Source organism: Malus sylvestris, chromosome 11 (assembly GCF_916048215.2).
Source record: "Malus sylvestris chromosome 11, drMalSylv7.2, whole genome shotgun sequence".
NCBI lineage: Eukaryota > Viridiplantae > Streptophyta > Magnoliopsida > Rosales > Rosaceae > Malus > Malus sylvestris.
Window position 1 is genome coordinate 27172146 of NC_062270.1, and position 143040 is coordinate 27315185.

General features: G+C 39.4%; 11 protein-coding genes and 1 long non-coding RNA gene across 20 annotated transcripts; 8 read left to right on the forward strand and 4 right to left on the reverse strand.

Moving 5' to 3' along the window:
• The first annotated feature begins 6638 nt into the window (after positions 1-6638).
• Positions 6639-10277, forward strand: LOC126590552 (meiotic recombination protein SPO11-1). 2 transcript variants are annotated; one of them, XM_050256002.1, is made up of 15 exons: positions 6639-6719; positions 6840-6939; positions 7107-7180; positions 7583-7684; positions 7987-8060; positions 8251-8267; positions 8526-8595; positions 8702-8738; positions 8899-8946; positions 9047-9105; positions 9199-9230; positions 9344-9449; positions 9643-9763; positions 9837-9900; positions 9985-10277. In XM_050256002.1, the coding sequence occupies exons 1-15, from the start codon at positions 6653-6655 to the stop codon at positions 10109-10111; spliced, it is 1098 nt and encodes a 365-aa protein (XP_050111959.1). In that variant the 5' UTR covers positions 6639-6652; the 3' UTR covers positions 10112-10277. The 2 variants fall into 2 exon arrangements, with proteins under 2 accessions (XP_050111959.1, XP_050111960.1); XM_050256003.1 differs by having other exon boundaries at positions 9065-9105.
• A 1847-nt stretch (positions 10278-12124) lies between these two features.
• LOC126590559 (uncharacterized) lies at positions 12125-121151 on the reverse strand. Of its 5 annotated transcripts, XM_050256014.1 has the most exons (3): positions 121074-121151; positions 91341-91556; positions 12125-13859 (listed from the first exon to the last, which is right to left on the reverse strand). In XM_050256014.1, the coding sequence occupies exon 3, from the start codon at positions 12890-12892 to the stop codon at positions 12218-12220; it is 675 nt and encodes a 224-aa protein (XP_050111971.1). In that variant the 5' UTR covers positions 12893-13859; positions 91341-91556; positions 121074-121151; the 3' UTR covers positions 12125-12217. The 5 variants fall into 5 exon arrangements, with proteins under 5 accessions (XP_050111971.1, XP_050111972.1, XP_050111969.1 ...); XM_050256015.1 differs by lacking the exons at positions 91341-91556; positions 121074-121151 and adding an exon at positions 91557-92370; XM_050256012.1 differs by lacking the exons at positions 91341-91556; positions 121074-121151 and adding an exon at positions 91557-92370 and having other exon boundaries at positions 12125-14556.
• LOC126590558 (uncharacterized) lies at positions 21302-22402 on the reverse strand. Its single transcript, XM_050256009.1, has one exon. The coding sequence runs from the start codon at positions 22276-22278 to the stop codon at positions 21520-21522; it is 759 nt and encodes a 252-aa protein (XP_050111966.1). The 5' UTR covers positions 22279-22402; the 3' UTR covers positions 21302-21519.
• LOC126590554 (mitochondrial import inner membrane translocase subunit TIM50-like) lies at positions 37898-47599 on the forward strand. Its single transcript, XM_050256006.1, has 10 exons — positions 37898-38319; positions 38705-38796; positions 39483-39519; positions 39982-40043; positions 40172-40285; positions 40548-40652; positions 40743-40841; positions 46506-46662; positions 46783-46885; positions 47270-47599. Exons 1-10 carry the CDS (start codon positions 38049-38051, stop codon positions 47313-47315), a joined length of 1086 nt encoding a protein of 361 aa, XP_050111963.1. The 5' UTR covers positions 37898-38048; the 3' UTR covers positions 47316-47599.
• Positions 55143-57334, forward strand: LOC126590562 (uncharacterized). The gene is made up of 2 exons (XR_007612093.1): positions 55143-55281; positions 55500-57334. It is a non-coding gene; the product is annotated as an uncharacterized LOC126590562 (long non-coding RNA).
• On the forward strand, positions 58692-60391 carry LOC126590557 (zinc transporter 11-like). Its single transcript, XM_050256008.1, has 3 exons — positions 58692-59323; positions 59457-59473; positions 59879-60391. Exons 1-3 carry the CDS (start codon positions 58867-58869, stop codon positions 60389-60391), a joined length of 987 nt encoding a protein of 328 aa, XP_050111965.1. The 5' UTR covers positions 58692-58866.
• Positions 60549-64350, reverse strand: LOC126590556 (uncharacterized). The gene is made up of 6 exons (XM_050256007.1): positions 63901-64350; positions 62810-63152; positions 61653-61737; positions 61423-61509; positions 61054-61296; positions 60549-60970 (listed from the first exon to the last, which is right to left on the reverse strand). Exons 1-6 carry the CDS (start codon positions 64062-64064, stop codon positions 60894-60896), a joined length of 999 nt encoding a protein of 332 aa, XP_050111964.1. The 5' UTR covers positions 64065-64350; the 3' UTR covers positions 60549-60893.
• Positions 65688-68011, forward strand: LOC126590550 (uncharacterized). The gene is made up of 4 exons (XM_050256000.1): positions 65688-66059; positions 66344-66539; positions 66618-67391; positions 67596-68011. Exons 1-4 carry the CDS (start codon positions 65902-65904, stop codon positions 67785-67787), a joined length of 1320 nt encoding a protein of 439 aa, XP_050111957.1. The 5' UTR covers positions 65688-65901; the 3' UTR covers positions 67788-68011.
• LOC126590549 (uncharacterized) lies at positions 73839-79485 on the forward strand. 2 transcript variants are annotated; one of them, XM_050255997.1, is made up of 7 exons: positions 73839-74278; positions 74384-75125; positions 75478-75557; positions 75669-75791; positions 76428-77240; positions 77956-78169; positions 78279-79485. In XM_050255997.1, the coding sequence occupies exons 2-7, from the start codon at positions 74831-74833 to the stop codon at positions 79022-79024; spliced, it is 2271 nt and encodes a 756-aa protein (XP_050111954.1). In that variant the 5' UTR covers positions 73839-74278; positions 74384-74830; the 3' UTR covers positions 79025-79485. The 2 variants fall into 2 exon arrangements, with proteins under 2 accessions (XP_050111954.1, XP_050111955.1); XM_050255998.1 differs by having other exon boundaries at positions 73839-75125; positions 75478-75551.
• On the reverse strand, positions 80499-82600 carry LOC126590553 (pectinesterase QRT1-like). 2 transcript variants are annotated; one of them, XM_050256005.1, is made up of 5 exons: positions 82046-82600; positions 81479-81674; positions 81152-81355; positions 80821-81056; positions 80499-80727 (listed from the first exon to the last, which is right to left on the reverse strand). In XM_050256005.1, the coding sequence occupies exons 1-5, from the start codon at positions 82345-82347 to the stop codon at positions 80580-80582; spliced, it is 1086 nt and encodes a 361-aa protein (XP_050111962.1). In that variant the 5' UTR covers positions 82348-82600; the 3' UTR covers positions 80499-80579. The 2 variants fall into 2 exon arrangements, with proteins under 2 accessions (XP_050111962.1, XP_050111961.1); XM_050256004.1 differs by having other exon boundaries at positions 81152-81367.
• Positions 86264-88783, forward strand: LOC126590560 (30S ribosomal protein S10, chloroplastic-like). Of its 2 annotated transcripts, XM_050256017.1 has the most exons (5): positions 86264-86570; positions 86798-86857; positions 87918-88250; positions 88493-88511; positions 88617-88783. In XM_050256017.1, exons 1-3 carry the CDS (start codon positions 86343-86345, stop codon positions 88227-88229), a joined length of 600 nt encoding a protein of 199 aa, XP_050111974.1. In that variant the 5' UTR covers positions 86264-86342; the 3' UTR covers positions 88230-88250; positions 88493-88511; positions 88617-88783. The 2 variants fall into 2 exon arrangements, with proteins under 2 accessions (XP_050111974.1, XP_050111973.1); XM_050256016.1 differs by having other exon boundaries at positions 86265-86570; positions 88493-88783.
• Positions 121152-129799: 8648 nt separating the features above from the next.
• LOC126590551 (serine acetyltransferase 1, chloroplastic-like) lies at positions 129800-131257 on the forward strand. Its single transcript, XM_050256001.1, has one exon. It carries the CDS (start codon positions 129857-129859, stop codon positions 130976-130978), a length of 1122 nt encoding a protein of 373 aa, XP_050111958.1. The 5' UTR covers positions 129800-129856; the 3' UTR covers positions 130979-131257.
• The last annotated feature ends 11783 nt before the right edge of the window (positions 131258-143040 follow it).

The following is a 143040-nucleotide window of genomic DNA, read 5'->3' on the forward strand; positions in this document are numbered from 1 at the left end:
ATTCAAAAAAAATTGAAGCAAAACCATGAAACCACCAACTAACATGGTAGTTTTTTTTTTCAGTGAAAGTTTTAAATTTAAAGTTCATTCAAAATTAAAATGTGGTGAAATACTTTAAATTCTTATGCTTCAATTGTAATTTTTAGAATTCTTGAAGGACAATTTTTGGTATTTTGAATGTTTCACTTTTTTATCCTTCTCACTTTATATATATATATATATATATATATATATATATTACGTATTTTTCGTTTTTTATAACTATTTCACTCACTAATCATCCATCAAGCTATAAATAAAATTACTGAAAAAAATAAAACACAAATCCGATGTAGCAAAGTTAAACTTGGCTAATTTGTTCTTCCAAGTTCGACTCTTGGCAGCGGAAAATACTTTTTTGGTTATTTTTCTTTTCAATTTTAATATCTATTTCACTCACTAACCATCCATAAAGATATAAATAACTTTACAGAAGAAAACAAAACACAAATCCATTGTAGCAAACTAATCTTTGCTAATTTGTTTTTCTAGGTTCAATTCCTCGCAGCAGAAAATAGTTTTTGATTTTTTTTTCTTTTCAATTTTGCTATCCATTAAATCCCCATAGAGATACGCAGTTACTACGTCCATCAGCTGCATACTCAGTTTTTTGGAAACTACCAAACTGATAAGGTAGCGAAAAGTAATCACATCCACAACGGGTGAATAAGTTTCATCATAGTCAATTATGGGGTGTTGTGAGAAGCCTTGAGCAATAAGACGAGCTTTGTAACGCACAATTTCATTATTCTCATTATGCTTCCGAACGAAAACGCACTTGTAGCCAACAGGCTTCACATGTGGAGGAGTAGGAGCTATAGGTCCAAACACCTTAGGTTTCACAAGCAAATCGAGTTCAACTGTGATTGCTTGTTTCCAGTTTGACCAATCGGTTCTACGTCGACATTCATCAACGGAACAGGGTTCAATGTCATCGCTCAACATGATCTCAATAGCTACTGCATATGCTAAGGCATCATTGACGATCATCTCATTTCTACACCAAACATCATCTAAGCTAGCATAATAAACGAAATATCACAATTCCCAGGAGGTGGATTCGTCTATTCATCCCCAACCAATATGCAATAGTAATTAAAAGTTTTAGACGTGAATTCTCCAACATTATCCAATCGAATAGATTTGATCGGATAACCAGGGTGGTGAGCCCTGAGCTTGATAACATGAGCAAACAGTTTGGAGAATGCAACTATCACGCCCCGGATCCGGGGTCGGTAAAAAAAATAACCCCGCACCCAGCGCGCGAGTAAAAGTAAAATAAATAAAAGGAAATTGACACGGGTTGAAAAATATACTCCTCTTATTAAAATAACTCCAAAACCTTACAGGGTGTACAAAAATAATAAATTAAAATCCTTAAACTTCTCCTCAATCACAACCTCAGCTCTTCCAACACCTATCTTGCCAAATAACACTTGTCTTGCCAAACAACTCATCTGTAAAATAATAGGTGAGGGGTGAGCAACAACCACCGTCGCTTAGTGAGTAGAATATATAATATGCCAGTCAAGCTTGCCATTTTAATCACACTATAAAATAGAATAATAATATCAAAGCTTTAGCCACATAATTCCATATCACATCATCCCTTTACGTGTCCATTATATCCTTCATAAATTGTAACTCACCACGTGACCCATACTGGCCTTTCCACCCTAATGTCCCAGTGTGCAATTTACATTTATCCCTCGGATTAATGCAACATTAAAGTTCTCATGCTCCATGAACAATTCCAAATACTCACATATCACTATATTAATAATTCCAAAATCATTTCAACAAATCCAACATGCTTGACTTAAAATAGATAGAGATTTATAAATAGATAAAACCCACAATAGTTCGTGGTTTTCATTTATCAAAAAATAAGAATACTTTAAAACACATTACATAAACCACTCACCTCGATAATCCAAGCTTTGGCAAGACAACCCAACTAACATCTCCGCACACCTCAAACTAGCTTTCCCCTTTTCTTTTCTTTCTAAGCTCTCACTCTAACATATATATAAGTATATACGCACACCACACATATATATATATATATATATATATATACACGTATTGCATGCTCTGCATGTTTCCTTCTTTTTATGCTCCAAAAACAATGGAGCAAAGCTCCTATTTATAGTGTCAAATAGTCGGCAACCCAAAGGCTCTAATTGGTTGAAAATGAAGCTGCTAACCTAAGTATTTTGTTGGTCCAATCAAAAGAAGATAAGCCACCAATATATATCCTAGTCGTGGCATCAAAGTGCTTACTCACTTTAATAAATCAAACACCTGGTACTTTTGCATGCAAATAATAAGCCACCTCCTCCTAAATCTTAATACCACCCTGCCATGGGTTTGACAACTACTAACCTTATTTGTCAATTGCTCCAAGTTATGCCACGTCCAAAAAATAGTATTGACAACTCTCACTATTAGGTTTAACACGTGAACAGCTACATAAAAGCTTATCTTAGTTTCATTCTAGTTAGAAATAATAATAATATCCAAAAATACAATTAAAAATATAGGACATTACAGCAACATTCCTTGTGGATAACAAGCACACATGTGACCAACGTGTGGAAGCGTCAACCAAAGCCATAAAATATCTAAATAGTCCGCATTGAGGGTGAATCGGTCCACAAATATCCCTCTGAATCCTTTGTAGGAAAATAGGAGGATTCGAACGAATCTTGTCATAAGAAGGCTTAATAATAAGCTTTCCCATAGAATAGGTTTAACATGCGATTCCTTGAATTGAACTTAAAGTTCGGGTAATGGATGCCCGTGTGATGATTTGAGGATACAACGTATCGTTATTCGTCCAGGGTGTCCCAAACGATCATGCCAAAGTGTAATTTCATGCATGGTCCCAAAGGTAGGACCGGCCACATAATGACTTTCTATAGGGCGTGTGGTTGTAGTATACAAACCACTCGGATACGCTCCATCTTCACTAGAATACGCCTCTGGCCATATTTGTAGGAAGTGATGCACAGAAATTCAACTCCATTTTCTACATAGGTTTCAATATGGTAATTATTATCTTTAATGTCCTTGAAACTCAACAAATAAAGTGCCTCATTAATGGTCAAAATTCTACCATTGGACAACATTATATGTGCCTTACCGTATCCTTCGATCAGGTTGGATGGGCCTAAGAAGGTTGTCAGAGGTGCATTCTTAGGTATGAAGTTAGTGAAATAGATGTGTTCATGCAAAATGGTATGCATGGTTGCACTATCTGCCAGACAACTAACTTCCCCACTATTCATACCTTGAATGAAAATTAATTTGAATCAGCCACATGCATAAAAGTTCTAAAAATAAATATCCATTCAAAATAAGTATTAAAGGATGGTAATTAATGAAAAACTTAATATCCAAAAACAAATCACCAACAAATAATCCAAACATAAAGGAAAATTGTTCAAAATTTAACCAAAACTAAGGGGGGTTCGGCCACTAGGTGGAATTCGGCCCCAATGTCTAAATTTCAACTAGAAAAAATAGTTTATGTCTAAGATTTTAATCTTCCATAAGGGTAACAACCTCTTGAAAGTCATAAACCTCCATCTTGGTACTCTCCGGTTCATCCACTTGCACAAAATTTGATTCAAAGTTCTTACGACGATAATGATATTCAGCTACAACCTTCTGGGGTGTATGACAAACACGGGACCAATGGTCCTTTGAACCACATCCATAGCACATGTTCACATCCATGGTTTCAGGTGCTTTGCCCTTATTCTTGAAGTTTGGGGCCTTGGGGGCAAGGTTATGGCGCTTCGAGCTTGGTTTCCTCCCTTAGACAGGCCTTGGCTTTGTTGACCTTGACAGGGTGGCTTCTGGCCGTCTTTACCACGCCTATGTTGGTGTTTTGGGCCTTTTTTTATGCTACAGTGTTCTTCAGGCACAGTAGTCACCGTAGTAGGTCGAACTTGATGATTTTTCATCAACAGTTGATTCTGCTTTTCAGCGAGAAGTAAAACAGAGATCAAATCCGAAAACTTAGTGAACTTCTAAACTCTATATTGTTGTTGCAGGACAATATTAGTATCAGAGAATGTCGAATAGGTCTTCTCCAAGAGATCATCTTCGGTTAAGGTTTCGTTACAGAACTTGAGAAGTGATCGGATCCGACAAACTTTAGAATTATATTCATTCACAGACTTAAAGTCTTGGAAGTGCAAATGCTGTCAGTCATGTCTTGCTTCGGGCAAGAATATGTCATTTTGATGATCAAAACGATCAGCCAAAGCAACCCATAGTGCTCGTGGATCCTCCTCAGCAAGGTACTTGGTTTGCAATGCATTATGAATATGTCTTTGAATAAAGATCATGGCAATGCCTTTCTCAGCTTCGCCAACCGGATTTTCCGTCTCGTCTTTAATGGCGGTACACAAATTCTTTGTAGTGAGGTGGAGCTTCACATCTTGGACCCACTTGAGATTGTTCATTCCAAAGACCTCTAAAGCAGTAAAGTCGAGTTTGTTCAAATTCTACACGTTCCTATCACAAAATAAATTGACAAGATGTGATTAGTGTAATGGAGAAGAATATCAATCCATTCACATTCACATAGGAGTAGAACATTCAAGTTCTAATAGACATGCATTGGTTTAAATTTACATGAAAAAAACTTCAGGTTTTCATAGGTGATGTTTTTAAAGAAAACTTTAGGTTTTCAAACAAAGCATGTTTCTAGAAACTTTAGGTTTCAAAATAATTATGAACTTCAAGTTCATATGTTCCTGTAGACAAACACAAATACACACACACACACACACACATACACAGAAATATGCAACAATAAAAATATGCAAATAGAACTTCAGGTCTATAATTATAATTGAATTAATTATTTGGACTTCGGGCCAAATTTAAAGTGTGGGTGAAAAAAAATTATAAAACCCAACATGCCTAAAAAATAGGCAATTAAATCTCGGGGCCCAAAATAATGGGCTAAAGCCCACAAGTGGGTTGAGTAATTTGAAACGTGCGGCCCAAACCCAAAAATTGGGCTAGGTTGGGCTTGGCTGGGCTGCAGGCCCAAGATAAAGTGTATCACAGACCAGGTGTACAGAATCACTAGCTACGGGCTAGGATCTGATGCAGTTGGAACGGAGAGTGAAAAACTCTCAACGTTGTAAAACCCTAGAAATTTGTGGTTTCAATTTAAAAAAAAAACATCAAATTTCAGGCAAAGACTTATCGGTGACAACTGCAGGTTGACGGGGAGGTAGCCAGATATGGCTGTGCATGGCTGCTTGCCATGCTACTCAATGGTTTAAGGGAGGCGACGCTGTCTGGGCATCGGGTTTAGGGTTTGGGCCTAAAGCTGTGGCTCCAAGTTCGGGCTCTCGACTCAGAGGAAAAGAAGCCCACGACATGGAGGGTTTTCAATGAAATCTTAAAAAAAAAACTATATGATAATTTTATTTATTTATTTATTGTGCAATTCCAGATTAATTCAATGCATATTCATAAAATAATTTGATGCATGAGCAGATATTTGATGCAATTCATGGCAATATCAAATTCACATAATTCAACAATTATAGATATAATGCATACACAATTTATGTAAAATCTAAAATTCGAAAAACGTAAAGTTGGGTCATGCATTATGGTGAATGTTCATGCTATCAGGGCTACAAAAAGTATCGAGATAAAAACCGTTGTTTTGGAAGAACCTGATTGCGTGATGATATTAGTGAACTGGTTTGACGTAGAAAGCTTCCACATCAGATTCCTAAGCGCATCGGTATGAGCATGCTGATAACGTGTTGTGTCCTATATTTAACTGATAGTGGAAGGGGGCCGGCGACACAGAGAGAATATAGAGAGAGATGTGTTTTCTCCTCCAAAGAATACAAGTCCATATAGGAAAAAATAACTAGAATCGAATCTAATATAGGATTTACACAATCATGCTTAAATAAGAAGTTTATAACCGGTAAATACTTGTTTGGTTTTTCAACTTTAGTTTCTCCCATCATTTTAAGTGATGTCAACGTCTTAAAGTTAAAAAGATGTAAATAACACAGGGATAGAATGGGTATCTGATTGGTGTTAGTACAAAAGCGAGATATTGTAGAAAAGATTTGTACAACTACTGATCCCCACAACCTTGAATATTACGTTTTGTAGAAAAGATAAGATTTGTATCCAACGCATGGTGTTATAGATAATTTTCGAGAAATTTTTAAGTATGACAAACATGAGAGGTTCTTCCGTCTGACAATCGGATTACGGGCAAAGAGAGGATGATGGGTCCAGAAAGTAGGGTTGGTTTTTTGTGTTTGTTCCGTGTTGTTGAAGTGGTCCGAAACCCGAATTGAAGAATTTCTCGACAAACAAACTGATTCATGAGAGTACTACCGTGATGCAATTTAATAGTTGGATAAACATCATATGACAGTATGATTGTCGCACTAAACTTACCGATTTGATCCATCAAGGCCCAAGTTCAAAAAACACTGTACACGCTTCCCCACAAGCTAACTTGACTGACCCGGCCCAATAGAAACCATATAAATAAGTCCAATCCCAAAATTATTTTTCAAAAATTTCCATTAACTCAACGCAAAGCATTATGGAGGGAAAGCACTGGAGATGGAGCTCACAGCCGCGGCCGCGCGATCTGCTAAGAAAAGTTAGAGGTTAGATTTGAGGTTTCCCAATCATATCAAGCTTTTAAATTCGGAATTCAGTTGTTTCGAGTAGACACTAATTTCTAATTATCCATTTCCAATTTTTTGGGAATTTATTTGGGTGCCCAGAATTTACTCGAGCTATGGTTGAAGATCTTAGCAATGAACGGTCTCCGGAGATTATCATCGATCGCTTCAGAAATTACTGCGCGAATCCAGATTCAAATTGGTTAGATCCTTAGCTTACTCTCTCGTTTTTGATTGATTGTTCAGATTTTCATCTATTTTCTCAGCAACCAAACAAGCAACACAGAGTTGTTAACATTATGCTTCAGTACTCATTGATACATTATTACTACGTTTTTGTTTGATTAGTTATCGAAATTGTTATCTCAGCTATTGTAGCATCGATTCACCAAAATGGCGGGAGATTCTCACGCTTCGAAGGGCAAGCCATGTGCGTAGATTAGGTAGGATACGTTGTGCTTGCTATGGAATACTATTTTTCACCTCGAAACGCATTTTGTTATTTTTATCAAGAATGAACAAACAAATTTATCAGAGGAGTGGTACGCTATAGAGTCGTGCATGTTATGTTTTTCTTAAGTTTACGGGCAAGGGAGGCTACCCATCCTAGAGCCAGTGCATACCACAAGCCTCTTCAAGGACTTACAGAGGGGGTCTTAGCCCAGCAAGAGGGATTGCTGGCTGCGGGACTCGAATCTAGGCCTTGGTCTAGCAAAGCATGTTAAGTTGTTAGACTTTCAACTTCATAAATATTTATAAGGTCATGACTGATAACGCTGTCGGAAATTTGTAAGAGATTTACATTTGTTATTGATTGATTACCTACTTCTCCGAATCTGTGTCAGATGTTTTGCTCAAGGTTCTATTGATTGTTCAGCAACTTCTGCAAGAAAACAGACACGGGTCTAAGAGGGATATCTATTACATGCATCCTTCTATATTTTCAGGTGATCTGAGTTATATTTTGATTTCCAGTGTCGAAGAATAACCCTTACCATATAATTTATATGATGTAGTTCGTTACAAGACCTCGAACTTGGATTATGATAAACGGAATTCTTTGTAAATTGTACATTTGACTTATCATCATGTGCAGCGAAATCGAGGCCTAATTCTTTGTGTTAAAGATGTTATGTAGAACACAGCATTTCTGTTTGGACTTGATCTTTAATAATTTGAGTTCTTGATGCGTTATTTCCACGGTCTCTCCATGTAAGTACTAATCTTTTCTGCTTAATGTACAATCCAGATCAGTCAGTTGTAGACCGTGCAATCAATGATATATGTATCCTTCTGCAGTGTAGTCGCCACAATTTGAATGTGGTTGGTACTCCGATATTTTCCTCATTTAATTTCATTGCTATTTTATTTATATTAGGGGTACTGGAGCCTGTTATGTATGATTAGTACAGTGGCATTATCTAAGCTATTTGAATTACCACATGAGCTTCTAATAACTTGATAAGCTGCTCACAGTTTGTGTTATTTGTTTCTTGTTCCCTCCTTTTGACAGGTGTCTGTAGGAAAGGGGTACGTATGAAAATTTTCGCTTGATTTTCTAAGAAAGAAGATAATGGTGTGCTTTCCTGTTTGATTTTGTATGAAAATGACCAATGCCAATAATTATTCACATTTAAATGTGTGCATTTCTGGTTTATTTGAATATTTTGTTAATCTGGAGTTGATCAACTTCCTCCCTGTGGTAGGATCGGATTTTTCGTTGCATTGATAACAGTGATCACAATTCACGTATTGTCAAATCAGAATGTTAATTGACATGCTTTATAGGTTGGTAATGGGCTGGTTAAGGTTTTCAGAAGCTGGAAACGTATTTGATTGCATAAACAGGCCAAACACAGTAAGAATGGATCTAATTTGATTTTTGTGATATTATTATATGATATCTTCTTCATCGTCACCTTACTGTGTCTGAACTTAAAACTTTGCATCTGGTTCACATACAGGCCTTCTCTGTCCCTATTCATGTTGAAGAGGTCAGAGGTATCCAGATGGTTAAGAGAGAATATTTAAAATTTTCTGTGTTTGGATACAATGTTATTCAATTTTGATAATGTGAAGTTTACAAACGCATTGCTAATTCTTATAGATCAACCCTAAGTGTCTAAAGAAAAAAACTCAAACCTTTAATTCTAACATGCAGATATTGTCAGTGTAGCTCGGTGCATACTTGTTGTGGAGAAAGAATCAGGTATACTCTTTTTTATAACAACTCTGACACTTTAGCATGATAAAGCTGGATTTTGATGTGTGCTTCTATCAACAAACCATCATTTATATATCTTGTACAGTTTTTCAACGATTGGCAGATGACCAGTTTTGCAACAAAAACCATTGCATCGTTATCACTGTAAGCCTACACCTTTTGTTTTGTCCATATTAACTCTCTCTGGTTCTTGCAACAGCTTTTATTAAACTTTTCTATGGGTGTTTTTCTTCACAGGGACGTGGCTATCCTGATATTCCCACAAGAAGGTAAAGAGTCCCCTTCAAACTTCATATAGGGAGTGCCTTTCCTTATATGCTGTTTGCACGTTCATTTCCCTTTTGTCTGTTTAATTCTTATTAATTTCCATCATGTTTGCTAGGTTTTTGGGGCTCCTTGTTGATACTTTGCATCTCCCTATCTATTGCTTGGTAGATTGTGATCCGTACGGTTTTGACATCCTCTCCATATATCGGTTTGGTTCTATGGTTAGGCTTTCTAATCAATCCATTAAATTGTTATCTACATTTTGCTAAGTTGACCAGCATGTGAACTACCTAGGAACACTGCACATATTGAAGATTAAGAACTGCTGAATAAGTCAAATGTTTTGTAGACTACTTGTACATTGTAATAAAGCACAAGCTATATCAAATTAACGCACTCCCATTGTTATGTAAGCAAATGGCCTATGATGCAAAATTTCTACGCGTCCCCGAGGTACTCTGGCTTGGAGCCTTCCCTTCGGACTCAGAGAAGTACAGTCTTCCACAACAGTGCCTCCTTCCTTTGACAGCAGAAGGTGAGAGATATGGCACTTTACATTGGCATTCTTTTGTTTGCAACCCTCCTGAGGTTCCTTATAATCATGTCAGACAAGAGGAAAACGGAGGCAATTCTACTTCGATGCTACTTACAAAGAGAAGCACCACAGTGGAGGTAAGACGCTGTTGTCTTTCTTGTTTCATCTTCGTACGAGTGGATTAAATAACATTTGATAGATTTACTCTTTTCTGACGATAGATTGGAGCTACAGTTGATGCTGGAAAGAGGAGTGAAGTTTGAGTTAGAAGCGTTGTCTGTGCATGAAATTAACTTTTTGTCGGAGGTGTACATACCATCTAAAATTCAAGGTGGAGTACACATCTAACACCATCTAAACTTGTATTGCTTAGCTTGTAGGGTAAAAGAAATGTTAGGATTATTTCTGCAGAGAGTAATCAGCATTTGCATTTCAAACCATTGTTAAGTGAACAAACAATGATCCGAAAACACAAAACTGGAATGCCTCAATAATTAGCGATGTAATTCCTTTATGATTATGGCGCGTTATGATTTTTACCTTTTTACTTCAAATAGCAGCATCTGATAGTTCTACATCCCTGGAAACTGACTCGTAACTAGTTCTTCTTTATAAACGTCATTTAACTGCACCCGGGGTCCCTGTTCTTGGCGGGGGCTAAAATCCTACTTCTCTTTTGGACGTGATCCTGCAGAAACAGGATTTTGGACAGGTTGCAAGGCATTGTGTTTAATTTGGTGAAATGTGATGGACCTGGTGAGTACCAATGTGTTGAAACTCCAATGGTTTTAGGTAATACTAATACGTTGTATTCAAGGTTTTAGGTTTGGCTAAACCACCATCACTCGAAATAAATAAAAACAATAATTATATTCTTACCATAGAAATTTACTACAATTCTATGTTCATCATAAATTGTCACATAAAATCATATGAAACTGGTATAATTTAGTAGTAAGAATATCATTATGATTTTTACACATATTGTTTATATTGTTTACATGAGAGAAACTCTCATGAAACGTGGATCAATAAATTCCAATTCCATTGAAAGGTTATCCATGATATTTACTCTTTTTTAACATTCTCTTTACTAAACTTAAACTCTTCACCCTCTGTTGTCTTGAGCATCGGGGAGGATGGGTACATAAAGATACGAAATTTCTTCTGCGACCGATGTGAACGAAGATTGAATAGTTAGAACCAGGAACTGATGGAATTGATGATTTGAACAGGGTGCCAAAGAAGAACAAAAAATGGTATGGGAACTAAGCTGAGAGAGAGATGACAGAGACATAGAGACTGTTCGACTCCAAACGACGAAGAGCAACCGCTTTCTCTTCTCCGGGAAATTGTAATTGAAGGAACCCAATTTTGCTGCCATTGTTGTCGAGGCAGTCGAGCTCCGTAGAATTCCCAAATCATTTTTTTTAGTTTTTTAATTATTCAAAAATAAAATTATTTTTTTATTATTTTAATATTTTAATCTACCTGGTAATATTTAATTGAACTTGTAAGATCCAGTTATGTGCCACATCAGCACATAACAGAATTTTTAACGAAATTATGACGAAATGACCGATTTACAACACCTATTTTTAAGGACTATATTAATTAATTTTTAATTTCAATGACCATATTAATAGAGTGAGTCAATTTAAAAAATTATTTGTAATAAAAATCCTAAATTAAATTACTCTTTTTATTCTATATGTTAATATTTTTCTTCTTAGTTAATTTGACTTGATCTATACGAAAATTGACTTTTGTAATTTGTGACGAATGTACAATGACAACTGTACGTCAACATTCACACTTAAATCCCTCAATCCGAATTAAGAACCAAAATTCGAATATTAAAATTACCTGACATGTATTAGGCAAGCCATCCAATATCACGTGTTTTTTTTACCTCTTCTGCAAGGTTTACTTTTGGCAGAGGTGAAATTTGAGAAACAGTAATTTCACAACTGGACATAATATTTCAAAATTACATGGAATATTCGGGACGAGAGATTTTTATGAAATTGATCCAGAATATAACAGCCAAAATACAACTATAAAATATGTAATTCATAAGTAATTATCTTTTAAAAAATAATGTATATAAACGAGACAAAAATAGGTCACACTGTCAGTGCAAGAAAACACCATCCAGAAGAGCTACCAAGAAATTCTATCAGAAGCTCGGATGAATTCTTCTGTTGCACAAATGGTAAGAATATAATACTCTCAATACTCTATCTTCATAATTTTTGTTAACAAGATGATATTTTAAGTTACTTTAATTTATGGAATTGAAGTTTGAACTAACTTCAAAGAACTTAGCGAAGAAGGCTTTGGTGTATTTAACACAGTACGTTGAAATGAAGGAAAGCTTATTTATTGATATCCCCGATAAGCTACAAATATGTACATATACATGAGTCAAAATAAACACACAAGAGGGAGCCTTCACAAAGGTTGCTTAGGAGAAGTCTCAGCAGTCGGTAGAGCCCCAGAAAGAGAAGGCACCGGAGGGGGATCATTTGGAGTCTCAGTACTGGACAGAACCCTAGAAGGAGGAGGCATCAGAGGTTGATCATTTGGAGCTTCATTACGCGGTACAGCCCCAGAAGATGAAGGCAATAAATGCCTTTGGAACAAACCCACAAATCTCTGATGATCAAGTAAAACCTGACCATCAGTTTCCTTCATCTGGTCAAGCTTCCTCTTCATGTTTGTAGCATAGTCATGTGCGAGCCGGTGCAACTGTTTATTCTCATGCTTGAGCCCTCTAATCTCCTGTTTGAGACTCATCACTTCAGCCGCCAATGATTCAACTTGGCGGGTTCGAGCAAATAGGCGTTGGGCCATATTAGACACAGAACCTGCACACTGAACACTGAGAGCCAGCGAATCCTTAACAGCTAACTCATCAGACCGTTTGGAAAGTAGTCTGTTATCTTTGGGAGTGAGAAGGTTCCTGGCCACCACCGTAGCGGTCATATCATTCTTCATCACGGAATCCCCAACGGTAAGAGGACCAGTAGGGGAGACGAAGGATGGGCGCCATATGTTGTCTGGAGAAGGCGGGGCTGCTTCTTCAACAAGGTTCAAGTCAAAACGACGGTCGGAGGGGCCAGACATTTTCAAAGGTGTTGAAGAGAGAAGAGGTCAGACAAATCAAGATCTTAGAAGTGCAAGAATGAAACTTCTACTGGTGGAGATTCAAGTGTGCTTTGAAACTTAATGTCAGCCTCTATAAAAATCTGCACTCGACGGAGCTTCAAAAATCGAAGAGGCGCCTGCTCAGAAATCGAAGAGGCGTTTGCTTTCTCAAAAGCTGGGCTGCTTAGAGATCACGAGAGTTGATCTCAGAAATCGAATAGGCGTTTGCTTTCTCAAAAGTTGGGTTGCTCAAAGACCACGAAGGCCGATCTCAGAAATCGAAGAGGCGCTCGCTTTCTCAAAAGCTGGGCTCCCTAGAGACCACGAGGGCCGATCTCAGAAATCGAAGAGGCACCTACTTTTCCAGCCTTGTCAGCACCTGTCACACGCACACTCAGCTTTGCGGAAATTATGGGCATTCTGTCGAAGACTTCTGGGGAAGTAGAAAACACATGAATCTTACTGTTCAATCACCCACTTCCCACATGCAACAATAGCTCATGGGTACCACAGATAACTTTGCCAAAGTTCTCTGCCAAAGTTGAGCACGTGAAGCTTGCAGCTCCCACTACATCGCTCTGACCAAGAAGGGTAAAAGAATAGCAAAGAAACAACACTAACAAAGTTTAGACCCATAAATTTTGAAGGTCTAGCTACCATATTATTACCCACAAGGGTAAAGGAACAGTACCACTGCTGGATAATTGGAAAGTCCCTGTGTGTCAACCTCTGTGCTTCGTGGCAAGGTAGACTAGCAAACATGCCCAACCTTTACTCACATTCGAGAAAACACTCCCAATAAGATTGCTTGCTCCAAAATCGAAGAAGCACCGTCCTCCGAATCTCGAGAGCCAGACTCCCAACATGACTACTTTCTTAAAAAATCGAAGAGAGGGTAAAGGAACAGTACCATTGCTGGATAATTGGAAAGTCCCTGTGTGTCAACCTCTGTGCTTTGTGGCAAGGTAGACTAGCAAACATGCCCAACCTTTACTCACATTCGAGAAAACACTCCCAACAAGATTGCTTGCTCCAAAATCGAAGAGGCACCGCCCTCCGAATCTCGAGAGCCAGACTCCCAACATGATTACTTTCTCAAAAATCGAAGAGACACTGCTCCCCGAATCTTCGAGAGCCAGACCCCCAGCATGATTGCTTTCTCAAAAATTGATGAGGCATCGTTCTCCGAATCAATCGAAGAGGCGCTCGCTTTCTCAAAAGCTGGGCTGCTCAGAGACCACGAGGGCTGATCTCAGAAATCGAAGAGGCACCTACTTTTCTAGCCTTGTCAGCACCTGTCACACGCACACTCAGCTTTGCAGAAATTATGGGCATTCTGTCGAAGACTTCTGGTGAAGTAGAAAGCACATGAATCTTACTATTCAATCACCCACTTCCCACACGCAACAATAGCTCATGGGTACCACAGATAACTTTGCCAAAGTTCTCTGCCAAAGTTGAGCACGTGAAGCTTGCAGCTCCCACTACATCGCTCTGACCAAGACGGGTAAAAGAATAGCAAAGAAACAGCACTAACAAAGTTTAGACACATAAATTTTGAAGGTCTAGCTACCATATTATTACCCACAAGGGTAAAGGAACTGTACCACTGCTGGATAATTGGAAAGTCCCTGTGTGTCAACCTCTGTGCTTCGTGGCAAGGTAGACTAGCAAACATGTCCAACCTTTACTCACATTCGAGAAAACACTCCCAACAAGATTGCTTGCTCCAAAATCGAAGAGGCACCGTCCTTCGAATCTCGAGAGCCAGACTCCCAACATGACTACTTTCTCAAAATCGAAGAGAGGGTAAAGGAACAGTACCATTGCTGGATAATTGGAAAGTCCCTGTGTGTCAACCTTTGTGCTTCGTGGCAAGGTAGACTAGCAAACATGCCCAACCTTTACTCACATTCGAGACAACACTCCCAACAAGATTGCTTGCTCCAAAATCGAAGAGGCACCGCCCTCCGAATCTCGAGAGCCAGACTCCCAACATGATTACTTCCTAAAAAATCGAAGAGACACTGCTCTCCGAATCTCGAGAGCCAGACCCCCAGCATGATTGCTTTCTCAAAAATCGAAGAGGCATCGTTCTCCGAATCTCGAGAGCCAGATACCACAGACCACTTTTTCAAAGTGCTCTGACAGAGTTAAAACATGTGAAACTGGCAGCTCCCACTACCGTGCTATGACCAAGCAGGGTAAAGGAATAGCATTACTACTTGTTGTTAGGGAGACTCCTATATATGTCGACCTCCATCCCCAACGGACAGGCAGACCTGCAAAAATGCTCAACCCTTCATCATATCTGAGAGGGCACTCCCAACGAAGCCTTTCGAAATATTCAGCTTTCTTTCCCCCCGATAATACCTCTGCAAACAAGCTATACTAGAGCAAGAATATCTCATATCATCAGGGTTAAAAGCAAGAGTATCCCATATCATGCTTTTTCCCTGTCTTTTCCTTTGGCCTTGTTTTTACCTGCAAGACAAGGAGAAAGAGAGCAATCAGTCAGCACTTGGAATCAAGCTACCAGCCAGGAACTGACTGCCTGGAACCCCTTACCTGATTACTTACCTGGCATTGCTCTCGAGTACTCATCTTCAACATCTTATGTTTCCAGGGAAGATTCCGCATCTGCTTGAGGAACAGATAGGGCAAGTGCGAAGGATACAAGGAAGCATGTGGAGACAAGCGTAACAGCACACGTGCCGATACATCCATTACTCTGTCAAAAGCAAAAGTATCCCATATCAGCAGGGTGGAACGTACTCTAGATTTGATGGACTTGTTTTGACCCTTAAATTCTTCAGTCGGCCTTATACTCTGGAGGAAACCAGAAAACCCTCCAGCTCAGTTCAAGAATAAGCCTGTGGAAAGTTACTTTTTCAAAAGCAAAAGTATCTCATATCATCTCTTCTCATTTTTCTTCTCTTTATCCTTCATGCTGCTGCAAGATGGGGAGAAGGTGAACAATCAGTCGGAGCTCTGATTGCTTACCTTGTCTGTCACCTCTTTCAGCAGACCCCCTAGCTCGGCGACTTGGGGGACTCCTACTACATGGTTTGTATCGCGCTTGACCAAGCCTGAAACTACAAGTAAGCTTTAAGTGAAATTGATACATTACCTTGTGCATCTCCACCAGTTAAAGATACCACCCCTGGATGGAGGAAGTTCCAGAGAAGATGCCACATCTACCTATGAGACAGATAAGGCAAGTCAAGACGACACCACACTCCGATACTTAGAAGTTTCGTGATTACGAGATCATTCTCCCATAATATTTCCTAATGTCATTTGTACTAAATCATTCACTTGTACTCACTAAAGGAGAGCTTGAACCTATGTACTTGTGTAAACCCTTCACAATTAATGAGAACTCTTCTATTCCGTGGACATAGCCAATCTGGGTGAACCACGTACATCTTGTGTTTGCTTTCCTATCTCTATCCATTTATATACTTATCCACACTAATGACCGGAGCAATCTAGCGAAGATCACAAAAAGCGACCGTTTTCGCTACCTAGGATCTATATTGCAAGAGAACGGAGAATTAGATGGAGATCTCAACCATAGAATACGAGCTGGATGGATGAAGTGTAAGAGTGCATCCGGCGTGTTGTGTGACCGTCGTAGGCCACTGAAGCTCAAGGGAAAATTTTATAGGACGGCAATAAGGCCAGCGATGTTGTATGGCACAGAATGTTAGGCGGTGAAGCATCAACACGTACACAAAATGGGTGTAGCGGAGATGAGGATGCTTCGTGGGATGTGTGGGCACACGAGAAAGGATAAGATTGGGAATGAGGATATCCGAGGTAAGTAGGAGTAGCCGAAATTGTAGGAAAGATGAGAGAAAATCGGCTCCGGTGATTTGGACATGTGCAAAGAAGGCCGACTGACGCTCCGGTTCGAAGATGTGACTACGGGACAGAGGTTCAGGGCCGAAGGGGTAGAGGAAGACCTAGGAAAACTTTGGAAGAGACTCTAAGAAAAGACTTAGAGTACTTGGATCTAACGGAGGACATGACACAAAACCGAGCGCAATGGCGTTCTAGGATTCATATAGCCGACCCCACTTAGTGGGAAAATGCTTTGTTGTTGTTGTTGTTGTTGTTGTGAAGTTTGAACTAACTGGCCAACGACCTAATTCACATATGTTATCTTCATTTGTTTTTAATTGCGATTTTTATTTTATCTTAGCATATCACTTGGTATAACTTGATATGAATTTCATTATTTTGCAGAGTTGTGTTCTGAAAGTAAAAATCAAATGTGAGGCATGCAGGAACAAGATCTATGATGTCTTGCAGAATATTTATGGTATATATTTTCCAATGTTTTGCCTCTTTGTTTTTTTAGAAAAGAAAATATAATATTCCTACTGCATACCTTTTATTTATTTCATTTATTTTACTATGTCTCTGTGAAATTTAGGTGTGTATAAAATTAACATAGATGCAGAGGGAGGAACGGTAAAAATTTCAGGGAAAGTAAATCCAAGTACACTTTTAATGGTGCTGGAAGGGTCAGGGAAACATGCAGAAGTAAAAAGTGTTACGTTCGATGGTGACGTCAAGGACGATTGGGGTGGGGGCTACGATTATTTTGGAGCTGGATATGGATATAACCCTTATGGGGTGGCGCCACAGCCAACTTATCACTATCCGCCGTATGGAGGGTATGACTACCACTGGAATGATCCTAGTCCTCTCATAATGATGCCATTGCCACCATCGCAATTGCCACCGCCACCACAGCAATTGCCACCGCCTTAGTCATCGTCATCGGTACCACAACAGTCTCAGCCACCAGCGCCAGTACAAGTACAATCACAGTCAGTGCCACCACAGCAGCCAAAAACACCGGCACCACCAAATCAGGCGCAACCACCACCGCCACCGGCAGCCAATGTTGGACAGACAGTAGGGAAACCAGCGGATAAGAAATCTCAGTGTTGTATCATGTAAGGTGCTGAACAAGTGTAGGGTTGCTAGAGCGCTTATTGTTTATTCAGTATCTAATTAATTTCCTGATAATTATATCATGTAAATTCTGAATTAATTTTTTTCCCCCCTTATAATTTCATGATTAAAAAATTTTGGTTTAAATGTTAAAGAAATTACATGTGGATATTGTATTAGCAAAAGAATGCAATGATTTGTGACACAACGGAAGTTACGGGTAAAAGAAATTATGAGTAAGCACTCATAAAATGAATTCTGATACACCATAAGCATGAAGAAACTCTAGATTTTAATTGAATAATATTATGATGACATGATCAAAACATATACACCTACTAAAATGCACTATTCAGCACATGCTCACTATTTTCAATGAAAATCGCTATACTAATATATTCTTTTAAACTTTTGTCAATCATTATTAAATTTCAAATAATATGATAAAATTTCTTACATTCAAACTTTGGATCGCTTTAAGCACATTATTTGTTACTAAAGAGTTAAATCATAATATACCCATTGAAAAGAACGTGGGACTTAGTCGGCAGCTAGCAATGCTGTGTATTATTGTAGTACATATTAGTTGATCATTATTTGCCGACACGACGATTAGATACTTACAAGTTAATGATTAATCTACTGAATCTCCAAACTCTTCTGAGGTTTGGTGTAATGGGATTTGCAACTTGAGAAGTTTGTAATTTGTGAAGCAAATTTATGTGCAAGTATACATCACTGCATTCAATAACATTGAACTGTCGATTAGTTACACATCAGTTTCACTAGCTAGCTACTTGATACTACAGTCAGTATATCATTGCTGTACTGGATCTAGATGGTTCAGATTTTTTTAGGGCAAATCAATCTTTAATGAATCCAGTAGCAAGTTGTGCAAACTGAATTGATATGACACACAATTTCAGTTCTCGTAAATGAACTTATTCTCGATTTATTCAAGTGCATGTTATTATTCTTTGAAGAATGTTATAGTTAATCGTTTATGCACATATTATAGTTTTTCTCCTATAATCAATTGCTACAATTCATGCATCCACATACGCATAAAAGATTGACTATAGCATTCTTCAAGAAATGATTTGGCACAAACACTTGTTCCTAACTCAAACCTAATGTCACTATTTGTACTTGAGAATCAAGAGTAATGAAATATGTATTTTTTGTTTTTGTTTAGAAACAAATGAAGCAATCTCAGGTGAAAATTGGAATTCACTTATTCCAGTATATATCCATCATTAGCCCCCACCCACCAAACCCTAGAGGGGTCTCTTCATTGAGTGGCATATAGAATATGAGAATCCAACAAATCAAATCAATTTGAAATTAACTTCACTTTGAAGGAAGGAGGGAAGGACCCATTTATGAAGAACCTACATGTTTTGTGGTGTAAATATTCTCAGGTAAGGGGTGAAAATAAAAGCTCAAAGTTTCCAACCACACAAGTGTAAAGACCTCAAGGATTCGTCATCCACCTGTGTACCAAGTGTACCAATACATACAACACTAGTAAGAGACAGATTCAGTCCCTTTCAAAAATTAAAACAAAATTTCTGTCATTTGAGTTTTTGACACGTGAGAAAGTTAACACACATAATATTGTTTGGGATGTCAAGAAATCGGATGATCGAAACATGGGAAATATGTTATTGCTTTCACTCCCTGACAAGGAATGTAGGTGAGTCATCTTCTGGCCATTAAAATACTCGCATATCTTCGGTTGTATTTTGTTTTTTCCCCTTTATCTTTCTCATCAGATGAACGAATCACACGAAATATTTTATGTCTGTAAGCCATGACATGTGTTAGTCTTCGTTTTGTTCACATAGTTGCTGCAAGATGATTACAGTTCTGAAATGGATTACTCAATTTGGGGAAGTGAATCTTGTATTTTGATGATTTATTTTGTTTGACTGCATGAATAAATAGCACGTGTAATTAATTATTCTGCTTCTGGAAATCTCTTCCATGTTTCTGAGTATATAGGATAACACTAAAAGGGTAGGAGTATCTTGCAGCATAATTTCTTTACGGCATGGGTTACCTATATAGGCTACAATATTCCTAAATTCTATTTGTTATTCTATTTCTTTTTTGCCACTTTAGTACTGCCCTTCTGTGTTAATTTACCTTTCCACTAATGTTCCATTTGGGAAAAGAAGGGTGATTAAGTGGTAGAATCCAATTATTTCAAGATGTAAAGAATTACTTGGCAAACGGGTTGTGTTCATCGTGTTTATGTCGTTTTTATGTCATACTCGTTATCTTAACAGATTGTGTCATGTCAGACCTATTATCTTAATGGGTGGCGCAATAACGACCTGATCCGTTAAGCTAACGAGTGATCTGAAATCTTTGTTTTTTTTTCTTTCATATCGTTTTGTGCCGAATTAATGGGTTGTAAAATAAATTGACAGACCTAAGAATTACTTGAATTTTGTGGCCTACACTAATAACGACGTTCGTAAGAACATTAGCTTTTGGATAGACATGGTTCCATGAAACTGAAGTAAAATCATTTGCAACCTAGTGAATGTCTTCAAGGATGGCATGAAGTCTCCAGAGAGTGTTGCACTTGCTCATGATGGAATCAATGACTAACTTGGTGTGACTCTCAATAAGAACATCCTTGAACCCCTTGGTGCCCTTATTTTCGTCCATTAATTCTCCTTTAGCTTATTCAATTTTAAGTCTACGACTAAAAAAAAGAAAAACTAAAAACAAGAAAGAGTGCAAGAGGATACGGGGTGCGAAAATAATTTCCCTTTCTCTAAGAAGTTAATTACATAATTTGTCAGTTTGCACCAAATAGAAAGATTTTAAGTCATTGGTGATGGTCTCCTATATTGAGTGGAGTTGCTTTCTCTATTTCCAACTAGTTTTTGTTAGAATCTTAACTTCCTTCATTGTATCAAATAAAATTATCCATGCGTCGAGCACAATGATTCAGATGCTCTCATGTCATTAAAATATGAGTTGTCCTCGCATTAGCCTTAAAACGACTGCTTGCAGCTTTTAGGAACATTAGATACATGAGCAGTCTGATATCAAAACTTAAAATACCTCGGTACAAGACAAGTTTAGTTAATTGTCCATGTATCTAATGTTCCTAAAAGCTGCAAGCAGTCGTTTTAAGGCTAATGCGAGGACAACTCATATTTTAATGACATGAGAGCATCTAAATCATTATGCTCGACGCATGGATAATTTTATTTGATACAATGAAGGAAGTTAAGATTCTAACAAAAACTAGTTGGAAATAGAGGAAGCAACTCCACTCAATATAGGAGACCATCACCAATTTCATCACATCGGTTAAGAGCATTCATCAATCCGCTCTAGTTTTTGCCTTTGATTCCTCGTCCTCTCCTTATTAGTTTCTATTTTAAACAAAAGAACAGATTTACTATATCAAAATTAAGTTCATAAGGCATTAAGGCTGCACAACTAATTATGCAAACGATTCAGATTCATTACAAACGAAGCCAAAGCCAACTCCCAGACAAATTAAGTAAAAGATCAAGGAAAAAAAAATTAAGACTATGCTAATAAAACATAAATTTACACAACTAATAATGTAGCCAATAGAACCATTTCACGCAACATAATGTAAAACATCCTTAAACCATAATTAGTTGTCTCTGTGCTTCAATCCTTAATTCTGCCTTCATTCTATTAATGAAGTCTTCAAATTTCTTGTTCAATTCTTCAGTACTATTACCAAACCTTCCGGTTACATCTTCATCTTCCTCGGCAAGTTTTCCATCATCATCATCGTCATCGTCTTCTTCTTCTTCTTCTTCTTCTTCTTCTTCTTCTTCTTCTTCAACTAACAACATACTTTCTTGTTCTTGTTCTTTTTGTTCTTCATATTCTTCAACAACCTCCTTCTCTGCATGTTTTTCCACTTGGTTGATCAAAGGCTCACTTTCATGTTCTTCTTCTGCAGCAACATTTTCTAGTGAGTCCATCCTTCCCGTTTTCGTATCTTCCTTCGGCAAAACTGGCTCTTCTGTCTCTAAAATTGGGGAAACAAAATCCGAACCACCTTCTGTATTCTTGAAGCTCGTTTCGTCATTGCTAGCATAAGACTGGGTCGACGGAGGCTGGGTTAAGCCAGAGTGTTTTGCAAGGACAACGAAGAGCATGTTGCATATGAAGAATATGAAGTTCTTGTTAATGGCGTGAGTGAAAAGTTGGTAAGGGAATGTTGAGAAGTAGAAGTTGAAGGAATGGAGGAATGAGAGCATATATGAGCGGGAAAAGCAGAATGAAAACACAAAAGCTGAAAGCAAAAACTTGGCAATTTTTTTCAGGTGCTGATTGTCTATGGAGTTGTAGTAGTAATTTGTCAAGGTTTGTTGGTTTTGATCATCCATTTTCTCTTTAGCTAGTTTTAATTGCTAAAGAGGTATAAAAAGGCAGGTCTTTGGAAAATTGAGAAAGATATATGGGGTGGTGGAGATTAGTTTGAACTTTCGATTGTTGGAGTCGTCTTGCCAAAGGTGGTATATATCCTATATATATATGCGTGCGTGCGTGTGTGTGTGTGTGTGTGTGTGTGTGTGTGTGTGTGGAAGTCATGGAATATAACTATGTATAGTAGTCTAGGCTTAAAGAAATTTTAGGTTGTAATATAAATTATTGGGAGGAGTTTCAAACTCGGATTAGGTGAGAGAAACACATTGTTCTAGTCAACTATATTCAAGTCTGCTTCTAAAAACATTTCTAGCTAGTGTGTATAAATACATATTGAGGACTCTTAAATGCGAGAGTAACTGACATGGAACAAGTTCACTGCGAACGTGATGCCCTTGTCTAATAATCTATTATCATGTGTATATAAGTTTATGTGGCGGTGAATCTATTTCATGTAAGTTCTTCTTTTTAAATGCTCATCCAATATATAGGAATTTTCTTTTTGAAGGATGAAAACTTTTATGCATCCGTTATATAAAACGGTTATCTCATATTCATAGTCATGTACTACTCACATGATAATATAGCAAATATGTGAACTAATTTCGTGAGACAACGAGTGCATAATAATTTTTTTTTTCTATTTGGAGGGAGGAGGGATGTTGACTTGTTATTTACTCGACTATTTGGAACTTTCTAGCTGTCACCCCATTGAGGCATCAGGTAAGAGTAATCTTCATGTTCACTATTTGAGGTTTGATTGCCTTATAAAACTTGATTGAGAGAGAGATAGAGAGGTGGCAATCACCTGAGAGTGGGACCACGAAACAAATTAGATCAAAACTATGTTCAGCATAGCTTAAATAATCCAAGATTGAGAGCCTAATTAACATCATTGTCACAAGTATGTGAAAATTACTTCATAATTTACATATCTAATAAATGTGAGATCAACGTATACAACTTACATATCATTTTTGTCCTCTTATATGTCTTTTTATTAAACTTCTAATCATCAGATTGAATAAATCAAATCAAAAATAAACAATGTTAAATATGGGTGTAAGAAAGGGAAAGTAAAGTGTGTGGTCATATTTTCAATTAGAGATATAATTTCATTTTTTGTTTCTTTGCAATCAACAAAAAAAAGGAGGATTAGAAATTTCTTCCAACATTGAAAAGAAAAATACAAACACACAATTTACAAATTGAGTGTGATATCCACACGCCCTTTTTTACTTCTCACACACCCTTCTAATTTTCTGTTATCGAATCTGATGAATTGAAGAATATGAACGAACATAAATTAACAAAGGATGTATGAGAAATAAAATGGGGTGTGTGTCACGCACCTTTACAAATTTGATGCAAGGAATATTACTCGTGACCCAAAGCAAAAGGTTGTCATATTTAGTAGGTGAAAATTATGCTTGCTGTTGTTGCTTCGACTAAACTTGGGTTTGAATTTGGATGGTGTTCAATCCTTCAACTTTAAGCAAATATATATCATGCTCTTTGTTTCCTGCAATACATTTTCATAATGGAAGCTTTGATCTTAATTAAGTACTAACTTAGGGACACCTCCAGTGAAGCTCGTTTCTGTTTCCATGCATCATTAATATACCTACCACTTTCCTTTTTCATTTTTAAACCCCCACTAGGTAGTATCGTTTGTTAAAAAAAAAAAAATTAGGGTTTTAACCTAAAATGTGTAAGGATAAAATAAATCACTACTCTTTTTTAAGCTTAACCTAGTAATTTGCTTCTACTATCAATTTGTTTTTAACAAACAATATTATCTACATTAAAGGGGTGGGATAGTAGACTAAGTCTCACAATAGACTAGCAATATTGTGGTTCAAATTCGTCTTTGGCGAAAATCAAACCTAAGATCTCTCACTTACAAGTAAAGATGAATACTAATATTCAATTTTCATAAATTAGTACAACTTGACCATTTGCGTTTGAGTAGTGTGCTTGGCATTATAATCTTAGAAAATTAGTTGTTTTAATGATTCTACAACTTGTAAGTGTTAAACTAATTTTTTTTTTTTTTAACTATGGTGGGTTTATAAGGGTGAAATAATGAGTCTATATAAGAGTAGTTTCAACCCACCCCTCTTAGTCGGGCAATTGGGCAATTTTTTCCCAAAGTCCAAAAAAATTAGCTTCAACCCAATAAAGTATGGAGAGATTTTTCAGTGTGACCGGTATATAGGATAGTACACCACGGCCTTGTTTGGCAGCTCGGACTGTACTGACTATTTCAGTCGGATAGGATAAATAGTCATCGGATAGTACTGACTAATTAGTCAAGCGTTTGGTGCTTTTCCGGATAAATCTGTACATCGGATAATATATCGGATTACAATAAATTTCTAAAAAAAATTTCACCGAATAACTGATGTTAAAATGGAAAAAAGGAAGAAAACCAAAGGAAAAAAAAAAGAATTAATCCTCATTGCACCGACAAAATTAAAAAACAAAACATAAAAAAGGAAGGAAAGAAACCCAGGTTTCTCTCACAGTTGTGTTATCCTTTCTTCATCATCATCCCCGCGCATCAAATCTCACTCTCTCTCTGCCGAACCTATTTCCTTATTTCTTAATCTCCCAAAACCCAAATGGATTCTCCGCACCAAAATCAATTTGTAAGAAATAGACAAATCAACCAATTTCATAAGAGATGGAATAGAGAGCAAACAGAGAAAGGGAGCAGAAAAAAGGATGAAGAAGAATGAAGGATAACAGATGAATTCGAGAGGAGGAAGAAGAACAAGAACAACATATGGAGTTCGTTCTGGATAGAGGAGAGAACGGAGAATTTATTTGAGAGTGAAGAGACAACGCGATTAAATTTTCCTGGGCTTTTGAGTTTTGAACCTGCTAAATTATCCTTAGCTTTTGGAGTGTATTATTTAGCAGAGTAAACTGCCGATTTGCCCCCTGAACTATCACCCAACTTTCGATTTGCCCCCTGAACTTTTTGATTGGAAAATTAAGGACTTAAACTAATTTTTTTGGCCGATTTCCCCCCTACCATTAGTTTTTCATAGATTTCATCCAAATTAACGTTAACTCTTATCGTGTGCAAACCACGTAACTCTCATTTGTGGACACAGCGTCATTTCACTAGACATTCAGACAAAAAAGCTATAGAATCACACATATTTGCATAGGTTTATATTTTAGAAATCTAAGGTTTTCAATTATTTTAAAGAATGAAGCGACCGAACTACCTACACATGTTGTGCATATGCTTCCATTTAACAGAAATTTGGATGGAATGAATGAAAAATTAACAGCAGGGGGCAAATCGGCCAAAAAAATTAGTTTAAGTCCTTAATTTTCCAATTAAAAAGTTCAGGGGGCAAATCGAAAGTTGGGTGATAGTTCAGGGGGCAAATCGACAGTTTACTCTTATTTAGCAGGTGTGAGCCGGACTAAAAAGTGGGCCCGAGATATATAATCGGCCGGTTAATTAATTCAAAACTGCACCAAACACCTGTTCCGCACTATTAATCCTATCCGGAGTCTAATACTATGTTTCAAACGAGGTCCACGTGTTACTAAATAAATTGTGGGATATATGTGCTAAAAAGTTAATAACTTAAAAAATAAAATTTCTTATCATTCCTATTAAAACATATAATGTACCACTTGTGTTCCCGTCACAACTAAAAATTTCTCCAAAGTATGGTACAACGTGATGTTGGCCATGTGCAAAATTTTTTGGACAAGGATTGTCTGCCCTCCTAGTTGTGGTGCCCTTCCATGCCCTCCTATTTTGTGCGGCCACGGTTAAGCCACGTCAATATTTTATATTTTTATTGTTTTTTATCTTATTGTCTCATTAAAAAATAATATAAAATGTTGACGTGGCTTAACCGTGACCGCACAAAATAGGAGGGCATGGAAGGGATCCTAACTAGAAGGGCAAACAATCTGCCTCCAAATTTTTTTGCGTCAGCTGCGTGGTAGAATCTGCAAGTTGTCGAACACATGGCAGAATTTGGACCATTGGATTTGCAACTGTCATATAATCTAATAATCCTTATTAATTCAACCTTTAGCTTAGCACTTGCCTATAATCTTCTCGTGTGGAATTTCACTTCACCTATTGCAATAACGCTAATTTCATTGGTGCATTTTTAATATTAAGTAAATTAATTATTTGTTATTAGTGAAAAATTAAGATGGTTACCATTATTTGTTGTTAGTAGAAAATTAAAATGGAGTCTTTTAGCCTTCTTCTTATGTAACTCTTTTTGTTCATTTGTGTTTATTATCCTATTAAGTAAGGGTGATAATAAACAAATAATTAGTAGCATTTTCTCCATCATCCTTTTATTCATTATCCACTACCCAATATCTTCTACAACTATTATTCTCTCCATTTCCTCGATCTTTTCTATTTTTACTCATTGACCAAAGAAGGGTGTTCGTGTGGTGGAGATGGACTCTTCCTTTTGAGCAAATAGGTTTGAGTCACACAAAGATTTAGTTTGGATGTTGTATCGTGTAGGGGACAAGTTAAGGGATATATTGCAACACTGATTCTTGGACTTTGTTAAACCGCAGTGGGCTTGAATTTCCTTAAAGAGAGGATTCACGCGCCTCAATCTAATTGTTTACATGCTTCTTAGAAGAAATTCATAATTTTGTTGTAAGTTTCCCAACAATTTTAAGTGAGAATCAAATTCATGTAACCTGTACCGGAGAATCAAATGGTGGATGGGAAATCAGTTGTGGAGTATGTCCAAGATTCCAAATAATTATAGTGGAAGTCACATTTGAAGTGTCGAAATTGATGACAATAGTTGGTATCATAGACAAATTACCACCTTCTTGGAGACAGTTCAAAAAAAAAAAAAATAATGCGTCACAGGCAAAAAGAGTTCCCTTGGAGACCTTGATTACATGTATTCGTGTAGAGGTAGAGGTAAGAGGACATGATGTTCTTATGTAAGAAGATAACAGTACCTCTACTAAGGTAAATTTAAATTCGTAGAAAATAACCTGCCAAAAAAAAATTTCCTAAAAATGTCATTTTCAACCTAGGAATAAAAATATGAAGAAATTTGGAAAACTTTACCAACATGATAAAGGAAACCCAAACCATGTAAGTAAGAACCATCAATCTTCTTCACCTTGTTTTGTTTGTGGTAAGAGTGGGCATATTGCTCGATTTTCTAGATACTGGAAACGTGAGTGTGGAGCCAAAAATAATCAAGAGGCGACACGTGGATTTTTGGGTTAAAAGGGCAAAATTACCCTTGAGGCACACTGGAATTCCTACGCGCGAGCAGTAGACAATCATCCCTCAATCAAATCAAAAGTGCCCAAATAGGTATTTATTTATAACCTTTTTCATTCATCCCTCATCATATCTTCTCCACAAGGTAATCCCTAAATCATTCCTTTTTTATTATATTAATTAGCTAATTAATTGATTAATTATTCAATTAATTTGCTAATTAAACACAAATCACGAACTTCACCTACAAAACCATTCAAGTGGCCAGTCCATCTCCTCCCAAGGTGGCCGGCCACACCCCTATAAACATCCTCATTCTCTCCAAAACTCAACTCCAATTCTCTTGCTAAATTCTCTAAATTCTCCAAACACTTTTCCCTAAAAATTCTAACTTTGGCATCGGAGCCTTCGGCCAAAGCCCCCCCCCCCCCCCAATTCATCGTGGGCACATGAGGCTCTTAGCCTTGACCTAAGGTGTTATTTGTTTTGTAGGTGCAATTTTGTCCAAGAATAAGGAGGAAGAAATTTGCATCCACAGTGAGCTTAATAGTCAAGCTTAAGTTACCGAAGAACCATTTGTTGCAATGATTACTAATGTGAACGTGGTTACAAGTGATGAAGGATCATGGGCAAATTTTAGAGCCAATAGACATGTTTGCTTTGACAAAGGTTGGTTCAAAAAATATACTCCTTGTAAGAAGACGAAGACAATTATGCTCGACGACTAACATACAACTCAATTGCTTGGAAGTGGTGAGGTTGGTCTCAAATTTACCTTTGAAGGGACTTTAACTTTGAAAGATGTACGTCATACTCCTTTTATAAGAAAAATCTTATGTCGAGTTATCTTCTTAATAAGGTTGGTTTTAAGCAGACATGGAATATGATCAATATGTAATTACCAAAAAGAGTGTATTTGTGTGCAAGGGTTATGCTTGTGATGGTATGTTTAAGATAAATGTTGAGAATGGTAATAAAGCTTCTACTTTAGGTTATATGCTTTCTTCTTTAAAGTTTTGGCATGCATGTTTATATTATATAAAATTGTAAATAGCAAATATGTATGAATCATGAGCAGTTTATATTTAATTCCAATGATGAAAAAAGACTTTGAAAAACGTGAAACTTGTAGTAAAGCTAAAATCACTAAAAAAAAACCTCATAAAAATGTCAAAAAAATTCTAATAAAAAAGTCCTAAATTGGGTGCTAAAACTACTACTTTTGTTATTTCTGGATATGCTTTAAATAGTACAGCTTATAGATTTCTTAATATTGAAAATAATGTGAATATAGAATCATGTGATGCTATCTTTGATGAAGAAAAATTTCCTTCTAAAAATAAAAATAATAGGGGCAACAAAATAATTTATATAAACCTGATTCTTCTGCTCCTAATTTTAAGGATGAAGAAAATATTGAGATTGAGATTGAACTAAGGAGTAAAAAATTAGAATTCAAAAAGATTTTGGCCCAGATTATTTTGTTTATAATATTGAGGAAAATTCACTTAATTTGAAAGGTGCTTTAACCTCACCTTATGCTATGTTTTGCTTTTTGGAAAGGAGGTGTTAATGATGAAATAGAATTAATAATTTCCAATAATACTTGGAAACTAGTAGATTTAACACCAAGTTGTAAAACTATATACAGTGTAAATGGGTACTTAGAAAGAAACTCGAACCAGATGGAAGTATAGATAAACTTAAAGCTAGACTTGTTGCAAGGGTTTTAAACAAAAAATTGATCTATATTTCTTTGATACTTTGTTTTTTCTAGGTATTAGAGTAACATCCATTCAATTGTTAATTGTTGTTACTTTTATTCATGATTTGACTATTCATTAAATGGATCTGAAAATAATTTTTTTGAATGGAGATTTAAATGAAGAAAACTATGGACCAACCTGAATGTTTTGTTGAACCTAGCCAAGAGAACAAAGTATGTAAGTTGACTAAATCTCTTTATGGTTTAAAGTAGGCATAAAAATTTGATTCCTGCATGATTAACAATGATTATAAAAGTAATGAGAGTGACAAGTACTTATATTATAAATCATGAAATGATTTACATGTTATTATTCTCCTCTACATTGATGATTTATTAATTTTTGGCTCAAATTTATTGTGATTAATGAAACAAAAAATATTCTTAAGAGCCATTTTGACATGAAAGATCTTGGTGAAGCTAATTTTATTTTGGAAATGAAAATTTCAAAAAATGTGATGGTTTTTTTCTTGATCAGTCGCACTATATGAAGAATATTTTGAGAAAATATAACTTTATGTTGTAGGCCTATTTGATTGAACGATCTAGAGTTTAGAGAGAAAGAGGGGGCCGACTATGGTTAGAGAGAAGAGAGATTGATTTAATTGTGAGGTGTGTTTGATTCACCCCATTGTGCCTTTATTTATAGTAGTAGGAAGGGTAAAACCTTTCCCTTTAGGATTACAACATTTAATAGGTAATCTAATCCTAATATGAATATAAGATACATTCCCAGATTCCCTAAGATTTACACAATCACATTCCTATTCTAAATATGACTGCAACACTCCCCTTTGAGTGTGTAAATACTCAACAAACCATCGCATTAGATCTTCAGCAGATAAGGTAGAATAGTTGATGAAGTCATCAGCACAACGGGTGATCGTGAGCCTTGAATTTAAGTGAAGTACGCATTTGTAGTAAAACTCACAAAACTTTGTTATGGTAAACCCAAGGCATGGGGAAAACTCATAGACTAAGGAGAAAAGTGAGAAGTATGCATAATGTCTAAAACAAAGGTCAAACATGACAAAAGTAATGAACTCAACGGAGTATTATCATCCCAGGATGGGTGCCTCGTTAAAACCTAGTTAGGTAGCAAAAACCCAGTGGGAAAAGTGCTCCTAATCGTAGGGAAAAGAGTAAATTAAGATCATGTAAGTATGCTTCTAGATACTCCCCCTGAGTTAGACATAACTTCTAAATAAGAGAACTACAAGCGATTCAACTCAGATAATTTACGCATACTGATTCCTTGGACGAGCTTCTGAAAAGTAGACTTGGGCAATAACTTGGTGAAGAGATCGGCCAGGTTGTCCTGGGAACAGATTTGCTTGACTTCAATGTTCTGATGCTGCTACTGCTAGTGTAAGTAAAAGAACTTCGGCGCTATGTGCTTGGTGTTATCTCCCTTGATGTATCCTTTATTCAACTGCTCGATACATGTCGCATTGTCTTCAAAGATCGTCGCAGGAAGGTCAACGACTGATGTAAGACCACTAGTGCTTCAAATATGTCCTATAACCTTTCTCAGCCAAAAGCACTCATGCGATGTTTCATGCAGGACGAGAATCTCAGCATGGTTAGACGAAGTCGCAACTAGCATTTGCTTGGTAGACCTCCAATGGTGTCTCTAACGATAAAGACATAGCCCGTTTGAGAATGTGCCATATGTAGGTCAGACAGATATCCAGCATTTGTGTAACCAATAAGGCGAGAATCAATCCCAGTACCATGGGGAGCGGCAACACTTGGAGATTCGCGGGTATAGAACAAGCCTAAATCTGTTGTACCTTTGAGGTAGCGGAAAATGTCTTTAACACCATTCTAGTGCCTGCATGTGGGCGCATTGCTGTATCTTGCCAAAAGATTCACAGCGAAGGAAATGTCAGGTCTAGTGTATTGAGCCAAGTACAATAAAGCCCCAATTGCACTTAGGTAAGGAACTTCGGGTTCCAAAATCTCTTCCTCATCCTCCTTTAGACGGAAGGGATCTCGTTTAGTATCTAGAGTCCGAACAACCATAGGTGTACTTAAAGGCTTTGCTTTATCCTTATTAAAATGACGCAACACATTTTGGGTATAGTTCGATTGATGTACTAAGATTTCATCCAAACAATGCTCGATCTCCAGGCTGAGACAGTATCAAGTTTTACCAAGATCTTTCATCTCAAATTCCGATTTCAAGTGTGTAGCAATTTCCTCAAGCTCTGCGGGAGTCCCAATGAGGTTCATGTCATCGACATAAACTGCAACGATTGCAAATCTGGGATGTGACTTCTTTATGAACACGCATGGGCATAATTCGTTGTTCACATAATAATAGAAGAAATCCCCTTGAAGCAATTCTGATGTTGAACTTCTTCAAGAACAGCGCGGCTGCGTGGTTTCTTCGGTGGCAGCAAATGGCGAAGGGAATTAGGGTTTTGTTTTTGGAAAAAAGGTTAAATAAAGAGAAGAGAGAGAGCTTTGGGTGACCCCCAAGGGGGGCTTGTGTCAAAGTGATCTAAAACCCTAGTATTTATATGCTAATGGGGGTTGTAGCTGATTGCAAGGTGATCTTAACCATTAAGCCAAAGTTTTGAACGTTTTTCCTTATTTGGCTCCTCCAAATCAGGCTAAATATTCCAATTCCTTTCCCATTCTACTCATGGTCTTCTAACAAGCCAGATTCATCCTGGATTATTTATTTAGGCTGCAAAACATGCCACTAAACTTCTTTACACGTTTGAATAGGGTCAGCTACAAAAATGGCATTTTTCACTTCTTTTGCCTTCAAATTGATCCTAAAGTACATGTCACTACACATTAACACAAAATAAGGTAAAATGTAACCAAATTAACTCAAAACATCACAAAGAGACTAGAAATGGATGGTATAAATGCATGAAATATATGAGTTATCACATAACCCTGACTTGTCAAATATTCACTCAGACGGTTATACCACATCCGCCCGAATTGTTTCAATCCATAGAGTGACATCCTTAACCTAATTAAGAGAGTGTTCTGTGGTCTATAACTATTTGAACTAGTCAATGGAAGTTCTTCTGGAACTTTCATGTAAATTTCTGTATCTAGATCCCCATAGAGATACCCGGTTACCACGTCCATAAGCTGCATATTCAGTTTTTCAGAAACTACCAAACTAATTAGGTAGTGAAACGTTATAACGTCCATTATGAAGGAATACGTCTCCTCGTAATCAATCCCACGACGCTGAGAGAAGCCTTGCGCTACGAGGCGTGTTTTGTATCGCACTATTTCATTATTCTCATTACGCATCCTCACGAAAACCTACTTGTAGCCAACAGGCTTCAAGCGTGGTGGTGTAGGAACGATAGGTCCAAATACCTTACGTTTCGCTAGCGAATTGAGATCAACCTGGATTGCTTGTTTTCAGTTTGACCAATATGTTCTACGTCGACATTCATTAACGGAATGTGGTTTAATGTCATCGCTAAGCATGATGTCAGTAGTTACTGAGTACGCGAATGTATCGTCGACGATCATCTCATTCCTATTCCAAACCTCATTCAATATTATGTAGTGGACCGAAATCTCACGATTCTCGGGAGGCCGGCATGTTTCGTCTGAAGCATCACAGTAATCTAGAATAACCTCATGCCTTGGAACTGATGAGTGAGCGATGGTTGGATTCAAACTAGGGTCACTAGTTGGTGCCATTTTCCTCTTCTGGGGTTATGCATCCTTTGAACCAAGGGGTCTGCCACGCTTCAGGGTCAGAGCAGATGATTGGCTAGCCGCCAATGTATCTTGCCGCGTGGAGGGTGCGGCCTCCCCACCTTCGGGGACGGTCCAGCCTTCCTAGGTGGGTTGTTGATGTACACGAGGTACATCTATCCTTACATGTGTGTTTGCAGCGAGTATATGTGATACTGTTACCTTTGCTAGATCATTAAAAGCATCTGGCATGCTATGAGTAATGCTCTGAAGATCTATAATTCATCACACCTCAGTTTCAGACTAGGCAGTACGGGGATCTAAATAAGACATAGTGGGAGCATACCACAACAATTCGCAGCGTTCTACAGGGACGTTAGCATCCTTATCTCCCCCTAACGACAGGAATACTGTCTCATCAAAGTGACAATCCGCAAAACGTGCGGTAAAGAGATCTTTGTCAAGGGTTCTATGTAGCGAACAATTATCGGCAAATCATAACCGATATAGATTCCTATTTTTCTCTGATGACCCATTTTGGTACGTAGCAGCGGCGCTATTGGCACATAAATGGCCCACCCAAACACCCATAAATGCTAGACGTCAGGCTCGTATCCAGTGACCAAGTGTAACGGTGAATGTGGTTGGGTAGCGGTAGGCCTCAGGCGGACCAATATAGCTGCGTGCAATATTGCATAGCCCCAGGCAGATACCGGCAGTTTGGTTCTCATAACTAAAGTCCAAGCTATCACTTGAATGCGCTTTATGAAAGCTTCTGCCAGGGCATTTTGGGTGTGAACATGGGGCACATGATATTCCACATCACTCCCTACTGACATGCAATAATCGTCAAAAGTCTATGATGTAAACTCTCCAGCGTTATCCAGTCGAATCGACTTAATCGGATAATCAGGGTGGTGAGCCCTTAGCTTGATGATTTGAGCTAGGAGTTTAGCAAACACGGCATTGCGTGTGGACAACAAGCAAACATTTGACCATCTTGTTGATGCATCAGCCAACACCATAAAGTATATAAATGGTCCACATGTTGGTTGGATAGGTCCACAAATGTCCCCTTGAATCCTCTGAAGAAATTTAGGAGGGTCGTGAATAATCTTTGTATATGAAGGTTGAGTATTCAACTTTCCTAAATAACACGCTTTGCATGGCGGGAGTCCAACATATGGATGTAACTTATGCCCGTGTGAAGATTTGAGGATAAGGCGTATCATGTCACGTCTAGGATGTCACAAACAGTCATGCCAAAGCAACAAAGTGTCCTGGAACTCAGGCATAGGGCCAACCACACTGTGGGCTTCTATGCTGTGAATGGTTGTGATGTACAACCCACTCAGTAGACGTTCCAACTTCTCATGAATACGTTTCTAGGCATATTCGTATGAAGTGATACAAAGAAATTTAGAATCATCATCTTCAGTGATTTCAATATGATATTGATTATCTCAAATATCTCTAAAACTCAGCAACTTTCTTTCGGAATGTGGAGAATAGAGTGCCTCCTTAATGGTCAAGATTATACCATTAGACAACATGATACGTGCATTTCCGTATCCTTCAATTAGGTGGGATGAGCCAGAGAGAGTTGTCAAATGAGCTTTCTTGGGTATTAACTTAGTAAAATAGTGATATCCATTTAAATAACAATCCATAATTCAAAACAAACCAAAACCAAACAAATTATTCCAAATACTTAGAAAAATTGTTCAAAATTAAACCTTAAACCTAGCAAAATAGGGGATAAGGCCGACCACTCCTAGTAGGTTCTGCCACTTGGGGAAAACACCCTTAAAACATGTCTAATTTATTCATCCATAGACGCTGATGCCTCTTGAAAATCAGATATCTCTATTGATGTAGTTACATCTTCTGGATGATCCACATGTGCAAAGTTAGACTCACGATGGGAATGATACTTCGCAATAGCCTCAGGGGAAGTTCGGCATAAGCGTGACCAATGATCCTTTGATCCACAACGATAGCACATGTCCAGTTCAATAGAAGCGGGCTGAACGGAAGCTTTGCCATTGTTCTTGAAGTTTAGAGCCTTAGGGGCTAATGGTGGACGTTGCTGGTTCACATTTTTCCCCTTAGGTGCGGCACTCTGTTGACCTTGGGCCCGTGGTTGGGCTTGCCATCCATTGCCATGGCCAGGACGATTCTTTCGTCGTTTATGGCTGCTAGAATATGTCGCATGCGCGGCATTCGATCCAATGGGTCGAGCTTGATGATTCTTCATCAAAAGCTAGTTTTTCTTTTCAGCGAGAAGTAAAACAAAGATCAAATCCAAAAACTTGGTGAATTTATGTGCCATATATTGTTGTTGCAGGACAATATTGGTGGCAAGGAAGGTCGAATAGGTATTCTTCAGAAGATCTGATTCGGTTAGTTCCACTTTGCATAATTTCAACAAAGAACGGATTTTACAAACTTCAGAGTTGTATTCATTCACAGACTTAAAGTCCTAAAAGCGAAGATGATGCCAGTCGTGTGTTTTTTCTAGTAACCGAAACGATCGGCCAGAGCAAGCCAAAGGGTGCTTGGGTCTTCCTCAGTGAGATACTCAGTCTGCAATGCATCATGGATGTGTCTTCGAATGAAGATCATTGCAGTAGCCTTCTGAGCTTCGTCAACGGGTTTGTCGACGATAAGTGTCTCGATGGTGGCTCTAATATGCTTTGCAGTTATATGAAGTTTCACATCTTGAACCCACTTCAGATAGTTTCTTCCAGAGACTTCTAGAGTGAAGAAATCGAGCTTGTTCAAGTTTGACATGTCCCTAAAACAGAGGGAGAACGTGAGTAGTCCTATGGTAAGCCATAGACATATATCGTAGAACATACATGTTCTATAGACATGTATTGGTTTAATTTATGCAGGAAAACTACAGATTTCATGTGGTATGTTTTGAATGAAAACTTTGGGTTTCAAAGGCACTAAATTTGAAACTACATGTTCAATTTAGTTTTATGAACAATTAGTTCATAATGAGAGGTTCCTGCAAGAAACACAGAATGCAATATACTAATTTGAATATAGTGGATTTAAGGTTCTTCGGGAACTCAAGTGTGAGAGTTTCATTACTACGAAAGTATGTGACAGTTCAAAGTATAAAAATAAATTATTGAATCGTTAATGTCCAAAAGTAATCTTCAGGTCAATAATTTTGGATTCATTATCAGATTAAGGAACTGCAGGTCACTTTTAATTAATTCGATAAATCGGGCCTTACGGGGTCGATTGTAGAAGCAAAATAATATTAACATACGGGTTAAAATTATTTAGAATGCTAAAATAATAGCATTGGGACGAAAAAATTGCCCAAAAAAAAAAAATAATTGGGCACGGGTTAGGTGCCTTGAGTAAAAGGCAGGGCCTAAAAAGCCTCAGGTGTGATCTTCAAGTCACGGGGTGAGGGGGTAAAGGCCTAGCCATTAAGGTTGGCATCTTGGACCAAAGGGGTAGGCATGGGAGCAACGCCCAGCAAGAGCTGGCATGTAGGTGTGGCGCGGGGAGCCCAACCGCAAGGGTTGGTTACATGTGATATGGGCCGGAGCATCTGCAAAGCCCAACAACCATAAAGGTTGCTGCATACAAGCCGTGGACCGAGACAAAAGGGCAGGGCTGCAGGCCCGTGTGACATGGACCCAAGCCAAGGCTTGGTGTTGTTCGAGGTAGCAGCAGACCTAAATAGGGCTACACAAGTAGTCCATCTCGTCAATGTTATCCACGGTGATGCCGTGGTGTTGCCACAGTAGTGGTGCCGCAAAATTCCAAGTTCCAATCCCTTTTTTTTATCGAAATTGTTAGGGTTCTACAAACCCTAATATGCTTCTAATTTAATTTTATACATTGACTCACATATTCCACTTAACAATTTAATTGTGTGATGCATGAAACAAATATATATATATATATATATATAGACAAATATATGAACATATACAATATATATAAATATATATATCGAAAGGAAAATATAAACATAGAGGGGTTCATACATCATGGGGAATGTTTTCATGCTTCGTGGACATTTCAAATATCTTCTTTTATTTTAAGCGTACCTGATTAACAGAAAACGAATAAGCCTTTGAATTTGGTGGATGATAGCCTCCTCCAACGATGCGTCAGTTCCTCAGCTTCTGGCAAGAGAGTGCTGATAACGTGTTGTAGGCCTATTTGATTGAACAATCTAGGGTTTAGAGAGAGGGAGGGGGCCAGCTATGGTTAGAGAGAAGAGAGATTGATTTAATTGTGAGGTGTGTTTGATTCATCCCATTGTGCCTTTATTTATAGTAATAGGAAGGGTAAAACATTTCCCTTTAGGATTACAACATTTAATAGGTAATCTAATCCTAATATGAATATAAGATACATTCCAGATTCCATAGGATTTACACAATCACATTCCTATTCTAAATATGACAACAACACTTTATTGATTGTAAGCATTTTTCCACATATTTTTTTGTCCAAATGAAAGTAGAGAATGAACTAGAAAGAATGTATCCCTCTCAATCTTATCATTTTTATAGACTTAGTAGAGATTAGTATTCTTCCTATCTAATCCATTTTTTATCTTCACTTAAAAAAAAATACAAGTGCCACATTTTAATACATATCCAAGTTTAATCCTACACAAAAAAACGTAGACTAACAAATACCATGCATGACGTGTACAAGGTGAATTTTGGACAAACGCAAAAATCAAGCAACGCAAGTCGGAAGCCAAACAGAGAGTTTATTGACTAAACTATAAACAACTAAAGAAGAACCGACGTCCAAACACCCAACTAAAGAAGAACCGACGTCCAAACACCCTTGTATAACCCCTCGAAAGTTCAGAACAAATTCCATTCAAACACCCAAACAGCCCCTTCTCTCTCTCTCTCTCTCTCTCTGTCCCCCTCTGTCCCTCTCTCTCTCTCCCTCTCTCCTCAAAACCCTACTCCAATCCCAAACCCCCACACAGCGTTCACAACCAAAACCTCTCTAAAACCCTAGCAATGTCCTCGATACTGCTTCGGTCCCGTTCGGTCTCCTGGCTGTTAAAGCGCAATCGACGCCTATTGAGCTCTGATGTGGCTTCAAACCCTTCCAAAGAACCTCTCATCGGAGCCCAATCCCTAGTCTCCGATCTCACATCTCCACCTCCACCGCCACCACAAAGCACTCCCGCTCCGAACGCTTCAAGTAGCAAATCTTGGAACTTTCTCAAATACTCGCTCATTGGCGCGATCACTGGAGCCAGTGCTTCTGTTGGTTATGTCTCGTATGGTATGAGCTATGCTGCTCTGGGAATGTTGGTTCATGTTATACTGCTTGGTGTTTTCTCAGGGTTTTGAAGTGAAATTTGACGTGGGTTTTGTCTGAAAAGATTAAGAAAGGCTCGGGGTTGGGCGTTTTAGATTAATCTGTGATGAGGAATTTGTATTTGTCAGCGAACTGATTGAACAATGTAGAACTATAAGATTTGGGATTTGATTTGATCGTGATATTTGGGTTTCTCATTTTTATTCCTTTTCCTTTTGGTTTGTAGAAGTGAAATTGGATGTGGGTTTCGGCTAAACAGCTATTCTTTGTGTTTGTAATATTGGGTTAATGTGGTGGGTCTTATGTTTCTTGGTGAAAGAGTGAATCTTGGATTGCATCCATTTTGCAGCATACTCTTTGGATGAAATCGATGAAAAGACCAAGGCTCTCCGAGAAGCACCTTCAACTATCAAGTTGGCAGATGATGCATCCGCTCTTGAAGTAAGTATGACTTGGAACTTTGTTTTAGGAACACAATTACTTACCTGTCCGCATGACTTAATAGTGCAAAATAACAATTATATTCAAGTAACTTAACCTGAAGAAGAGATGAATGTTGAATTCATTTCTAGCGAGTTTAATGTGCATCATGTGAGTGTTAGACACGACTTGAAAATTCCTGACCTGTACAGAGGATGTCTTTCAACTGCCGTTAGTCTTTGGTCGACTCCTTTGACCTGGTCATCTGATTGATTCGAGTGAAATTCAGGGATATCTCGACCAAGTACTAATACCTTTTAGCTAGCTGTGGTTAGTCCAGTGGGAGGGCTTGAACTATGAAGGAAAGTATTTTGTTAAAAAAATGGTCCAAGCCTTTATAGAGGATTGTTATTCAAGGAGTCAAATCAGCCTATCCAGTTTTGTATACACATATTCTATGGTTTAGCTTGCATGAACTTGGTTGTTTATTATTTATTACCAAATCTTTTAACAGTTGTTCGTCATAGAAGTGTGTTCTAATCTGTCAGCTACAGAAGACAGATAAGTAGTAGGTTGCATTTAGTTCGCGTCGTATGAAGTTGTTTGGCTTTGCTTTTTATGATGCATTATATTATCGTTATTACCTCCACAACTGGAAGGGATGAGTTTTCAGTAGACTAACATTTAGCAATCTATTTCTTCCGCAGAAATTTAAAAATTGGGTATACTCTTCTGCAGTTACAGGTGAGGTCCTCAACTACACAGTCTGAGAACTTTTTATCATTGTTGGCATCTGTTAATTTACTTTTTTCTGGAGCCTGTTATGTAGATGATGTATTGAATTAACCTCAATTATATTTTGCTTTTACTTTTGTTTGGTAGTATAAATATGTTAACTACTGAGCATATAGTTACCTTATAACCAACATCAGAAGATGACAGAACTAGTCATTAATCTTTTGATCCAACTCTTTATCACAGAGAAATGAATTGTTTACTGAACCATATTATGTATATTTTGATGATGTATTTTCAAAAAAGTATATTGATGAAACATATTCTTTAATGCCCACTCCTAGGCTATAAATTTGACAGAGCTTATTTGGTTTAACTTGTCACCTGATGAGCTTGACATTTAGCAGCAGATGAATTATTTCTCACGTTGTTACTGATAATATGCTGATTCTTTTTTGTCCTATATTTCAGTGCCTGCTAAAGCAGCTGAAGCTTACATTGATGCAAGGAGGACGATTGAAGAACAAATTCGAGTGTGTTTTTTATTCTCTTAGTTTTTTCTCCACTTCCATCCACAGACTAATGTTGTGGTTTGATTGATGTGACTCTTGTCTAAAGAGCTGACTGTTGTTTGACTCAAATTCTTCTTACTCTTCTATAGGGTTATACTGAACCATATGCAGAGAAGCTTCTCCCAGATTTGCATCCCATGGAGAAACATGTTTTTACCCTTGTTCTGGATCTCCAGGAGACATTACTGTACTCTTATTGGACGGTAAGGGTGGTGGAGGCATTTTGTCTCCAACATAAGACATTGCACTCTTATGCTGGCAAGATTTAGCATGGTCTTAGAAGATTTATTTGGTACTTCATGTTTATGCAATCTCAAGATTTCTAAGAAATGAATTTTTTCCCCATTTGTTCATGTCATCTAAAGTGTTTAGCATTACAGTCCAGACCTTGAAGGCTCATCTTTTTTTTTTTTTTTTTTTGTTTTGGTTTGGTTACTGACATCCTTTTTTTTTTGGCATATAAAGCGAGAAAAGGGCTGGCAGACTATCAAAAGACCTGGAGTTGATGCCTTCTTGGAACATCTTGCTCAGTTTTATGAAATCATTGTGTATTCAGACTATTCAAATATGGTATTTAATAATTCACTTATACATCGTCATTACCTTTTGTTATCTTTTGGAAATTACTGACAGAATCAGGCTGTTTCTTGGTAAATGTAGTATGTAGATCCTGTAATGGAGAGACTGGACACCAAGAACTGTGTAAGATATAGGCTGGGAAAGGCTGCTACTAAGTATCAGAATGGACAACATTATAGGGTAAGTTTGTTGGGAATTTTGTTTCACTACATGATGTTCGATTTCCTCTATTCTGTACCTTTTTGTTGATTTATATCTTTGAAATGATTCTTTAGCGTGGTATTTATTTTGTACGGTTTGTGGCTCTAGCCTCTGCCAATGCAGCATCTCTAAGAAGATTGCCATGTTACTACAATTAACTATCCTGCAACTAAAAAGTTTACTGGTGTGCCATGTCAAACTGTGCAATAATAGATAACCTCGAATGTGCATTGATTCCAAACCAATTTCCTCTGTTCATGGTCTGTATCTGGGGTAAAGTAGGAGTAGCCGAAATTGAAGGAAAGATGAGAGAAAATCGGTTACGGTGGTTTGGACATGTGCAAAGAAGGCCTACTGACGCTCCGATTAGAAGATGCGACTATGGGACAGAGGTTCATGGCCGAAGGGGTAGAGGAAGACCTAGGAAAACTTTGGAAGAGACTCTAAGGAAAGACTTAGAGTACTTGGATCTAACGAAGGACATGACACATGATCGAGCACAATGGCGTTCTAAGATTCATATAGCCGATCCCACTCAGTGACTTGGATTTTCCAAGTCTCCAACCGAGAAGTTTTCCTCACTCGGAAAATTAAGGGAACACTACCCCAACCTACATGCTCCACTCAGAAAGCTTCAACATACAAACTTCAACAAAAGAAAATTCAAAGAACTTAGCGAAGAAGGCTTTGGTGTATTTAACACAATACGTTTTGAAATGAAGGAAAGCTTATTTATTGATATCCCCGATAAGCTACAAATATGTACATATACATGAGTCAAAATAAACACACAAGAGGGAGCCTTCACAAAGGTTGCTTAGGAGAAGTCTCAGCAGTCGGTAGAGCCCCAGAAAGAGAAGGCACCAGAGGGGGATCATTTGGAGCCTCAGTACTGGACAGAACCCTAGAAGGAGGAGGCATCAGAGGTTGATCATTTGGAGCTTCATTACGTGGTACAGCCCCAGAAGACGAAGGCAATAAATGCCTTTGGAACAAACCCACAAATCTCTGATGATCAAGTAAAACCTGACCATCAGTTTCCTTCATCTGGTCAAGCTTCCTCTTCATGTTTGTAGCATAGTCATGTGCGAGCCGGTGCAACTGTTTATTCTCATGCTTGAGCCCTCTAATCTCCTGTTTGAGACTCATCGCTTCAGCCGCCAATGATTCAACTTGGCGGGTTCGAGCAAATAGGCGTTGGGCCATATTAGACACAGAACCTGCACACTGAACACTGAGAGCCAGCGAATCCTTAACAGCTAACTCATCAGACCGTTTGGAAAGTAGTCTGTTATCTTTAGGAGTGAGAAGGTTCCTGGCCACCACCGCAGCGGTCATATAATTCTTCATCACGGAATCCCCAACGGTAAGAGGACCAGTAGGGGAGACGAAGGATGGGCGCCATATGTTGTCTGGAGAAGGCGGGGCTGCCTCTTCAACAAGGTTCAAGTCAAAACGACGGTCGGAGGGGCCAGACATTTTCAAAGGTGTTGAAGAGAGAAGAGGTCGGACAAATCAAGATCTTAGAAGTGCAAGAATGAAGCTTCTACTGGTGGAGATTCAAGTGTGCTTTGGAACTTAATGCCAGCCCTTATAAAAATCTGCACTCGACGGAGCTTCAGAAATCGAAGAGGCGCCTGCTCAGAAATCGAAGAGGCGTTTGCTTTCTCAAAAGCTGGGCTGCTTAGAGATCACGAGGGTTGATCTCAGAAATCGAAGAGACGTTTGCTTTTTAAAAGTTGGGCTGCTCAAAGACCACGAAGGCTGATCTCAGAAATCGAAGAGGCGCTCGCTTTCTCAAAAGCTGGGCTCCCCAGAGACCATGAGGGCCGATCTCAGAAATCGAAGAGGCACCTACTTTTCCAGCCTTGTCAGCACCTGTCACACGCACACTCAGCTTTGCGGAAATTATGGGCATTCTGTCGAAGACTTCTGGGGAAGTAGAAAACACATGAATCTTACTGTTCAATCACCCACTTCCCACACGCAACAATAGCTCATGGGTACCACAGAAAACTTTGCCAAAGTTCTCTGCCAAAGTTGAGCACGTGAAGCTTGCAGCTCCCACTACATCGCTCTGACCAAGAAGGGTAAAAGAATAGCAAAGAAACAGCACTAACAAAGTTTAGACCCATAAATTTTGAAGGTCTAGCTACCATATTATTACCCACAAGGGTAAAGGAACAGTACCACTGCTGGATAATTGGAAAGTCCCTGTGTGTCAACCTCTGTGCTTCGTGGCAAGGTAGACTAGCAAACATGCCCAACCTTTACTCACATTCGAGAAAACACTCCCAATAAGATTGCTTGCTCCAAAATCGAAGAGGCACCGTCCTCCGAATCTCGAGAGCCAGACTCCCAACATGACTACTTTCTTAAAAATCGAAGAGAGGGTAAAGGAACAGTACCATTGCTGGATAATTGGAAAGTCCCTGTGTGTCAACCTCTGTGTTTCGTGGCAAGGTAGACTAGCAAACATGCCCAACCTTTACTCACATCGAAGAGGCACCGCCCTCCGAATCTCGAGAGCCAGACTCCCAACATGATTACTTTCTCAAAAATCGAAGAGACTGCTCCCCGAATCTTCGAGAGCCAGACCCCCAGCATGATTGCTTTCTCAAAAATCGATGAGGCATCGTTCTCCGAATCAATCGAAGAGGCGCTCGCTTTCTCAAAAGCTGGGCTGCTCAGAGACCACGAGGGCCGATCTCAGAAATCGAAGAGGCACCTACTTTTCTAGCCTTGTCAGCACCTGTCACACGCACACTCAGCTTTGCAGAAATTATGGGCATTTTTTCGAAGACTTCTGGTGAAGTAGAAAGCACATGAATCTTACTGTTCAATCACCCACTTCCCACACGCAACAATAGCTCATGGGTACCACAGATAACTTTGCCAAAGTTCTCTGCCAAAGTTGAGCACGTGAAGCTTGCAGCTCCCACTACATCGCTCTGACCAAGAAAGGTAAAAGAATAGCAAAGAAACAGCACTAACAAAGTTTAGATACATAAATTTTGAAGGTCTAGCTACCATATTATTACCCACAAGGGTAAAGGAACAGTACCACTGCTGGATAATTGGAAAGTCCCTGTGTGTCAACCTCTGTGCTTCGTGGCAAGGTAGACTAGCAAACATGCCCAACCTTTACTCACATTCGAGAAAACACTCCCAACAAGATTGCTTGCTCCAAAATCGAAGAGGCACCGTCCTCCGAATCTCGAGAGCCAGACTCCCAACATGACTACTTTCTCAAAATCGAAGAGAGGGTAAAGGAACAGTACCATTGCTGGATAATTGGAAAGTCCCTGTGTGTCAACCTTTGTGCTTCGTGGCAAGGTAGACTAGCAAACATGCCCAACCTTTACTCACATTCGAAACAACACTCCCAACAAGATTGCTTGCTCCAAAATCGAAGAGGCATCGCCCTCCGAATCTCGAGAGCCAGACTCCCAACATGATTACTTCCTCAAAAATCGAAGAGACACTGCTCTCCGAATCTCGAGAGCCAGACCCCCAGCATGATTGCTTTCTCAAAAATCGAAGAGGCATCGTTCTCCGAATCTCGAGAGCCAGATACCACAGACCACTTTTTCAAAGTGCTCTGACAGAGTTAAAACATGTGAAACTGGCAGCTCCCACTACCGTGCTATGACCAAGCAGGGTAAAGGAATAGCATTACTACTTGTTAGGGAGACTCCTATATATGTCGACCTCCATCCCCAACGGGCAGGCAGACCTGCAAAAATGCTCAACCCTTCATCATATCTGAGAGGGCACTCCCAACGAAGCCTTTCGAAATATTCAGCTTTCTTTCCCCCCGATAATACCTCTGCAAATAATCTATACTAGAGCAAGAATATCTCATATCATCAGGGTTAAAAGCAAGAGTATCCCATATCATGCTTTTTCCCTGTCTTTTCCTTTGGCCTTGTTTTTACCTGCAAGACAAGGAGAAAGAGAGCAATCAGTCAGCACTTGGAATCAAGCTTCCAGCCAGGAACTGACTGCCTGGAACCCCTTACCTGATTACTTACCTGGCATTGCTCTCGAGTACTCATCTTCAACATCTTATGTTTCCAGGGAAGATTCCGCATTTGCTTGAGGAACAGATAGGGCAAGTGCGAAGGATACAAGGAAGCATGTGGAGACAAGCGTAACAGCACACGTGCCGATACATCCATTACTCTGTTAAAAGCAACAGTATCCCATATCAGCAGGGTGGAACGTACTCTAGATTTGATGGACTTGTTTTGACCCTCAAATTCTTCAGTCGGCCTTATACTCTAGAGGAAACCAGAAAACCCTCCAGCTCAGTTCAAGAATAAGCCTGTGGAAAGTTCCTTCTTCAAAAGCAAAAGTATCTCATATCATCTCTTCTCATTTTTCTTCTCTTTATCCTTCATGCTGCCCCAAGATGGGGAGAAGGTGAACAATCAGTCGGAGCTCTGATTGCTTACCTTGTCTGTCACCTTTTTCAGCAGACCCCCTAGCTCGGCGACTTGGGGGACTCCTACTACATGGTTTGTATCGCGCTTGACCAAGCCTGAAACTACAAGTAAGCTTCAAGTGAAATTGATACATTACATTGTGCATCTCCACCAGTTAAAGATACCACCCCTGGATGGAGGAAGAGTACTTCCAGAGAAGATGCCACATCTACCTATGAGACAGATAAGGCAAGTCAAGACGACTCCACACTCCGATACTTAGAAGTTTCGTGATTACGAGATCATTCTCCCACAATATTTCCTAATGTCATTTGTACTAAATCATTCACTTGTACTCACTAAAGGAGAGCTTGAACCTATGTACTTGTGTAAACCCTTCACAATTAATGAGAACTCTTCTATTCCGTGGACGTAGCCAATATGGGTGAACCACGTACATCTTGTGTTTGCTTTCCTATCTCTATCCATTTATGTACTTATCCACACTAATGACCGGAGCAATCTAGCGAAAATCACAAATAGCGACCGTTTTCGCTACCTAGGATCTATCTTGCAAGAGAACGGAGAATTAGATGGAGATCCCAACCATAGAATACGAGCTGGATGGATGAAGTGTAAGAATGCATCCGGCGTGTTGTGTGACCGTCGTAGGCCACTGAAGCTCAAGGGAAAATTTTATAGGACGGCAATAAGGCCAGCGATGTTGTATGGCACAGAATTTTGGGCGGTGAAGCATCAACACGTACACAAAATGGGTGTAGCGGAGATGAGGATGCTTCGTGGGATGTGTGGGCACACGAGAAAGGATAAGATTGAGAATGAGGATATTCGAGGTAAAGTAGGAGTAGCCGAAATTGTAGGAAAGATGAGAGAAAATCGGCTCCGGTGATTTGGACATGTGCAAAGAAGGCCGAATGACGCTCCGGTTCGAAGATGTGACTACGGGACAGAGGTTCAGGGCCGAAGGGGTAGAGGAAGACCTAGGAAAACTTTGGAAGAGACTCTAAGAAAAGACTTAGAGTACTTGGATCTAACGGAGGACATGACACAAAACCGAGTGCAATGGCGTTCTAGGATTCATATAGCCGACCCCACTTAGTGGGAAAAGGCTTTGTTGTTGTTGTTGTTGTATGGTCTGTATCTGGTTTCGATATATGTGATTGGTAAAGATATGAGATGTAGTTTCTCTTGGCAGGACCTTTCAAAACTTAACAGAGATCCAAAAAAGATCATCTATCTGAGTGCCCATGCACGAGAAAATAGTCTGCAGCCCGAAAATGGTGCCATAATAAAGCCATATAAGTATGAGTTGGATGACACAGCTCTTGTGGATTTCATACCATTTCTTGAATGTAAGTCTTGTGATTTTCGTTTCTTGTAGCACCAGTTGACTTCCCATCATTTGTGTTAAATCAGCTCCTGAAGCTCGTGAGAAATGCATTACCACCTCATTGTGCTTTGTTTATGTGCAGTTGTTGCCCGTAATCCTCCAGCAGATATCAGGCAAGTATTAGAATCATATGAAGGGCGTGATATTCCTGCAGAGTTCATTAGGCGATCTAAAGAGCATCAACAGTAAGTCTTCATTTTGTGTTTAATCTTTGTAATTAAAAAGGTCAACTGTGTCATGTTCATGTTTATTCACTTAATTCTACGTTAGTGATTGACTACACAATAGCTGTTATGTTACTGTTGAGAGAAGATGCTCTCCTACTCGTACTTGCAAGCCCGAGCATCCTCAGTATGACATGTCTGAGATTCATTGCATAATTCTTATACGACTGATTTTATTATTGTGTGATGTGAGAATCTGTCTCTTTATAATGTTACAAGTTGCCATAATTTCTAACAAAACTTTGTTTCTTTGTATTTTTATTGTTTCTTTGCAATAAAAATTTGTTCTTAAAAAACATGTCACAAGTTGCCATAATGCTAAACAGAACTGTAATGACATTGCAGGCGGATGCAAAATCAGAAGCAGCAGGCTCGATTATGGAGACGTTGAGGTCAGGATGCCGAGTCAAGAATATTGTAAAGACCAGGTGATGTTTTCAAGTACAACTGGCGAAATGATTTTCGAGTCAGTGTTAAAGGTGCTACCAAGAAATTTGGAATTGATCATAATTATTTTGCAGCATAGATTTAACATTACCATATGTGACTGCTCTGCTGTTGACATCGTATTTTTGGCCATAAATTTCTACAAACAGCAGAATTTTTGCTTACAGCAATTGTTATTTTGTAACACCCCGGGAATGGAATAAATGATTTGTAACTTGTTTCTCGAAAGTTACTCGGCTATTTTTGTGTTTTCCAGCATCCATTGAGAAGCATGTTTCGGGCTGATTAACTGGAAACATGTGCCTCAACTTACTTTATTTTCACGTAAATAACTTGTCCGGTGATTTTTGGGGTTTTACCTGCAGACTCTGTGATTCGTCTTTTGGATTTGTAGAAATTAGAATTCACAATGAGTGCACAAAAAATGAAAACTAAAAATGCTAGCCCGAATATTTCATCGTTAAACAAAAGATCAATTAGATTTCTTTGGGAATTAAGTTGAACAAAAACCACTTAGTACTACGGTCTAGTGGTATTCTTATTTACTTGTAAATGAAAAGGTTTAGGGTTGATTTTTGTCAAAAATGGATTTGAAATTGTTAATTTATTGTGAGGTCACACCCATCTTTTATTGTTGATAATATCATTTGTCAAAAGAAAAGGTTGAAAAAAGGAAAATGCTAGCCACAAATATCTTTGGATTCATCAAGCAAGCAATGCCCTTGGACGAGCAGAACAGCATGAAGGCATCCATCGTTGTCTGGATTATTTGTCACCTGAGCCTACTTCACTGCATCAGCCACAAAGAAAAGAAAAGATTGATACAACACCACAAATGGCAACCACCACAAAACCTTGGTCAAGACACCAAGAGAGGTATACATTTGACCATTAGGATTCTTCTTCACACCAATCATCTCAAGTGAAGGTTAAAAGGAGATCAAATCTTTTGCATTCAAAATGGGTGTAGCTTCTTTATGGCCCCAATTATTGTTTGATACATATTAAGTCTTATGATAACAAAGTAAAAAAAAGACAAGTTTATAAACAAATAACTTGAGCTCACAAATATCACATTCATTTTGGGTGCATAATATATATATATATATATATATATATATTGGTAAAACTGAGTGCAGAATATTCAGAATATTTGAGCTCGGTTAAAAGTGGCTTCAAGTTGAGGGTGCGTAACTTGAGCTTGGGTGAATCGCAATCCACTGGGGCAGACGGACTTCCCAATTTCTAGCTTTCTCCTTGCGTTTTTACTTGATGGCGTTATCAAGAATCTATTTCCAGGTTAAAGTGAGATGAGAAATATAAGGGCTTATTTGGTATCCTATTTAATTTTTTTTTTATAATTTCTCAAAACATTTCTTAAGAATTTTTCTTAAAAACAATTTTCTTTAAGACTCAAAAACTTGTTTGGTTTGCGATTTAAAAATTCTAAATCTTACAACTTAAACTGGACAAAGAGATCCAAAAAGAGGGGGTCTGAGAGAGAAAGAGGATAGAGGAGGAAAGAAAGTAAGAGATAATTTGAGGAAAGAGAAAGAAGTGAGAGGATCGGAGGAGATAGAGAGGAACAAGAGCGAGAAAAAGAACCAAGAGAATGAAGAGAGCGGATTGAAGGAGAAACGAAAAAGGTAAAAAAAAGAAAGAGAAGGGTGGGAGAGAGAATAAAAGAGAGATAGATTTGGAGTGAGGGGAGAAAGGAGAGAAAAGAAATGAGTGAGTTTAAGTTTAAAAACTCTAAAAACTTAACTTTTTTGTTTTTTGAGAATATGTTATATTTTTTAGGTAGTCTTGAGTTCAGTTTTTTAAAATAGTCCTACCAAACAAATTTTTAAGGCCTAAAGCTTGAAAGTTGTTTTTGAGTTTAAAAAGTTGGATTCAAATAGAGTATCAAACATGCTCTTAGTTTCCTATTTTTTAATAAGGAAAATTTAGAAATATAGCCATTTTGAGAACCACCTAATGAAATATAGCATTTTTTTATTCTTATAAAATTAACTAAAATTGAAGGTGAAAAGACTTAATCATCCTCATGTTGAATTCTCCTCCTATCTCTGGTGTTCATCTCTTGAACTCCTCGTGTCCATTTCAATTGTTAAAACACTACCACCACACTTCTATTAACCCAGACTTTCTCTGGCTGAGAGTAGGCTAGCTCATAGGTTAGGATTGTACCAGCTATCATAGCAGCTAAGTTTGTTTTAATATTACTCGTGTAAGGTACGTGAGTGTGTGAGGCGTGTGAAATGTGTGAATTTGTTACCCCGTCACTTTCCTTTCTCATTAGTGTGTGTGAGAGTTGTAAGATATTTTCTGAAATCATAAGAACAACGGCAACAACAAGACATTAGGATCACAAATGCGATAAATTAAATCAACATGAAATAGAAATAAACTTATCCGTAGAATACGGAACACATGGCTCTTGCAGATGACAAAAGAGTCTTCTACTGTCAGCAAACGAAAGTATTCCAGCAATAATAGAGTTTGCTTAGAATCAAACGTGTATATTGTGTAAACAAGGACACCCTTAATATAGTGATTAGGGTTCCTCTAAAACCACTTAGTATAGCTAACAGAGAGATATGCCAAATCACTATTAAATTAAAATGTTGTCCCACCAAGGCATGTACAATATGTCTGTCTTAATTTGGGTTCCAAATGGTCAATTAAAGTATCTCTTGTTTCCATAATTCTTGCTAATCAATATTGAATCACGTTAAAATTCAAATAACTTGAAGATAAAGTTATTTGCCTTTCAAGGATTCATAACAATTGATAGCTCAACATTAATCTTACATTTTCCCACTTTGAGTGTCGATTGTGACGACCCGTCCCTAATTTTCCTATGTAATTTCTCCCCGAGTATGTGTATTGATGATTATGCCCTTATTGGCAAGTGACGTGGACGTGTTCTTATCGCTTTCATTTCATTTCTCGCTATCGCATTTAAATTGTACACATTGTTGTGAGTGTACGTAAATATTATCAGTACGAAAATACTATTCCGGATAGATTTTCAATACTTTTTCTATACAAAATCTAAAACCTTATCCCTAGCTTTTACCTAGCCCATCCCGTGCACCCTTCTCCATTATTCACTCTCCCACCAATCCCATCTCTCCCTCATTTTTATCCCCCAATCAGAAAAATGAGCTCTCTCTCTCTCTCTCTCTTTCTCTCTCTCTCTCTCTCTCTGTCTCTCTCTTCCTTCTTTCTCTCCCGTATACTCTCTCTTCTCTGCAAAACCCTCAACAAGCTTCAAAGCTCTTAGATCGAACCTAAAAACCACACCATTGTACTCCCCTCATCTTCACGATCACAACCATGTTCTTGAAACCTAGTCTAGACGAGTTTTGAATCGTTAACTCGTGAGGCCCGAACTCGGATCCATTGAGTTCGACGTGTATTCGAACGAGTTGAAATGTTTTGAAACTTGGGAAGGCTTCTACACGTCATTTTGAAGGTCCTAATCTTGTTTTGGAAGAAGGTCGACGAGAAACAACCGAGTTTCGAAGATTTCGTTTTTGGCCGGAACTTTCGAGGCTTTTTCGGGCGACCTCCATCCACTTTTTGGACTCCAAACAGGTATAACGCGACTCTACTCTTTCCTACCTTCAAATCCATATTTAGTACGTCAAAAATGGTTAAGAAATGAAGGAGAATAGTGAATTTGAAATTTTTCCAGAAACTCGGCGAACGACGGTGACGGCAGGGCTCACCAGAGAGGAGACGAAATATTCCTAACGGCGTCAGGTAACGCCGTTAGCTTTTGTTATCTTTTAATGGAATATTTCGTAAAATATTCCTGACGAACGTCAGGCACTGGCCTGCGTGTGAGGAGCGTATGGCCGTGCCCTTGCCAGCGCATGGGGGCTCGTGAGCCGTCCAAAAATTTATTTTAAAAATTTAGGGATGTTTGTGACGTCGAGTAGGTCACGATGGTATATTTAAACCCTAAGTTTGAGCAAACTATTGGGGTTTTATTTAGGTTTCCGTATATGTGCTTTAATTAATTTTATTTTAGTTATTTCACATATAGGGGAAACGTATCCCGAGGACGTTCGAGGTCAAGCTAGGCTCGAGGGCTACGATCCAGCAACGTACTTGTGAATGGGCAGTTTTTTTTTATACCTATACATATTTATAGTTTCCATAAATGCGTATTTACTTCACTTTTACGCTCATTTTGCCAAGTATCGTTATAGTGATATTAATTGTGATAAATGCTATTACTGTCATGGCATTCATACATATTTGTACATGTTCATCTTGTTAGTACTCGCCCTAGGGCCAGGGCCAGTCCTTCACGTGTATGTTCACATCGCACCATTCGCTCGCCTTGGATCCAAGTTAGGTGCCAGTCCTGTCGGGTAGATTGCATTAGACAACCCGACTTGTATGTGACCGTGCTTCTGCACCAGCCTTCACGTGATCATAGTACTAGAGCATATTGATTACACTTAGTATATTCGTGTCAGAAATTATCTGTTCGAACTCGTGTGTCAGCCTAGATGGATGAGCACTAAATTATACTTGATTATTACATGATTATTACATGATTATTTTATTGTGGCATTTGATATATCATGACTTGGCATATTTGTGGTTATAATGTTGTTGATTTATTGTTTACATACCTATATAGTATGTTTTAAGGAAACTATACTTGTTTTACTGCGAGGGTTAGTATATTCAAGACAAAGGTTTTCCTTTAAGCATTGTTTTGCTGACCCACTCAACCTTGTTTTTCGCCTTTCCAAGACCTAGATAGTTGTACTCTTTGTGGCACTCGAGGAATCTTGGTAGTTCTGACATTCTCTTCTGCTTAGACGTACGAACTTATCACTGTTGTGTAATAAATGTACTTTAGTTACTTTGACTACTCTTCTGTAGTCTCACTGTCTTTTACGCTCTGAATAATTGTAGTGGGTTCATCCCGCAATTGCACACTCTTTCCCTTTTGTGATTTAGTATAGTTAGTTTTAATTTTATTCAATTTTTACATCACTTACCCTTATGGTTACGTCACCTCACGGTGATGGCCAGCATCCTTCGACCTTTCCAGGTCGGGGTGTGTCATTGATAACAACAATTTGACTACAAAAAGAAGCACATTGATCACTGAACCAAGGATACAACAACCTTCTCTCAAAAGACAACTATTACTCAAACTGAATGCAGAATTAAAGAAATCCAAATGCATAATCTTTTTGCATTTGTGCTTTGCAATCACATGTACATTCAATCCAAGCATACAGTTGTAGACTATGTCATGGTGTTTGAAACTGATGAACAAAAATCAGTTTCACTAAACAAAATGAAATCTAGTATAGCATCTTTATTAATCAAAAGAAGCATGATCATGCAATTTTGGACAAATTTGGTTTGAAAGATTGCAAGTCTGTGAGTATACCACTTGCAATGAATGAGAAATTGAAAAGAGACGATGACAGTGATCCTGCAGAAGTTCTCTATAGACAAATAGTTTGTAGTTTGTTATACTTAACAGCTGCAAGGCCTGATACCATGTTTGTTGCAAGCTTACTCTTATGATTTATGCAAATTCCTACAAAGATACACTTCAATACTATAAAAAGGATGCTGAGATACATATAAGGAACTTTGGATATTCTATTTATTAAAACTCATATTCTATTTTCGTTATGCAATGTGTATTTTCATTTAATGTCTCCACATTAAAATTTTGATTTTATTAATATACACATTTTAGTTCTTCAAATTATAAATAAGCTTAAATGAAAAAACGTTAAAAGAAATTAGTGACCCATAAGAAAAATATTTAAATACATAAGTGTACACGAATGACTGTACCTAAATGTTTGTATCGAAATATGTTATGAGAATTTAGTGTATCTAAATGTTTGTATCTAAATGCCTTTACCTAAATGTTTGTACCGAAATATATTATAATGAATTAGTATATCTAAATGTTTGTACCGAATTATATTGTAATGAATTTGTGTATCCAAATGTTTGTACCGAAATATATTAATAATGAATTAGTATATCTAAATATTTGTACTAAAATATGTTAAAATGAACTAGTGTAGACTTAGAAAAAGAAGAATCATGAAATTAAAATATAAATATAAATAACATTTAATCTATTCTAACGAAGGACATGACACAGGACCGAGCACAATGGCGTTCTAAGATTCATGTAGCCGATCCCACTCAGTGACTTGGATTTTCCAAGTCTCCAACCGAGAAGTTTTCCTCACTCAGGAAATTAAGGGAACACTACCTCAACCTACATGCTCCACTCACAAAGCTCCAACAAAAGAAAATTCAAAGAACTTAGCGAAGAAGGCTTTGGTGTATTTAACACAATACGTTGAAATGAAGGAAAGCATATTTATTGATATCCCCGATAAGCTACAAATATGTACATATACATGAGTCAAAATAAACAAACAAGAGAGAGCCTTCACAAAGGTTGCTTAGGAGAAGTCGCAGCAGTCGGTAGAGCCCCAGAAAGAGAAGGCACCGGAGGGGGATCATTCGGAGCCTCAGTACTGGACAGAACCCTAGAAGGAGGAGGCATCAGAGGTTGATCATTTGGAGCTTCATTACGCGGTACAGCCCCAGAAGACGAAGGCAATAAATGCCTTTGGAACAAACCCACAAATCTCTGATGATCAAGTAAAACCTGACCATCAGATTCCTTCATCTGGTCCAGCTTCCTCTTCATGTTTGTAGCATAGTCATGTGCGAGACGGTGCAACTGTTTATTCTCATGCTTGAGCCCTCTAATCTCCTGTTTGAGACTCATCACTTCAGCCGCCAATGATTCAACTTGGCGGGTTCGAGCAAATAGGCGTTGGGCCATATTAGACACAGAACCTGCACACTGAACACTGAGAGCCAGAGAATCCTTAACAGCTAACTCATCAGATCGTTTGGAAAGTAGTCTGTTATCTTTGGGAGTGAGAAGGTTCCTGGCCACCACCGCAGCGGTCATATCATTCTTCATAACGGAATCCCCAACGGTAAGAGGACCAGTAGGGGAGACGAAGGATGGGCGCCATATGTTGTCTGGAGAAGGCGGGGCTGCCTCTTCAACAAGGTTCAAGTCAAAACGACGGTCGGAAGGGCCAGACATTTTCAAAGGTGTTGAAGAGAGAAGAGGTCGAACAAATCAAGATCTTAGAAGTGTAAGAATGGAGCTTCTACTGGTGGAGATTCAAGTGTGCTTTGGAACTTAATGCCAGCCCCTATAAAAATCTGCACTCGACGGAGCTTCAGAAATCGAAGAGGCGCCTGCTCAGAAATCGAAGAGGCGTTTGCATTCTCAAAAGCTGGGCTGCTCAGAGACCACGAGGGTCGATCTCAGAAATCGAAGAGGCGTCTGCTTTCTCAAAAGTTGGGCTGCTCAAAGACCACGAAGGCCGATCTCAGAAATCGAAGAGGCGCTTGCTTTCTCAAAAGTTGGGCTGCTCAGAGACCACGAGGGCCGATCTCAGAAATCGAAGAGGCACCTACTTTTCCAGCCTTAGCAGCACCTGTCACACGCACACTCAGCTTTGCGGAAATTATGGGCATTCTGTCGAAGACTTCTGGTGAAGTAGAAAGCACATGAGTCTTACTGTTCAATCACCCACTTCCCACACGCAATAGTAGCTCATGTGTATCACAGATAACTTTGCCAAAGTTCTCTGCCAAAGTTGAGCACGTGAAGCTTGCAGCTTCCACTACATCGCTCTGACCAAGACGGGTAAAAGAATAGCAAAGAAACAGCACTAACAAAGTTTAGACACATAAATTTTGAAGGTCTAGCTACCCCATATTATTACCCACAAGGGTAAAGGAACAGTATCACTGCTGGATAATTGGAAAGTCCCTGTGTGTCAACCTCTGTGCTTCGTGGCAAGGTAGACTAGCAAACATGCCCAACCTTTACTCACATTCGAGAAAACACTCCCAACAAGATTGCTTGCTCCAAAATCGAAGAGGCACCGTCCTCCGAATCTCGAGAGCCAGACTCCCAACATGACTACTTTCTCAAAAATCGAAGAGAGGGTAAAGGAACAGTACCATTGCTGGATAATTGGAAAGTCCCTGTGTGTCAATCTCTGTGCTTCGTGGCAAGGTAGACTAGCAAACATGCCCAACCTTTACTCACATTCGAGAAAACACTCCCAACAAGATTGCTTGCTCCAAAATCGAAGAGGCACCGCCCTCCGAATCTCGAGAGCCAGACTCCCAACATGATTACTTTCCCAAAAATCGAAGAGACACCGCTCTCCGAATCTCGAGAGCCAGACCCCCAGAATGATTGCTTTCTCAAAAATCGAAGAGACATCGTTCTCCGAATCTCGAGAGCCAGATCCCTGATAGGATTGCTTGTTCGAAAACCGAAGAGGCAACACTTTCCCAACTACAAGAGCCGGATCTCCTTGGATAAAGCTGTCTGTAATCTTGACACGCAACATCAGCTTTCCACATACCACAGACCACTTTTTCAAAGTGCTCTGACAGGGTAAAGGAATAGCATTATTACTTGTTGTTAAGGAGACTCCTATATATGTCAACCTCCATCCCCAACGGACAGACAGACCTGCAAAAATGCTCAACCCTTCCTCATATATGAGAGGGCACTCTCATCGAAGCCTTTCGAAATATTCAGCTTTCTTTCCCCCCGATAATACCTCTGCAAACAAGTTATACTAGAGCAAGAATATCTCATATCATCAGGGTTAAAAGCAAGAGTATCCCATATCATGCTTTTTCCCTGTCTTTTCCTTTGGCCTTGTTCTTACCTGCAAGACAAGGAGAAAGAGAGCAATCAGTCAGCACTTGGAATCAAGCTTCCAGCCAGGAACTGACTGCCTGGAACTTACTTACCTGGCATTGCTCTCGAGTACTCATCTTCAACATCTTATGCTTCCAGGGAAGATACCGCATCTGCCTGAGGAACAGATAGGGCAAGTGAGAAGGATACAAGGAAGCATGTGGAGACAAGCGTAACAGCACACGTGCCGATACATCCATTACTCTGTCAAAGCAAAAGTATCCCATATCAGTAGGGTCGAACGTACTCTAGATTTGATGGACTTGTTTTGACCCTCAAATTCTTCAGTCGGCCTTATACTCTGGAGGAAACCAGAAAACCCTCCAGCTCAGTTCAAGAATAAGCCTGTGGAAAGTTACTTCTTCAAAAGCAAAAGTATCCCATATCATCTCTTCTCATTTTTCTTCTCTTTATCCTTCATGCTGCCTGCAAGATAGGGAGAATGTGAACAATCAGCCGGAGCTCTGATTGCTTACCTTGTCTGTCACCTCTTTCAGCAAATCCCCTAGCTCGGCAACTTGAGGGACTCCTACTACATGGTTTGTATCGCGCTTGACCAAGCCTGAAACTACAAGTAAGCTTCAAGTGAAATTGATACATTACCTTGTGCATCTCCACCAGTTAAAGATACCACCCCTGGATGGAGAAAGAGTACTTCCAGAGAAGATGCCACATCTACCTATGAGACAGATGTCAAGACGATACCACATTCCGATACTTAGAAGTTTCGTGATTACGAGATCATTCTCCCACAATATTTCCTAATGTCATTTGTACTAAATCATTCACCTGTACTCACTAAAGGAAAGCTTGAACCTATGTACTTGTGTAAACCCTTCACAATTAATGAGAACTCCTCTATTCCGTGGACGTAGCCAATCTGGGTGAACCACGTACATCTTGTGTTTGCTTTCCTATCTATATCCATTTATATACTTATCCACACTAATGATCGGAGCAATCTAGCGAAGATCACAAAAAGCGACCGTTTTCGCTACCTAGGATATATCGTGCAAGAGAACGGAGAATTAGAGAGAGATCTCAACCATAGAATAGAAGTTGGATAGATGAAGTGTAAGAGTGCATCCGGCAGGTTGTGTGACCGTCGTAGGCCACTGAAGCTCAAGGGAAAATTTTATAGGACGGCAATAAGGCCAGCGATGTTGTATGACACAGAATGTTGGGCGGTGAAGCATCAACACGTACACAAAATGGGTGTGGCGGAGACGAGGATGCTTCGTGGGATGTGAGGGCACACAAGAAATGATAAGATTGGAAATGAGGATATTCGAGGTAAAGTAGGAGTGGCCGAAATTGAAGGAAAGATGAGAGAAAATCGGTTCCGGTGATTTGGACATGTGCAAAGAAGGCCTACTGACGCTCCGGTTCGAAGATGTGACTACGGGACAGAGGTTCAGGGCCAAAGGGGTAGAGGAAGACCTAGGAAAACTTTGGAAGAGACTCTAAGAAAAGACTTAGAGTACTTGGTTCTAACGGAGGACATGACACAAAACCGAGCGCAATGGCGTTCTAGGATTCATATAGCCGACCCCACTTAGTGGGAAAAGGCTTTGTTGTTGTTGTTGTTGTTGTTGTATTAAGTGACCCCTCCTTGTCAACTTTTTGCCATTTTTCCTATTTTGCCCTCACTTTTGATACACAATATTTACACAAGGAGGGCAAAATAGTATTTTTGTATCTTTTGAACTTTTTGCCCCTTGTTTTCCTAGTTTTCCCTCACTTTTGATACACAATATTTACATAAGAAAGGCAAAATAGTAATTTTGTATCTTTTGAGAAAATGACAATTATATCCCTATTTTTCCTATTTTACCCTTACTTTTAATACACAATATTTACATAAGATAAAAAATATGCACTTATTAAGAGAAATTGTCCTACCATCATTTTTTCATACAAGTGAAATCATGATGTTTTTTGGATAGTTTGAACGAACTGAAGTGGTTGCGCTTGAGAAGAACGTAAGAGAAGGTGAGCGGTTGAAAAGGCTTTAATTTTGTACTTTTTGACAAAATGACAATCATATACCTATTTTTCCTATTATACCCTCATTTTTTTAGAAAATGACAATCATATACCTATTTTTCCTATGACAAAACAGTAATATGTAATATTAAGAAAAAATATGCATTATTAAGAGAAATTGTTTCATCATTATTATTCCATACTCTTTTTAAAATTTTAAAAAATAATCACTCCTTAATCAATAACAAAAACTAAAATGAAAATGTTCACACACAGAATGTGTGCTCATCTAGTAGTATAAATAACCATAACCTAAAAGTTACCAATTGTTTTCTATTTTTTCCCCTTGCTTTCTCGTCTTTGATTTGTTACCCAACTGCACCAATCAGAGCCCGATTAGGTGCCAACGTAGTTTTCATCCATGAAATTTTGTCTCATGGTGATAACTGCATTTGCTTCTTTTAATCACAACAAGGAACAGATTTTCCTAAATTATTTGCATGCTTCTATTTGGTCAGACCAAAAATGCTTTTAAAAACAGGGAAAAGAAAAAAAAATGCTTTAAATCAATTTCAGGCTAGTCACTGATTATTGTTTTTTACTACTCGTACGAATATAGTGAAGGTAAACTCCAAAACACCAGTTGTATAATAACACATCCAAACCTTCAACCTTTTTCATGCACCAGTACAACATGGCTGGCTACAATCTTCTCAAGCTTTCCCTCTTCCTCTTCCTCACCCTCTCCACCTTGGCCTACAGCAGCGACGACGGTGATGAAACCAACAAGAACAACCACGCTCGCAGCCTTCACTCTAAGCCTCTAATGCTCGTAAAGATATGGTGCATGGTTTTGGTTTTTGTTGGGACATTTGCAGCCGGAATGTCTCCCTACTTCTTAAAGTGGAACGAGGGGTTTCTGGTTCTAGGAACGCAGTTTGCCGGCGGTATTTTTCTTGGAACAGCTCTCATGCACTTTCTCAGTGATTCAAACAAGACTTTCGAAATCTTGACTGAGAAGGAATACCCTTTTGCATATATGATGGCGAGCCTGGGGTTCTTGATCACCATGCTTGGGGATTCTGTGGTTTCATATGTGTATGCTAAGCAGAAGGACAGTGACCCTGAAGTTCAAAGTAGGTGCTAATTCATGATATGTGCTCTTGCTAAGCACTGTTATAGGCTGTGAACCTTTTGCTAACCATTTTGTTTTCAGTTCTTTCGATTCGGTGAAGATTCTGATTTTACGATTTTCTTGTTATGTTACAGGAAAGGCCGTTCAAAAGGTGAGATACGTAGGTTTTCTATTATCTGAGTAGAATATACAAGTTACTAACTTACTGGCAGAAATATGGTATATTGCCATATATTCAATATGCTATGTTTTTCAATTGAATAAAACTGAACCGGTATATAACTTTATCGGTGGTCCTAATTCATGACTTTGGAAATTGCTTCTTAAAGAAAAAACACTCTCTGTTTAGAAATATTTAATAAATATGCAAGTGCTCTTTTTAGCAAAGTATTTAACTTTTTTTTTCCCAAACATGATCATAAACGCTTTGGGCATGCTTTTCAAAAGCACTTTCAAACGGACTTCAGTCTCAAGACGCAACATAACATGTTAGATTGTCTAGTTTGTGATTCCAAAACTGAGAGAATATTTTATGTAATGTATGCTTTGACTGCAGGGCCATGATGTTCATGGTGACCACCCTGCAACAGTTGGTTCAGTTGGGGATAGCATCTTGTTGATCGTAGCCTTGTGTTTCCACTCTTTCTTTGAGGGTATCGCAATCGGAGTTGCCAGCACGAAAGCTGAAGCTTGGAAGGCTCTGTGGACAGTCAGTCTGCACAAAATCTTTGCAGCCATCGCCATGGCCATTGCTCTCCTCCGAATGATTCCAAACCGTCCCTTCTTATCATGCACAGCATATGCTTTTCTGTTTGCCATTTCCAGTCCAATTGGTATCGGAGTTGGGATCACGATAGATGCCAGAACTCAAGGTAGAACGGCAGATTGGATCTCTGCCATATCGATAGGTCTGGCATGCGGCGTGTTCATATATGTATCCATAAACCATCTGCTTTCAAAGGGTTATACAGTTCACAAGGCAGTCTCTGTTGACACTCCCCACTACAAGTTTTTGGCTGTGTTGTTTGGAATCGGAGTAGTATCAGTTGTCATGATCTGGGACACTTGATATAATCGTGCCAAGGAGTCTGTCGTTCAAGTAGTTATCCGCATTCATCATGTACTCAATGTCCGTTTGATTCTACCTTCAGTATCGCTTGTAAAAATGTAAAAATAAAAATAATGCTAAATATTGACAATGACTAAATTTCGGGGACCAAACAGCGTAATTTAAAAAGTTGGCGACAAATTCATGAGAAAAATTGGCAGATATATGCGCAGTACAAACAATCAATGCAGAGTTCATTATTCACCTAATCAGACAAATCATGATAATTAACACCAAAGTATAAACACCATTTGAAAAACTTCACCGTAAACAAACGGAATGACATAATTCCAGAAAGAAGAAACTCCAACGGTTGCAAAATCTTCTCCTTTAACACCTGCTTTACTAGATTTCAAGGTGGTATAGCTGTTAAGAACTCTACCATCGCATAGTAAAAATTGTCTCGTCTAAACCTCTAAAATTTGCTCAAATGCAAAGACGTCAGACAAGTCATCCCCGGTGTTCAAAGTTCTGCGTGGTAAACTTTCCCAAGGCAAGCTGTTACAATAAAAGGCCCTGCCAAATCCCCCAAAAGACAGCCTGCGAAAAAAAAGAGAAAAATTATATACATGTATAGACAATTCACTTACCAATAGATACAGACAAATTAGAAAGTCACTTACCAATCCACTGGCCAGATGAAGGGCGGATGAGCGAGGCACCAATACCTGCCCCAATGGAAGCAAAAACTAGTGATGCACCACACCGGAGAGTAGTAACTGTAACCTTCTTCCCAAGAATCTTGCCTTGTTCTGCCGTATCGATGTCATCAACCTCTTCTCTAGACTTTATCGTATGAGAAAAATATCGGTAGATTTCAATGCCAACTTGGATGAGCCACGACGCTGCCACACCTAGAAAGTGCCCTGAGTAAACAAATAAACATACATGAAAGGCACAGTGAGACTGAAAGCTCAACCAACCAACAACAAAGAGACCACACAATTTTTTTTTCTTTCAATTTCAATAGAATACATGAATTAGAATATTACCTCTGAAAGTTGTTTTGCTAACACTGAAGAAGAAAACTAAAGTAGGCAATCTTCTTCCAGCTTTCCTCGTGGCGGACTTAGGAACATCTGTAAATTTTGTATGTCAGTAACTCACATATTTTGAAGAGGCAAAACACATAGTTAGCTAAATTTATCACATTTACACACTTGTTTTTTGAACTTATTCTTCTCAAACAGAACTAGATTTAAATTTTATGGAAAGAAAGTACCTTTGAGAAGTTTCCATGCCATTCTCTCTGAAACATAATGGACACAAATTCGTTCCAGAATCCGTCTAGTGGTTACAACAGTAGTCTGCAATGGATACAAAAAGTAACTCAACTGGAAGATGCAAAGCTTTGTTGCGTACAAGAATAAGTTTCAATCCTGAGAAGTGCAAAACTTTCTATGCTGTTTATTTAAGTAATTACAGTTGAGAAAAAAAAAAAAAAAACCCTACAACTGCTTCAGGTGAAAGCTGTATTGTGTGTTGTGCGGGGTGGGAGGGAGAGGGAGCAACTATGTGTTGATGTGACAATTTAATCACACCTAACTATTTGGTTTCAGTAAAGTTCAATTAGAGGACCAGAGCTCACGATGTTTTGATTTAGTAAATGGCAGAAATTATTCTGTGCTAAAAAGTAAATACAGAAGGTAAAAGAAACGAAAATGTGAATGTGAAGAAGCAAATCAACTGGGTGCTGATTTGACAACTAACAGACATCTCCATCACATTTTCAAAACTATATTATTTTGTGATCAAATTGATTCTCAAAATAAAAGTGATTAGTGGTACACACTTGCATCTGGTCTATAAACCAGCAGAACTACACACATCAACAAGAGAAAAAATTCTAAAGACATAATTCTGTAAATTTTTATCTACCTAAAAGATCCATAAACTTCAAACAACTCTCGTGGCTATTATTATATGGTGCATACAAGCAGCACATACTGATTTACAAGTACAAAAAAATATTGAAAATAAGCACCTAATTCTGTTAACGTGTAATCCACCTTCAACGATCCATAAACTGCTAATAACTGTTGTGGCTGCTTATGATGCGTAGTACATACTGATTAATAAGTATAATTATTTCAGAAATTATCAAGCCCTCACAGGATATTATAATTTCCAAATGAGGAATCTTCATTCAAATGAGTCCTTCGCAGATGAAACCTTTGAGTCAAACTATCTGAGGCATATCCTAGTCTGGTGTTATGACCAACAAAGTGTAAAAAAATATCATTACAGTTTTTAAGCCCAAAAAACACTGTTCAGATACACCATGGAACCAACGGAACTTATTTGAGGACATTGTGTATGATCGGAATTTCATTAAACTAAATTCAAAATAGAAACAAGAATTCAGGCAAAACAACTCACCTCACGAATAATTTGCACTACTGATTTTTTAAGAGGAACAACATAATCTACAGGTTGCTCTTCTTCAGTGTCCGACAGGAAGTCATCATCATCCTCTTCCAAGTTTGTACGAGGCTCCAGAAGAGGTAAAAAGAACATTAAAAATGACCTCAGGGATGTCATAGTTAGAGTCCTCCATTCAAAAGCTGAGAATAGAGGCTTTAACTCAATTTTGTATTCCTTGGTACTGTAATTCAGAGAATCACTCTGAAAGATTCGTTGAGATGCACTTCGTATATTAGAAACATAATCTTCGGACCATGCTGTCCCAGCATCACAATAGGCAACCGGTACCCTAAAATTACTGTTTCATAGCACTACAAAGTTAGTACATAGTCAAACGCCGGCTGACAACAAAGAATATGAGGTATCTTCATTCCTCAAAGATATAAAGAGATAAGATTGACAAGGGAAAGTACAAAAAGGGAAATATTATACGACCATTTGATTTCAAGTGTATGCAGCAAGCTCAAGAAAGAATATAAGGACCGAAACAACTGAAGATAAAACCCAATGGCGCCAAAGTTTTGGTGTCCTGATATCAAGATTTTGCATTACCTACATCGGAGTAACAATCCCGAATATAATTTTTCTTCAGCTTCAACCATATAAGATTCCAACAATGCACTATACCCCAGAAAGTTATTAATCAAATCAAACACAATCAACCAAAACCATATAGGCCACCCCTATAACTTTGATAGGTTTAGAACTTCCCTGAAATGTTCAACCGGAAAAACAGCCTGAGTGAGCCTTTATCAGCACTCAAACTTGTTCACATCCTATAGTTTATCCCTAAATCAATATGAAACCTACCCTAAATCGAGTTTCGGGGTATGATAAAATTCCAAATACTGACCATACAACAAACGCCATGTATACTAATGGGTAATTAACAAAATAATCAACCCACCAATTTCCGATTCTCAAATATAAATGCAGCGATAAGCGATACCACTCACTTTTATCATATCTACATCTCAACTAAACTCCATATCAAATAATTATAAAAGGAATTTAGGGAGAGACACAGAGAGAGATGGAGAGAGTACCCAAATAGTGCCTTATAAGCATATGGAGCACCTGCTGCGACAGACGCAGCAGCGGCAGAAGCGGCGGCTTTGGCTGAGAAATACCCAGCAGAGTGTAACGCTTGGACTGTACTAGGACTTGGGTTTTTCCTCAACAGATCTAGGATTATTGCTATTCCCGCCATTGTTATACCCTCTGAAGCAAAACCCAATCCGACCCCACAAACACCCTCAAACCAAAACTATCAAAATAAATCCAAACACGGGTTTTTACACTTTCTGGCTCTAATTTTGCCGGAAAAATTACTGGGTTATATAACGCACGAGATTAAGAAACCCAAAAGATGGGATTTTTATATAGCAGAGAAGGTGATAGAGAGAAGAGGGACAGAGAAGGACAGGGTGTTTTGTTTGGAGCAGAGAGAGAGAGAGAGAGTCGGTGTTTTTACTGACCAATCACCTAGCTACCCTATACTTGACCAAAAAACAAACAAGCCACCCTGTCATTTCACTTTTAGTTGGGGTTTGGGCTCTCAAAGTATAAGGTTGGGTCGAACCAGAACCCCCCACTTACATCGGGTTCAGCTTAAAGCCTAGACTAGCTATGGGGTAGGATTTTTCGCCAAATACGACTGGTTACACCACCGACAATCGGAATGAATCCGTTTGGTTTGGTTTGGTATTTTAGTTTTACTTTTCTTAACAAATTTAGGATTTTTTTATAAATCTAGGATTGTATTTCCTCTATTACTAACAAGGCTCTTTGTTTGCGGGGTCGGGTGAGGAGGGAAATGTAAACGTTTAGCGTATGCAGTCTTATTTTTGCGTTGCAAACAGACTGTTCTCATGATTCGAACTTGTGACTTTTTGGTTACAAATGAGCAAAATTTCTTGTTGTTACAGTTAATTCTTAAATCAAATGCTCCCAATCACCATAAAATGAAAGGAAAACTAATGAAAAGGGCTTGAAAACTTTGAGTTTTAATGATAAAGACAAAATAAAGGGTAAAGTGAATAGTACCAGGATTGACTTTTTAGTGTAAAAATGTAGTTTTTCGTTAAAGTGAACAATACCAGGTGCTTTTCGTTAAAGTTCCCTAAAATGAAACCTATCAAATAAAAAATAAAAATAAAAATAAAAAGGTTCTTATACGTTTTTTTAGCTTTGTTTCAACCAATCGTTTCACAAATTTATTAGAACCAAAAGTATTCCGTCCGACTGCTATCTCCAATTATCAACTTGCTAGAAGCTAAATTGACTCATCTAAATGCAAAAGCATGAGATGTAAAGGGCATGTGTATCAGTTAAAAAAAAAATACGAATCGCTTCCAAAAAAAAAAGCTTTAATGTTTTGAGATCCACGAGATGTGTGCAATGAAATATAAAATAAATAAGACAAAATATTTATGAGGTTTGACAAGTGTTATCTAATATTAGTATTTTATTTTAATATCTGAAATAAAAGGAGTACAAAATAACTTACATTATTTTCTCTCCTCTCTAAGTTTGGTAACTCGTTGATATTTTTCATCTGCATGTCTTTTGTCTTTTCTTTCTTCCGTTCGATTTCTTTCTTTTCTCTCTTTCGCTTAGATGATTGTTTCATAAGTAAAGTATTTTTTAACCTAACAAACATATCATACCATTTTCTTTGATCGCGTTGTAAATGTATGAATCATACTTGGTTGCTTACATTTACAATGAACATTCACTATTTACAACACTAAAGACATTATAAAATCGAATACACCTCATACTCAAACCGAAATTAAACCAAACCGATTGTTTTATACCGGATCATGTCACCTCAAAATATCAGTATGCATCGAAAACCTTGTATCAAAACAAGCACACGTGCGAATGTGCGATACATTCGAAAGCGCGCCAACTTCCTCGAAATCGGGCAAAATTCCCAATTTCTTCAAATTTCCAACCCCAAACCAAAATCGAAATTAGGGATTAATTAGTAGGGTTCAAATTCAGAAGGGGGTTTCCTCAAATGTTCAATTGATCTCAGAAAGATGAATCTGGGGGACCTGAACAAGGTGTGGGAAATCAAAACTCTGAAAAGAAAGGATCGGGAAGATGAAGCCAGGAAGATTCTCGAGAAAATTGCCATACAGGTCCAGCCCATTATGCGCAATCACAGATGGCGCGTCAAGATCCTCTCTGAATTCTGGTACTTCGCACGCCTTCTTATTGTTCTTTCCTTGGTCGTTATTTTCTGTTTGGTTGCTGAGAAAATGATTGCAACCTAGGCAGTGCAATGTTTGGATTCCGAGAAAGTGTTTTGATTTGTTTATTGGGTATGTGTTTACTGCTTTTTGAATTTACAGCGATGATATGGAGTCGGAGTGACGTTTTTGAAATTTTCACAAATGAAGTTTTTATTTTTTTGTATGTCCAAAATGTTGATTCTTTTTGTGGGCATCAAGTGATGTAAATTATTTGATGATGATACAGCCCGAACAACCCTCGTCTTCTGGGGTTGAACGTGAACCGCGGCGTGCACGTGAAGCTGAGGCTGCGTAGGCCGAACAGGGATACGGATTTTTATCCCTTTGATCAAGTTCTTGACACAATGCTTCACGAGCTTTGTCACAATGTTCATGGCCCTCACGATGCCAAGTTCTACAAGCTATGGGATGAACTTCGAAAGGTGTTCTATGTTGGCCTTTCGTTAGTTTTAGCTTTTATATAGACGTATTGCCTTTTTTGAATCTTTGTGTCTGTACAGGAATGTGAGGAGCTGATGGCTAAGGGAATAACTGGCAGTGGAGAGGGGTTTGATCTTCCAGGGAAACGTTTGGGTTTTTCACGTCCGCCTCCTCTTTCTTCTCTCCGGAAAACTACACTTGCTGCTGCAGAAAAGAGAGTCCTTTTGGGATCCCTGATGTCATCTGGACCTAAGCGTCTTGGTGGTGATAACAGTATTATGTCAGCACTTAGTCCGGTGCAAGCTGCTGCAATGGCTGCAGAGAGGAGATGGCAGGACGATATCTGGTGTGGATCGGTGTCTTTTGAAGCTTCAAAGGATGGAGAATGCAGCTCTGATAAATCAGATAAATCAGAGGACTATGAAAATATAAGGCCAAATGCTGGAAGCTCAATGTCCCACAGTGGTGCAAAAGCACATTCCTCAGATAAATTATTGGGGACTCACAGTGGTGCGAAAGCACATTCCTCAGATAAACTATTGGGGAAAAGAAGTCGTGAACTAAATACCAATAGTCGTTTGCAATCTTCCAAATACAATTTAGGATACCAATTTGTAGATTTATCGAGGGATGACTCAATATCTGAGTCCATGATCGATTGTGACATCACACCGCAAAAGAGAAGTCGAGAATCAGAAAACAGTTCAATGTTTCATTCCAATCATAATTCTAGATCTAGTGTAGAGGATATGTTGGGCGTTTCATCTTCTGGCTCCATGTCTAATAATGAAGGAACACATAACCCAGAAGCAACTGCTCTTTGGCAGTGTGGAACGTGCACTTTATTGAATCCCGTAAGTGTTTCTACTTCTAATTCATAGCGCATCTCCAATTATCTTAATTTCAGTCTCATTTAATCAAATTGTATCCTTTTGAGTTTCTCAAAAGAATGATATTACCGATTGTTTCTAATGTTGCAAATTTCATCTATACACTTAATGTTACAAACTTGAAATGTACTTGTTTTGCATGTGTGAATGATGGGTGGAACAATGCAGCCGTTAGCTCCAATATGCGAGGTTTGTAACACAATGAAACCAAAGGATGTTGGTTCAAATTATAAAGTCTGGTCCTGTAGATTCTGCACTTTGGAAAACTGTGTGAAGTTAGAGAAATGCTCAGCCTGTGATCAGTGGAGATATTCACATGGCGCACCAATAGCAAGCCACGCACCAAATCTGGGCACTTGAGTGGCACTGCAGTGTAGTTTTTGAATTCAACTTTTTGTTAACTTTGCCTTTTGGTGTTGCCATTTAAGTTGGTAAATTGTCAAGTGTTGGATATTTTCTTATTCGGTAAGACTATTTGCATCGTTGTGGATTTTGGTTTATGTGCAGAATAACTTCTGAACTGACTACATATCGTGAAGAAGGTGAATTCACCTGCTGAAAAAAATGTGGACTTAAGTTAAAAAGTAGTGATAGATTAGTTCTTTGTATAATAACAATGATATAATATGTCTGCCAGTAGCTTGCAAACAGCTATGCTTTTCAGTTTTCGTGGCACATTCGATATGATACTATGTCCACGGTAGGAAGAGATTGTATATACGATTCCTTTGTTCCTGTTTTGTTGTATCAACGGCTAACTTTACTGCTTTATCTGAAACATGTAACATCTGTCTAGGTTGATGTCTGTTCTCACCTGAATTCTAATTTGTATAAAAAGGAAAGACACGATGATAGGTATTCGAGACAATCTTTATTACTGCTAGTTATATTTTTCTGTACGAGTGACACCATTCTTCTTGGTCCTCTTTTTGTGTTAGGTTACCCATATATATATATATATATATAATTGAGTTTGCTTTGTCAAGAGCATTTTGTGAGTCAAATATCTCCCTAGTATCACCTGAGCTGAAGATGGTAACTTTTGATACAAGGTTTTACGAGCTAGCCTTGTCTGTGATTTTAGTCGGAGAAACCATTCCTGTCTGTCTGCTAAACCCTCGTTTGTGAGAGTGATGGGTGCCGAGATCCAGTTCAATGTGGTACCGTTTGATACGTGGGACGGGACGGGAAGAGTCGTTCCTTCCCACGTTTGGTGCACCTAAAAACTGTGGAACGGGTTGTCTCATGGGATAAAATTTGGCTGATTTTTCGTTCCACCTCTTCCCCCTGGAACGACCTGTTCCACATCCGTGGAACACAAATTTATAACATTTTATGACAATTTCTCCTTATCTTTTTCAATATTTACATCATCCGTTCCGTCCTGTTCCGTCTCGTCTGCGTACCAAACGGTACCATATGCACCGGAAAAGAAGATTGTTCTTTGCTGGCCCTTTGGCAGAAAATAATTTGATTTTACTCAAAATGGTCTTCGAGATTGACAATGCTTCATCAGTTTGGTCTTTGATAATGAAAATCGATTGAAGTGGTCCTTAGGTTTTTACACTGTAAATCAATTTGGTTATTCCGTAAAAAGTCTTTCAATATTCTTGTTAAATTGTCATGTGAAAGATTATGTGACTACCTTTGTAAAGGTATTTTTGCTAAACCAACCCTTCACTTGAGTGGCACCTCATTAGTCATTGGCTTTTATTGTGTAGTCTTTGAAGTTATGAAGCTATTTGGTGTTGCCATTTAAATTGTTACATATTTCGTTATATTTTTGTCGTTTCAATCGAATTGAAAGAGAGAGTCAGAGAACAATATTGTAAAGCGCAATCAAATCCATTGACTAATTTAAGCTTATTGCCTACATTTTTACCAAATTTCAATTGCGTGTACTAATTAATGTTGGGTAGCAAGTGGACCACATGTCACATCACATGTTCTCTAATGTTTAAAACTTTGGTAAATTATGTAATATTGTAGACCCATGTTGCCAAACTAAAAATACTCAATTACTCATCCACAATGGGTAGGAGGATGTCAAACGACTCAAACCTACTCAACTGTTTGATTTAGTTTGTTTTTAATCACAAATAATAAGCTTTATTGAGAGGAAGATAAATTGTTTGAACACGCTGCTTAGTGAGTTGAAAAAGAAGACTATTTACCAAGAAAATATTCCACTTGTAAAATTAAAATGAACCTACATGGTCTTTTGATTCCGCAACAATATTTTTCTTAGAAACAAATTGATTTTTTTTTGTCAAACGAGAGATTACCACAATTTGAAAATAATAATGCAACAAAACCAAACATGGATCAAATTGATGAAAACAAAATAGGAAAATATAGTTTGTCATAGGCAAGATTATTTTAAGTCTACGTGTCGAGATGGACTCGGTCCTAGTGGTTAATTTAATTAACACTATAACTCTGCTTAATATTGTTTTATTTTAGCAAGTAGCTCTCTACCAAAGTGGTAAAAAAGAATATTGATCTTGCACCACGGTGTGAGTTCGAACCCTATCAATTTATTACTTGACAAAAAAAAAATTATTTTATTCTACCAAAAGATTGCTTAGTTTTAAAGTTACACAATAAAATGTTTTGATAAAAAAAGAAAGCCAAACCACATAATTTTGAATACACTCGATATTAAAAATAGCCTTCTCTGTATTTCAATTCTATCCTATTTTGGGAGATATGTCATCTTGTGACAAAAAAAAAATCATGCGCCTTTCGATTTCGAAACTGACAAACCCCGACATAATATTGAGGCATGCTGGCCGTTACGTAAGGGTGACGTAGTCATGTGCACAGTGCGAAAGCAATAATGATATAAGAAATGCGAATAAATAAAAACCAACTGACTAAAACACTAGATGAGATAAGATGAAAGTGCGATATTAGAAGTGACTACACATAACCAGAGCGTAGGTATCCTAGGTGCAGTTTAGCAAGACGAATACTAATTATACAATACCAAAGATGGTCCTACAATAGTGATAATCTATCAGAGCTGCCGTGAATTCCTCGTGAGCCACCAACGAGCACTCCTACCTAAAACCTGGAGGGGCGCAAAACAGAAAGTGTGAGTGGGCAAAAACAAAGTTTTTCAAAATCATTTCATTTATCAAAAGTAGTAACCCCTCGCTGTAAAACCTATATAATTCCCAGAAAATAGCATATATGATTATATCTCAAAATCATATTCAAAAATAGCAATCCACCGAATATACCATGTCAAATCTCATAAAGAAATAAGTAAGACAGGTGCAATAAATCAATGGAATAGTATGCCAGCCGGAGTCACCTAAAGTGACCTGTACAGCTAGGTCCACAACTTATCAATCAAATTATGCACACGAGTCGGAACCACCTAATGTGGTTTTGTACGACAGGTTAGGTGTAAATAAATACACTCAAATGCTACGGTCACGTGAAGACTGTGCGAAGTATCGCAAGTCATCTACGAGTCAGAACTACTTAAAGTGGTCTGTATGACAGGCTAGCACCTGCCTTGGATCCAAGGTGAGCGTGTGGTGCGAGAGGTGAACGATCACTGACGGATGATTGTATGCAGTTAAATATTAGAATATGCCGTTAAATATACCTGACGCAGTTAAAATATTATGTCAAAGTTGACGGAATATTTGCCTTCTTCTCCGGTGAGTCACCGAATTCCGTTGCCGTTGCCGTCTGCGTCACCAGAAACTGGAAAATTTTCAAATCTTCATTTCTCAACAAAAATTCACGAAATTTGCACCAAAATAAAGCTTGGGATTAAAGGAACAAAACCTTACCACTTTTAGGTTTTAAATCCACCGGAAAAACCTACGATAGTCCGGCAACCTTTGCAACTCACTAACTCGAGCTTCCTGATGTCCAAAACACTTTCAATTTCTTCCCTAAGCTTCGCAAAGATGTTCTAAGGCTCCCTAGCACCCTAAAACTCAATGAAACCTCCGCGATCACGACGGGGTCACTGTGCACCTTATCGGGGTTTTGTATAACTTGAGTTCTACAAGTTCTCACGTCGAACCAAGTATATAAATGAACTCCTGGGCTCACAAGGAACACAAAAATCACCTCCTCGACGTCAATCCGTGCATGCAAAGGTTGGTTGAGGGATGATCTGTACAATTGTACGGAAAATGGATGAAAGCCGAGAGAGAATGAGAGAGAGAGAGTTAACGAGAGAGTGGTATGGGTGTGTGTGTGTGTGGTCTAGCTTGGGCTACCAACCAACAAACAAAAGCTTACTTCCAATTGGGTCCAAAAAGTTAGGAAAAACATGTCATGGTCCAAATCCTTAGCCCGTTTACACACACACAACCACTAAACGCTTAAGGGCATAACCGTCACTTCACAATATCAAGGATAAAATAATAAGAACATTCGGGACAGGTTGTGACAGAAACTCTTATTCTCTGTATATCTTTTATATATTAGGCTTATATTCAATTCCTGATGTAAAAAACGCAGTAGGCAATGCAATGAACAATGGTTTATCAAAAGCACCATGATTTTCAAACGAAACTATACCTAAGAAATTAGGCGCAACTTCACCTTCATTTCTTCTTCAAGCCATTGACGTGGATTTCTAGGTTTAGCTTCACAGTTTGACGTCGTTCAAGCTTCTTTTTCCGTGAAATCCATTTCAATTAAACCCTAAGCCATACTAGAGGTCCATGGCAACCTTAATTTGGATTGAAATGACAAACTTAATCCATCCACATGATAGTCATGTGAGTTTGTTTAACAGTAGATTAACAAAAGTTTAGGTTTGAAATTCAATTGCTAATGGGACTCACTATGAGAGTTTAATTAACAACTTTTTCACCACGATAGTTACAATGGAAATATTGCGTCACAACATGAGCAACAATATATTTTTGATCATATATTTAATTGTCCGCATAACTAATTATAACTATTGCAACTGAATTGTTGAATTCCATCCCCACTCTTTTTATTTTTTTATTTTTTAACAAACTATATTATCTAAGAAGGTTGTAGTTGGACTAAACATCACACTAAGCTAGTCATAATAATGTGATTTAACTTTACATTTGACTAGAATCAAATATAAAACTTCTCATTTACAAATAAAGAAAAAAAAAATCATTAAACCGTAATGCTCATCCCCACTCTTATCGCTACCAACAAAATGCGTCTCCACTAAAGTAGGCCTGCCAATGAATAGCTCGGCCCCAATGGTGTTTTAAGCTGCAACGCAACAATTGTTTTATCGTAGTAAATAATCCAACCCACCCATCTTCTCCTCCTCCTACCTTCCACCATTTCCCCAAAAAATATTTTCAGGGTTTATTTATTTATTAATATCTCATTTATTGTTGAATACACCTCATATAAAAGTTTATTGTTAAGTAGCTTATATACCTAATATAAAATGACTATTTAGGCCTAATAAAATTTTAAAAAAGAAATAATTTTCTAAATACACCCCAAGTTAATTTAGACTTGTATTCTAAGATTGCTTTTCTTCAAGCTCTTAAAGTCGCTTACGTCCTTCATTGTAGAACAAGACCCTAACTACTAAAAGCACAAAACGTGGAAAAATATTATTTTTCATCCTCGTTAAGCAGATCTTTAATTTGCTTGATTCTCTGATAAGAGAAATTTGGGAATTGGAGAAAGGAAAAGGAAACCGGTCAGTTTAAAGCCAGCAATACATTTTTTTTTTTTTACTTTGCAGGTGCAACCTAGAAGAACAAACTGATATAATAAAATGCAATGTGTTCACAAATTTGGCTTTGACCATGATAGAACAGCAAATAGTTGTGCACGTGAATTCATATATATTCGGACAGAGAATGAACAGTACAATCTTATAGGCAATCCAATTATCAAAGAATAGATCGGCGGAAGGTATGGGCTATTTAACCCCGCCGGATGACAATGTTATAAATTGAATGGAGAATAGGGGGAATTTTTTGTTTCATACTTAACTCCAGTTCCTTTGCTTGTTCATCGCCTTCTGGTTGTTCTTCGTATTGATGTGGGGTTTAAGTAAAGTGTGTGTGGTGTATATATAGCATGTGGGGTGTGAGGGTAGCATTGAAAAATATGGGGTGTATTAAGATAAATTTTGATTTAAAAAAATATATGTGGGATGTATTAAGTATATGAGATGTAGTCAACAAAACGTGGGGTGTGAATAAAACAATCCTTATTTTAAGAGGTGTACTATTCACACACCTCATTTTACTTCTCACACACCCCTTAATAATTTCTGTCCGTTGATCTTCTTCAATTCATCCGATCCAAAGGTCAAAAATTAAAAAGATGTGTGAAAAATAAAATAAGATGGGTGGATATTACACATCTATTTTAATTTCTTTTTCTCTTTAATTCAACAAAATAGTCTACCTTTTTTCTTGTTCAACCAAGTCCCCTCTTCCATTGCTGCAGCATACATACATTTCCAAGGCTCCGCAACTCCCCCACTTTCCATGTCCATGGCCTCTTCCACAAACCTCCTCCTCTCTCCCTCTCCCCCTTCATCTACTTCTCCTCTCCTCCCTCTCTTCCTCTACTCTGCCTTGTACCCACCAAGGCAATCACCGAGCTCTCTCTCCTCACCCTTCCCCTAAAACCCTCCAACCCCGACAACTTCTAGTTTTTGTTCAATCAAATCCTGTTTTCTCAGCTGAACTTTCTGTTTTGGTCCAAATTACAGATGCCCATTTCAAATTTGCTCCAATTCTCTTGGAAAAAGCAGTCAAGGCAATGTCTTTGTACCCCTTTGGGCTTCCAAGTTGATACCCAGTTGTATTGAGTAAAGGGTGTTCTGATCTGCCATTGGAGGATCAAAAGCACAGGTTTTCTCATGTACCCAGTTCTTGTTTGTTGGTCTTCTTCAAAGTCTGAGCCGAAAACTTCATGGTATAGTTACTTAGTGATCAAATTCTGCCTTGTTTGTATAGAATATACCTCCTGATTCTGCTGGGTGTGCTGGGTTTCAGTTTCTGAAGATTATTGAACAAATTGGGTTTGTTGTTTGATCCTTTTGCTACTTATTTGGGGGAATTTTCAGATGTAAAGTTAGGGCTTTTGATCTGGTTAGGTTTGCAAACCCTAAGATGTTCTATATTCTAGTCATTTTTGTAATATATCAGTTTTTCTTGTTTGTAGAGTAGTTCCAGCTTGGGCAAGATATATATTATATTTATTCCTATGATTAAGGTAATAAATAATTGCAAGATTGTAGCCTTTGGCCTGAAAAATACTCCATTGTTACTTTTTAGGCAGGTAAGTGGTTGAGGGTTTGACCCCTTTTGCTATCTTATATTTGGGGCATCTTCTGTTATGTAATTAGAACTTGAAGTAGGTTTCTGGTGTTTCGTTAAGCCGTCCTTGTGCGCTCGGTCAAAATGCCTGGAAATGGTCACTTTTTCGTGGAGTGGAAAGAGCACTTTGTTTCGCAGGAGAAGGGCAACCGTGTGGTTCACTATTTCTTGAAGGATTCTTCTGGAGAATCCATTCTTGCAGTTGTGGGTACTGAGAGGAGTGTTAGGCACATGTTCTATGTTGTTTCTGAGGAGTTTTTGCAAGTGCACGGAATCGAGAGCTCCAATAGTGCCAACTTTAAATGGAGGTCAAGAAGGGAAGTTGTGGATTGGCTTACATCTATGCTGTCAAAGCAGCATATTCGTGGAGATCTGTCCGGTATGTGTTGCCACTTTGTAATTTCTAGTTCGTTTTATTGTCCATGAAGTGTATGTTATGTATGCCATTGTCAAGAGAATGCTTTAATTGCTTTGGACATGTAAGAACCATAACAGCTTTTGTGACGCAAGGATTTTGATTTCCCTCTGCAACCCAGCATGAATCACTAGTTTAAGTGCCTGATAGAAAAATATTAGATAGGTTTTACCACTATGAATTTCTGTATAGAGGTTGTTATTAAGAAATTCAATCTTAATACCTAGTAAGCTTATTCTTTTTGACGTATTTGCTAGAAGCGAGGGATTTGTATAACTGGAAAATTATGATTGAAATACAATTTTTTTTTTGACAGAATCACCCCAACATGATTCATCACAAGCTTCGGGGAGTCCCAAATATCCAATGAATGGAGTTAGTGGTCCCCAGGTGCAGGTACCCAATAACTTGGTATCTTTTTGTTGTTTTCCTATATGAGTATTGATTCTGTTCTTGCGATGCTTTCAAATTTTGCCTGCAATATTGACTCTGCAACTTGTTTATCAGGGCCGTCTTTCAAAGACCTTGAAGGGACGCAATCCGGCCATTGTTTGGTCAGGTGTTGCATGTACATGTGGTAAACAGCTCAAGCATTTCCCTGCATTCTGTAGGGATGGAACTACAATAGCGGTAAGGATTTAACTGTCAAAGTATACAGCTGTACAGGGCATAGCTCTCATTACTTAAACTCTTAAACTTACATAAAAGTCCCATTTTATTTTGTAGACCGATATTCCTGGAATAATTTCTGTGACATTACATATTTGAAAGATGATTACTTTGCCATTAATATGGACTAAGATAAATTACATCCTTCAGATGGGTGCTTGAGAGACATTGCATTGGAGTAATCAATCATTTGTCTCAAGTTTCATAGCTTATATAGAGGATAAATAAAATATTGTCTTTATTTTGTTACAGTGGACTATGGTTGCGTTTAATAACGATGCTTGAGCATACATCCCAATTATGTGGTAGTGACACTAGTTTCCTCTTGATGTTACATGTTTCATTTGATTCATAGCCTGTCAAATTTGCACTTTGTTCACGTATGATATATTAATGCATGAACATCAGAGGATTTAGTTCAAAGACTAATAACCAAGGTATTTTGTTGAAGTTTGCCTTGATGTGTACATCTTGGTCAGGTCAAATCACTAGTGACCACTTGCATTCTGTCGACAATGGAATTGATATGCTACTCTGATTTTTGCTGTTAGCTGTAATTCTTTTCTCTGATTGTTTTGCTTTTCCCTTTGCATCCAGATTAAGTCCTTTGTCTTTGTCATGGCAAAGGGAGAAAATCACTATGTTGCTTATGTGGAGGATATGTATGAAGACAAGAGGGGTCAAAAAAAGGTCAAAGTGAGGTGGTTTCACCGTAATCAGGAAGTCAAGGGGTTAACTCCTGTAAGAAATCCTCACCCAAAGGAAGTTTTCATCACTCCATATGTGCAGGTCATTAGTGCAGAATGTGTTGATGGTCCTGCAACAGTCTTAACTCGTGAACATTATGAAAAATGCTTAGCTGTGTTTCCTCAGGCTTTATTGGCCAGAGTTCATTTCTGCTGTAGACAGTTTAGAAGTAACAAGGTGAAGCCATTTGATTTGAGTAAAATGCATGGCTATTTTGATCAGCCAATTCTCTCTTGTTTGGGTCTTGAAGTTTCAGAAAAATCTGAGTTTATAACTGATAGCTTGATTGAGGAAGAAGATGAATTGGGTCCAAGTGACTATGTAAAGCGAGGGTCTAAGAGGACTAGAAGTGGAAGGCCATGTCAGAGGTTTGCAACTGGTCGTTCAAGAGCAAGAATTTCTAGTAGAGGTAACCAGATGATGACATATAGACCTCAGAACACAAACTGTGGTTTGCTCAGACGGTTGTTTTCCATGAAGCTTGTTGATTGTCAGCCTTGGTATGCCCCACTCTTTAAGGTTGATGAAAAGATAGAATTGCTTTGCCAAGATAGTGGCATTCGAGGCTGCTGGTTTAGGTGTACAGTGTTGCAGATAACACGAAAACAGATGAAAGTCCAATATGAGGATTTGCAAGACGAGGAAGCAAGTGGCAATCTTGAGGTATGCTTAGCCACTGATACACCCTCTTCTATGTCTATTATTTGGGTTGAACTCTAAGTTGTGGTGTAAAACGGTGACATCATGTCTAGTGTAGGTACTCGGTATCTGGCTTAAGTTAGGTACACAAGACTTCCATCCAAGATTCTGTTTTAATCAGCTATTTATTGTAATTCCAATTTAAATTACATGTTTCCTCTTCTTTCTTTTGGTACTGTCCTGCATTTTGAGATTCAATCTAGCATGTTTAGATTTTAAAGTGTGCGTATCTCTCTGTCTACAATGTCAACTCTTGAGCATCTCCTTTTTCGAACTCTGAACTGTTACCCTGAAATGTAAGTTAACCTTCACTATTGTATGATGGTGTGTCTTGAACACTACCGGTTCCACTGACCCTTAATTTAACCACTTGCGAGCTGTTGACATAGTTCACATGTTTGTGGTTTAAACCTTTCTGAATCTGTCAGTTTTCGTGCAGGCTCATGTTCTTAGTTTGTGGTTATAGTTTAGAAAGATGGTCCTATTTTTCACAGGCATTTCGTAATAATAGAGATGCATGAGTTTGTGCATTGCGAATTTTCTTCTCATTTCCTGTAGGCATTGGATGGATTGGACCACATTAACTCGTGTTCTCTGATTGATTATTCTGTTTTTTCTTCATTTCTTTTGGCTTCTGAACTGTGATCTGAAGGCCTGACCCTCACTCTCCAATTTGTAGGAATGGATCCCAGCTTTTAGATTGGCTATGCCTGATAAGCTTGGTATAAGGCATCTAGGCCGCCCAATGGTCCGGCCAACCCCTCCTAAGGAACAAATGGGCCTTGCCCTTGAGGTTGGGGTTGCAATTGATGCATGGTGGAGCGATGGCTGGTGGGAAGGGATTATAGCTGGAGTTGGCAGCTGTGCTGACTCCTTTCAAGTTTTCATTCCTGGTATGCGTAGAAACGGGATCTAGTTTTTTCCCTGCATGTTCCTGTTGCATATTTTCCCTATATTTTTCTTAGTTCCTTTGTTTGAATGTAATTTCTTTGGTGGTATCAGGTGAAAGCTTACTCTTGAACATGCACAAAAATGATCTGAGAATATCCAAAGATTGGTTGGGAGACGAATGGGTTGATGTTGAGGTGAAGCCTGATGTACTTTCAGCTATATCTTCAACAATCATCTCATGCACTCGTCCCTTTACATCGTCTGCAGTTGTGAAAGGTGTCGACTCTGATGGGTTCGCTTTGTCGTATGTTGAAGTTCCTTCTAGTACTAAACATGTGGAAGAGGAAAAACAGAACTTAGCCGTATCTGCCAGTTTTGATGCTTCTGAAAATATGGACTTGGACAGTGATAGGAAGTCACCATCATTAAATAACATTGGTACTGAAGATGTTGATGTCGATGACTGTTGTGGTGATGTACAGGATTTCCAAGGTAATGATGTTGATGACAACAAAGATGACAAAATGGCCGAGGGTGACAAAGGTAACAACGGCGGGGGTGATGGCAAAAACAATGGTCATGATGAGGGCCAAGAAGGCATGGAGGTGTATGAAGTTGAAACTGCCGATACTGAACGTGTTGACGTGAGTGACAGTTGTGGTGATGTACAGGATATCCAGGTTAATGATGTTGATGATGAAAAAGATGACAACAGTGTTGAGGATGACAAACGTGACAACGGTTTTGATTATGGAAAAAACAATGGTCATGATGAGGGCCAAGAAGGCATGGAGGTGTTTGAAACTGCTGGGGAGGGGAGCCCAAGAGCAGTAGAAATCATGGAAATGACATCATAAGATGTCTAACTTGAGTTTGATAACCTTAAATTGTGGCAGTTAATGATGTTAGTGTTGTTGGTTAATGTTGAAAAGTGTGTCAGCTAGGATGTCTGTAAATAGTTACGCTGAGATGTTGGAGAGAAGCTCGCTGCATTGTTTGGAGTTGGTGGCCTTCCTGGGTGTACAGTATGAGATTAGAGTCAAGATATTTATCTTTTTCTGGTTTTCCACGGTTGTATTAGAATTCAAATTTCGAGTTCCTCCGATTAGGAACGCTTCTCAGCGAGTCGGTTCTTCGATGTTATTGAACACGCTCATGCACTTCTGCTTGTAGCTTGTATCAAAGATTCTGAGGTCTGTTGTAATCTTAAGTACTGTCTCTTGGCTCCATGCTGTTTAGGAATGTTTAAGAGAACATGAGAAATGTGTTCGAATAACTATCCGTTTTGAATAATCATAGGGCAGGTAAGTTCAAATAAGGGTCTGAGCTCATACGTTGTACTCTGTCATTGGCATGGGCAGCATCCATACATTCGATTACGTTTTACTTTACTCTTCAAAATCCATCTATGGATTTCCATAGCTCGGTACAGAAAAATCCACTTTTATTCGATATCCAAGTCGACTTGGGATAAATAAAGATTGGAAAATGAAATAGTATTCATAATCATAAAAATATTTGCTTGATTTGAACATGGTTGGTTTACTAATTCAAAATCAAAATGGGAGGAATTGAATTGATAAGAGGTGGGAATAAAGAGGAGTCAGAATTTGATTCTACTTTTTGGAATCGGAAGATAATTGGTATAGATTTCATATAAATTGTTTATTAATTAACCTGAATCGGAATGAAAATTAGTATAATTACTAAAATGTCCTTAGTTGAAGTAACTTATTTTATATACTATTTTTTTGGTTAAATTTTAAGGAAAACTAATGAAAATGGCTTGAAAACTTTGAGTTTTAACGATAATGACAAAATAAATGGTAAAGTAAATAGTACCATGATTGACTTTTTAGTATAAAAATGTGGTTTTTCGTTAAAGTGAATAATACCAGAAAATTTTCGTTAAAGTTCCCTAAATTTTATACTAATTAATAGAAAAAAAATGTTAAATGCTTCTATTCACCAAATATTAAGCACAATGAAATTTAATTATTTGATTTAATTTTATTGTTATTGTTGAATTTGATATTAAATCGGGCAGCAATTGGTAGTGTTGGGTTAATGCGAAGGCCAATATTGAAATTTTAGAAATAAATGAGGGCATAACGGGAAGAAAAAAATCAATTCCGGTTTCCCAATAACCCGGAATTCAATTCCCACCTAAATGTAAGTAATTCAATTCCTCCAAATTTTGGAATTGGATTCTTAATTTCGCGTGGACGTCATTAACTTTTTGATTCCATAATTTTTGGTAAACACTAAAATATCCCTTAACTGAAATTATTTCTCGATTCCAACTACCTTTATGTAAACATGCGTCAAGGATGGTAAGGATTTGCCTATGTTGCATTTGAATAGTGGAGGAAAAAAATGAGGATATAAAATATTAGTACAATAATTAACAAATTATAATCTAAGCCACTGCTCTCCAGATATAAATTTTGTATCCAGAAAAGGCCTTATCTCCTCCAAGCTGAAAGACTTCAACCATGGCACCCTCCCTCTTCTTTCTGCTCCTCTGCCCCTGCATTCGTATTCTCCGAAATCCACTGTCCTGTCGACGCAAAACTTGCACTTTTAGAAACAATAGAGAGAATCTAAGATGAACATTGTTAAAAGAGTTTTTCGTGGAAGAGGTTGTATATACTTCTGCCTGGATGGGTAGTTCCAGTCGCTCCACCCCGGTGGAGTTATTATATCATCGAAATGACAGTAGGAATACACCGTTCTTGAATAATTTCCCCAAGCTCTTCCCAAGTAGATGTAGCCAGTCCCGATGATTTTGCAGTTTACAAAGGAGAATCCTGTGTCTTCATTCGGCGAGTCCCGGTGATGAGCCGCGATTGCTCCCGAGTTCTGAGCCGTTGATTGAATAACACAGTCCTGGTAACAAGGGCCAAATTCAAGCATTTTAGTTTCGTGAAGAAACTTTGGGAGCAAGTTACGGAAATGCTAGGCATTCGGTATTCTATTTGTACCTGGTAGAGTGATCTTGATCTGCCAAAAATGAAGTCCACACTTCCTTGAATGTGACATCGGTAGAAGTAGTGAGATCCAGTGTCGTCCAGGAGTGTATCCTGCGTCCCCAAAACCCGAACTCTGTAGAACATGGCTTTGTCACCGGCAACTCTAAGAGCCACTGCTTGCATTCCATATCCTCCAGGCACTGCAACCACCGAGTTCTGCAATAACCACTTAAAATTGCCGACCAACTACTTACCAAATGCTGTAATTTTTTCCATTCAATTTTATTATGTGCATCATCGTGTCAAAAGTAAAAACCCGTGTTCGTTATTAGTCATTACCTTGAAGGTGATCCCTGTTGCGCAAAAGTAATCGGCCTCTATGGCTACAGAAGCAGTTCTGTAAGTTCCCAGTTCGAAACCAAGGCCGTCCTTATCGGATGCCTTGTTGTTCCAAGTAATCACAGTTTCAGAAGTTTGATTCGGATTCCCAATAAATGATATGTACGGCTTCGAAATCGGTACAAGTACCTTCTCTCTGCGCCAATTCACAAGACAACAAATAATAATGTAAAAATTAATTTTTGAGAAGCAAATTACAACGATATATGGGTAGTTTTTTTCTCCAATATTTTTTTTGGGTACAGTTTTTAGGAAGAGACCACCACTAAAAGCATATGTAACTTCCACTACTACCCACGTAGCTCAACTGGGTTTAAACTGACCCCTCCAAAACACTAGAAACTGTCAAAAAAAAAAAAAAAATACAAGATCTGAAAATTCTTTGGGGTTTTTTGTTGAAGTGAAATGTTTTTTTAACAGTGAAAAGAATTTACAACGAAGATCCTCGAGGGACGAGTGATAGTTTGTTTGCATGCAATGAGTGAAATGTTATTTGATCAGACAGACCTGTAAATTCCAGGAAGAATGTAAATTTTGACTCTTTCTGTATTTTGTTCCGGAACCATATCAACTGCTCCTTGAACTGTTAGAGAATTTCCTCCTCCATTCTTGTCGACCACAATAATCCGGCTTCCATTAACGTGTTCTTCTCTTGTGTTCAACCCCAACTTATGGTCATCCACCTCCAAATCATCCCAGCTGATATAATTCCTTGCATACGCTTCGCTTTGTGAGAACCCGACCTCAATGCAACCCAAGAACAGCAACACAAAACCAACAACAAAAACACTCCAGACACCCAATTCCATGACACCCTCACTGGTTATTCTCCGTCCCAAACCGCTTTGAAAATACGAGAATCAAAACTAAGAAATACATGAAAACAAGAAAACCCCAGCGAGATGTGTGTTGTTTGTTGAAGTTTCGAAGATTTGTTTGAGTTGGGGAGGAGTGAATGAAAGAGGTGAAGATAATAAATGAGGGAGCGTGGGGTGTTGCTGCTTGTGTTCCTTGTCAAATATTAAGAGCAGCATAAGAACAAGAATCATAGGAAATAAGAAATAAAAAAAAAACGAAAGATTTAATATGGAATTTAAGGATCTCTCTCTCACACACACACAACAGATCACAGATACCTGTGGAGAATTAAGGTTGGAGGAATTTAAAGAAACATGGGTCAGTCATCAAACTTGTGCTAAAAGCAAAACAGAAACTTAAGTAAAATAATTAAATGGGGAGTTAATATTTTGATTGAGCTTCTAATTAGGTGGGTTATAATTTACTTAGAAGATAAAACGATCTTTAACTGAAGAAGCCAAAGAGCGGTTATGCTTATGATTTATTGAAACTGAAAAAAATGAAAAGGTAAAAATGCCAACTGAGTTGAATGGAATTTGATTATATATATATAGATATATAGGTGTACATAGAGGTAGCTGTAACCTGCAGTCTCTTTGCATGAGCATTTGAGTAAAATGGTTAAAAGGTTCAGAAATTGGTCACACGCACAGAGCATTTCATGCACGTTATACACCCACGTCAAATTATAGACATGCAATTTTATTTTTCCAAAACTGCTGCACGTAATTAATTTTTAATATCATTTTCGTGAAATCATAGGTAAAATAATTGACTACTTGCATTCTCTTGCTAACAAAATGATGGGTCTTTATTAGGAAGGAGTTACAATCTTACTATTGTTAATTAAATTGATGTTGAAGTTTAATATGTGCAAGCTATGTTGAGGGGCGGGAAAATTGAATGCAAGAGTGAATGCTTTTAACCAAATAAGCAAGCTCTTTATAAAGTATGAGCCTTTCAAAACTAATTTCTTTATAGTCTTCAAATTTTAGCTATGTTATTAATAAATGAGTTTGGAGTTACGGTAGAGACACTAAAGTAACAATAATTACGAGCCGCCCAAATTCTTATTTTAACTTTTTAAGTCTCAAGTATTTCATTTGTTTTCATGTGGGTCCATTTTAAACTGCATTTAGTGTACTTTGCGAGAATATTATGTGTTATATCAGCTGGTAACATAAAAATTGAAATTGCAACTATAATGATTTGGTGATTAAATTTTGTAAAGTTTTTCGTGAACAACGTTTTAAATTTTGTAAGTCTATGAAGGATGACGAGTTCAAACTTGAGAAGTCTTGCAATGTTAGAAAGAGAAGTTTTATAATTGATCAATAAGAGCGGTGTACTTCTCTTGGCATTGTACTATAGCAATTACTTCAACTGTGTCCATGCAACAAGAAAAACTAGGAATGGATAACTTGTTCCATATTTTGTTATTTCCATTGTGACCAGACCATAAGCCTTGAAGTTGTGAGCATGCAAAGTCTTCATGGTCATTGAGTAGCTCTGTCTCTCTCACTCACACACAGTCGCTCACTAACGACCGATGAGTTTGTTGGTAACTTTGTCAAGTATGCACATGGGATGATGATCCACAAGTATCTGTGCTACTTCAGTTCTGCCTTTCAATTCGAAACACCATTTCGAGAAATATGGATATGATGAAAGCTCTAAACTTGTTTTTAAAAGTAAACTCGAACTCATGCATTTTCTTGGATTTATTTTATTTTATTACACACTAATCTATGGAGCTTTTAGTTTAAATATCAAATCCGAAAGGAATTCAAGCTAAAATACCATACTTATAGCTTAGGTACTAGTTGAAAAAAGCCAATAATCTTTGAATAAGAATTCAGGCTTGTTTGGAATGTTTTGTATTCATCAGAATCGTCACCTATACTCAATAAGTGTGTTCAGCAAAACGCTTTTGCATGCTACAAGCGTAAAATCTGTTTGGAATTATTTCTAACACAGCTAAAAGCGATTTGACAACAAAAAATGCTTCTATATCCTTTTGACAGAAACATTAAGAATTTAGAAAGGAAATCTAGCTAGGTAACTAGTTTAGAATTACTTGGAAAAAGCATGCATCTGAAATATTAAGGACCAAAAGCAATATTAGGCAATATATCCCAAAATAAATATTTTTCCTATTTTCTTCAAAGGCCTATAAACTGATGAACCCACATTCCAAAACCAAAAGAGAACAAGTCTTTTAACAAAAAAAAAAAAAAAACACCAAGACGTGACCTCTAAGTCTTTTAACCAAGCTTAATTAATTAGAATGATTATGGGATAACACTAGAGGGAGGTAGGTGCTAGCATTCTCTCACTATGGTGGTCAATTTTAACTTAGAGAAGATGAGAGAATTTCATATTTCTCAACACCAAAACAGTAATTAAAGATGACTTTATAAGACTCACAAAAAAATACCCCTCTAGGGCCGGTCATCGGAGTGCGATATATCATAAATGTTAATGGCTTCCGTCCTCGATGTATTTTGATATTATAATAATAAACTTGACTCTGATACCAAATTTCATATAGTTAGATGATTAATATAGCAACCAGACAATAAGCCTTGAACATAGAACTACACAGCAGACCAACTAACAAGGGTCACAAGCACTGATCAGAGACTCCTTGGATACTTGATGGAATATGAGTGAGTTACAAAGAGAGCAAGAGAGCATACAGGAGAAAATTGAGCTCTGCTATCTCAACCGTGCTTGTAATATTGTGATATCTCTATTTATACAGTTGTTACAGGAAAGTTACTTTGAGTTGTATACACATCTGGCTTTTTGGTTGTGGAGTACTGAATTTTCGACATTTTCTTTAGCCCCCATGTTTTGAGTTGAATTTATATAAGATAGTTGGACCGTTATGGATGTATTGCTCGAACTTCAACTTTTTTATGATATAAAAAGCAAAGTTATCCTGTATATGATGCTCAACGGTCACACTTGCTCCATGTCATCTGAAATGCATTATTCTCACGTTAGGTTTGAAATTCGCCACACGTGAGGGGCGTGTAGAGATATGAATTCCACATAGAAAAAAGAAAGAGCTATGCATGCACTTATAAATAGTTGGGTTATTCCTCATATCAACAATTAATTTTATGGTGGAACCTTAACGTTCTTCAAATTAATCACATCATTTTTTTAATCTCTGGACAGAGATTATTATTTCGCATTGCTAATGTTACCAAAATACCCAACTTAGTACTGTAGTCTAGTGGAATTCGTATTCACTTGTAAGTGAGAGGTCTTAGGTTTGATTCTCGCTAAAGGCAAATTTGAATCACATTATTGCTAGTCCATTATAAGACTTAGCTCACTCCTCTATCCCCTTAGTGTAGATAATATCGTTGGGCAAAATATAATATATATATATATATATATATATATATATATATATATAATAAAAAATGAATGGGTAGGTTTTGGAGCCAAAGCATTTTAGGGTGTTATAGCCACCTCCCAACTCTCTCCCTCTCTCTCACTCTCTCTCGTGGTGCACACCTATACCCTTTATCCGCTATCTCCTCGTTTTTTTAACTCCTCACCGAACTAATGGTGACCGACACTCCTCCCACCTTCAATCAGCGGGTTTGCGGACAACCATTTTCCAGCCACCTAAGGTGGTGCTTTAGCTTACAATAAAAGTAGAAAATCCATTGTTTCCCCAATTTCTTAGTTATTTATGTAGTTTATTTCACAAAACACCAATGATATATTTGAGTATGCAGCCCAATCTCACATACAACACAAGTGGGCTTGGACTTCCAATCTATAACCAGCCCAAACTACATTACCAAAGTAAAATTCAAAAAAAAAAGAAAAAAAAAAGGATAATTGTACAATCTACAGGCAGAGTGAGCAAGACAGAGCCCTTCTTTCCACCGAGGGAGAAAGAGAGTAATCAAGTTCCATTTCAATGGCAGTTTCTTCAATGTCTACAATCCTAATCCCTTCTCTTCCGCTCTCCAAATCTACTGCATCTCCGACTTCCAAGCCAAAGCTCTCTTCTTTCTCTTTGCCCTCGGCCAACAGTGCCTTAAAGGTCAGAGCTTCAAGACCCTCGCAGTCATCCACTAGGGTTTATGCTGCTCCCGAAGTCCTCGAGTCCCCAGAAACCCTAGTCCCACCTCCAGAAACCCTTGAGGTTTAATTTTCTTGCCCATTTCTTCTTATTTTCGTGTTCTTTTAATTTGCAATTTGATAATGCTTGTTTTGTTGCTAACAATATGTGGGGAAAGGAGAATAATTTTCCCTAATTTATATTCTTTGATGTTTTAAAATTTTAGGTTTTCTTGGAGTAGTGAGTTATTTTTATCTTTGTGTGGATTTATTTGCCATTTCTTAATTGTTGATTATCTGTGTGTGCTTTAGGTTGGAAGTTCTGAGACCCCAAGCACTTCATCACTCAGTATTGGTGGAGATGGAGATAAGGTGGAATTTCAATATTCTTATTGTTTGAACTGGGGAAATTGATTGCTCTATCTTTTTATTTTATTTAGATTAGTTTTTGGAAATTTAATTTAAGTACGGCGTATTAAGGATTTCCAAGTTAACTGAGGTGGGAACATATTCCTTTCCTTAGTTGAGTGTTGGTGTAATATTTAAATTCATATTTGAATCTTCTCCTATTGGATAGTCTTTTTGAATATGTGTATCGATGTCAAGTAAGAAGCTTGGTGCTAAATCCTTTAGTAAGTAATTGAGGGATATCAGCCCAAGTGTGCTTCCATAAAAGAATATTTGGGGAGCTAAGGAAAGGAAAATCATACTGCTGGTAATATATGTCAAACACCCAATCATGTGATTTTACCTTAATCTTTTGTTTGAGTGGTCTATGCCTTTCTTGTTGTCTATTATTGCCTAGTTTGTCCATTAGTTCCGGGTTGAGCTTTTGAGTATTGGTTACGCTTCAGGTCTAAATATGTAATGATCTTCTCCAAAATCTTCTTGTCAACTGTGCCATTATATGTAGTAGAGCTTTATTGTATTTCTTATAACTCTGAGTTAATCCTGACCCGGGGATGGACCTCTTTAAGTAATGATTAATTGCGTAGTATATTGGGTATGCAGATCCTTCTGTTTAACTTCAAAGTTAAAAACAGTTAGATTTTGGAGGGACATTTACCTATTCTTAACCTTCAATAACCTCCAACATGCTAAGAATTTTGGCTAGTCGCTGACAAATCCCCATATTTGATTCCCTACTTATAGGATGAGCATGTCGATTCGATCATGGCTTGGGGCTATTTGGCTAGGATGATTTTTTACTCATGTATCTGGGACAGTTTGGAGTGGCACAGAGTAACTAAGTCGCGAGGACCAGCTGGAAGACTTCTGACAGTGCTGTTCTGATTTGTCTAATCATACTTTAATTGTTAAAATTATAGAAGAAAGGTCTAATTTAAACACACTAATTATAAATTAATTGTTCCCTCGCTTTTTTAACAGCTTCGCATTTATTCTGATTATCTAAAGGTGTTTCTGTTTTCAGGCCTCACCCAAGCAGAAAATCAGAATTAAATTGAGGTCTTACTTTGTGCCTTTGATAGAAGATTCCTGCAAGCAGATCATGGATGCTGCAAGGAACACGAATGCAAAAACAATGGGTCCTGTACCCTTACCGACCAAAAAGCGAATCTACTGTGTTCTCAAGTCACCCCATGTCCACAAGGATGCCAGGTTTCATTTTGAGATTCGTACCCACCAACGCCTCATTGATATTCTATACCCAACTGCACAAACAATAGATTCCTTGATGCAACTTGACCTTCCTGCTGGAGTTGATGTGGAGGTCAAGTTGTGAAGAAGAGGTGCAGTAGCTTAGGTAAATTTTTCTCGGCCTCTGAAGTTTTGCTTCCTTGTACTACTATTATCATTTCTCATGTTAGAGTAAAATTTGTTTTACAGAGATTAACTGCTTTAATTGGTAATGCTGGTGCATATAAGTTGATAAATAGCTCTTTCGTGTGTTTACGTCATGCATTTTTATTCACGTTTTTTTTTTTTCTTCTAATGGCGGATGGTTTTTTTTTTTTTTATTCATTATTTTCACATGATCTGTTTCAGGTCAAGCTTCCAAGAACAGGTATCCGAAAGAGAATACAATGGTTCACGTTCATTTTGTAGTTACATATTTATTGAATGCATTTGACCCATTCCTGACATTCTTCTGTTTTGTGTATGTTGTAAGCAATTATGAGAAAATGGGAAACTTCTGGCCTTGGATATCAGTTAAAGAGTAGAGATAAAAGAGTTCGTCTTTCATATCCATGTAGTTACATATTTCTTCTCTTTGAGGTAGTCATGTTAGAATTGTATGAACCTCCTAAACATGCAATGTCATTACCATGTTAATTCCGCTTTGTGCATCATTTTTCTTATTCTACGTGTTCTCGGCGTCATTTCACTTTCTTGGTAAACTGCTGAGAAATTTTGTTGTTTATATGCCATTTTTGCAATTGCTCCTGGAAAATTTGGACAAGTTTGGTCATCCTAATTCAAACTTACAGGCCAAATTGTTTTTGTTGTTTTCGTACTTTCGTTTTCCTGCTTCCTTGTTTTAGTAGTGAGAGGTACAATGCCATTTGGAGTGAAGAATACTCATGGCTTTTTTCTCAACGTATGAGAGATATTAGTGGGAAAAGGTTTTGTTGTTGTTGTTGTTGATGAGAGATTCAGTTGTGTTTGGATTGTCATGCATTACGTGGTGCATTTCACATCCAATTCCAAAGAATCCTTTTCCCTAACCCGTTTCTCTGGCCTATATTTTTGATCTCGATTTCCATTCCTCGTATAGTTTCATGAGACATCTCATGTTACAATGCCCCTCTCCTTTCCCTCTTCGGTGTCTGCTACTTGTGTTAGTTCATCTGTCTTTGCAACTGTTAACCCCGAGAATCCTTGTAAAACATACAAGATATTGGCCACCTCTGCTGGCAATTCAAGAACGCCGTCCCAACCCAGTCGAAGCCATATTCAGTCTCAGATCAATCCTGTCTCGACAATTCCGTTACGTAGTACTTGAATTGTTACAGACCCTGTTCAATAAATCTTGTTCCAGACAAACCTACTCACCGAAACCACTAGAAACTCCATACTCATGATAAAGAAGATGCTAAGAGAGATTATATATGGTCGAAAATGAGAGCGGAAACCTGTGTGGTTGTTGAACAAGACTGATCTTGTCTAGCTATTATTTTACATCAATGGCGTTCTAAGATTCATATAGCTGATCCCACTCAATGACTTGGATTTTCCAAGTCTCCAACCGAGAAGTTTTCCTCACTCAGGAAATTAAGGGAACACTACCTCAACCTACATGCTCCACTCACAAAGCTTCAACAAAAGAAAATTCAAAGAACTTAGCGAAGAAGGCTTTGGTGTATTTAACACAATACGTTGAAATGAAGGAAAGCTTATTTATTGATATCCTCGATAAGCTACAAATATGTACATATACATAAGTCAAAATAAACAAACAAGAGGGAGCCTTCACAAAGGTTGCTTAGGAGAAGTCTCAGCAGTCGGTAGAGCCCCAGAAAGAGAAGGCACCGGAGGGGGATCATTCGGAGCCTCAGTACTGGACAGAACCCTAGAAGGAGGAAGCATCAGAGGTTGATCATTTGGAGCTTCATTACGCGGTACAGCCCCAGAAGACGAAGGCAATAAATGCCTTTGGAATAAACCCACAAATCTCTGATGATCAAGTAAAACCTGACCATCAGATTCCTTCATCTGGTCAAGCTTCCTTTTCATGTTTGTAGCATAGTCATGTGCGAGCCGGTGCAACTGTTTATTCTCATGCTTGAGCTCTCTAATCTCCTGTTTGAGACTCATCACTTCAGCCGCCAATGATTCAACTTGGCGGGTTCGAGCAAATAGGCGTTGGGCCATATTAGACACAGAACCTGCACACTGAACACTGAGAGCCAGAGAATCCTTAACAGCTAACTCATCAGACCGTTTGGAAAGTAGTCTGTTATCTTTGGGAGTGAGAAGGTTCCTGGCCACCACCGCAGCGGTCATATCATTCTTCATCACGGAATCCCCAACGGTAAGAGGACCAGTAGGGGAGACGAATGATGGACGCCATATGTTGTCAGGAGAAGGCGGGGCTGCCTCTTCAACAAGGTTCAAGTCAAAATGACGGTCGGAGGGGCCAGACATTTTCAAAGGTGTTGAAGAGAGAAGAGGTCGGACAAATCAAGATCTTAGAAGTGCAAGAATGGAGCTTCTACTGGTGGAGATTCAAGTGTGCTTTGGAACTTAATGCCAGCCCCTATAAAAATCTGCACTCGACGGAGCTTCAGAAATCGAAGAGGCGCCTGCTCAGAAATCGAAGAGGCGTTTTCTTTCTCAAAAGCAAGGCTGCTCAGATACCACGAGGGTCGATTTCAGAAATCGAAGAGGCGTTTGCTTTCTCAAAAGCTGGGTTGCGCAAAGACCACGAAGGCCGATCTCAGAAATCGAAGAGGCGTTTGCTTTCTCAAAAGCTGGGCTGCTCAGAGACCACGAGGGCCGATCTCAGAAATCGAAGAGGCACCTACTTTTCCAGCCTTGTTAGCACCTGTCACACGCACACTCAGCTTTGCGGAAATTATGGGCATTCGGTCGAAGACTTCTGGTGAAGTAGAAAGCACCTGAGTCTTACTGTTCAATCACCCACTTCCCACACGCAACAGTAGCTCATGGGTACCACAGATAACTTTGCCAAAGTTCCCTGCCAAAGTTGAACACGTGAAGCTTGCAGCTCCCACTACATCGCTCTGACCAAGAAGGGTAAAAGAATAGCAAAGAAACAACACTAACAAAGTTTAGACACATAAATTTTGAAGGTCTAGCTACCATATTATTACCCACAAGGGTAAAGGAACAGTACCACTGCTGGATAATTGGAAAGTCTCTGTGTGTCAACCTCTGTGCTTCGTGGCAAGGTAGACTAGCAAACATGCCCAACCTTTAATCACATTCGAGAAAACACTCCCAACAAGATTGCTTGCTCCAAAATCGAAGAGGCACCGTCCTCCGAATCTCGAGAGCCAGACTCCCAACATGACTACTTTCTCAAAAATCGAAGAGGGTAAAGGAACAGTACCATTGCTGGATAATTGGAAAGTCCCTATGTGTCAACCTCTATGCTTCGTGGCAAGGTAGACTAGCAAACATGCCTAACCTTTACTCACATTCGAGAAAACACTCCCAACAAGATTGCTTGCTCCAAAATCGAAGAGGCACCGCCCTCCGAATCTTGAGAGCCAGACTCCCAACATGATTACTTTCTCAAAAATCGAAGAGACACCGCTCTCCGAATCTCGAGAGCCAGACCCCCAGCATGATTGCTTTCTCAAAAATCGAAGAGGCATCGTTCTCCGAATCTCGAGAGCCAGATCCCCGATAGGATTGCTTGTTCGAAAACCGATGAGGCAACACTTTCCCAACTTCAAGAGCCGGATCTCCTTGGATAAAGCTGTCTGTAATCTTCACACGCAACATCAGCTTTCCAGATACCACAAACCACTTTTTCAAAGTGCTCTGACAGCGTTAAAACATGTGAAGCTGACAGCTCCCACTATCGTGCTATGACCAAGTAGGGTAAATGAATAGCATTACTACTTGTTGTTAAGGAGACTTCTATATATGTCGACCTCCATCCCCAACGGACAGGCAGACCTGCAAAAATGCTCAACCCTTCCTCATATCTGAGAGGGCACTCCCAACGAAGCCTTTCGAAATATTCAGCTTTCTTTCCCCCCGATAATACCTCTGCAAACAAGCTATACTAGAGCAAGAATATCTCATATCATCAGGGTTAAAAGCAAGAGTATCCCATATCATGCTTTTTCCCTGTCTTTTCCTTTGACCTTGTTCTTACCTGCAAGACAAGGAGAAAGAGAGCAATCAGTCAGTACTTGGAATCAAGCTTCCAGCCAGGAACTGACTGCCTGAAACACCTTACCTGATTACTTACCTGACATTGCTCTCGAGTACTCATCTTCAACATCTTATGCTTCCAGGGAAGATACCGCATCTGCCTGAGGAACAGATAGGGCAAGGGAGAAGGATACAAGGAAGGATACAAGGAAGCATGTGGAGACAAGCGTAACAGCACACGTGCCGATACATCCATTACTCTGTCAAAGCAAAAGTATCCCATATCAGCAGGGTCGAACGTACTCTAGATTTGATGGACTTGTTTTGACCCTCAAATTCTTCAGTCGGCCTTATACTCTGGAGGAAACCAGAAAACCCTCCAGCTCAGTTCAAGAATAAGCCTGTGGAAAGTTACTTCTTCAAAAGCAAAAGTATCCCATATCATCTCTTCTCATTTTCTTCTCTTTATCCTTCATGCTGCCTGCAAGATAGGGAGACTGTGAACAATCAGCCGGAGCTATGATTGCTTACCTTGTCTGTCACCTCTTTCAGCAGATCCCCTAGCTCGGCGACTTGGGGGACTCCTACTACATGGTTTGTATCGCGCTTGACCAAGCCTGAAACTACAAGTAAGCTTTAAGTGAAATTGATACATTACCTTGTGCATCTCCACCAGTTAAAGATACCACCCCTGGATGGAGGAAGAGTACTTCCAGAGAAGATGCCCCAGCTACCTATGAGACAGATAAGGCACGTCAAGACGATACCACACTCCGATACTTAGAAGTTTCGTGATTACGAGATCATTCTCCCACAATATTTCCTAATGTCATTTGTACTAAATCATTCACTTGTACTCACTAAAGGAAAGCTTGAACCTATGTACTTGTGTAAACCCTTCACAATTAATGAGAACTCCTCTATTCCGTGGACGTAGCCAATCTGGGTGAACCACGTACATCTTGTGTTAGCTTTCCTATCTCTATCCATTTATATACTTATCCATACTAATGACCGGAGCAATCTAGCGAAGATCACAAAAAGCGACCGTTTTCGCTACCTAAGATCTATCGTGCAAGAGAACGGAGAATTAGATGGAGATCTCAACCATAGAATACAAGCTGGATGGATGAAGTGTAAGAGTGCATCCGGCGTGTTGTGTGACAGTCATAGGTCACTGAAGCTCAAGGGAAAATTTTATAGGACGGCAATAAGGCCAGCGATGTTGTATGGCACAGAATGTTGGGCGGTGAAGCATCAACACGTACAAAAAATGGGTGTGGCGGAGATGAGGATGCTTCGTGGGATGTGTGGGCACACGAGAAATGATAAGATTGGGAATGAGGATATCCGAGGTAAAGTAGGAGTAGCCGAAATTGAAGGAAAGATGAGAGAAAATCAGTTCCGGTGATTTGGACATGTGCAAAGAAGGCCTACTGACGCTCCGGTTCGAAGATGTCACTACTGGACAGAGGTTCAGGGCCGAAGGGGTAGAGGAAGACCTAGGAAAACTTTGGAAGAGACTCTAAGAAAAGACTTAGAGTACTTGGATCTAACAGAGGACATGACACAAAACCGAGCGCAATGGCGTTCTAGGATTCATATAGCCGACCCCACTTAGTGGGAAAAGGCTTTGTTGTTGTTGTTGTTGTTGTTGTTGTATGGCTCATGATTCTTTAGAAAGCGCACTGGCGCATCACCTTGCGATTAAACTGAGCATTTCCGACGTGTTTGTTCATACCTTCGATGAGATTTTTGTCGGCGTTCTTAACGAAGATCAAGAAATTGTGGAAGCCCTAAAAGAAGATTTGAAGGTAGCGAAAGAGAGAGACCCAGCATGCACAACTTATGTGCACTGTTTCTTGATCTTGATTCTTTAATCTCAATAAAGGAGTCAACGGCTTGATCTTGCCTGCCAGATTAGCAATAAATCTCCTCAAAAAGTTGATCTTCCTTAACAACATCTGCAGTTGTACTTTGTTGGTGGGGAAAGGTGATTCCATTATAGCCCGATCTTTGTTATTTCATTTGTATTTTTTTATTTTTGAGATTGGAGAAAAATATAAGAGGAATATGAGCAATGAATAAGGGTGTTGGAGAGGCACGAGAAGAAATAAAGAAGAATAAATGAAATAAAAGTCTTCAAATTTGAAAATTATTTTAAATTGTTTTTCAATTTTAAAAAATTGAAAACGATTTAAAATAATTTTTTTGTTTTAGTAACCTTGTGCATCTTCTTTTCAAAAAACGAGAATTGATGAGCATGGAGAGGATAGCTGTGATGACCCGTCTCGGATAAATATATATTTTCTCCCCGAATGTATGTAAAATGACTGTTATGCACTTGTTGGTTTGGTGACGTGGATGTACGTATATAGTTCTAAATTATTTTCTCGCTAACGTAATTAAATTGTACGCGTCGTTACAAGCGCATCGACACGAATTAGGATCTAATCGGACTAATAAAAAGAATTTTATGAATGAATAAGTGGAATAGGAAAGAAATACATTATAAGGTTGCCCATCACGTAGTCACCTATTATAATGGTTCCTACCTCTTTGGACTCAAGTAGTGTTTGGGCTATCATTTTTGGGACCAATTAAACTCTCTCTCTCTCTCTCTCTCTCTCTCTCTCTCTTGCACGACTACCCAATAAGGGACCCTATTTCTTTTACTATGCCCAATCCCGTAAGCCACACACACACATATGCACACGTGCAACCTTCTTCTCTCCCCTCTCTTCTCGAAAATTCCTTCCGTCCTTACAACCAAGAGCACTTACCCTCAAACTAAACCAAAACTATACGGATCGAGCTTGATGTTTCCAAAATCCTATTCCTCTCGAGCTCTAGAATCTGGTGATACCTTTTGTTTGGTGATTTGACTTCGAGAATCCGAGATTCCATAAACTCCGGCGAGGAGCTAAAGTACTTTGACGCGATCATGGGATTTATCTAAGGATTTAAGACTCGTGGTAGTCCCCATACAACTTCCTTAGTATCTTGGAACAATTTTGGAGTGGTTTGAACATCGGGACACTCGGGTTTATCGAGTTGCAGACTTAGCCGGAATATCGAAGATTTTTCAACCATTTTCCATCAATTTTAAGACCTCAAAAAGGTACGGCTATATTCTCCTAGTTGAGAGCTTTGATTCCATATAAAAATTGTGAATTTTGGAGTTGAAAGGAAGTAGAAACTAAGGTTTTAAGAATTTCCAGTTTCTGATGACACAACGACGGTTGGCGACGGATTCCGGCGACGCATCGGAGAAGAAAGGAGCATATTCCGTCAACTTTGACAGAATATACTGATGGGGTCAGGTAAAGTTAACATTATATGATACTATTTAAGGGAATATTCCCTAACGTTGTTAGGGTTTCTGTCCAACGTGCCAGGCACGTGCCCACGCATGGTTGGCGCGTATGGCCGTGCCTTGGCCAGGATGGTATATTCAAACACCTCAATTGAGCAACGTATGTGAAGTTATTACACAGTTTTGGTTATGTACTTTCGATTTAAGGTTAATTTAGTTGTTTCGCATATAGGTGAGACATTCCCGGAGGACGAGTGTAGCCAGGTGAGACTTGGGGGTTACGACTTTGCTACATACCAGTGAGTGGGTTTTTGGTTTTCAATATATGTATATATATATGCTCTACATTTTCCCATAATTTTTTTTAAATGGATTTACGATTTTAAATGCCATGTCAATTGCATTACATTTTAGAATATGCATTAGTATAGATATGCATGTTGTTGCTTGACACTACGGACGCTCAAGTAAGCTTCAACTGAGTATATATTGATGATAGTGGAATGCATTGTTGTGATTATACGTAGATGCATTTAGAGCTCATTATCCTGCACCTCGGTGTTAGTGCTCCCGCCCGTGGCCAGGACATAGTCCTTCACGTGATGTTCACCTCCCGCACCACACGCTCACCTTCGATCAAGTTTGGTGCATAGCCCTGTCGTACAGACCACATTAGGTGGTTCCGACTCGTAGATGACCTACGATTATTTGCACAGCCTTCACGTGATCGTAACACTTGAACATACTTATTTACACCCAACCCTGTTGTACAGACCACAATAGGTGGTTCCGATTCGTGTGCAGGCATATTTGATGAGCTATAGGTTCAGCCGTACAGGTCACATTAGGTGACTCCGGCTGACATAATTTTTATTAATTTATTTCACCTGACTGACTTATTTCATTGTTGAGATACTTGACATGATATATACTTGGTTTTTATTACTCTCGAGCATGATTTCTACATACGTATGTATTACTATTTTTTGAGAAATTATATGGGGCTTTACGGTGAGGGGTTATTACTTTTGGAAAGAGAAATGGTTTTGAAAAACTTTGTTTTTGCCTACTCATGTTTTCTGTTTTGCTCCCCTCCAGGTTCTCGGTAGAAGTTCGTGTTGGTGGCTTGTGAGGATTCTACAGCGGTTCTAACTGACTTTAAATAATTCAGAAACTTTCTTTCTTTCATGTCTTGTATAATTAATACTTAGCCTGTTGGATTGCACTTAGGTTACCTATACTCTGATTATGTGTAGCTATACTCTAAACATCTCCACTCGCACTTATTTACTTGTCTAGTGTGAATTAGCTAGTTGGTTTTTAATTACTCACATTTTCACATTACTGTCAGTTCCGCACTGCGTTTATGGCTACATCACCCTCACGTGACGGCTAGCATGCCTCGATTCCGGTCGGGGTGTGTCAATAGCGATGATTGGTGTTTTTTTTTGTCAAGCTAAGTTACCTCCATTAAATAAAAAGAAACTTTCATGAAAAAGGTTTGGATTAAGTTTATTTTAACAAAAAATCATGCGCTAACTTTATTTAATGAAAAAGAATTAAAATATTAATGAAAACCCTTATTTTTTTTAATAAAAGGGATAATAGAACTTAAATTTAATAAAAATGACACAATTTTAATATAAAAAAATTAAAAACAAAAAGACTTGATGCGCGACCTGTGTGTCCATCACAGACACTATTTATGAAACTGAACACTATTTATGAAACTAAATGGTACTATACTATTTATTGGTCCAGTTTCATAAATAATGCCTAGTTCTTGGTCATGTTTCATGAATAGTGTCTAGTAATTATTTCTAGTTTCATAAACAATGTATAGTAAATGGTACAGTTTCATAAATAATATCTCTTTCTTGGTCCGATTTCATAAATAATTCCTAGTTATTGGTCCACTTTCATAAATAGTGTCTAGTCCTTGGTCATGTTTCATAAATATTGTCTAGTTCTTAATCCAGTTTCATAAATAGTTTACACCTATTGGTTTAGTTTTGGAAATAGTGCCTAATTCTTGGTTTTGGTTCAGTTTCATAAGGTTTGAAACTTAGACCTTTTTTGGTTTTGTAAAAGCACCCATTGCGCCGAAAATGATGAACCCATAAGTAATCCTTTAGATCAAAACCTTAAGAAGATTATGTTCTCAGTAATTTTATTTAAAAAGCTATTTTCAATTACCAATTAAAATTCCTGCACATTTTTTACGTACCTACAATAATAAATATAGCTCTCCATCCAATTTCTTAAGCTTGGGTGTCATCTTGGGGACATTTTTCTTTGTGCCCATAACACAAATGGTACACCATGTGTTATTATGTAAGGGGTGGGAAATTTTATTATTTATGTTATTAATTTTTTAACACAAGAATCTCACCGCTTGTATAGAGACATGTAGTGTATCACCCCGTGTTCTAGGTACATTGAAAAATCTCTCGTCGTCTTGACTACTAGTGGGAAACAACACTACAAAAATAAAACTAGGGAATGTAATTCAATTTGAAATCTTTTTCTTATTCTAAGCAAAAAAAAAAAAAAAAAAAAAAATAAATAAATAAAAATATATTAATGTAGCTAACAATGGGAGAAAAAAGTGGAGTATGGAAAAGGGGTGGGGGAGGGGGGGATGTGACGCGCCTAGCGCAAGTTGGGTTTCTTTATTCTTTTGTCCTTATTATTAAATAAAGTTGGCGAATGATTTTTTTTATTAAAATGCAAAGATTTGAAGTCTTTTTCATTAGTTTTCCTTAAATGAAAAGATTAGTATAGGGAAAAGAGAGCCTAAAAGGCAGCTCTCAAACTAAATACAAACCCAACAAGGAAAAGCAAATACAACATAAGGGCCAAAAAGGACCTAGCTGAAAAAACAACAAAAACCCTAAAAATAAAGAGGAAACTAGCAACCACCACCAAGTTAGATGCGCCTCCATCGCAAGGCCACCAGCACCAAGGGAACGAACTAAATGGAGCAATAGGATCAACGGAAAATGGGGGTGAGTGAGCCACCTGCGCAGTGAGCGCTTCCATAATCCTGCCAAAAGTGCAAATGGCACTTTAACAGCCACCCGAAATCCAAACATGTCGCTAAGGAAAAGCACCCGAGCTAAGTAGAGGTGGTTGGTTGGTAGTTGAGGACACGTGACGGAAAGAAGCATCGAAGCCAAAGAGGTGCACAAAAGCTTCGACCTGAGACAAGCACTGGGGACAAAGCTCAAGAAAATTGAGATAAAGTTCAAGAAAACTGAGACAAAGCTTAAGGAAAGCCAAAGTAAATTCGAAGTATAGCAACACAGGAAAAAAAGAGAAACAGAGAAGGAGGAGAAAAAGGAAATGGAGAGGAAGGCTTGAAAGGGGAGGGGGCTAGCATGCAGCAAGAGGGAAGGAGGGCAGATGAGAGGATGGGAGGGGGATAGAGGAGTGGCAGAGGTGAAAGGAGGGAAGGAGGAGGAGATAGGAGGTAGTGGGCTGCCATTGACCCTAAGCAAAAGCACGAGGCGGCGACTGAGAACAAATCTTGGGTTTGTAGTCGGGAGAAAAGCTAGAGGGAGTTTGGAGAGAAAAGTCTCTATCTCATCATGCGATGTTTGGTATTGGTAGAGGATATAGTTTGATTGTTTAAAGGCTATATATGGAGAATCTAGAGGAACATAAAAGATCAGATAAGAACACATTGCACAATCTAAAAAGCTTTTTCAAAACGAATCATTGTATCTAACCCATTTAATAGTTGTTAATAGTTTAATTATGCATTTAAAAGGAAAATAAAAATAAAAATAGTCACTTAGGACTATAGTCTAGTAGTATTTCTTTTCACTTGTAAATTAGATGCCTTATATTCGATTCTAGTCAAAAGCGAATTTGAACCACATTATTGTTAGCCTATTATAAGGCTTAGTTCATCCTCTTTTTTCCCTTAGTATAGAAATATCGTTTGTTAAAAAAAAAAGAAGGAAAAAACTAATTTTGAGTAGCAACTACCATCCTTCTTCTCTCTGCCTATGTCATGGCTAAACAGGTGGACCTGCTCTCATTTATCCACTATTATATCTCATTTCTTTTATAAAAGCTGACAACAAAATTATCATTAAACGTCTCGGAATATCTGAATTAGACGAAAGAGAGAGTAGGGAAGAGTTGATGGTTTTTCTTTTTCTGGGTGCAAATGGAATCAACTTTTGAACAACTTTGTAACTGATATAATCATGAATAGATTGCTTTCAAAATAAAGAAAATTAAAAGGATGGGTGCATAATAAGAAGGAATGAGGAGAACGGGGAGAGATTGAGGACAACAGAAGATGTGAGGCAAGAAGTCTTCGGCCCCACGAGATCGAATCGCTTTTTAAAAGTACCTGTTATTGGATTTCGCAACTAGAATAAAAGGCCAAAACGCATATCTCATAGAATATGCCACTCACTTAGGCTTTCATTTGTTTTTAGTTTTTGTTTTTGGGGATTAGTTAGATATTATGCTTTTAACTTTAATGATGCGAGTTTTGTAGTCGTTTGTGCGTCTTTTGTTATTTATCATTTTACCTTTTTGAGTTTTACTATTTCTATTACTTGGGCGAGTTCTACCCAAATACGAGTAACTCGACTTCAACATAATGAACACAATTATATTATTTTTCAATTTTTGGATATGTAATTTAAATTATGATTAATTATATCTGTTGGAACACAATTACGCACGTCCAATAAATTCTTTAAGATAGCTTGCAAAACAAGGAAAAGCCTCAAAGAGTAAAAGGCACCATTGTTGCACTGACTATGGACTCTCAAATGCTCAATGAATCACTCTGATGAATGTATTGGACCTTAGATTTTAGTGGGCAACGTACCTTGTAGGTGTTGTAAACCTAGGAAGATTACTATTAAACTTTATTTGCATTCTACTTGAACCATTCTCCAAGCTAACATGCAAATTAACCGACTGTATATGAACCTCTTAGACATGAGAGATCCGACCCATTAGTTTGAAGGTATTTTGGTCATTTTAATTTCTCACAAAGACCAATGGAAAAAACTGTTATCTTCCAATGAAAACATTGATTTGTAGGACACAAAGTTAAAAAAAAAAAGGCAAGTTATAGTGTGAACCGGACGATCTTTAGTGTCTAAGTTTAGTCTTGAAGAATGACGTAGAGTCTTTTTAAAGAATGATTATCTTGAAAGGATTAAGGCAATGATCTTTTATAATCTTATGCCACTTAGTATGTCAATTAACTGTTTGACTTGGTTTGTGAAATTATTTGAATGATTATTGATGCTTAGTCGTCGCACCATATTAGTCCTAAGTCCTAACGGCTTGAGCAACACTGTTAAATACGTGTCTACTTGTGCAAGCTCTCCATATGATGTTTGCGCTTAATTAGTACGATATTAGGGGTGTATTAGTAAATGCGTCAGGATCTCATCTGTCGATACACATATAATTAGGGATTACTAAATAATAAAACAACACCACCAAGACGGCTAACAAAAAGATTAACTATCGATTTTAATATGTTTATTAGAGAACTGATCCTTAAAGAATTACAAAAACATAGATTAGCTATTCCAATAATTGAGGATCTCTTCCCGACCAAAATAATAAAGAATGAAGATTTTATAATATTGTGCTGAAGTCTACATATTTTCTTTTCAATTTTGAATAGAATAATATCGTAGTATTAAACTCGTCATTAACAATGTTGATGCACAAAATTGGAGTGGTCTTGGAACAACGTAAATCCGACTGTGAATCTGCAAGAAAGTAAAGAACACCAGATGTATCGTGGTTTACCCCAATGTTTAGGCTACGTTCACACTGATATTGTATTTCTCTATTTGTGAGAGGATTGTGAGAGAGAGAGAGCTTTGTTTAGGAGATGTGAGGCCTCCCCCATTGTGAGGGTGAGGAGTCCTTTTTATAGAATAAGGGCTCCTCACTTATTACATATTTGCCTCCTTTATTTATTACATAATTACATTTGAGTTCTCTGAGTATTTATACGAGATCTAAATACGGAGGCCCTAAATATGATACAAACAGTAGCTCTAAGTATGTTACAAACAAACAAGATTCGAGCTTAATAAGTCTCGTTTATTGTAAGAATAATACTATTAAATAGTAGTAGTAAATAGTAAGTAACTCCGCCTGTGTAAGTTTATCTTACATTGCCGGTCCCAAGCCCGGATAAAAGAGGAGGGGGAGTGCGTCAGGTAGTCGACAGCCGGCACTCCATGACTACGTCGAATCCTTATGAAAATGAATCCAGAACGAAATTGCGCTAAAGCTAGGGCGTCACCCGTAAGTGGCGCGCTGTGTGGCCCTAGCACAGTGATAAGTGAGCAAGGGTCGCTGTATCTCCATCGGCACCCGGATGCAGTGTTAAATGAGCAAGGGGGCCATAGAAACTTCTTTTCGAACGACTCCACTCAAAGTTGTTTGGGAGCATATGCTCCTATCAACTTTACACGGGACACACAAAAGAAGTACTTTGATCCTATTAGACGGGGGAGGGTGAAGAACTAGGACAGAAGGGTAGATTCAAGAGAGCAAAATGCGTTTAGGAACGTGGAATATAGGAACCTTGACGGGAAAATCTATGGAAGTAGTGGAAGTTATGGTGAGGAGAAGGATAAATATTATGTGCCTACAAGAAACTAAGGGGTTGGTCGTAAGGCAAATGATCTAGAAAACTCAGGGTTTAAACTATGGTATTCGGGCACAAATAGAACGAGAAACGGTGTTGGCATCATCGTGGAAAAGACCTTGACACAAGATGTTGTAGATGTCAAGAGGGTAGGAGATAGAATCATGGCAATCAAGATTGTAATAGGACAAGAACTTATCAATGTGATTAGTGCGTACGCACCTCAAGTAGGGTTGGATACGAGTTCGAAGGAGAAATTTTGGGAAGACCTTGGAGACTTGGTGCAAGGAATTGCTCAGACGGAGAAGTTATTTATAGGAGGAGATTTAAATGGACACGTGGGCAGGGAGACATGCAACTATGGAGGTTTTCATGGTGGCCATGGTTTTGGGGAGAGAAACGAGGATGGGGAAGCTATCTTGGATTTTGCAATGGCACATGATCTCTTCTTAGCCAACACCTTTTTTAAGAAGAGAGAAGAACATGTGATCACCTACAAGAGTGGGTCGTCAAAAACACAAATAGATTTTCTTCTAATGAGGAAAGGGGATCGTATAACTTGTAAGGATTGCAAAGTTATACCAGGAGAGAGCGTGGCTAATCAACATCGCTTGTTGGTGATTGATGTACATATCAAAAGAGTGAGAAAAAAGAACAAGACTTGAAGTGCCCAAGGACTAGATGGTGGAATCTAAAAGAAGAAAAACAAGCCATTTTCAAAGAGAAAGTAATCACCCAGTGTGTGTGGGATAGAGAGGGGGAAGCTAACCAAATGTGGGATTCCATGGCTAGTTGTATCCGAGAAGTAGCAAAAGAGGTATTAGGAGAGTCCAAGGGCTTTGCCCCACACCAAAAGGAATCTTGGTGGTGGAATGAGGAGGTACAAACAAAGGTGAAGGTTAAGAAGGAATGTTGTAAAGCCTTATACAAGGATAGGACCGATGAAAATGGTGAAAGGTATAGAAAAGCGAAGCAAGAGGCGAAGAAAGCTGTGAGAGAAGCTAAGTTAGCGGCTTATGACGATATGTATAAGTGACTAGATACCAAAGAATGATAGTTGGATATCTATAAACTAGCTAGAGCAAGGGAAAAGAAGACAAGGGACCTAAACCAAGTGAGGTGCATCAAGGATGAGGATGGAAATGTTCTTGCTACAGAGAACGCGGTTAAAGACAGATGGAAAGGTTATTTTCATAATCTTTTCAATGAAGGACATGAAATGAGTGCTTCTTTAGGGGAGTTGAGTAACTCAGAAGAGTGTAGAAACTACTATTTTTATCGTAGAATCCGGAAGGAAGAAGTGGTTGTAGCTTTGAAGAAAATGAAGCATAGAAAAGCAGTAGGCATAGACGATGTTTGTACCATACTTGACCAATCCCGAAACTACCGAGCACCGGCCAACGCTATACTGTCAAGGACCCAGAAGAGTTCCCCTCCGACCAGGAGGCCAATCACTACTCGACACGTGTCAAGATTAGAAGCCAATCAGAGCGCAGCACGTGTCGACATCAAGAACCAATCACAACATGACACATGTCAATGTGACAAAGCTACAAGTTTTTCTATAAATAGGGGTCATTCCCCCACAATATTGCCTAATGCCATTTGTGTTAAATCATTCACAAGAACTCACTAAATTGAGAGCTTGATCCTTTGTACTTGTGTAAGCCCTTCACTACTAATAAGAACTCCTCTACTCCGTGGACGTAGCCAATCTGGGTGAACCACGTACATCCTGTGTTTGCTTCTCTGTCTCTATTCATTTACGTACTTATCCTCACTAGTGACCGAAGCAACCAAGCGAAGGTCACAAAACCTGACACTTTCTGTTGTACCAAAGTCTTCGCTGATTTTGTGCATTAACATTTGGCGCCGTCTGTGGGAAACGACACTTATTCCTACTCTCTTTAGCTGTGTCAAGCTGGTTTCTATCATTCGTACACTTTCTTTTGACCAGGCATCCCTCTCCAACATGGGAAGCGAAGGAAGCCACAGCACACATAATGACACCCCCCTTGCACATAGTGCGAAACAACGAAAGAAGGAAGGAAAACGAGTTCTTCTTCAAGCTAAAGTCGATGAGTTGGAAGCTCAGAACAACAAGATAGCAATGAGGAATGAGGTCCTCCAGGAGCAATATGAGAAGCTCTTCGAGACACTCCACGAAGCTAGGCAAGCTCAGACACGCGAGCTTGTTGCCCCCGTGGAAGTCAACCATCAACTGGGTGCCCTCCAACATGGAGGGTCACATGCATTCGACATAGATATCCCTGATAGGGAACAGATTACCCCTCGACTTGATAATCAACATGAGGCTTCTCTTAACCCAGTTGCTTCGACCCGAACCATGAGAAGTGGAGGGAGACACCTCTTTACTGAAGGGGCAGAAGGATCGAAAGCCGTCTTTCGCGATTGTCGGGATTTCCTGAAGCAACGTCGAGAGAATTCCATCCATATAAGCTCAAAGATTAATGACCCAAGGATTTCTGAGAGACTCGGTCCCCTGCCACGGCCCAAGCCGGCCACCAATTTGGGGAAGGGGCAACAAGTCCCAGAGAGACATGAGGGTACAGGGGACTCAGAGGTGTTCCGACAGACATACCCTGGAAGCCAGTACAGCGAGTCCAGGGAAAAATCACATGCCCTTGATCAAACCTTCCTAATTCCAAGAGGAGATGGAGATTTACGAAAGAAAGCTCCAGTGACACATAACTCCGCTCAGGACCCCCTTGTCCTACAACTTCTTGAGGAAGTAAACAAGTTGAAGGCTGAACGTCAGGCTGAAATACCTGACTGGAACCAACCCAGGCCTGGCCCTCTTACAAGGAGGATCCTCAACACCCCCTTCAAGCAAAGACAAAGCAAAAGCTTGGCTTGCAACTTTATACTGGAAAAGAGGACCCGATTGAGCACCTTAACCTCTTTGAGTCCATCATGGCATATCGGATGCACACCGACGAAGAGCGATGTCTTCTCTTCCCCTCCACCCTCTCTGGTGGAGCTCTAAATTGGTATTGTCGTCTTACACCTGAGACGGTAGACTCATTTGAGGAATTGAGGAAACTATTTGTTTCCCAACACATTTTCCAAACCGATCGCTTGCACTCTGCAGATGACTTGTACACTATCCGCCAGAAGCCAGACGAGTCATTACGTATGTATGCTGGCCGCTTCAGCCATGAATACTCCCGGTGTGCCGAGGCAGATGACAAGACTGCCCTCAAAGCCTTCACGGCAGGCCTACGTGATTGTTTCTTTAAATACATGATCAATGCCAATACTTGGAAGACTTACTCTGAGGTGATGGCGCAGGCTTATAACCATGCCTCCGCCGAGGCAAAGACATATCAGGAGAAACCCCCTACAACCATCATTTATCAACAAGTGGGAGGTGGAAGCCAGACTCACCTAAATGAGAAGACCTCGACTTCCCAAACAGCAGTGGCACCTCCCCATGCCTTGCATAATGCTTCACCGAATCAACAGACATATCAATTTCAAGGCAAGAGGAAGGATTTCCATCCTCACCACTCTCCTTTCAGTAAAAAGAGTAAGGGACACTATCCCGATAACCAAGGGTATCGCCACAATAACGCTCGCCCCCAGGCAGTCAATGCAGTGGGTCAAACCCGCGTCAAGATACCCCCTACCCCAAGGTATGAGACATACACGCCCTTGAATGCCACATGCGCGGCCATTTACCCCAGCATAGCTCACCTGATACCAAAACCAAAGCCGAGGCACCCAGATTACACGCCCCCGAATAACGCGGGCACGTTTTGTTGCTACCATGAGCATAACGGCCATGATAGCGAGAAATGTATCATCCTCCGTGATCGTATTGAAGCTTTGGCACGAGAAGGAAAAATTGATCAATTCCTTCTTCACCCTCAAAGGGATAACCGTAACCAACGCCAGGTGAATGTCATATATTCCATAAGCGGCGGCACACCCATATCTGAATCTTCCAATAGGGCCATGAAAAACAGTGAACGAAGTCTGAGGCCTGGTCACCAAGTGTTTCACGTGGAAGACATCAGGGGAGGGAAGTATCAAAAACCTAACTGGGATCCGATATGTTTCTACCCTGAGGAAGAAAGAGGCATCATCTACCCTCATAACGACCCATTGATCGTGGAGGCTCACATAGCCAACTTTGATGTTCGACGAATCCTCGTAAACACAGGGGCTTCGGTCAATATCATGTTTGCCGAAGCTTTCAGGGCGCTCAGTGTAGCTGAACACTTGCTCGATCGCTCGATTTCTCCTCTGATAAGCTTCTCCGGTGATATCGTGCAACCCTTAGGGAGCATACATTTACCCTTTACTATTGGTACAGGCCCTTACACGGCTACCATTACCACTAACTTCCTAGTGGTTGACTGCCCAACGGCATACAATGTCATCTTTGGGCACACAGGCATCAATGATCTCAAGGCTATGGTATCCACGCATATGCTGTTGATGAAATTTCCAACCCCCCATGGCAACGGCTACATCAGAGGAGATCAGCTTAGTGCACGATCATGTTACAACACTTCAGTTAAGCAACAACACTTGCCCGGACCCAAGGAAACCCTGTCTGTACATGACCAAGTCACAAAGACCAGCCTAGATGAAGCGAACTTGGATCTTCCTGATAGCAACAATCAACCCGATGATCCTCGAGATGACTCTTTCACCCAGCAAGCCCAACCTGCTGAAGAGTTGGAGAAGGTACCTATCTCAAGAGATTATCCAGATCGCATGGTGAAGATTGGCACCACATTGTCACCACCCCTTCGGTTAACATTGATATCTTTTTTGAAAGAGAACACTGAAGTCTTCGCCTGGTCATACGAGGACATGCCAGGCATCTCTCCCGATGTCATCTGTCATCGTTTGAGTATTGACCCCAAGATCAAGCCGGTGAGACAGAAGCGAAGATCTTATGACGCTGAACGATACGAGGCAATGAAAGCAGAAGTTGAAAAACTCAAAGGCATAGGCTTTGTCCGCGAAGTCAATTACCCGACATGGGTAGCAAATGTGGTCCTTGTTAAGAAAAATCCGACCAAAGAAAGTCTTTTGCTTCAAAAGGTCTTGTGGAGAATGTGTGTTGACTACACCGACCTAAACAAAGGGTGTCCGAAAGATAGCTTCCCTCTTCCTCTTATTGACAGACTTATAGACTCTACGGCCGGGTGTGAACTCCTGAGCTTCATGGATGCTTACTCAGGATACAACCAAATCCTCATGAACCCTTCGGATCAAGAACACACAGCCTTCACTACCGACAGAGGACTATACTGCTATAAAGTCATGCCTTTCGGCCTAAAGAATGCAGGAGCGACTTATCAGAGACTAGTCAACTCAATGTTCGCCGAGCAGATTGGGAAGAGCATGGAAGTTTACGTTGATGATATGTTAGTCAAGAGCAAACATGCTGACCAACACATCACCAACCTATCTGAAACTTTCACTATTTTGAAGAGGTATCGAATGAGGTTAAACCCCAACAAATGTGCCTTCGGCGTAGGCTCTGGCAAATTCTTAGGTTTCATGATTAGCCAACGAGGCATTGAAGCTAATCCCGAGAAGATCAAAGCAATCCTCGACATGAAGGAACCGGTAACTTCAAAGGACATCCAGAGCCTTACTGGCAAGGTGGCAGCCTTAACCAGGTTCATTTCTAAGGCCACAGACAAATGTGCTCCCTTTTTTAAAGCACTTAAGGGAAGTAGGAAGTACATTACATGGACTGATGAATGTGCTGAGGCATTCAAAAACCTCAAGGAGTACATGAGTAAAGCCCCTCTACTCTCCAAGCCCGAGGTAGGAGACATTCTCATTATCTACCTATCGGTATCAGCTTCAGCCGTAAGTTCCGTTCTCATTCGAAAGGATGGGAATATTGAGCGACCTATCTACTACGCTAGCAAAGCCCTACAAGATGCGGAGACACGATACTCCAACATTGAGAAATTAGCTCTAGCATTGGTCATGTCTGCTCGGAAACTTCGCCCTTATTTCCAAGCACACGCCATCATCGTGCTTACCAATCACCCTCTTCGACAGATACTCCAGAGTCCTGACACGTCTGGGCGAATGATCAAATGGGCGATAGCATTGGGTGAGTTTGACATCTCCTACCAACCAAAACCAGCCGAAAAAGGTCAAGCAGTAGCAGATTTCATTGCCGACTTCACATATCCGGTTGACATTGCTTCTACACCTGAAGCAGTGGCTTCATTACCCCCGGAAGCTCAGAAGGTAGAATCAACGACCTCAGCATGGAGTCTGTATGTTGATGGCTCATCCAACCAACAGGGCTGTGGAGCGGGACTAGTCTTGACTACGCCCGACAAAGTAGCAATGGAGTATGCTCTTCGTTTCAAATTCAAGGCATCAAACAATGAGGCCGAGTATGAAGCCCTTCTGGCAGGATTACGTTTGGCCAAACACCTCGGGGTTAAACAAATTGATATTTTCAGTGACTCCCAATTAGTGGTCAACCAGGTTACCAACAACTTTGATGCTAAGGACAGCTCCATGGCAGCATATCTTGCGCAAACACAACTTTTGCTCAAGCACTTCCACTACCAGATCACCCAAGTTCCTCGAGCGGCAAACAGTCATGCAGACGCCCTGGCTCGCCTCGCCTCAGCTGTGGAAGACAAGATTGGAAGAAAAATTCATGTCGAACTGTTGGCAACACCAAGCACCATGGCCGCAGAAGTATGCAACTTACAACAGGGGGATAGTTGGATCACCCCGATCTATAATTTCCTTGCTCATGGCACCCTCCCAAATGATAAAGTTCAGGCTAAGCAAATTCGATACAAGTCTACCCGCTACCTGATCATCAATGATCAACTCTATAAGCGAGGTTTTAGCCTGCCATACTTAAGGTGTCTTACGCCTGCCGAGGCGGAAATCGTCCTTCGGGAAATACATGAGGGAGTCTGTGGAGATCATGCTGGATCTCGGTCCCTAGCACACAAGACTTTTCGCCAAGGATATTACTGGCCAACACTCCACCAGGATGCCATCAAAGTATCCCGCTCATGTGACAAATGTCAACGATATGCAACTATTCCTCATTCCCCTCCAGAGCCTCTTACTCCTATGATCAGCCCTTGGCCCTTCGCCCAGTGGGGACTTGATTTGATCGGCCCAATGCCGGCAGGGAAGGGCAAAGTCTGTTACGCAGTCGTTGCAGTGGACTACTTCACAAAGTGGGCCGAAGTAGAACCCTTGGCAACCATTACTGAGGCAAAGATAGAAGACTTCGTGTGGAAGAACATCCTTTGTAGATTCGGCATTCCCAATGCGATAGTCACTGACAATGGGCGACAGTTTGACAACAAGAAGTTCAGGTTGTTCTGCTCTAAGTTCAACATCAACTTATGCTTTGCCTCTCCAGCTCATCCCCAGTCTAATGGACAAGTTGAGGCCATCAACAAAATAATCAAGCGCACTTTGAAAACCAGCTTGGACAAAGCTAAAGGCTGTTGGCCAGAATTTGTACCCCAAGTTCTTTGGTCATATCGCACTTCATATCGGACTTCAACAGGAGAAACTCCATTCTCACTTGCCTTTGGCACAGAGGCGGTTGTCCCTGTTGAGCTCGAGCAAGCAACATTCCGAGTCCAGAACTACATTCAAAGTGAAAATGACAAACAACTCACCCTCAACTTGGATTTAGTCGAGGAACACAGAAACCAAGCTCACTTGAGGAATGTCGCCTACAAGCAGCGCATCTCCAACTATTATGACTCTAGGGTCAAGCTTCGTTCTTTCAAAATAGGAGACTGGGTCTTAAAGAAAAGATTACTCTGCGACAGAGTCCCGAGTGAAGGCACACTTAGTCCAAACTGGGATGGACCGTATGAAGTCATTGGCATCAGTCGCCCTGGCTCTTACACACTTAGAAGCTCCGATGGCAAGACCCTTGGCCATCCATGGAACGCTGATCACTTGAAGTACTACTACAAATAGACTCACGATGTACAAGTGTTGAGCTATAGCCGTTCGGCATCCTATGTAATGAAGGCCATTTGGCAATGAATTCAATAAAGAGGTAATTTAGCCAACTCAGCCCTCACTCTTTTACATTCCTAGCAAGGGAACACTCAAGTGTTGAAACCTCAAAGCAGATATATCCAACACGAAACAAAATCTAAGTATGTGTCGACAAGACTATACAAAGAAAGGAACAACCAAACAATGGCTTATATCCAAACAATAGATCTATTCATACATAGCCAAACATGCATTAATAATAGTGCAAACACTCATAAACACCTAAAATCCAAAACTCTCAAGCTTATAACATGGGCACATGTTATACACACATCAGACTACTACATCCAGAATACATGCAGATAGTAAAGACACTGCTATTCATTCTCATCTGAAGCCGAACCCCTGGCAGTATCACTCCGCGTCCTACCATCATCCTCTGCATCCCCAAGATCCTCTTCACCATGCTGAGTCTGTGCATCAGCACTACCTTCATTATCAGACTCATCTTCGCTGCTAGGATCAACAGCAAGGACAAATGTCTCGCCCTTTCGATGATGCTCATCTATATCTTCGTGGTATTTTCGAAGAATGCTCCCATCATCATAACGATCAAGGACGGCCATCCATTTCCTTTTTTCAAAGCGAGCTTCTTGAGCACAGTAGGGTTTAATAGCAAGATGAAAGGTCGAAGAACTTAAGTATTCTTGCACAGCAGCCTCCCTTTCAGTTGGAATGCTCTTCTCCAGTTAAGAATTCTCAACTAAGGCACCATCCAATTCTCCCCTAACCTTGGATGCTTCCAAGGTAGCCACCTCCAACTGTTTTTTAGTTGCCTCAAACAATTTCTTAAGCCTTAGGTTCTCACCATTTCGCCTTTTCAAGCTCTCCATGGTTTCGTCCTTCAGTTGGAGAGCCTGAGTCAAAAGTCCCTTATTCCTTCGGGCCTCGTCCACAAGCTGCTTATTCTCCTTCAGTTTTGCCTTGTACCGCTCAACCTCTTGCAGTCTGTCGTGATACTCGGCCATGACCTGCATGGCAAGACGATCATCACTACCTCAATAATGATAATAAAGAGGAAAAAGTAAGGAAATGACAAAGTAACACTCACATATGAAGACAGCTTCAACATCCGGTCGCAATCCGATTCATCCTTAGCTAAGGGCTCTCCGAGCTCATCGAAGGCGAATCGACGCCCTGCCAAGCAATTGTTGATATCCCCAAAATCCTTTGGCCGCGTGGCAACCCTCAAGTCTTTCCACGGGACACTGCCAGCTCTTTCCTTGCCTTTCCCCTCATGGCGGGAACCAGGATCACTTTCCTGGACAGTGTGCTCCATAGTAAGAGGATGAGGCAACAGTCGGCTCCCTTCTCCTGCAACTACGGCAGCAGCATTATCAACGGCCTCGACTCCAGTCTTCCTAAAGGCAGGCCCCTTAAGGACCCCATCTTGGGACTTAGGTCTAACGGATGGTTCCCCTCGGAACTTATGAATTTTCTTATGCGGTAGGATGTCTTCCGAAGGAACTAACACTGGTGCTTTCCTTTTATGGGTGCTAGTCCCTGTTTTCTTGCTTACCTTCTCCACTGCATAAGGAAAATCAAAATAAGAAATACAACTTTCCAAATAAAGTAAGGAATTGAGCTAAGTTTACATGAAGGATACAACTTACTCGATCGTCCCGGGCTCTCGGAAACTAAGGGTTGGAAACCGTACCGACGAAATAAGGGTCGTAGCTTGCTTAAGTGTCTATCCTCTTTGGGCACCCTCAACACCTTCTCTATGTCAGATAGCTCCTGCCCAAACAGTTGGATGGTGCCCCGCGTCACTACATGAAGCAAAGTGTTAGAAGCAAGAAAAGACCACAACAAATAGCAAATAGTACGAACGGTTGATACGTTACAACCTACAGTCTGGAAGTGAGTAAGCACACGTCGCTCAGGCGTGACACCCTTATCATACTCCCAATCATTATACAGAAAGCACCAACGGTTTTTCCATGTGTAGTATGCCTTTTTCTTACCATACACAATACGCTCTCTCTCACTCCGACATGCACACTCGGCATAACCAGTGCATGATTTTGCTGGGCGCATCTTGTAACAGTAACGCCACTGATGGAAGGAAGGCTCACACAACCCACACTCCATCCAAATGATATAAAATCCAATCAAAGTATCCCAGAAACCAGGATTGAGTTGCCCAGGTGCATATCCGATCAAAGATAACATCTTTTGCAACCACGGATGTAAATGTAGTCTCACCCCTAAAGTCAGTAATATCTGGGTGTAGAACATAACATGACCCTGGGGAGGCTCAGAAGGCCATTCTTCATCATGTACCAAACGTATCCCTACACTACGAGAGATATTACATGACTGCCTTAGCGCCTCAACCTGCTTCTCATTATCTAACAAGTTATTCTTTAGATGGTCTGCTGTGAACTCAGAGCGAACTATGGGTATGGCATTAAAAACAACCCCCTCACCCAACGCCATGGAGGAAGAACTAGCAATAGCTAAAGTTTGACGGTTGGGAAGATCATCCAATGTTTCTCTAGTACCGGACTCTAACAAAGACCCTGAAGACTCCGACATTGCAGACTCAGACTTAGAGCTAAAGCTAGAAGAGCCCTCATCACTAGAACTTCCAGGCTCTGACATCTACAATAAGAAGAAACAAATTCTATCACTACATGCATGATCAAAACATAAGGAAGTTCCTATATTACCCACATGAAGATGGTGCAAAGCGATGCCGGAACCCTTCTCAATCAGAAAGCAATCCGTCTTCCACAGTCACTACAAAACAAGCAAATGAAGACCGTGTCAAGCGCCAAAAAAAAAAAAAAAAAAAAAAAACAGCTTCATCCAAAAAGCTTCACCCGAAATGCTTCACCTCCAAAGCTTCACCCACAAAGCTTCACCTAAAAAGCTTCACCCACAAAGCTTCACCCAAAAAAGCTTCACCCGAAAAGCTTCACCTCCAAAGCTTCACCCACAAAGCTTCACCTAAAAAGCTTCACCCACAAAGCTTCACCCAAAAAAGCTTCACCCGAAAAGCTTCACCTCCAAAGCTTCACAAGGGCCCAAAGCTTCACTTAAAAAAGCTTCACCTACAAAGCTTCACCTAAAAAAGCTTCACCTAGAAAGCTTCATCTACATCCTTTCACTATCAAAGCTTCACCATCAAAGCTTCACCTAGACAGCTTCATCTACAAAGCTTCATCTACAAAGCTTCACCATCAAAGCTTCACCTAGAAAGCTTCAACACCAAAGCTTCACCTACAAAGCTTCAACACAAAACCTTGCTCCAAATAAACAAATTTTGTTCACAAAACCTAAACATTTTTTGTTTTACACCCACAAGGGCCCAAAATCTTCCTTCTTATTTATTCACTTATATATGTTCCCAAACATATTATGACAGATCAAATAATAATTCAAAGTCCAAAATTTAGTTATGGACAAAAATACAAGCAATTCACCAGTACTGAAGTTGCTACAAAAACTGGAATCTTCCCCAGCCTAGAAATCCAACAAAGCTTCGCCTCCTTTTCTCTATCAAATTTTTGCAGCTGCTGCTTCTCTCCAATGGAGCTGAATTTTGGACACCCTCTAGTTCTTGAGCAGATGAACAACTTTCAAGAAGGAACCATTTCTGTTTGAGCCACGGAAATTAAAGTGTTGAAGCTCCAAGCATGACAGTCGGATTCTTGCAGATTTCGAAGCTGCTGTGATGTTTCGAAGATCTGGAAATATTTAACCATTAGTTCATTCTGAATTTTTGATATGTTATGAAAGAGACGATGAGGAACAACTTCAATGAAGAAAGCATGCTGATCTGAACAATAGAAAATGGAGTTTCGAAGCTCACAACAAATCTGACGGGTTGACAGAAAAATAATAACCAGTCATTCATCATACCTGAATTTCTTGAGTTATACAGCTCCGAGGGATCTCAATTTTGGATATGTTGTAGTTCACAAGTTAAGGAACAACTTCGCTGAAGAAAGTATGTTGATCTAAGCAAGAGAAAATGGAGTTTTTGAAGCTCACAACAGGTCTGCCGTGTTGACAGACAAATGATGAACAATCACTCGTCGTACCTGAATTTCTAGAGTTGTACTGATCTGATGGCTCTCAAATTTGGATATGTTGTAGTTAAGGAATTAAAGAACAACTTTCATGAAGACAACTTTGTGATTCGAGCTACAGCTGAGGGTCTTATATTGAAAACCAATTCAGGTTGTTAGGGGAAATGAAAACCAATTCCACCAAAGAAACATCATTATGATGTTTCATCATTATGGTGTTTTCATCATTATGATGCTTTCATCATTGTGATGCTTCCATCATTGTGATGCTTCCATTATGATTGTCATGCACCAACGGTTACACCCTCTATCATAGCAGTATGTGTGTGTATCTCCCTATAGTCATCATGTGCAAGACTATCGTAGTCAGATGGCTTTCCATAAAACAGCTACCAACCGTTACACCTTCTGCAATTCCACTTATTCGGGCCTAGCAACCTTCATAAACAAAATATATGAAGAAAAAGTCCGGGGCTACCACTTAGAAAACAAAAGAATGAAGTTTTGGTACTTACGACATGGACTATTAGCAAGACACCTCATTCGTCAACTCCCTCGACTAGAGACTTGGGGGACTCCCACCATATGCTACTACGCCTTGGTACTCAAAAGTTCGTGACTACTCAGTGACTTGGATTTTTTCAAGTCTCCAACCGAGAAGTTTTCCTCACTCGGGAAATTAAGGGAACACTACCTCAAACTACATGCTTCACTCACAAAGCTTCAACAATACAGGTTTCAACAAAAGCAAAAATTCAAAGAACTTTATGAAGAAGGCTTTGGTGTATTTAACACAATATGTTGAAATGAAGCAAAGCTTATTTATTAATATTTTCGATAAGCCACAAATATGTACATATACATGAGTCAAAATAAACAAACAAAAGGGAGCCTTCACAAAGGTTGCTTAGGGGAAGTCTCAGCAGTCGGTAGAGCCCCAGAAAGAGAAAGCACCGGAGGGTGGTTATCCGGAGCCTCAGTACTTGACAAAACCCCAGAAGGAGGAGGCATTGGAGGTTCATCATTTGAAGCTTCATTACCAGGTACAACCCTAGAGGACGAAGGCAATAAATGCCTTTGGAACAAACCCACAAACCGCTGATGATCAAGTAAAACCTTACCATCAGATTCCTTCATCTGGTCAAGCTTCCTCTTCATGTTTGTAGCATAGTCATGGGCGAGCCGGTGCAACTGCTTATTCTCATGCTTGAGCCCTCTAATCTCCTGTTTGAGACTCATCACTTCAGCAGCCAATGATTCAACTTGGCGGGTTCTAGCAAATAGGCGTTGGGCCATATTAGACACAGAAGCTGCACACTGAACACTAAGAGCCAGAGAGTCCTTAACAGCCAACTCATCAGACCGTTTGGAAAGTAGTCTGTTATCTTTGGGAGTGAGAAGGTTCCTGGCCACCACTGCAGCGGTCATATCATTCTTCATCACAGAATCCCCAACGGTAAGAGGACCAGTAGGGGATATGAAGGATGGGCGCCATATGTTGTCTGGAGAAGGCGTGGCTGTCTCTTCTCCAAGGTTCAAGTCAAAACGACGGTCGGAGGGTCCAGACATTTTCAAATGTGTTGAAGAAGGAAGAGGTCAGACAAATCAAGATCTTAGAAGTGCAAGAAATGAGCTTCTACTGGTAGAGATTCAAGTGTGCTGTGGAACTTAATGCCAGCCTCTATAAAAATCTGCACTCGACGGATAAAGCTTGTCTGTAATCTTCACACGTAATATCAGCTTTCCAGATACCACATACCACTTTTTCAAAGTGCTCTGACAAAATTAAAACACGTGAAGCTGGCAGCTCCCACTACATTGCTGTGACCAAGAAGGGTAAAGGAATAGCATTACTACTTGTTATTGGGAAATCCCTATATACATTGACCTCCCTCCTCAACGGACAGGCAAACCTGCAAAAATGCTCAACCCTTTCTCGCATTCGAAAAGGCACCCTCAACATAACCTCTCGAAATACTCAGCTTTATTTCCCCCCGATAATACCTCAGCAAATAAGCCACACCAAGAACAAGAGTATCTCATATCATCAGGGTCGAAAGCAAGAGTATCCCATATCATGCTTTCTCCCTGTCTTTGTCTTTGTCCTTGTCCACACCTGCAGGACAAGGAGAAAGAGAGCAGTCAGTCGGAACCTGAAATCAAACCTCCAATTTGGAACTGACTGCCTGGAGCCTTTGCCTGGTCGCTTACTTAGCATTGCTCTCGAGTACTCATCCTCAACTGCTGTCAAGGTCACGAATTCCACCGGCAAATACCTCATGACAGTTGATCAGATATTGGCTCTTTACACTGAAGCTGCCAAGCGTGAATGAGTCACTATGAAGGAATGTTCTGAAGGACCATTTAAATGCAAAGGTTGCACACCACTTCTGCCATGCAAAAGATTGAAGCAGAAGGTTCAACGGTGGGCTGAAACAAATCACTACAGCACGACACCTTTCCATACCACATTCATTATTCCGTCAACAGCAATAGTATCCCATATCATCAAGGTCGAACGTACTCTAGATTTGATGGACTTGTTTTGACCCTCAAATTTTTGAGTCGGTCTTATACTCTGAAGGGCACCAGAAAACCCTCCAGCACAGTTCAAGAATAAGCCTGTGGAAAGTTACTTTTTCAAAAGCAAAAGTATCTCATATCATCTCTTATCCATTTGCTTCTCCTTATCCTGGCAGTTGAATGAGAGACAAGGAGAATGAGAACAATCAACCGGAAGCCGAAGTCAAACCTCTGCTCCTGGGTTGCTTACTTGGAAGTTTGACTGCTTACCTTGTCTGTCACCTCTTTCGGCAGATCTCCTAGCTCGGCGACTTGGGGGACTCCTACTATAGGGTTTGTATCGCACTTGACCAAGCCCGAAACTACAAGTAAGCTTCAAGTGAAATTGATACATTACCTTGTGCGTCAACATCAGCTAAATACACAATTCCCGGATGGAGGAAAGGTACTTCCAGAGAAGGGCAGATGAAGATCAGACCACACTTCGGTACTTAGAAGTTTCGTGATTACTCAAGGGATTGGATCTTGCAAGTCCCCAACCGAGGAGTTTCCCTCACTCGGGAACTTAGGGGAGCACTGTTTGTACCATACTTGACCAATCCCGAAACTACCGAGCACCGGCCAACGCTATACTGTCAAGGACCCAGAAGAGTTCCCCTCCGACCAGGAGGCCAATCACTACTCGACACGTGTCAAGATTAGAAGCCAATCAGAGCGCAGCACGTGTCGACATCAAGAACCAATCACAACATGACACATGTCAATGTGACAAAGCTACAAGTTTTTCTATAAATAGGGGTCATTCCCCCACAATATTGCCTAATGCCATTTGTGTTAAATCATTCACAAGAACTCACTAAATTGAGAGCTTGATCCTTTGTACTTGTGTAAGCCCTTCACTACTAATAAGAACTCCTCTACTCCGTGGACGTAGCCAATCTGGGTGAACCACGTACATCCTGTGTTTGCTTCTCTGTCTCTATTCATTTACGTACTTATCCTCACTAGTGACCGAAGCAACCAAGCGAAGGTCACAAAACCTGACACTTTCTGTTGTACCAAAGTCTTCGCTGATTTTGTGCATTAACAGACGATATACCAATCGAAGTGTGGAAAGTTTTGGGAGAGACAGGTATAACATGGCTCACTGACCTTTTCAATAGGATTTTGAAAACGAAGAAGATGCCAAATGAGTGGCGAACGAGTACTTTGGTGCCTATCTACAAGAATAAGGGCGACGTACAAAATTGCATGAACTATAAGGGTATTAAGCTAATGAGTCATACAATGAAGCTTTGGGAGAGAGTCATTGAGCATAGATTGAGGCAAGAGACACGGGTTTCGGACAACTAATTCGGGTTCATGCCAGGGCGCTCAACCATAGAGGCAATCTATCTCTTACGAAGATTGATGGAAAGATATAGAGATGGGAAAAAGGATTTACACATGGTCTTTATAGATTTGGAAAAAGCGTATGATAGGGTCCCAAGAGACATTCTTTGGAGGATTTTAGAGAAGAAAGAAGTACGAGTAGCATATATCCAAGCTATAAAGGATATGTATGAAAGAGCAAAGACTGCCGTAAGAACTCATGAAGGACAAACCGAAAGCTTTCCCATAACTGTAGGATTACATCAAGGCTCATCCTTAAGTCCTTACCTTTTTGCGTTGGTAATGGATGAGTTAACAGGACATATTCAAGATGATATTCCTTGGTGTATGCTTTTCGCAGACGATATAGTGTTGATAGATGAAACTCAGGAAGGGGTAAATGCAAAGCTTAACCTTTGGAGAGAAGTGTTGGAATCTAAAGGTCTTCGCCTAAATCGATCAAAGACAGAATATATGGAGTGCAAGTTCAGTGCAAATAGAGGCCAAAATGAGTTAGGGGTGAGGATCGGAGATCAAGAAATACCAAAGAGCGACCGTTTTCGTTACCTAGGATCTATCTTGCAAAAGAATGGAGAATTAGATGGAGATCTCAACCATAGAATACAAGCTGGATGGATGAAGTGGAAGAGTGCATCCGGCGTGTTGTGTGACCGCCGTATGCCACTGAAGCTCAAAGGAAAATTTTATAGGACGATAATAAGGCCAGCGATGCTGTAAGGCACAGAATGTTGGGCGGTGAAGCATCAACACGTACACAAAATGGGTGTAGCGGAGATGAGGATGCTTCGTTGGATGTGTGGGCACACGAGAAAGGATAAGATTAGGAATGAGGATATCCGGGGTAAAGTAGGAGTAGCCGAAATTGAAGGAAAGATGAGAGAAAATCGGTTACGGTGGTTTGGACATGTGCAAAGAAGGCCTACTGACGCTCCGATTAGAAGATGCGACTATGGGACAGAGGTTCAGGGCCGAAGGGGTAGAGGAAGACCTAGGAAAACTTTGGAAGAGACCCTAAGAAAAGACTTAGAGTACTTGGATCTAACGGAGGACATGACACAGGACAGAACACAATGGCGTTCTAAGATTCATATAGCCGATCCCACTCAGTGACTTGGATTTTCCAAGTCTTCAACCAAGAAGTTTTCCTCACTCGGGAAATTAAGGGAACACTACCTCAACCTACATGCTCCACTCACAAAGCTTCAACATACAAGCTTCAACAAAAGAAAATTCAAAGAACTTAGCGAAGAAGGCTTTGGTGTATTTAACACAATACGTTGAAATGAAGGAAAGCTTATTTATTGATATTCCCGATAAGGTACAAATATGTACATATACATGAGTCAAAATAAACAAACAAGAGGGAGCCTTCACAAAGGTTGCTTAGGAGAAGTCTCAGCAGTCGCTAGAGCCCCAGAAAGAGAAGGCACCGGAGGGGGATCATTCGGAGTCTCAGTACTGGACAGAACCCTAGAAAGAGGAGGCATCAGAGGTTGATCATTTGGAGCTTCATTACGCGGTACAGCCCCAGAAGACGAAGGCAATAAATGCCTTTGGAACAAACCCATAAATCTCTGATGATCAAGTAAAACCTGACCATCAGATTCCTTTATTTGGTCAAGCTTCCTCTTCATGTTTGTAGCATAGTCATGTGCGGGCCGGTGCAACTGTTTATTCTCATGCTTGAGCCCTCTAATCTCCTATTTGAGACTCATCACTTCAGCCGCCAATGATTCAACTTGGCGGGTTCGAGCAAATAGGCGTTGGGCCATATTAGACACAGAACCTGCACACTGAACACTGAGAGCCAGAGAATCCTTAACAGCCAACTCATCAGACCGTTTGGAAAGTAGTCTGTTATCTTTGGGAATGAGAAGGTTCCTGGCCACTACCGCAGCGGTCATATCATTCTTCATCACGGAATCCCCAACGGTAAGAGGACCAGTAGGGGAGACGAAGAATGGGCGCCATATGTTGTCTGGAGAAGGCGGGGCTGCCTCTTCAACAAGGTTCAAGTCAAAACGACGGTCGGAGGGGCCAGACATTTTCAAAGGTGTTGAAGAGAGAAGAGGTCGGAAAAATCAAGATCTTAGAAGTGCAAGAATGGAGCTTCTACTGGTAGAGATTCAAGTGTGCTTTGGAACTTAATGCCAGCCCCTATAAAAATCTGCACTCGACGAAGCTTCAGAAATCGAAGAGGCGCCTGCTTAGAAATTGAAGAGGCGTTTGCTTTCTCAAAAGCTGGGCTGCTCAGAGACCACGAGGGTCGATCTCAGAAATCGAAGAGGCGTTTGCTTTCTCAAAAGCTGGGCTGCTCAAAGACCACGAAGGCCGATCTCAGAAATCGAAGAGGCTTGCTTTCTCAAAAATTGGGCTGCTCAGAGACCACGAGGGCCGATCTCAGAAATCGAAGAGGCACGTACTTTTCCAGCCTTGTCAGCACCTGTCACACGCACACTCAGCTTTGTGGAAATTATGGGTATTCTGTCGAAGATTTCTGGTGAAGTAGAAAGCACATGAATCGTACTGTTCAATCACCCCACTTCCCACACGCAACAGTAGCTCATGGGTACCACAGATAACTTTGCCAAAGTTCTCTGACAAAGTTGAGACACGTGAAGCTTGCAGCTCCCACTACATCGCTCTGACCAAGAAGGGTAAAAGAATAGCAAAGAAACAACACTAACAAAGTTTAGACACATAAATTTTGAAGGTCTAGCTACCATATTATTGCCCACAAGGGTAAAGGAACAATACCACTGCTGGATAATTGGAAAGTCCCGGTGTGTCAACCTCTGTGCTTCGTGGCAAGGTAGACTAGCAAACATGCCTAACCTTTACTCACATTCGAGAAAACACTCCCAACAAGATTGCTTGCTCCAAAATCGAAGAGGCACCGCCCTCCGAATCTCGAGAGCCAGACTCCCAACATGATTACTTTCTCAAAAATCGAAGAGAGGGTAAAGGAACAGTACCACTGCTGGATAATTGGAAAGTCCCTATGTGTCAACCTCTGTGCTTCGTGGCGAGGTAGACTAGCAAACATGCCCAACCTTTACTCACATTCGAGAAAACACTCCCAACAAGATTGCTTGCTCCAAAATCGAAGAGGCACCGCCCTCCGAATCTCGAGAGCCAGACTCCCAACATGATTACTTTCTCAAAAATCAAAGAGAGGGTAAAGAAACAGTACCACTGTTGGATAATTGGAAAGTCCTGCGTCAACCTCTGTGCTTCGTGGCAAGGTAGACTAGCAAACATGCCCAACCTTTACTCACATTCGAGAAAACACTCCCAACAAGATTGCTTGCTCCAAAATCGAAGAGGCACCGCCCTCCGAATCTCGAGAGCCAGACTCCCAACATGATTACTTTCTAAAAAATCAAAGAGAGGGTAAAGAAACAGTACCACTGCTGGATAATTGGAAAGTCCTGCGTCAACCTCTGTGCTTCGTGGCAAGGTAGACTAGCAAACATGCCCAACCTTTACTCACATTCGAGAAAACACTCCCAACAAGATTGCTTGCTCCAAAATCGAAGAGGCACCGCCCTCCGAATCTCGAGAGCCAGACTCCCAACATGATTACTTTCTCAAAAATCGAAGAGACATCGCTCTCCGAATCTCAAGAGCCAGACCCCCAGCAGGATTGCTTTCTCAAAAATCGAAGAGGCATCGTTCTCCGAATCTCGAGAGCCAGATCCCCAACAGGATTGCTTGTTCGAAAACCGAAGAGGCACCACTTTCCCAACTTCAAGAGCTGGATCTCCGTGGATAAAGCTTGTCTGTAATCTTCACACGCAACATCAGCTTTCCAGATACCACAAACCACTTTTTCAAAGTGCTCTGACAGAGTTAAAACATGTGAAGCTGGCAGCTCCCACTACCGTGCTATGACCAAGCAGGGTAAAGGAATAACATTATTACTTGATGTTAGGGAGACTCCTATATATGTTGACCTCCATCTCCAACGGACAGGCAGACCTGCAAAAATGCTCAACCATTCCTCTTATCTGAGAGGGCACTCCCAACGAAGCCTTTCGAAATATTCAGCTTTCTTTTTCCCCGATAATACCTCTGCAAACAAGCTATACTAGAGCAAGAATATCTCATATCATCAGGGTTAAAAGCAAGAGTATCCCATATCATGCTTTTTCCCTGTCTTTTCCTTTGGCCTTGTTCTTACCTGCAAGACAAGGAGAAAGAGAGCAATCATTCAGCACTTGGAATCAAGCTTCCAGCCAGGAACTGACTGCCTGGAACCCCTTACCTGATTACTTACCTGGCATTGCTCTCGAGTACTCATCTTCAACATCTTATGCTTCCAGGGAAGATACCGCATCTGCCTGAGGAACAGATAGGGCAAGTGAGAAGGATACAATGAAGCATGTGAAGACAAACGTAACAGCACACGTGCCGATACATCCACTACTCTGTCAAAAGCAAAAGTATCCCATATCAGCAGGGTCGAACGTACTCTAGATTTGATGGACTTGTTTTGACCCTCAAATTCTTCAGTCGGCCTTATACTCTAGAGGAAACCAGAAAACCCTCCAGCCCAGTTAAAGAAGAAGCCTGTGGAAAGTTACTTCTTCAAAAGCAAAAGTATCCCATATCATCTCTTCTCATTTTTCTTCTCTTTATCCTTCATGCTGCCTGCAAGATAGGGAGAATGTGAACAATCAGCCGGAGCTCTGATTGCTTACCTTGTCTGTCACCTCTTTCAGCAGATCCCCTAGCTCGGCGACTTGGGGGACTCCTACTATATGGTTTGTATCACGTTTGACCAAGCCCGAAACTACAAGTAAGCTTCAAGTGAAATTGATACATAAATTGATACATTACCTTTTGCATCTCCACCAGTTAAAGATACCACCCCTGGATGGAGGAAGAGTACTTCTAGAGAAGATGCCACATCGACCTATGAGACAGATAAGGCAAGTCAAGACGATACCACACTCCGGTACTTAGAAGTTTCGTGATTACGAGATCATTCTCCCACAATATTTCCTAATGTCATTTGTATGTACTCACTAAAGGAGAGCTTGAACCTATGTACTTGTGTAAACCCTTCACAATTAATGAGAACTCCTCTATTCCGTGGACGTAGTCAATCTGGGTGAACCACGTACATCTTGTGTTTGCTTTCCTATCTCTATCCATTTATATACTTATCCACACTAATGACCGGAGCAATCTAGCGAAGATCACAAAAAGCGACCGTTTTCGCTACCTAGGATCTATCTTGCAAGAGAACGGAGAATTAGATGGAGATCTCAACCATAGAATACAAGCTGGATGGATGAAGTGTAAGAGTGCATCCAGCGTGTTGTGTGACCGTCGTAGGCCACTGAAGCTCAAGGGAAAATTTTATAGGACGTCAATAAGGCTAGCGATGTTGTATGGCACAGAATGTTGGGCGGTGAAGCATCAACACGTACACAAAATGGGTGTAGCGGAGATGAGGATGCTTCGTGGGATGTGTGGGCACACGAGAAAGGATAAGATTGGGAATGAGGATATTCGAGGTAAAGTAGGAGTAGCCGAAATTGAAGGAAATATGAGAGAAAATCGGTTCCGGTGGTTTGGACATGTGCAAAGAAGGCTTACTGACGCTCCGGTTCGAAAATGTGACTACGGGACAGAGGTTCAGGGCCGAAGGGGTAGAGGAAGACCTAGGAAAACTTTGGAAGAGACCCTAAGAAAAGACTTGAGTACTTGGATCTAACGGAGGACATGACACAAAACCGAGCGCAATGGCGTTCTAGGATTCATATAGCCGACCCCACTTAGTGGGAAAAGGTTTTGTTGTTGTTGTTGTTGTTGTTGTAGTAAATAGTAAGTGGTTGTGTTTTTTTTTTTTTTTTTTTTGAAAGAATAGGTTATTGTATAAGACTTAGCAAACTGGTCATTTTTTGTGTCAAACCAATTATTATAATCCATCTTGTCGTATCAAACTTGTTACCTTAATGAGTTTTAAACTTCAAATCTAAATTTGACCTGTTAAAAGGTTTTACCTATTATGTTTCGACTTGATTTTTTTTTTCAAGTCGAGTATATGGGAATTGCATAAAAATGTCATGTCAATTAGCTATTAAATAATGGATTTTTTTATTAACACTTTACATGTTGTTGAATACGCCCCACTTAAAAATGTAATACTAAACAACTTGTAACTCTAATATGAAATGACTATTCAAGCCCTCATACCTGCTCTTACTCTCCATCTCCATTGTAGAAAGTTTGAAATTAAGGGTTAATTTTTAGCTATATTTGATAAATACTCTAATAAGACGTAGTTGTTGACGATTGAATTATTACTTAAATATTAATTAACGTGCTTATTTTCTATTAATGACATATGTTTATACCATAATTAGGGCCTCCGTATTTAGACTTCGTATAAATACTCGGGGACTCAAATGTAATTATGTAATAAATGGAGGGACAAATATGTAATAAGTAAGAAGCTCTTATTCTATAAAAGAGCCTCCTCACCCTCACAAACATCAAGCCTCTCATATTCAAAGCAAAGCTCTCAAGCTCTCTCTCCCTCACAATCCTCTCACAAATAAAGAAATACAGTATCAGTGTGGACGTAGTCCAAACATTGGGGTGAACCACGATACATCTTGTGTTATTTACTTTCTTGCAGATTCACGGCCGAATTTATGTTGTTCCAAGACCCCTCCGGTTTTGTGCATCAACATTTTGCGGCGTCTGTGGGAATCGACATGAAAAACTATGTCGGTTCTCTTTCATTTTTTTCACCTCTGCCGTGAATCTGCAAAACCCACACAGACACACCCATTCAATTTCCAGAGAGAGAGAGATATGGGTGTGAGAGTGAGGTTCTTTTCTTTTGTATAATGAGCAGAGGAGTAAAACCTCTTCTTCTCAGAAGAAGATTACAATGAATCACAACCAACACCAAAACCCACAAAGCCATTCACTTTTGCTGGATACTTTGCTCCTTTCTTTCTTGACACCGCCATCCCGATCCCAATCCTTCGGTTTGCTCATCTGGACCTTCTCCGTCTCCCCTAAAACCTCCAGCTCCAGCTCCTCCCAGTCCAATTCAGCTCCTAATCCCACATGGGTCCAACGGGAGAAGATACGAGCAGGTCAGTAGTGAGTCAACTCACCGAGTCGGTGAAGGCGATTTTCGAGTTGCGCCGAGTGCCGAAACGCATTCAGGAAAATGTACGGCAACTTCGTGTGGAGAGTCAAGCTTTTGAGTCATCTGTTCGAGGAATTGAGGGATACCAATAAACCACTAGGAGAAGGAAAAGTTGTAGCTCTGGAGTTGCTGGGGGAGGCTTTGAATTCCGCAAAGTCGCGAAGCTTTCCGTACACCGTGAAGCAGCATTACTGGGACAAGGCAGAGAAGATCAAGGGTCGGGACTCGGACCGGTGGCGCCATGACCCTCTCGGAAACACCATTTTTCGGAAGCTCGTGGGTTGCCCTGGTTGCCTTTGTCACGATTACGAAAAGCCTAGACACGCAGAGCCTGAAGAACGAGTTCACCAATTGGATGACATCACAGCGGTGGCCGGACATGAAACAGCTGTTCAAGTTCGGGTTTCGGTCGTTGGATAAGAATGGGATCTTGAGATATGTCTGGCATGATCTGACACAATGAGAAGCCTTCGATATTCCCCAACTGCTTCCAAACCCATAATTTATGGTGTTATTCATATGTTGTTTCTATTAGCTAGCTCAAATACTGCGTATGAAGAAACCTTCGACTTTGTCTTGCAACTCCTCCCACAACTTGGGTGGACAAGAATCCGACCCGGATCCAAGAGGGTCCTATCTGTTGGCGAATATTGTTTCAAGGCCATCCGTCGACGAGGTCCGCACGCTTTGGATCGACGAGAAAGAAGAAAATTGCAAAAAGAAAAAAAAAACGAGAAAAAAGCAGAAAGCATGGCTACCCACTGAGATAATTGCAGAAAGTAGAAAAAAGAAAGAAAGAATGCAGCATGCCACAAAAAAAAAAAAGAGGCAAATTGACGACAAGCCCAAAATAATGGGCTGGAATGTTATGTGGAGGGCGAAGGCCCATATGCCTAAAAGAGTCAAGCCCTCTATTATCACCCACTAGGCGATCAAAAGTACGTCCAGTACTCCAAAATTATTCGGCAGCCTGCTGCTATTAGCACCAACCAGGTGATTAAAAGTACGTCCAGTACTCCAAAATTATTCGGCAGCCTGCCGCTATTATCACCAACCAGGTGATCAAAAGTATACCCAGTACTACAAAATTATTCGGCAACCTACCGCTATTATCACCAACTAGGTGATCAAAAGTACGTCCAGTACTCCAAAATTATACATGAGCATCACTTATGTCAATTATACATAAACATTCATGAGTATCACTCATGTCAATCATACATAAACATTCATGACCATCATTCATGTCAACATTCATGAACATCACTCATGTCAACAGTCATGAGCATCACTCATGTCAACATCCATGAGTATCACTCATGTCAACATCCATGAGTATCACTCATGTCAATCAACATAAACATTCATGAGCATTACTCATGTCAATCAGCTTCGAAAGCTTCATTTATAGAGCTCCAGCTTCGAGAGCTCCAGCTTCAAAATCTTCATTTACAAAGCTCTAGCTTCAAAAGCTTCACTTGCGAAGCTTCACCTACCAAGCTTTAGTGCAGGGTATACAAATACCGCATCTGAACAACCGTCACTTCGGCCTATACATGGATTCAATTTGAAGTCTCCAGCCAACAGACTCTACTGATCAAAGACTTGGAAGACTACACTATGTACCATATATTGGGCCTTATAAAAAAATACTTGGGGGACTTAGCCCATTATTTATGTACTGGGGAGCGAACCCTTATTCTATAAAAGGGACTCCCTCACTTTCATTAGAGAGCACCCATTATTCATGTACTGAGGAGCGAACCCTTATTTTATAAAAGGGACTCCCTCACCATCATTAGAGAGCATTGCCGCCTACGGAGCAACAGCCTCGCCGCGAGCATCACTCCTAATCCATCACTTATGTATTGAGGAGCGAGTCCTTATTCTATAAAAGGGACTCCATCACTATCATTAGAGAGCATCGCAGCCTACTGAGCAACCGCCTCGCCGCAAGCATCAACTCTAGCCCATCATTTATGTATTGAGGAGCGAGCCCTTATTCTATAAAAGGGACTCCCTTACCTTCAAAGCCACAAGCCAAGCCAACCAAGGCAACATAAGCCACAAGCAGAGCAGCCTCGCAACATGCGCTACTTCTAGTTAAACATCATTTCAAATTGAGCACCGCCTCATATCGAGTATCAGTCCTAGACAACATCTAGTTACTTTGGCCCATACATGGACTGAATTTCAAGTCTCCAGCCAAAAGACTCTATTGACTGAAGACTCGGGGGACTACTGTTTATACCATACTTAGGGCCTTCGTATTTAGACCTTGTATAAATACTCGGGGGACTCAAATGTAATTATGTAATAAATGGAGGGCAAATATGTAATAAGTGATGAGCTCTTATTCTATAAAAGAGCCTCCTCAACCTCACAAACCTCAAGTCTCTCATATTCAGAACAAAGCTCTCAAGCTCTCTCTCCCTCACAATCCTCTCACAAAAAGAGAAATACAATATCAGTGTGGACGTAGCCCAAACATTGGGGTGAACCATGATACATCTTGTGTTATTTACTTTCTTGCAGATTCACGGCCGGATTTACGTTGTTCCAAGACCCCTCTGATTTTGTGCATCAACAACATATAATTTATAAATTAGTTTTAAAAAATTAGTCTAACTGGTGTTACTCAAACAAATATTTTTCTTCTTTCAATAATACCAAAACAATTTATTTATTTTTGAACAAAAGATATAATCTATACTAAGAGAGTTGGAGAGTGAGCTAAGCCTAACAACATGCTAGTAATAATATGATTCAAACTCGTCTTTGACCAGAATGAAATATAAGATTTAATACTTACAAGTAAGGATGAATACCACTTACTATAGTATTAGGTGGTCATACATAACACAACCAAGTGGACGATTTCTTTTAAAGCCAATCAAAGGTCTGGAGAAGGACACGTGGCGAAGGTTGAAAAGGACATGAAGGGGGATTATGACGTGTGGTATGAAGTGTCGCCTCACAAAAACAAGTTGAGTTTGGATTTTGAAGGGGGTGGGATGCTTTTGACCCTCGAGGGCCTTTCTTCTTGTTTTATATATTATTACTCGTACGCCACAAGGAACAAAGGAACGAATCCATCATCTTTGTTTAATACTTATTGACTGGTCAAGGTTAATTGGTTATGTAACCCATTACGTATCATAAGTGTGATTTCATTTTTTTTTATATTTTTTTTATATTCATTTTTTATATTCTTAATTCATATTAAAGTGATGAAATTAAACATTTTTTAGGTTTTTGTTGCGGTCATATTTAGAATGTGTTCATACAAAAAAATGATGGGCAATAATATAATTTCATAGGTCCAAATTTTACGATTTTTTATTGAAGCCTCACTTACATGTAATGTTAAAATACCTCCAATATTAAAAAAAAAAACAAAATAAAAAGCTTCCAACTTCCCCCACGTTCTCTCTCTCTCCCTCTCTCCTTCTCATTTTCTAAACAAAATGTGTTCATACACACAAAATGTGTAGGCAAACGCTAGTATAATATAAAACTTACACATAATATATATATAACAAATCTAATGTTTCTAATACTAAATGGATATATTTAGAAATAGTTACATAATTTTTAATTATAATATGTTGACATGTAAATATTTAATTTTGGAATAATGATATGGATATAACCAAAGGACATTGATAAAAAAAAAATTAAAAAAGAATAAGGTTTAATTAAAAAAATAGAAAAATGAGGAGTAATTTCTCCAAATTTAAATGTTTTTTAAAGTCAAGATTAATATGAAATTACTATAAAAATTAAATAGTTCACCGTACTTAACCGTCTATGTTGCTTATGATTTAATGGTAGTCCTCTTCACTTGTAAGTGAATGATCTTAGATTCGATTTTCGTCAAAAAAGAATTTGAACCACATTATTGTTAGTCTATTGTGAGGTTAAGTCTATCTTTCCTTTAGTATAGATAATAATGTTTGTTAAAAAAAAAAAATTCTATGTTTGTCAAAAAGAAGAAAAAAAAAAGCCCATGAAAAAGCGACCAAAAAGGAAAAATAAGGAAAAACACTTGGACTCAATCAATAAAAATCCCACTTGGACGGTTGGTTGGATTGATCTCAACCCAAAAACAAGAACAGTACAGAAGATAATTGTTTTTTTTTTAACAGTACCGAAGAAAATTAGTTGCATTTGAGATGGAAGGCCATAACGAATGAGAGAATAACGTGTTTCTGAAAACGATAGTACATTTGGATTCTTGTGTAATTGCCTCCATTAGACAAACCCTCCTCTCCTTGCCACAATCCCAAAATTCCATTTTTCTTTCTGTCTTCATTGGTCCTGCTTCTTTCTTTATCTGGTATTTATCTTTCTTTGTCCAAAAAAAAAAAAAAAAAATCTGGTATTTATCTTCTTCTTCATGAAAGTTCCAGTCTTTAATCGGGCCCTATATAAGGCTTCTCCCGCTCTCTCAACTCCCAAACTCCTCCTCCTCTCACCCCACTTCTATATCCACTCAAATCTTCAAAACCCCTCCACTCCCATGGCTGCCTGCATCGATACTCAGACCAACCAACTTTCTCGGGATCCAAACAGGTCCAGTTCTGACGAAGACCGCTACCAATTCATGAACTGCCGCCGCAGCTTCTCCGATCAAGTTTCCTGCGCACCCATTTGCCAGAATCGCACGAAAACCACTCAGACGCGCAGAATCGTGGAGGATCTCGACCCAGATGAAGATCTATGGCTCAGAATGCAGGACGAAGCTCGCTCGGATATTGATGATGAACCCATCTTGTCAAATTACTATCACACTTCGATTCTATCACATGCTTCTCTTGAAAGTGCTTTGGTCCACCATCTATCCGTGAAATTAAGCAATTCCAGCCTATCCTCTGCGACCCTAGTGGATATTTTCATGGGGGTGTTCGCACATGACCAGGAAGTGGTCAGGGCCGTGAAGGATGATCTGAGGGCGGTGAAGGAGCGGGACCCAGCTTGCGTTAGTTACTCTCACTGCCTGTTGAATTTCAAAGGGTTTCTTGCGTGCCAAGCCCACCGTGCGGCGCACAAATTGTGGTCGCAGGGGAGGAAGGTCCTGGCTTTGCTGATTCAGAACAGAGTATCCGAGGTTTTCGCTGTGGACATTCACCCGGGGGCGAAAATCGGAAGCGGGATACTGCTGGATCACGCCACCGGGCTCGTGGTGGGAGAGACGGCGGTGATTGGAAACGATGTGTCAATTCTGCATAGTGTGACTTTGGGAGGGACTGGAAAGGCATCCGGGGACCGGCACCCGAAAATTGGGGATGGGGTGCTGATTGGGGCAGGGACTTGTATTTTGGGGAACATTAGGATTGGGGAAGGGGCCAAGGTTGGGGCTGGGTCTGTGGTGATAAAGGATGTGCCGGCGAGGACGACGGTGGTTGGGAATCCGGCCAGGTTGATTGGAGGGAAAAATCCAGTTAAGTTGGATACGATGCCTAGTTCGACTATGGACCATACTTCTAATATAGCTGAGTGGTGTGATTATGTTATTTAAGATAATGACTTACATAAAACCGACTCTCGTTTTTCGAGGCTCCTTTGGGGTATATGTATTTTTTGGTGTATTTTTCTGTTCGTGGTTTAAGTGAGAATTGAAGTTCTCCTAATAGCAAACAGAGAGCCTCCTGCCTCCATGCTGAATAAAAGTTATATAATACGTTGTGGGATTTATGCTTCTAGTGAGAATTGAGGTTCTCCTATTGGAAGCATTGTTATTGCATGTACTGTTTTGTATCATTGAAAGATGAATAAAAGTTTGGAGTTGGTATGTTTACTTGTGATGATTTATACCTCGGTCAGTTAAAAGCATTCATGATGTAATGCACCGGAGAGTACATTGTGTCACTTGTATCTTTGGAATAATGCATGTCGACGCAGCCGACGTCTTGTGTTTGACTTCTCCTACTCGATTCTCAGTCGTATAGAAAATGTGTGTTTTCATTGTTTGATAATTAGTATTGTTGAAAAGAATATTGGAGATCGGATTAGGTTAAGGTCTTTCCCTCAAGTGAGTTGGGTTTGCAGGATGCCAAGAGATGGGAGAGAGCTGCATGTTCCTCTGCATCGCACTTAACCATTTGGATTTTATTCCACATTTCACACCGTTTATCAAATGGTATTGACTTTCACAGCCCATTCTCTTTTGGCACTCTTTTTATTATAGCGTGAACGTAAATATAATTGTTAGTCATGTTAGAGTACAATTGACAATTTCTAATAGAACGCCTGAGTTTGTAATATCTTATATTAGTATATGTTTTCTTTTCTAATTGTTTAAGTCCAAATTTGTCTTTCGTATTTTCAGCCACAAAAATGTTAAATGTTTCGGAGACATCCACGGTAAGTTTGGCATGCATATGCATTCATGTATCCTAGTTTTTAGTTCAATGTGCTATTTAGCTATAGGTTAAATGTATTTTTGATTGAAAAAGAGTGTTGGGTTTATTTGTTTAATTAATTATGCTTTAGTTAAAGGCCATGCTTTTAAGTCAACATGAAACCCTAATTGCGCCGCATGATTGGTCTAATGGGACCCTTACCACTAAATATAGTTATCTGATCATAAGTTCATAACTCATTTTTTTATGTGATTAGGATCATCTTAATTTTAATCTAGGTTTCTCATGAAAGACATGACACAAAATCGAGTACAATGATATTTTAGGATTCATATTGTGGATGCAAATTTCCGCCGTCTCTTCCTTTGACGAAAATGCACCTGCAATTAAGGCCAAAAGGCTCACGCGCCCATGATGATTTTTTTTGGGGGGGCGCCCGAGGGGGGGGGCTTTGGCTGAAAAATCTCCGATGCCAAAGTTAGAATTATGAAAAGTGTGTTTAAAAGTTTATGGGTAGCAAAAGCCTCTTGAATTTTGGAGATAAAGTGGGTATTTATAGGAGAGGAGATGAGTATGGGCTGGCCCTCTAGGGTTTAGGGGTGGCCGACCCTAGGCTGGAATTTAGGTGGGAATATTCCAAGATATTTGTGTAAATAAATATCTTGGAGTAATTTGATAAGTATCCTAAATAAATGGAATTAGAATCACTTACTTGAAAGAGGTATTATCTGATTAGGAATGTATTTATGATAAGAATAAGAAATTATCCTATGATAAATACCTTTGAGTTTTCCTACAAGCAGAGGTGCCTTAAGCAGTCGTTGATCTCTGCTTACTCCACCTCAGCTACGTGTGGTGAATGAAAATGCTCCCTGCTCATTTAAAGGGGGTAGTCATGTCTTTCTTGGGAAATAATCCACGTGTCAGCTCCATGATTTTTGGGATTATTTTTGGCTCCACAAATGCCTCCACACCTGCTGAGCTGCTTGCTTGAAAGGGCACTTGTGTTGTTGTAGGCTTTTTTCGAAACACGTCTTCCTCGAGCCATAAGAATGATGAATTTACTCCGCTATTGTATCGCCAAGGCAAATCTGCAAGTAAGCTAGGCTATTTCAGGGCTGCTCATGTCAAAATAGGTTCTGATGAGTAGTCCAAGAACTTCCTCGAGATGTTCAAACATGCAATTCTGTCTGGGGTTCGCGTGAAGTGGGCCAAGGAAGATGGCAGCTATGAGTCATGTGGGTCTAGGAAAGTTATCAAGTTTCACCCCTACCACTTTGTGTTGGGGTTCACCTTTCCTATCATTCGATTTTTCCAGAAGGGGGGCTGCCCCAGAATGATGAGATTAGAAGGATCAAGGGTGAGGCGATTGTTACCGCATAGCCTGTGGCTAGTGGAGGCAGGAGAAATAGATCTTTGTCGCTTACTCGAGAGCCGTTGGTGGAGAAGAAGTCGAAGACTTCCTCCCCTCCCTTCGAGGCTTGTGATTGACTTAACTTCTTCCAAATGGAAGAAAGAGGCTATTAGATCTGAGCCTGTAAAGCTTGCTACTCCGATGGTTGCTAGAATAATCGCTGATAAGATTGCGCAACGAAGAAGTTTTGTTGTAGCCCTTGTGCCTAGGGTTTATTTCGAGACAGCCTTACATGTCCGATCCGATTCTGAAAAAGTGTGCAGTGGCGAAAAGCGAGGATGGCGATTCCACTGCCAAGGTGGTGCTTGGGCCGGCCCTTTCTGTTGAGAAGGAAGTGCCTGCCCATATGAGCAGCCGTGAACAGCCTGCCAAACCAGCCTTAAGGGAGTTTTCTGAGATATATGCACTGTTGAAGCCTGATCTGCTTGAGGGCGGGGAAGCATGTGCAAGGTTGTTGACTCCAGTTTCTTTGTGAGGCGTGAGGCTCAATCACGAAGAGGTTTTTTGCTCACTATGATGCAGAAATTTATGATCTTGGCAGTCGAGTACACGCGTATGGAGTAGGACAATGCTAAGGCTGCTAGGGAGATAGCGGCAGCCATGGTAGTTGAAGCTTGCTTGGCTATTGAGAAAATTAAAGAGTTGGAGTATGAACTTGCATTTTTAAAAGGGATCTGCTGTGGGGGCATTTGGATTCCTACATCTCCTGCCCTTTCTTGCGAGTAGCCCAGCAGGTGTGGGGGCATTTGTGGAGTAAAAAATAATCCCAAAGATCATGGAGCTGACATGTGGATTATTTCCCAAGAAAGACAAGATTGCCCATATTAAATGAGCATGGAGCATTCTCATTCATCACGTGCAGCTGAGGTAGAGTAGGTAGAGGTTAACGATTGCTCAAGGCACCCATGTCTGTAGGAAAAGTCAAAGGTATTTATGATAGGATCATTCCTTATTCTTATCATAAACACATTCCTAATTAGAGAAGACCTCTTTCAAGTAAGTAATCCTAATTCCATTTATTTAGGGTATTTACCTAATTACTCCAAGATATTTATATTTACACAAATATCTTGGAATATTCCCACAAAAAATACCACCTAAAGTCGGCCACCCCTAAACCTTAAAGGGCTGGCCTACTTCCTCATTTTCTCCTATAAATACCCACCTTATCTCTAAAATTCAGGAGGCTTTTGCTACTCGCAAACCTCTAAACACATTTTTTTTCTTCAGAATTCTAACTTTGGCATCAAAGATTCTTCAGCCAAAGCCCCTCACTCATCGTGGGTGCGTGAGGCTTTTTACCTTTATTTTATGTGTTATTGTTTTGTAGGTGCATTTTTGTCAAAGAAAGAGACGACAGAAATTTGCATCCACAATTATCTCTACCCCCACTGCTCTGCAACTTGAGACCGCTCGCCAAGAGATCAATGACTCGAATGCTTAGCTTGATGCGATCCAAGGGAAGTATGGCGTTGCAGAGAAAGAGATTAATGTTTAAGCGATGTTAGTGCAGGACCTCGAGCATGTTATTTCAGAGCTTCGGTCTGCCTGTGATACTAAGAATATATAGCTGCTAGTAGAATTGAGTCAAGGAAGTGGACCAGCAAAGAGCGTTGTTTGCCAACGAGAACCTGAAGAAGGAACTAGATGAGTTGCATAATGCTCATATTGACATGATTGAGGAGAATAAGTAGCTAAAAGACTGAGAAGTCCAGCCTTGAGGTTGTTCTTGCCCACGGTCAAGTTGACTTCTACAAGCTTGGCTATATAGATCATTTCCTTAGCATGCCATCTGGTTACGCCTTTTCTGACAAGGACCTTGAGCCTTTTTCTATTTCTTCTGAGGACCTGCTTAAGTTTTCCTTCGAGAGCGTCGTTGGTGGAGTAGCTGAAGATCATGCTACCCATGTAGGTGCGACTGAAGGTGTTACGGTCCATGCAGGGGTGGCTGGTGACAATGTTGCCTAAGATGGGACAACTGTAGATGAAGCGTGGGAGGTTGATGTTGTTAGGAGTGATGATGCTGCTGAAGATGTCCAAGCTACTGAGGAGTAGGCTTTTTAGATAGACTTTAAACTTTACTTTATTTTCCTTTCCTGTTTTTCCTTTGCTTTAACTCTGTTAGCCTTCGTGCCAGTTTACCAATTTGCTAGAAATTAATAAACTATTTTTCTTCGCTTGACTTCATCTTTGTCTCTTTCCTTTGCTTTAAGCTTTTGCCATAGAATGAACAATTAAGTAGGCCACTTAAAAAAAAAAAAGCAATCAAACCCATCTTCATTGGTTTAGGCGCTAACTTCGAGTTGTTAGGTGGGAATCTTCACTTGCTTGCAGCATCTTTCAAAACTTTTAACTTACAGGGCCGAATGAACTCCGTAGTTGCATGTTTTGTATCTTTGGTCCACAGATCTTTAATCACTACGTGTTACTTTTTAATAAGCAGACAAGCTTGCATGACTTATGTGACTGCCGATCTAGGCTTAGGGCCTCTGCAAAGCTGTTAACTAGAGAGTTAGCGGCCAAACGCCTTACTTACAGAAGCAAGCGAGTCTGCATGATTGCTTGGTTGTTAACTTTGATCTTCTAGTGCGTTGAACTGCTGAGCTTTCTCTCAAGTTGTTGCCCCTGACCACATGTTGCTTAGCTGGTCATCATTTCTCCAATCCTTTTAGTTGCTTAGCCTACATCACAACATACTAAAGATTGCTGAGACATGAAATTCGCTACCCTTCCGATTCAAAAGTGCGTGGTTCTATAGAATTTCGTGGGTAGTGGTTTGAAAGAACGCTTTGCACTTTATGTAACTAATTCCATAGGCTGTGTAGTAAGGAGCACATCACTTTAGGAATCAGTGTAAACCCAAGGGGTTTTTCTATTCTAGGCAGTGCATATGCACACTAACCTGTTAACCTTTCACTAGATTGTACGGTTGTATAGGTTTCGGCAGACTGCTCGAAAGGTGTACCGTAGGCAATCTTCCAGAAACCATAGGTTGCTCGTTAAATTGGCAGCGGCTTTAGGCCTCCAGTGATCTTCCAAAAACCCTAGTTTGCTCGTGAAATTGGCAGCGACTTTAGGTTTTTAGGGATCTTCCAGAAATCGTAGGTTGCTCGTTAAGGTGATAGGGACTTTAGGTTTCTAAAGATACACAAAGATCGCAAGTTGGTCACATACAAGATGCTCAGCTACTTACGCTAGTTGGTCACATCAAGGATGCTTAACCGCGTGAACCCCAAACATGCAGCTGGAGCTAGAATTCCATATCCTCGCAGAGATTGCCTATGTATTGCACCAAGGATGCTCAGCTACTAATGCTAGTTGGTTATATCACAGATGCTAAAAAAGGATGTCCCTTTAACGAGTAGAGAGAATACTATTTCGTAACACAAAAGATCGTTAATTGATCATATACAAGATGTTTAGCTGGGGTCACCAGCAGTTGGTCACATTAAGGATGCTCAACTGCAAGCTGTACAGTGTGCTTCATTCATTTTTGAGGCCCGGGCCCTCGCAGATTAAGCCAAAGGCCTAAAATCCTTCAGTTAAGCTAAGCCTTGAAAAATGCCATTGTGGCTACTTTTAGGGATGTCGGCGTATACCATTGTGCTCTAGTTACACTAAGATAGCTCGACCCATCCACGTCTGGATATTCAGAGGGCGTAGTTTACCTTTTCCTAAGGGGATAACATGGTTGGTCCTTGGAGAGACACAATTCTTGAAGAAAGTCCTCGATTGAGCGCAATCTTCAATGAGAGTAGAAGCAGACAGTTGTTGCAAATATGCAATTGGGCCAAGTGATGAATAACTTCAGAAATCTTCATTGAAAAATAAGAGGAATGAGATCAAACTTAGATGCAAGGTAGAAACTGCATAGTAACTTGGTGAAGTAGTCATAGTCACGATCATTATGCCCATGCAGCCAATAGCGGCTGTCATGGGCCCTACCAGGTCGATTACCCAATGCATGAATGACCATAGGCATATCTGTGGGTGGAGCTTGCTGGCAAGCAGTGTGGGTACTGTTGGAAGTATGCCCATAAAGCCACTCATTTGATATAATAGCTTTTGGAATACTTATTGCGTTAAACTATTATATGTTTAATGAAAGGCAAAACTTATTGTTAATCAGTATTTATTGTATTATGTGTTTAAACGATAAGGGAATCCAAGGAATGTATTTAATCCAAGAGAGAAGTGATCTAAGTAAGTTAGATTAACGAGACCTTTCTCTTATGTTCATTCTTAAAACGTTCCTAGCCATAGGATTGACAATTGGGCATTGACAATCCGCTAAGGTTAGTATGTGTTATGTTAACTCAAGCGTGAGTATGACTAGTCTCAAGTCATTTAGTATTGGACACTAAGACAAACACATAGGTGCTCAAAAGGTAATTGAGTATACTGAACAGCAATCAAAAGGAGTTCGAACATACATGTCATGTAAGAACTCATAAGTTGCAATATGCAAAGTAGTCTTTTGACCTGAGGCATCATAGATGTCTAATGGTTAGGTCCTTGATCCTTGATCATGTCAAAGGCATTCCATCGAGAGTGTCCACGACGTTGTTGGGGTCAAGCTATCTAGTCATGACAGCCAAAGCATACGAATATGAATGCACAACAAGGGATCTCTAACCTTCCATGGTTAAGGGAGAATACTCTGAGATATGATTCGGGAGTCCTTGGCCAAAGCATATGAATATGAATTAGGAAGTTTGTTCCAAATCATATTTAATTGAATCATATAGAGAAGTCTTACGTTGGATAGTAGACATGGAACAAACTATCACTAAAACAATGTGATTAAGAGTATTGTATTAGAGAAGGACCGTATTGCATTGTAATTGTAACTGAATAGGTTCTCCAACCACTTCTACTTAGCTTGGGTAGCCATGACATACTGCTAGGTGTCACTCATGGTTTGTGGAAGCCTTGAGGATTAGCAAACACTAATCTTCATCAAAGGGAGAATTGAAATGTAGTTTCAATTCACAATCCATCGTTAAGAGTAACAATCATCCTCTACCTCACTAATTGGAACCTAATGGATCGTACACCGAGTAAGGATGAAAGTAAAGAAATATATATGAGATGGATAAGTAATTAAATAGTTTAATTGAGAATGGTCAAGATTAATTAATTAGTTAATTAATCTAACGAAAGATTCGTATTGGGCTTTTAAGTTGGTTTTGAGTTTCGGGGCCCAAAAGGGTTTTTGAGAATGGTCAAGATTAATTGATTAGTTAATTAATCTTACGAAAGGTTCGTATTGGGCTTTTAAGTTGGTTTTGGGTTTTGGGGCCCAAAAGGGTTTTTGGTCCACAAGGCCTATTGAGTTTAGGTTGTGTGACAACTAAAATTAAATGGAAATTAACCCAAAAACAAAGTCAAAACCGGCCTAGGGTGAGTGGATGAGAACTTGGCTTAATTGCAAGTTTGCCACTCACTTGTGAGGTGGTATAAAGGCAACTTTATAGCCATTACCTCATTAGGGTTTTCTTGAGGAAAACACGAGAAACATTTTCTCTCTTTTTCTCTATAGAGGCCGGCCATTTAGGGAGATTTTTACTAGCATAAAAAAAAACTCTCTAAGTCATCCATCTTCTCTTCACACTACATCTTTGGTGTGGAGACTTAGAGACACTAAATCCTTAGTGTTCTTGCAGATCTTTTCCTCACATCATCAATGAACAAAGGAGTATCAAAAGGAAGAAAACACAAGGAAGATCTAAGGAGCTAGGAGGTGACTTGAAGACCCTCCACTTGGGTGAATCCCTTGTGTAAACAAGGATGAGCTTCAAGGGTAATGAATCTCAAAATCCTTTCTTCTCTTTAATGTTGTTAAAGAGTCTTATGGTTCACCATTCACTAGGCTTTGAAACTTATGGGTTTTAGAATTGGTTTTTAATGCATGCCTAGTTTAAAGTGTTATTAGTTTGCATATGTGTTCAAATGTTCTCACAGGTTCTTAGCTAGAACAAAATTTTCCTTCAAGTGGTATCAGAGCCTACGTCTAGTGTATGGTGAATCCTTTTGGGTTTTGTGTTTTTCATGGTTTGTGATTCAAATGTTGTAAATGTTACAAGCTTTGTTCTTGCTTTATGAATATAAATTTTGCTTGAAAATTTAGCATCTCAAATGTTCTAGATGTAGTTCATTTGAGCATGAATATTGGAACTGAAATTTGGTGCCATGTATGTGGGGAAATTCGGCCAAATCCAAAGGGTGGATTTTTGGGTTCATGTTTGTCTTGTTAAAAGTGTTTTAAAGTGACTTTTGGAACCCCTAAGTACCCTAGGATGTTAACCCTCTTTTGAGTAGTGAAAATTTGAGTTTTATTGAGTGAAAACATTCATGGAGCTCTTATGAGTTTTCATGTGTGTTCTTCAATGTTCTTGAAGTTCTTACCAAGAACAAAAAGTTTTGGTGTTTTGATTCAATATGTTTGTTGTTTTGCATAAGGTTTTGGTTTGTTATTGATTGGTGATGGATGATTGGTGATGGATGATTTGTGTCTTTATTGTTTGACTAACCTTTTCTTACAACCCATACCAATCAAACTTTTCAACCATACCAATCAACTTTTCAACCCATACCTTTCACTTTTTCAACACACTTTAAAATTTTGAATTTTCACCAAAAACCAACCCCCCTTTTTACACTACCAAAACCAGCCACCCCTTAGTGGGGGTACTTTTGGGTTCTTTTTTGCAATTATATAAAGTTTTGATACTTTTGTGTAATTGCACTTTGACCCAAAAGTTTGTGTTTTTACGTAAAGGCCCAAAAACATTAAAGGACAAATTGTTTTGCTCCTTTAATGAAGTTTTATAATTGTTGAAATTTTGGGTTCTAGTTGTAATTACATGAAGTTGTGGACTCTTGTATTTTTACAAAGTGACCCCAAAAGTTTATGTTTTAGCATTGTGGCCCAATAGTCGTGGTTATTGCATTTTCAACCCAAATTATGATGACAACAATATGGTTTTGTCTCTTTAATGAGAATTGGATTTTCATTTCATTTAGTTCCATTTAAATCAATGCTATGAATCCAAAAACCAATTGTTTAAGTTGCTTTCTTAGTTAATGTAATTGATTAAGAAAATGGTGATTATGAACCAAAGGCCTCGATAATTGAGCTATGTGATTGGCCGCTTTACATTATGAATGTTTGGGTTAAGTAGTTTAGATTTGGATGTAATTTGATTAGTTCAAATGTGTTGTAAAAGGGCATAGACCCTTCTCTTTATTTCAAGTATTCTTTTTTGTTTATTTGCATGCAAATTGGAATAGTTGGGTCCAACGCCCAATAGGAAATAATGGTTTAATTAGATTAAAAGTGTAACTAAAATCAACTACCTACCTTAGACCCAAGGTCCAACACAAGGCTTGTGTTGGATCAAATCAAACGGTTCATAATCATCCTAATACCTAAAATGACTATATGGTCCATATGAGGATGCAATGCATTCGTTAGTAGTTCCATATAGTCTCACTTGTTTCATCGAAATAGTGGTAGTATTATATACTACTAATTCATATAAACTTAGACCAATGTTTATGCTAGGCCCAAGTTGTTTTAATAAGATTAAAATGAAATTGATGTAGCCCAACACTACTCCCTCAACAAAACGAATATTAAGTTGATAAGCGAGAGATGTTTTGAACATCTCTTCGTAGGCCTTCCACCGTGGTGGGCTCCATTCGTTTATGACTCATACACCGTATTCGTCCAGTTCTGGGGTATACAAAGTATGTGCTTATATTCAGGAGAAGCCTATAAACATATGATGAAGTGAAGGTAGGCAACAAGTATGGTCAATATGATATTCTTCTGAGGCCATTCTTGAACCTTTACTTGAACTAGCATGGTGGGAATGACTTAACTAAGTGCAATGATGCTAATATGATATTCTTCTGAGGCGTCATTCTTTTGAGGCCAAACAAGATAGGTAATTACAAAAGTTGTAAATGGCTAAAGCGTTATCCTCTCATCATTATTGTTGCTAGCCAATATGATATTCTTATGAGGTGGGCTTGGTAATAGTGAGTCTCCCATACCCTGCTAAGAGTTCAACATAACTCTCGGATTCCATTGAGGGATGTGGAATTTGCCAAAAATAGTGGGTGATACTATTTGATTTAAGACCCAATCATGTAGTTTTAAAATCAACAATCTAATACGATTTTTGTTATGTTATGTAGTTAACGACATGCCTAAAATTACACCTACTATTATACTTGACAAAAAGGGCCTTAGGGGCCAACGTTTCCTTGCTTACCTCCTATGAAACTAGCTTCAAAGGAGGAGTGTCAAAATTATACTAGACACTTTGAGGATGACTTACAAGTCAAATGCTTAATCCTCACTTCACTTAGTGAGGAGCTTAAGACGCTACATGAGCAGATGGATACTTCATGTGCCTTGGTTGATAGCTTGCATAGGATGGATGACATTAAGACAAGTAACGTACGATTCTCAAATGTTTGTATTCTATTGAATGCCAAAATGGCAAGGGGGACATCGGTCCAAAAACATAGACAAAAGATGGAAAGGATCTTTTAAGATCTTGAGAGTTTAGGAACTTCCATCGATGGGAAAATAACCCAAGAATTTTTCCTTACATCTCTCTCGGATGATTTCACTAAGTTTGTAGTAAACAATGAATTGAATAGATTCAATCATACTTTTACCGAGATGATTGACATGTGTTATAAGTTTGAACAAAGTTTCAAAAAGGACAATGGGAGTGAGAATGCAATTACAAGGAAAAGGTTGCATAAGAAGAAGGCAAGAAAATCCAAAGGAACATGCTTTCATTATGGAAAGGATGAACGTTGGAAAAAGAAATACATGGTGCACATTGCGAGCCTTATGACATGAACTTTTGAAGGGATTATTTCTGTCGTAGAAAGTGCTTTTACAGTAAGCTCTAATTCCTGGATATTTGATTCAGGTGTTAGTCAACATATCTACAATTTGTTGCATGGACTAACGGGAAGCAGGACACTGCACAATAGGGAGATGATTGTGTGAGTTGGGAACGACACTAAAATCTCTACAAAAGCCGTAGGCACCTACATGCTTAAACTACCCTCTGGGGAAGTCTTGGAACTTAAAAATTGTTTATATTTCCCTTCATGTATAAAGAATTTGATTTCTATCTCTATACTTTTACGAGATGGGCATTCAGTATTGTTTGACAAAATGAGTTGCACTTTATACTTGAACGGTCGTATTATCTCTCATGATAATATGATAGAGGGACATTTTCTCCTAGAGACAAGTAGTGGGATGCATTGTATTGAGAGCGGGAATACCTCAAAACCCAAAAGGGCTAGAGAAGAAGTTAACCGAGTTAAGATTTGGCATCTTAAACTTGGACATGTAAACCAAGATAAGATTCGCAAGATGTCGAAAGATGGATATTTCAGCTCATTGGGTAATGACCAAATGGGCACTTGTGAGTCTTGTTTACTATGAAAGATGTCTAAATCTCCATTCACTGGGAAAATAGAGCAAGCCAAAGAACTACTAGGGTTAATCCACACAAATGTATGTGGACCTATGTCCACTGCAGCATGAGGAGGGTTCTCCTACAATTTCACATTCACCGATGATCACTCTCGGTTTGGCTATGTGTATCTTATGAAGTACAAGTCAGAATCATTTGAAAAGCTCAAAGAGTTCAAGAATGAAGTGGAGAACCAAACTGGGAAACAGATAAAGACCCTAAGATCGGATTGAGGGGGTGAATATCTGAGTACTGAATTCCTAGACTACCTCAAGGAGTGTGGAATAGT

What these genes read in the sequence shown, in the direction of transcription:
- LOC126590557 (XM_050256008.1), top strand. Translation starts at nt 58,867, where the DNA reads ATGCACCAGTACAACATGGCTGGCTACAATCTTCTCAAGCTTTCCCTC.
- LOC126590553 (XM_050256004.1), bottom strand. Translation starts at nt 82,347, where the DNA reads ATGGAATTGGGTGTCTGGAGTGTTTTTGTTGTTGGTTTTGTGTTGCTG. An exon ending in ATTCTTCCTGGAATTTACAG is followed by an intron (nt 81,675 to 82,045) that starts GTCTGTCTGATC and finishes GAATTGGCGCAG; the next exon opens with AGAGAAGGTACTTGTACCGA. An exon ending in GATCAAGATCACTCTACCAG is followed by an intron (nt 81,057 to 81,151) that starts GTACAAATAGAA and finishes CCTTGTTACCAG; the next exon opens with GACTGTGTTATTCAATCAAC.
- LOC126590550 (XM_050256000.1), top strand. Translation starts at nt 65,902, where the DNA reads ATGAATCTGGGGGACCTGAACAAGGTGTGGGAAATCAAAACTCTGAAA. An exon ending in TATGGGATGAACTTCGAAAG is followed by an intron (nt 66,540 to 66,617) that starts GTGTTCTATGTT and finishes GTGTCTGTACAG; the next exon opens with GAATGTGAGGAGCTGATGGC. An exon ending in CGTGCACTTTATTGAATCCC is followed by an intron (nt 67,392 to 67,595) that starts GTAAGTGTTTCT and finishes GGAACAATGCAG; the next exon opens with CCGTTAGCTCCAATATGCGA.
- LOC126590554 (XM_050256006.1), top strand. Translation starts at nt 38,049, where the DNA reads ATGTCCTCGATACTGCTTCGGTCCCGTTCGGTCTCCTGGCTGTTAAAG. An exon ending in CGATTGAAGAACAAATTCGA is followed by an intron (nt 40,044 to 40,171) that starts GTGTGTTTTTTA and finishes ACTCTTCTATAG; the next exon opens with GGTTATACTGAACCATATGC. An exon ending in AGAATGGACAACATTATAGG is followed by an intron (nt 40,842 to 46,505) that starts GTAAGTTTGTTG and finishes TTCTCTTGGCAG; the next exon opens with GACCTTTCAAAACTTAACAG.
- LOC126590549 (XM_050255997.1), top strand. Translation starts at nt 74,831, where the DNA reads ATGCCTGGAAATGGTCACTTTTTCGTGGAGTGGAAAGAGCACTTTGTT. An exon ending in GGGATGGAACTACAATAGCG is followed by an intron (nt 75,792 to 76,427) that starts GTAAGGATTTAA and finishes CTTTGCATCCAG; the next exon opens with ATTAAGTCCTTTGTCTTTGT. An exon ending in CTTTCAAGTTTTCATTCCTG is followed by an intron (nt 78,170 to 78,278) that starts GTATGCGTAGAA and finishes TGGTGGTATCAG; the next exon opens with GTGAAAGCTTACTCTTGAAC.
- LOC126590551 (XM_050256001.1), top strand. Translation starts at nt 129,857, where the DNA reads ATGAAAGTTCCAGTCTTTAATCGGGCCCTATATAAGGCTTCTCCCGCT.
- LOC126590559 (XM_050256014.1), bottom strand. Translation starts at nt 12,892, where the DNA reads ATGTCTGGCCCCTCCGACCGTCGTTTTGACTTGAACCTTGTTGAAGAA.
- LOC126590552 (XM_050256002.1), top strand. Translation starts at nt 6,653, where the DNA reads ATGGAGGGAAAGCACTGGAGATGGAGCTCACAGCCGCGGCCGCGCGAT. An exon ending in GCGAATCCAGATTCAAATTG is followed by an intron (nt 6,940 to 7,106) that starts GTTAGATCCTTA and finishes TTGTTATCTCAG; the next exon opens with CTATTGTAGCATCGATTCAC. An exon ending in GCATAAACAGGCCAAACACA is followed by an intron (nt 8,596 to 8,701) that starts GTAAGAATGGAT and finishes GTTCACATACAG; the next exon opens with GCCTTCTCTGTCCCTATTCA.
- LOC126590558 (XM_050256009.1), bottom strand. Translation starts at nt 22,278, where the DNA reads ATGGATGATCAAAACCAACAAACCTTGACAAATTACTACTACAACTCC.
- LOC126590556 (XM_050256007.1), bottom strand. Translation starts at nt 64,064, where the DNA reads ATGGCGGGAATAGCAATAATCCTAGATCTGTTGAGGAAAAACCCAAGT. An exon ending in TAGTGCAAATTATTCGTGAG is followed by an intron (nt 61,738 to 62,809) that starts GTGAGTTGTTTT and finishes TATCCATTGCAG; the next exon opens with ACTACTGTTGTAACCACTAG. An exon ending in TAGCAAAACAACTTTCAGAG is followed by an intron (nt 61,297 to 61,422) that starts GTAATATTCTAA and finishes TTGTTTACTCAG; the next exon opens with GGCACTTTCTAGGTGTGGCA.
- LOC126590560 (XM_050256017.1), top strand. Translation starts at nt 86,343, where the DNA reads ATGGCAGTTTCTTCAATGTCTACAATCCTAATCCCTTCTCTTCCGCTC. An exon ending in CACCTCCAGAAACCCTTGAG is followed by an intron (nt 86,571 to 86,797) that starts GTTTAATTTTCT and finishes TGTGTGCTTTAG; the next exon opens with GTTGGAAGTTCTGAGACCCC. An exon ending in TTGGTGGAGATGGAGATAAG is followed by an intron (nt 86,858 to 87,917) that starts GTGGAATTTCAA and finishes TTCTGTTTTCAG; the next exon opens with GCCTCACCCAAGCAGAAAAT.